The 144,179-nt window shown below is 39.5% G+C and overlaps 4 protein-coding genes across 11 annotated transcripts; 2 read left to right on the top strand and 2 right to left on the bottom strand.

The window, feature by feature from the left end:
* The first annotated feature begins 35,740 nt into the window (after positions 1 to 35,740).
* Positions 35,741 to 41,606, top strand: erlec1 (endoplasmic reticulum lectin 1). Of its 3 annotated transcripts, none has more exons than XM_030070099.1 (14): positions 35,741 to 36,058; positions 36,285 to 36,389; positions 36,793 to 36,873; positions 37,097 to 37,174; positions 37,281 to 37,344; positions 37,456 to 37,502; positions 37,608 to 37,831; positions 38,222 to 38,363; positions 38,909 to 39,070; positions 39,162 to 39,221; positions 39,591 to 39,709; positions 39,802 to 39,879; positions 40,018 to 40,093; positions 40,754 to 41,606. In XM_030070099.1, the coding sequence occupies exons 1-14, from the start codon at positions 35,921 to 35,923 to the stop codon at positions 40,823 to 40,825; spliced, it is 1,446 nt and encodes a 481-aa protein (XP_029925959.1). In that variant the 5' UTR covers positions 35,741 to 35,920; the 3' UTR covers positions 40,826 to 41,606. The 3 variants fall into 3 exon arrangements, with proteins under 3 accessions (XP_029925959.1, XP_029925958.1, XP_029925957.1); XM_030070098.1 differs by having other exon boundaries at positions 39,585 to 39,709; XM_030070097.1 differs by having other exon boundaries at positions 39,162 to 39,251; positions 39,585 to 39,709.
* A 1,379-nt stretch (positions 41,607 to 42,985) lies between these two features.
* Positions 42,986 to 44,790, bottom strand: gpr75 (G protein-coupled receptor 75). The gene has a single exon (XM_030070096.1). The coding sequence runs from the start codon at positions 44,627 to 44,629 to the stop codon at positions 42,986 to 42,988; it is 1,644 nt and encodes a 547-aa protein (XP_029925956.1). The 5' UTR covers positions 44,630 to 44,790.
* A 2,115-nt stretch (positions 44,791 to 46,905) lies between these two features.
* On the bottom strand, positions 46,906 to 79,798 carry psme4a (proteasome activator subunit 4a). 6 transcript variants are annotated; one of them, XM_030070091.1, is made up of 47 exons: positions 79,129 to 79,325; positions 77,573 to 77,713; positions 77,208 to 77,324; positions 74,203 to 74,247; positions 70,361 to 70,510; positions 69,895 to 69,958; positions 69,729 to 69,803; positions 69,072 to 69,194; positions 68,886 to 68,978; positions 65,331 to 65,596; positions 65,016 to 65,202; positions 64,833 to 64,922; positions 64,658 to 64,722; positions 64,061 to 64,211; positions 63,859 to 63,957; positions 63,667 to 63,736; positions 63,497 to 63,564; positions 63,161 to 63,376; positions 62,190 to 62,347; positions 61,940 to 62,035; positions 60,277 to 60,332; positions 60,100 to 60,156; positions 59,880 to 59,935; positions 59,667 to 59,765; positions 59,415 to 59,477; positions 59,227 to 59,322; positions 58,849 to 58,980; positions 58,501 to 58,710; positions 55,801 to 55,937; positions 55,344 to 55,397; positions 55,122 to 55,251; positions 54,867 to 54,948; positions 54,597 to 54,780; positions 54,377 to 54,446; positions 54,125 to 54,250; positions 53,862 to 54,014; positions 53,367 to 53,471; positions 53,162 to 53,253; positions 52,948 to 53,079; positions 52,604 to 52,812; positions 52,226 to 52,311; positions 51,867 to 51,995; positions 50,919 to 51,074; positions 48,949 to 49,111; positions 48,723 to 48,856; positions 48,256 to 48,395; positions 46,906 to 48,137 (listed from the first exon to the last, which is right to left on the bottom strand). In XM_030070091.1, the coding sequence occupies exons 1-46, from the start codon at positions 79,323 to 79,325 to the stop codon at positions 48,261 to 48,263; spliced, it is 5,517 nt and encodes a 1,838-aa protein (XP_029925951.1). In that variant the 3' UTR covers positions 46,906 to 48,137; positions 48,256 to 48,260. The 6 variants fall into 6 exon arrangements, with proteins under 6 accessions (XP_029925951.1, XP_029925952.1, XP_029925950.1 ...); XM_030070092.1 differs by having other exon boundaries at positions 46,906 to 48,040; XM_030070090.1 differs by having other exon boundaries at positions 46,906 to 48,395; positions 79,129 to 79,798.
* Positions 79,799 to 81,675: 1,877 nt separating this feature from the next.
* wdr27 (WD repeat domain 27) lies at positions 81,676 to 140,903 on the top strand. Its single transcript, XM_030071117.1, has 24 exons — positions 81,676 to 81,810; positions 82,430 to 82,571; positions 83,531 to 83,655; positions 84,103 to 84,216; positions 84,415 to 84,466; positions 84,879 to 84,949; positions 85,045 to 85,171; positions 85,366 to 85,419; positions 86,585 to 86,701; positions 87,825 to 87,889; positions 88,532 to 88,647; positions 90,112 to 90,185; positions 93,069 to 93,150; positions 95,048 to 95,116; positions 95,228 to 95,331; positions 96,211 to 96,300; positions 99,421 to 99,542; positions 101,494 to 101,627; positions 103,385 to 103,482; positions 104,685 to 104,806; positions 107,893 to 107,990; positions 114,624 to 114,726; positions 121,179 to 121,277; positions 140,793 to 140,903. The coding sequence occupies exons 1-24, from the start codon at positions 81,676 to 81,678 to the stop codon at positions 140,901 to 140,903; spliced, it is 2,424 nt and encodes an 807-aa protein (XP_029926977.1).
* Positions 140,904 to 144,179: the final 3,276 nt, after the last annotated feature.

Here is a 144,179-nt window from a genome sequence, read left to right as displayed (position 1 = left end):
AATTACAGTTGCGCTCTTGGATTGTTAACTCCCTTCATTTAAAACTTTCTCATTTTAAAAGGAACCTATTTGGAACTTGGAAATGTGATTTGAAAACAGTCCAAGCATACGAGGAAAAATGCTGTCTATGAATGTGTGTGCGTGTGTGTGTCCATTCCTCTATTCACTTGCATCTCACACTACTGAGGATAAAAGACATCACAGAGTAACTAGTCATGATGTATGTGATGTTGCCACTAATACTTGCGCAAAATTTAAGGCGAATTGGATATTTGTGTTGCTAATGGATTGCAGTTTATCTTCCCACTTATCTGTTGTAAGTATTAGTAGCTGTAGATCTCCATCGCACTGTAAGCCTGAGTAGCGAAGGGTAAAAAAGACCTAATATATCCGGGTGTTGGATGTTGCATAAGGTGCGTGATGCAGAATTGTTTCTCATTAGGATCCAGAGTGTTAAGATGCCAACTGACAGCAGTCCTGGGGGATAGCTTTGTGCTGCTCCCTTATTTATGTGCCCAGTGCAGCTCAGGAACCTCTCATCCTACATGCTCTCCACATCCCCCATCTTTATACATTAAGCTCAACCTCAGGAGCACCTCTGGCAAACGCAGAGGTTGGGTATATTTGTCTACCCACTCACAGAGGGGATGGGGAGGTTGGAGAAGGTTTCAGACATTTCACTTTTATGCAAATGTAATTCATGACATGCAAAAACATTCATTTTAAGGTGTCTTAAAATAACAGCAGACACAATGTGAACAACAAGGAAATCGGCTTGTGTTGTGGTGAAGATATAAGAGAAGCTTGACATTTCTTTTAAGAGACATACAGTGTATCAGCTGAACTTCCCCACACAGTGAGGTGAATAGTCTTACTGATTCCTGCACCACTGGATACTGGATGTGACATTTGCTTTTGGAAATGCATCAGACCTGCTGATCAGATATTGGGGGTTGGTGGGGGCGTCAACGGATACTGTTGATTTATTCCTGATTGGCAATCAGAGTTTCAACTTTATATCCTCAATTATCTGTTTAAACTCAGTTTGCCTGGTAAGTGGGCCTTAGCAGCCATTGCTCCAATGATTTTACATTCAAGGATGCATTACTAACTTATGTAACACACTCCAATGTATCTCATGGCTGTAGCTAGACACTAGACAGCTGATCATACATTATACATATGTTAGTCTCTAGCCAACCACAGTAATGGTACATTAGTGTTGTAGATGTCCTTCATAGTTTAGTGGCACCCTCTCCTTCAGGTAATGGATGGTGCCAGACAGGGTGTACATTAAAAAGTATAAATAATATGGGAGCCAACAACCAGCTGAAGCCATTCAGGATTCAACTGGTTCTTGATTTCAGGATTCGGGATTGAACGTACACTGTTATTACCCTGCTTTAAAAAGGATTGTTGATATGTCATTTGCAGGGGCGCAAGGATTCATTCAGTGCATCAACACATCAATTATATGTTTTTTCAAATTCAAATGTGTCGATTTCCAAGCAGGAATAAATAGAATGCATTGCTCTGACTTCAGTCTGAATCAATAAGACATGCTCTGAATCAATTCACAATTCTTGGAAGCAAATATGTATAAATTGCACATATTTTGCAAGTTATTTTTGTAGAATAAATGTTAAAGCAAATCTTTTTTTTTCTGATTTGTTTTATTTCAGAAGATAAAAAGGATTGTCTTACACTACTGCACATTTTATTTATGAATATAAAATGTTGGCTACACATAGGCAAACTCAGTTGAATTATTGAGTTAAATCATGGTTTACAAGAGTCACACCCCTAATATTTTGTCTTCACTCACTGATGCTGGCAACTACAGCTTCCTCCTGGAGTTTTAGTCTCTTTCCAGACTTCAGCCTGTGAGCTGTGTGCCCATCTGAATTATAGACGGTCGAGCCAGTTTCACAGCACAGATTTTTTATAGTCTAGATGGCATTCCTACCAGAAAAGGGAAGAACAGAGTTTTTTTTTTTTTTTTTTTTTTTTTTAGCAATTTCAACTATTTTAAGCCACAGTTTTCAGACAGAGTGATAAATATTTAATTCTGTTCCTTGATTGATCATCTTCTGTGATACAGGTCAGTTTTCTGGTTCCTAGAGCCTGCTCATTGATCATCCTGATGTAGTGTGACTAGCTGTCCAGATGCTCCATGTTGGGACCGGGCACAGTCCATTGACTCTGCTGATGCTGCAGTGAGAAGCTCTGAGGACGCTGCCAGTCCTGCTTGTTGGCCCTCTAACCACAGCAGATGACTGTGCAATCCATTCTCACCGTTCTCTCTGTAATTCACTTAATTTAACGACTGTCAGAGAGCTACCTGTTCACCATTTGCTACTCTGTGGCTTTTGGGGCTCTCCTGTTGGGAAGAAAATATGACCAAACACAACAAACCTAGACTCACTCAACTTCACAGGAGACCCATTTTCTATCACAAAAGGCTGAAAATGTAGTTTTTGTGGTGATTCTGTTTCAGCAGCTAATAATGAAAACAAAATATCCTGCGGAAGCCAGTCTGTTTTAAAGCTGTGAAGGCACAGATCAATAATCAGTGAAAAACAAACCAAATCATTTTTCTGTGTTGTGACAAAATATAAAGAGTTAAGAAATGCAATGAGAGAAGTGGCACCCACCCAGACAAAATCCACAAAATAAAATAAAAAGTAAAAAAAAAAAAAAAAAAAAACATATATAAAAACAACTAATCACACTTAAAAGTACTTAAAGCAAATCATGAAGTCATTGTTTATAGTTATATAATATTTTAAAGAGTGTTAAAGAGCATTTGTTAACTGTTACACATAATAAGGTGGTGAGTGAGGTACAAGAAGAATATTTTCTTTTTTTTTTTTTTTTTTTTTTTTTTTCATCTTCATTTATCCTTTATGTAGTCTGGAAGGACCCATTTAGATACAAGATCTCTTCTTCCAGGGAGTCCTGGTCAAGACAGCAGTACAATTAGTTTCACAAAAAAAAAAAAAAAAAAAAACAATTTCACATGATTAAACATATACAAAACATAAAAGCAACACAAGGGAAGAGTGAAAGAAGGGAGGCATGCAGGCTATACCAACAATATCCAAATACAGTCTTCCCTCAAGTCAAGGAGTTATTATTGTTATCTCCCTCATGTGTGAAGAACACATGCACACCGCACCATGCATGAAACATTTATTGCTAAAACAAGTGATAGCAGCAATTAAAGTAATGATGGCAGTCGGTTTTACTGTTCGGAGAGTGTGAAGCTGTTGGAAAACTTTTCCCAATGTACCATGTGTTCCGTTCTACCAGCATCTCTCTCGTTGTGACATCCATGTGATAACAAATTACCATTTGAGATGTTCAGTTTATTCTGTACAGACTCCTCCTGTGCGTCGCCTCAGGCCCTGTGTCTGGATCCGACAGGGAGGTCCTAAGTTTATGTGGCGTGGCACTGGGGTAGACACACGCCATTACGCTGAAGCCCCAGGTTCACGCATGAACATCACACACAACCCTTGTCCTTTTCTCCCCCACTGATGGCCTCCTGGCTTGCCAAAGAGAGGGGCTGTCCTGCTTTCCTAGCCTCATTGATTCTGGAGGGTCTCCATCAATTAAATCTGATAGACTTTCAACCTCACTGAACCCCCACGCAGCATCAATTCAGGAAAGCAGGAACCTAGCAAAACCTAACCCACCTCAAGCAGCAGTCACTCACACACATGAAATGTACAAAGACACATCATCACCGTGGGCAGGCACGAGGTCCACAATCTCACGCAAATCACTATCTACAATTCAAAGGATCCATTTCCATATTTACTTGCACAGAAGATAACCCGTAATTTCAATCAGTGACAGCAACCTCCTCAGATGAGCTGCTCTCTGTCTGGAGGTAAAGACAAGTCAGTATTCAGTTCACAAACTCTACCTCGCTTATGATCAAAGGGAATGCACAGAATGTGCCTGCTGCTTTTTTATGTAGAGTTAGAGCAGTATGTTTCTCAGCTGAAATATGTTTGCAAGGATCAACACTTACGGATCTCACCAAATAAAATTGTCATGTTTAGTTTGTGGTGGTTTCTAGAGAAATTTGAGTGTGGACTGAAATAACCCATTATCTCATTATTAACATTTGTTATTATGCAATTATTAGTAGTTATGGATGTTATATAGATGTTGACAAATGGCAGTCATGTAATTCTCACTAATTAAATTCAATATCTTTGACAAATTAATGACATGCTAATATTAATGACATGCTAATAAACCAATCATGTTTATGTTGTATCATAAGTGTTCACAGATTTAATTACTGATTTGCTTGCCTAATTTAACAATTTGTTATTATATGGATATGCCGAATACTCAATTGTGATTGGTCACCTGAGGTATTCTGCAGTTTGTTGCTTCTTCATAGAAGAGTGTTGTCAAACTGGAGCCTCAGCACCAAACCTGATCCTTTCCCTAAATCCAGGAGATTTCCCACAAAATCTCACTCTGGATTTGATTCAATATAAACTGCAGTCTAGAGACTAGCAGAGGCTTATATGCAGAGGTCTCAAAATTGATGTTATATGTTACACAGAACACTTTTAATGAATGTAGTGCACATCAGTTTGCTTTTAATAAGTAAACAATGTAGGAACTTATACCAACCACAACTCGGTTCAGTTACCTAACTGTTCAATATTAAATGAATGCATAAACAATGACCAATCCTCAATTATTTGTTCTCATGATAAAATGTCACGGGCAGATCCATGACATATACGAATGAATGAATGAAACATCTGTGAGAAAGTATCAGAGGCTGTACAATTGTCTTGTCTCATTGGGTCTTAATATGATGATATTGTCATAACAACCATCCCTATTGGTCTGTATACAGTATAACCTGTACACAGTACAACAGCTGGAGCTGCCGTCACTGACATAGTGAACACAGACATGAGGAGTGATGGATTATTCATGTGTAAACAAATATGGCATGTTTGCTCGGGGGCAATCTTTTGAAAGAAATGTCATGCTGAATTGCAGCAAGTCTAGATGACACATGCATTCCCCTGGCACTTGCAGACCTAAACTCCATTCTGGTGTACATAAATTTAGAGGGGTCCCTGTCGTTCTGAGCTGCAAGTAGGAGAGTGTGGAAAGTGCCCAACAAGAGGAAGACAGGAGGCTAAACCAACAGATTACCAACACCCCGCCAACTTGTAAAGCCTTATATATACAGGCAAAGACTTTTAGCTGTGGGTGAGGATTCAGATGAACAAGCTCGTTTCCCCCTTGTGAGCTGAAGCAAGAGAAGAGAGTGCAGGCACAGATGATCAAGGAGGCATCGATCGGGACTGATGCTCTGGAGGCTCAGCGGACCAGAGCCTGTCAGCACAGTGAGCCTGTGGACCTACCATTGTCTGACACTGAATCAAGGTCGCAATTCTCATAAGTACAGTACAACACTCTGATGTCGATATTTCCAAATGTACAATAATGTCTTCTTCAAACGTCACAGTCTGACTCAGTCTCATAATGCTAAAATCTCAAGTTATGAAACCAAAGCCATGACCGCACGCTATATTCTGATGTGTGATTTGCTTGCCTGCCTCAAGAATTTTGGTTATGAATCATTTGACGGATATTTTTGAGACTACACCCAATGGTTATTGCTCAGCATCTTGGAGCTTTAGGTGACGTGTCATGATGCAAATGTGAAAATTAATCACCTAAATTACTCCACTGCCCACTGGCCTTAAACACTGACTTTGCACTCTGCTCAGTGTGTGTAGGTTTGGGAATGGGAATAGATCTTTGGAGCAGAGGATCCATGAACGCCATGTGGGAAGATGCTCATTAACATGGTGAAGCGAGACGGTGGTGATGGGTGCTGGTGCTTGGCTTTTTCATCCTGACAGCTGTACGGCATGACAACAGAATGTTCCTCTAAACAGCTACATCTCTGTGAGTCTCACACTCATAATTTATGGCGACGCAGACAGCTTCGGCTGTCATTAATACGGCTGAGTATGAAAATTGTAACAGTCTTTCCAATATCATTTGTCAGCCTGCCCAAGCAGACTGACTGATGAGGCCCTGTTTTGGGAAAGTTAAATCTTCATTGTATACCTTTTGTACATTCTACCCTTTGGCAACATCAGGCCTAAACATTTGCTGTCTTTTTTTCAATACCCTGAATTCCCTTTCTTGTTATCTCTTGCATGCTTACATACACATATTTCTTCCAGACCTGGGGCTATATGAGAATGTGGATTCAAATATCTGTCACTGAAATACTACATTATTTCATCAGTGCCAACAACAAAATCATCACTCTCACTCCAAATAATGTTGTTGAAATAATACATCATAGTAGCTTTAGATTTTTTAGTAAAGCAACTACAGTCTCTGCCTTCATAAGCAATAACAATGGCGCTCAGTTTGTCAGTTTGCAGATGCACTTTGAAGACGCAGGTTGGATGCACGCAGTTCAAATTGTACAAATCAATCAGCTGTTAGCCCTGAGCAGGAATAGCTAACCTTTCGAGGAATGTCTCACATGCATTCAATTCAATTCAAAACAAAGCTACAGTAACGATGCTGTCGCCTCGGGCAAATCACTGTGATTTGAATGCTGGAATGCTGGAATGCTGCATGCGGTAAGACGCATCCTCTCCCCGTGTTTTGTTAAAATCAGATCAGTCGCATCTGAGATACTGCATGTGACACATGGATGAGTGAACACATGATGTGGTGCAGCCTCCCACCCCCCAACCCCACCCCTCCCTTTTGACTACTCGTTCTAATTTTGAACATGTGAGAATCCAGCGGTGAGAAGCACCAGTCCCCAAAGTTATGTGGAAATCCTATCAGCAGTGTCTGAGATATTGTTAAGCAAACATCATGGTGCGTGCAATTAAATTTTAAAGATGCCAGAGTCAGAATAGTGGCATCCAAGATACTATGTGTGACGTACAAGATATTATGTATGATGTACAAATGTACACACTCATATCAAAAGTCTTCAAATAAAATGTTTTCAAATAAAGACATTTGATCACCAGAAAATGCAATATTTACATTTCTTGTTTCTGAATTAAATGGACAATGCTATCAAAATCAGCAATAGGAAAGCATCAGAATGATATAGGTCATATTTTAGGACTAATTTTTTAAAGATGAATTTGCTGAGTCACTGTTAACTTTTTAGTTGCAGTGGATGAATGGCTCATGCTTCACTCTGACTAGCTGCCAAACAGAATCAGAATCAGAATCAGAAATACTTTATTGATCCCCAAGGGGAAATTGGGTGCAGGTATTATCTCTTGGAAAGGGTTGTAATGTGCACACAAGGGCGTGACTCATGTAAATGCATCCAAAGAGGCAATGAATCCTCACACAGATACCTTATCAACTGTAAGAAGTTTGAAATGATGCTAATTTCATGGGTTCAGGAATTGTTTCCATTGCCTGCAACAGGGTTCCAGATGAAGGTCCTATAGCCTAATCTCAGCCCTGCTCAGAAATCCTAAGTACCAAAGCCTTTAGGAGGAGCTGGCAGTGCTATTTTGACTGGTCCAGCGCTGACTTGACAAAACCCTTTGTAAGTATAGTCAAGTCCACCTGTACAGTCTAATACAATCCAATCCAACTGTTCTGCCATAATGTTTATTTTTCTGCTGCCTATAATGCTCAGGTTTTCTTTTTGTCACAGTAATAGAGGTCTTCGTTCAATTCTATGCTTACAATTGAGCTCATAGTTAGTGCTGCTGTTGTACTGGTCTGCATTTTATTGAGAGGTGTTTCCACTATTCTGTCCACCCTCATGTGTATAAATAGTGAGGACAAAAAATTAGAAACACGTTGCTATATAATGAATCCAGTACAAGACCTCTGCAAACTACAACCTCAGTAATACATAGAATTAAATTTACACATTCACCACAATGTCTACAAAAACTGAACATTATAAACTTTCTTAAAAGGTAGAATTCATGGCAGAGCTGTAGCATTGAACTGCATTATACTGTACAGGTGGATGTGATAAAGTGGCCACTAAGTGTGTGTGCTATCATTAGGAGACTAAAACACAAAGCAGCAAGTGCCAAACAACAAGCTGTGAAAACAAAAAACTGAAGAGGTATATGCACTTACTAACACATGAGGAGAGGAAAGAACCTTGAATGCCTTGTGTGAGGTGTTTAACAAGCAAGACACTGCTACCTTAGCCAGAGAGCTGCTGCTGTCCCAGGGAAGTGAGCAGGATGCAAAAAGGGAAAAAAGGCTCCTGTTGGGGAAGCTAAATTTCACCAGCAGGCAGGAGGAAAAGTCACCCCCTGTTTACGGGGGAAAAAAAACATTCATGTGTAAAAAGCGTCAGAGGCTGATATATCCTGTCAAAAAGCAGAGGAGTTTGAATTGGTTAAATAGCCTGATGCATTACAACTGTTTTTATTTGACTATGACTATTTGACTTGGCTTTTAAATTGAAGTTTTCAAGTATTTGGCAGGAGCTCGACTCGGCTGTTAGAAATGAAAAGGTGTATTTGAAGATTTCACAGCATTTGGGAGTGCTGGGCATTGAGCCCAAACCAAACAGTGCCATGGAAAAGTAATTACAAAAAAGAAAAGAAAAAAAAAACTCACAAAAACATTGCCATTATGATTTTTCATGACGCACTTCAGACCTTTCATAGCTGGCAGTGGTAATATAGCCCCAGAACTTCACAAATCAAAAAAAGTCCCAGGTTCAAATAAATTCAATTAAAATAACTTAATATTTTTTCCGTTAGGAGAATAAGTGTCAGTGCATACACACGTAGCAACAGGACAGACATGAAACACAGCAAACAGACAGCTTAGTGCAGCTTAAGGACTTAATAAGTGTACAAAGGTATTAAAAGTTTACAGTTTAGATCTCATTAAAAGATCATGGGAAGAGAGCTAGTAGTGTTTGAGCCCTTGTCCTTTGTTGAATAGTTGCCTAAGCTGGTATTAACAGGGGAAGTTCACTCAATATCAGTGTACTCAAATTCTCCACTGAGAAAAATTGTTATCCCAGATGAGATGAAAGAGGGTGGACTAATGGAAACACTACAAACTTACTATGACTCATTTTACTTTTTCACTTTTAGTCCAACTGACTCAAAACTTGCTACACACATCCAACTATTAAATTAAACTTTTGGTGGTGTCACAATTAAAGGCTTAACTCAATAACGTTTTGAATTCCAATACTATATCACCAAAACCATTTGTGTAGCTCTAATAAAAAATTAACGTGAAGATGCAACTTGTTACTGACCTGCCCAAATGTCAGATTTCACTCATTTGTATTATTTTTATATTATTTGGGGATTTAGACTCAACAAAAGTATCACTCACATTTGCTCATTCATATTTTGCCTTACTTTGTCCATCATCAAGTTTATTCACAATGTTCCCTGTTGCCTTATTTCTTAATAATAAAAAAAATATCTATGTATATATATCTATATCTGTCTATCTATAGATAGATAGATAGATAGATATAGATATAGATATAGATATTATTTTTTGTTTTGTTTTGTTTTGTTGTGTTTTTTGTTTTGTTTTGTTTTTATCATGTTTTAATTTTTTTTAACACAATTTATATAGAGTTTTATTGGTGGTCATAGCGTTTTATTTGGATATATTTATTCCTCTCAGACATGTGTCTTCATGAACTGGCCACAAACAAGATCCTTTTTTTTTTTTTTTTTTTTTTTTTTTTTTTCATCTGATACTGTGTCTGCATTTGAATGAAATATTTAAAGCTCCCAATCCTTTAAACATCTTTCAAAGACAGGCGACCTCAAAGCCGTTCTCAGCCAGAAAATAATTCCATTAAAAGATAATTTTATGGGCAATACATCCTTTGTAGGTTTTTTTTTTTTTTTTTTTTTTTTTTTTTTTGGTTCATGATATTTTTCTATCCTAATTTTAATCATACAATCTGAATCTTCCAATCAATCAATCAATCAATCTTTATTTGTAGAGCACTTTTCATACATGACATGTAGCACAAAGTGCTTTACATGTTAAAAACACCCGCCGCCCCCCTCCCCACCTCAACCTCTAAACCCCCACCCCACGATTCTCTCTTACATACACACACAGATACACACACACACACACACACACACACACACACGCACACACACACTCGCACACACACAGACACACACACACACACACACACACACACACACACACACATAATGTTTGTTTGGCTGAGTACAGAGGAACCAGGTCAGGAAGCGCTGCCTAATTCAAGATGTCATCTGACCAGCCTTGAGACAAAGTCACAAGGTGATGGGACAGACAAATAAGAGAGATATCTATTTTTTATTCATTTATTTATTTATTTTTAATCACCTATCTTTCTTTGGTGTCTTTGGTGGGTGTAAGAACATACATTTAGATGACCTGCAGAGTTTATGGCTCCTAGTTTAAAATATTGGCACTAATGAGCAAATTTGGCCTCTTTTAGGATTGGTTTTAAAGTTCCTTTACTTGTTTATAAGGTTCTCAATGGCCTGTATTACTAATTCTTTGTCATTTTATAATCCTTCAGAGCCTCTGGTGCTGTTTTTTTTTTTTTTTAGATACAAACTGTCACATAAATGAGAAAATCGGCAGCTCAGCCTTTTTTAATTACGCACCAAAACTATGGAATTCCCTAACCATGGTTATAAGAGATGAAAAGGCTCTGTGGACATTTTTAAATGACAGTTGAAAAGTTATTTATTCAATATTGCTTTTAACTACCTGTCATGCTTCCTTTGTCTTATTTTAGATATTTTATTGTTTTTATGTCCTCCTTTGTTTTACATTTTCATGTCTTCCATTGTTTCTACATATCTGATTGTTTTTAAATCTTTATTTAGTTTACCTCCATCTTTCATATATCTTGCTGACATTTGTTTTACCGCCTCTACTGTTTGCTTTTCAATTGATTGCTTGGTTTTTATTGTGCATTATTTGTTTTTAATTGCCTGTTTTATACTTGTTTTTTCACGTTATTATAAACCACTTTGAGCAACATTCCCTGTATGGCAGGTGCTGTAAATGAAGCATTATTGTCATTATTACACAGTATTGTGCACAGAGGGAGGGTTTACGTCCTGTGCATCGTTCCAGGTTTTCCACACCAGATTGTTTTTCTTCTCCGCTCACTCGGTGCCCATGACAGCACATGAAAGACACGACTGAGTCTGGGAGAGCAGGAAATGAAAACCTGATTGTAGCCTAATGTTAGTGGAGAAAACTCGCAGATCAAAGGAGACACTGTATTAATAATGGAGAAGCTTTTGATTGGTGGAGAAAAGTGTTAGAGAAAAGTGGAGATGGCTTTTCTCCTACTTGACTGGTACGCTAGCTGGCATGTTAGTCTGGCTATGAGCCTCACGTTTGCTTTCTGTATTATGGTCACTGAAACGCCTGCAATTTGTATATGGTTGTATACGGTCTTAGATGGTGCATAACCATTACCTGACATTAATTCATAAATAAATCCATGCTGTTTGTATAGAACACACTGTTGGTCATCTTCAAAGTAAAAGGTCAAAACTCAAAGGTCAAGGATCTTAAAAGAGAGAAAGTCCCCTGGATAAATGGATCATTCCTCCATTGGCTCATCAAATGACACTGACAAAGGGATGATAATGGATCCACGGCATCCAGTTTATTACAGCTCTATATTTGGGATGTGTCATAACAGAGCATAAGCGAGGGAAAGGGAGAAGGGGGGGCAGTAAATAAAGAAATAAAGAAATAATGTCTGAGTTGAATGGAGCAGTCACAGTAGGAAGTTACATGTACCTTGTGGGGTTTTGCTGGATGCTTCATCCTTTTCCACACAGTTGTTCATTTTCCGTTCTCTCCCCAAATGTCTTCTGTTTTTCTAAAGGCAAGTCATACCTTGGAGGATATGAAAAGAAGCTATGTCTGAAAATAAGGATTTAGGTTCTATTTGAAAAAAAAAAGAGTACAACTTTTCAAAGTGGAATTTAGTCCTCGAATGAACTTGTTTAGAAAGTTGGCTTAATCATGTATTCTTTGTGTAAAGCAGGTACGCTGGCCAAACTATAGCACTCATTAAAAGGTAGTCAGCTCATCTTAAGGAAATTACTGTCTATTTGAAAAACAGAGTTGATCCCATGGGAAATAAAAAAGGAGTTTCTGTATGTTTTCCATTATTCTCATGTCTCTACCCATAACCTCTCTCCTTACATGAACGATCACAGATAGGCATAAAAACATTATTGTTACAGGAGCCTATGTCTTGTCAGCATGCTGTGGTTTTGGCCATTGTTGGCTTGTAGTAATAGTCTATTGATTTAAGGAATTGTCCTCATCTAATGATGCCACTGTGATTCTGAATGATTCTTTTCACTTGAAAAGTCTCCCTGACGGCTCAATGGACAAATCAATAGTAAATATGCACTTCGTGTCAGGGAGAAATTTAAGTATCACCAAAGTGAAAAAACAAAATGTTATAAAAATCCTGCAACAGATAAGTTGTAATTTCATCCAGTTTAATATTTGTTGTCTTTTTGCTTATATGTGCGGACACGTGATGCATTCAGGTGTCGCTGACAGAATGTATAGCTTTTTCATCTGAGCCAAGCTAAAAAAAAATAGATTAAAAAAAACACTTGTCAAATTGAAAAACTCCAACTGAAGTCAAGTCTTGTGAGCTAACCTAGAGACTTGCTTAGTGTTTTTGGTGGAAGGTAGGTGCACACTTCAATTTACTTTGGGGATACTTTGGTTAGAAAGAGTGTGTTTAATCGCGCCAGAGCATGAAATTTAAGAATGGTCGCTGCCTCTGAATTTTATATGGAAGAAGAAAACATGCATATTGTCAATACATATTTTAGAGACCCCAAAAATATTTCTGGTATCATGTTTTTTGGGGAGCTCATGTCTTATTAAGTGGCGCTGAGTTCCTCCTCCCTTCCATCCTGCAGGTAGACAGTTTGTGTTTTTATTCATCAACCAGCTGCTTTAAAGTCAACCTGCACTTCAGTTTGCATTTGGCCCATCAGCTGACAGTGCGGCTGCACTGGGATCAGTCAGGTGAGATATTTTCTCTCTTGGAAAAGTGACAGTCTGGCCGGCGTTGGGGGTTTTGGGCTGGACAAGACAGAGGACATCAGGTGAGTGGGCGGTCCTTCAGTCTGTCCTGGGACACACGTCTGTTTACACCTCTAATGTGATGAAGACACAAACGTCCCAGGCCACTACCAAATGCTGAGATTTGATCACTCAGGACACATTGCTGCTGTTTACACCTGAATTTAGAGGTGTCAGCTTGTGTTCAGATTTCTCAGGACGGATGTTAAAACCAGGTGGGGACAGGGTCTATGAGAATCTGAAGTCCTTAGAGAGAGGCTTATTGGATCATTTCTGATGGGTCAAACAATTAGTTTCACTGAGGTTTTAAAGTGATATGGAAGTTTGGTAAAACATTTGATTGTAAATGTTCTTGAACTCTACATAAGTCTACTGCCAGTCAGGTTCAGCGGTAGTTCAAACTAAAATAAGTTACAAACATGACTCAAACATCATCGTGTAAGGATAATGCTCACATATTGAGTTCAAGAACACATAGAGCCAAATGTTTTGCTCTACTTGCACTTAAAAGCTCCTTTCAGATGTGAGAGTGGAGGTGATTTATTCCTTCTGCCCCCATTTGACTCCTCAGCTGCACCTGTTATCCTCCACTGGGCTCAACAAACAGTACTAACAGGTACAGTTAGCTTGTTAGTGCGACAAGCTGATCCCGGATAGAAATGTTCAAACATTCAGTCTAATACGGAGCTTTAATCTCTCAGAATCCCCCAAAGATTATTTAAATCTATAAGTCAAAACTGAAAACTTAGGAGGTCAAATAAATTGTACATTGTGTTTTAGTGGTAGTGTTTTTAAGTTCCTTCTGGCTGATGAATTTCCCTTCTGTCAAATACTTCACACTTAACAAATTATAGGTTTTCCACTTGGCAGCTTTATTTGTTGAATTCCATCTTCCTTAGATTTAGATATCTAGAAATGTTACTTAAATTAGTATCTCGGCTCCACACTGATGTATTCATCAGAGAGAAATAGCTTTTGGGGATGTCCCAGTGAATCACTACTGAGTCTGATTACCTTATCTTCATTAGGAGGAAAAAGAACAAGTTCAACATTACTCCGATGGCCTGATTTAATGCAAAGGGGCACCACCCCTAAAGCATTAAGGGAGACACATTCCTGCATCCTGAATTTTGAACGGTATTAAAGTCTGCACTACAGATGGAGACATTTGTCAAAGTGATCACTCCGGTCCAAAGTTGGTGATACAGGTGTTGACTTTCTGGAGTGGCGAGACTGTCAGTAAGATCTTTGTCTCATTTTAGAGCTATATTGCTAAAACAGAAGTAAAGAAAATGATGATCATGATAACAACGATAACAAGAAGAAGATGAAGAGGAATATCAAGAGAATGACTGATGAAATGAAATGTTCATGGGGAAAAAAAGTGTGTGTTTTTGTTATTCCGTTCAAGAGTTCTGGTAGAAGAAAACTGTGCAGTAAACTAGTCCCTCTTTGTGGAAAGAAATTGTGATTTACTGCAAAATCCAACCCAGTGTCACACCTTTTCAGCAACAATCTAGTTTAGCTATTCATCTGGCAACGGTTTATTGAGGTTAAAATGTTTCATGCGGCACACTGAAGAGTTAAAATCTGAAATGGTGTTGAAAACTTGCCACAAAACATTTTTATTAATGACTGCACCCGACTCACATTTCGAGTTGACATTTATTTCAATACAATGAATCGACCAGTCGACTGCCAGGGTCTGTGTCTGATGATTCGATTCGTCAGCTGTAAGAGGCCAGCTCTAATATGATGTCGGCTTATGGAAGAGGAACATTTCTTAGAGCTCAGCGAGTAAGACCGAGAGATTTTCCAGTACTGGGGGACAAATAGTGCTATGCTGGTGAAATTTACACTACTGTTCAAATAGGATTTATTATTTATTCTTCTTTTAATGTCAGAGCCAAATTCAATATAAAGAAGGAGAGCATTTTTGAATGGAGTGACTGCACTGGCATACCTTTTTTTTAAGCCCCTCTCTATTGTGCTTAGCGCTCAGGAGCACCTCGACAAAAGCCGGGCTCTGTGTTCGTTGGTTCAGTCTTTTATTTGCGACTCGCTTTGCAATGCGCAGTGCTTTAGGGAATTACAGTCGGCAAATAAACCAAAGCAAGCATCCAAAGAAACCAGATTTTTTTTTTTTTTTTTTTTTTTTTTTTTTTTTTTTAAACGTTTAAATGTTCCATCCTGTAAAGTAAATTCTGAAATGGCTCCAGGTAAACCAAGAATTGACTGACCACATCTTTTTTTTTTTTTTTTTTTTTTTTTTTTTTTATGTCATTCCTATCCAGGCAGTGAGATTTAGACATAACCAATCTGAGTCAGATAGTTTCTCCCTGGGAATGCTTACATGTTGGTGCATCACGTGTGTTTACTGCAATTGGGGATTTTTTTTTTTGCTCTTTTTAAGTAGAGAGGATGAAGGATGGTTGCATTTTTTATTGTTATTTTTACATTCCATCAAAACTGTTGTAGTGTGTTAATGAAATGTTTCACTCACTGATTCTTGGTGCAACCTGGTGTGAACAGGTGGAGCTTTTAAAGTCGACATAATTTCCGCTCGCACCAGTCATGCACACCACCCACCCACTCCAGCCTTGCACCTGCAAGCACCGACCTGTATGTTGAGCCCAATGAGGAGAGGATGGTGACAGTGATGGCTTACAAATGTAGGCAACACTAAAGACACATGATCTTATCTCAATTCTGTGTAACAGGGAGTTTTAGTTTGCATAGATAATCAAAATTCTGTGAACAAACCTAAAATCTCATGTTCATGGTTTTCAACATCTCTTGGTCAGATGCACTTGAAGATAAGATATTTTTTTTCTCCACACTGTCACCGAAATATAGCTACAGCGATGATCACCACAAAAATCTTACCATTTAAATGTTCTGAGGTGCTATTATTATCTTGCACATGTCCATCAAGATAAGCACGGTGTCAGGTGTTAAGTAAAAACCTCAAAAAACAAATCACGCCGAGGTTAACAAATACTGAAATGCAATATTACAAGGCTCAAAATGTCATATTTTGATGACGGGCCGCATTTGGTCGCAAAAGTAATGGGGAGCAAAGAGGGGTCAGATGATAAAGTGTTTAAAAAATGAAGAGGGTGATGAAAATCCGAAATGGTGTGAAATGATTAATCTTCAGTGGTGACCAGAAGGAGGTGAATTATTCAGGTGAACAAGAAAATCAAGTTATTGCTGGAATTCTGGCAAACTCTCTGTGTGCATCCACTGAGTATGAAGTTGGATTTTCACAATTATACGACAATCAGCACGAGCAACACCTACCACTGTCTGTGTTTCACTCGACTGGCGTTCCTGCTTACTGTAATATTGTGATCAGAAACCTTCCTCGGGGTTTTGGACAGCTCACTGAAACATGAGTTCATCTGACGACTCAGTTATTAATTCTCAGATCGGGCTATGTTTCAAGGCAGGCAGGTGTATGTGCTTCTGAGCAAATAACCATCAAAATGTCAGTATCCTCTAATGTGTAAATGCATGAATGTGGATAAAAAAAAAGAGTGCTGTAGGTGCGGTGCAGCTATCATTTATGCTCAAAGCCACATCAATGTGAACGCTACCGGCTAACAAAATAAAAGAGCACCACACCAGCGGTAGAGCTCCATCCCATGTGTCGAACGCCTGTGTCTCCATGCTGTGAGAGCCATAGCCGCCACACCACCGGTTCGATTTTGATGGAACTTGAAGGGATGATACATCTTGTTACTGAGTAGCCCGAGGGGGCCTGCATTATTTGTAGGGGGAGACACGTTTGCTTGTTTATACATGCATATGTGTTTTTACGGGCAACAGCATAGTTACTGTTACCATGGGTATTCTCATTATGCTGACGGTACTCGGTAGCACCAGTTCAGCTGCACTTGGATCTGTCGTATTCCTGTCGTAAAGGAAATAAGGCAGCAATTGCGGGTTTCAAGGCCTTCTGACCATGTTGTGGTAATACAGTCATTTGTCTGATGACAAGCTGTATTAATCCTTTGAGCGATCATTACAGTATCCTGCAGGATCTTTTGCTAAAGGTTGTAGTGTTCTTTTTATTCAGTTATGGTCCAACTTTAATCTTGTCAGCTGATCATGACAGCCTCTTTTTTTCCTGTTGTTCAGGGACGAAGCAGACCCAGGGGAGGGGAACCTGTCCCTTCTCCCACCCCTCACACTTTATCCCACCTACAGATTGTTACAGTTAGTCCAGTCACTAAATAATTAACCGCCACCTCATCTCGACTGCATTTCTTTCTTCTTCTTTTTTTAAGGATGTGTGACGCCTTTCACTGAGCAAACTGAGCAAATTGACTTTATCTTTTATAAAAACATGGGGAAAAAGGTGACAAACAAATTAGCAAGAGACTCCACAGCAACTCCATTTATCCCCTTACCAAGAAAGAAAGAAAGAAAGAAAGAAAGAAAGAAGGAAAAGGATCCAAAAAAAACAAACAAAATAAAACATTTCACCCCACTCCTTGCTGTTATTATTTAAGCACAATGCTTTAGGTATTTTTGTATATGTCGCTCCTCATTTTAAACTTTCAGCTGGTGAGTTACTGTCGCTGTTTTGAACATGAAAAAAATCAACAAATGGCTATACTGTTTTTGTAATCTATTGAAAGTAAACATCAGAGGCATGCTTTGTGAAACACACAGCATTAACACGAATTAAAGACTGGAATCACAGGACTTTTATTTTCAGTATGTGCTGATCTGTTAAGACAGGCTGTTAAACCCTGAGCTGAGGTGTCATTATAAACCAGCCGTCACGGCGTTACGGCTCCACTTGTTCACCAAAGTCCTTCAAAATGTTATCTTCCTCTTTCTCTATTTCTATCACTGTTTGAATCACAACAGTGGGATTCAACTTTGCACCTCCTGTTTTACATTTGAGTTGCCCTCCCATACACACATTAATCACTGAACTCTCATGCTCTCACCGAGCTTGGAGAGAATCCTTTTGGTACTGTGAGATTCCTCATTTGCTCTCAAGTTAACCCGGTGCTTTACATTTAGCCGATTCCCTCTAATCTGCTGTGGCATTTGTCCCATTTTTACCTGCAGTGCTGATACTGGTGAGATTCTAAAAGCATCACTACATAATCTAAATGACTGCGCTTGGACTGTGTCCAGCTTCCCAAGAAAAAAATCTTATCTGCTAAGCTATATATAGTAGCCTCACAAAATCAAATATAGATCTTACCTGCAGTATGCTTGGTAAATATTTTTCACACAAACACCAAAAACGTCTCTTGGCCAAGCACATGAACTGCTTAACTCAGAATACAAGGCTTTGTGATTGATAATAATAAAAAGAAGCATTAAAAAAATTAAAATAATTGGACAATATGTTTTGTGATAGACCACTCCCTTTTTGAGATTAATTGGCCAGTGTCAGCCCTGTGATTTAATATGTGAGAGAAACATTTAAAAAACTATTAAGTTTAGAAGGAGAGGGTGTTAAATATGGGTTTTTAACATCGTCTGGTAAAAACTGGAGAGAAACCACACCTACATTTATCAGTTTCAACTCATCAAGAGGCTCACAACAGGGCCCAGAGGCTGCGTTTTAAGATTCACTAAGTGTGATGTGGCCTGTTTTGACATATTAATTATTTGCAATTGCATCACCCTGTGAAATCACAGTGGACAATCTGTATTCAAGCTGCTTGAGACACATCGAGCTGAAAATGGCTCTGAAGTGGGCAAATTATGTACAACAGGCCCAAAACCTTCCCCAAACATGAGCCTGTGCAAACCCACACCGAAATGTAACCGTCTCTAACCAGATTAACGAAACTGGTCTCTTTTCAGAACAAGTGCTTTATATAACAAAATAAAACAGTACATATAATCAGGATAAAACAAAATAATAAAAAAATAAAAGTATAACATTTAGATGATGTTGAACCACTTGTTGACAGGGCACACCAAGTTCATCAGCTAAGAACTGTGATAATTACTAAGATATCAGAAGCTTATTAAAGAGCTAATCCTGCCAAGTTTGGCAGCACTTAGATAAACACTGTTGGAAGAGGTATTTACAAAAGTGGACGGTCTTTTTGGCAAAATTGTTGGAAACTATTGACTCTAGTGGAAGTGAATAGCAGGTCAATTGGACACATGGCAGAATTATGGCTTATTTTGCAATATGTTTAATTATAGTGCCACCTCCTGACCTATTGCCAATTAAATCAATTATTGTGACAAATTTAATTTCTCTATGATATTTTAAATCACAGGAAATTGTGTAAATATGGGTGACAGAAAATAAAGCACCACGACCAAAACACTCTTAAGTTTATGTACAATATGAATTATTTTAACAATACAAACTGGTATTTTGAGTTACAGTGGTATTTAAGTCTTGTAAAATAAAGTCAAAAGGTCGTGTGGCTTTAAAAAGGAAAATTGTCAAATTTCAAATTCTAACAAGATTAGTGTTTTGTATCCTTTCACCAAGCTTGTATCAATATCACGACGACTGAACAGCGTGGCAAACTGTATTCCCTTTGTGAGTAAATTATAGATTAGAGGGAACATGCTCTGGAAACTTGTTTGGAGCTGTTACACTGCTGTGAAACTGAGTTTACACCAACACTCTGTGGAAGTCGGTCTCCCACTCCTTGTCAGTTGTACAGCGACATTCAGGAGCTGTGTTGAGGTGACATTACAGTCACACATCTGTTCCACCTTCAACAGAGCGTCTTATGTTAATAGACACTGATTTCCAAGTCCAAGATCATATGAATAACACATAACTATTTTAAGAATCTTTTTTTCCCCCTTTAAATATAAACATCAAACGAGACTTTACAGATTGCAGATATCTCTCTGTGGTTTGCTTCTTTGACAATACCGTAAAAATAGTGTAATGTAGCGAGGAGTCTATAGAATAATCTGAGCTTTATCAGCGCTTTCAAGAACAGGTGCAAGAACATTCACAATGTTCGATATGTAGTGATTCATCTCTGACAGCCTGCATCCATCAAAAGGTCACCTTTGCCAGGCTCTAATAAATTGCCTTGTCCTCATCGTTCTGTTGTGGTTGCATTTAGATGCATTTTCTTTCTTTGTTCATTTCTAAGTTAAGTAAAGTTGAGCATCTAGATAAAAATTCTGAAGGCGACTTAAAGTGTATTTTTTTTTTTCTGTCTTTGTCTTGCGTTACGTCCCCTCCTGGCAAGTGTTATAAATTTACTTTGCATTCCCCTGGTACCAGCAGGCTATTACAAAGAGATTAAAGTGCTGGGTCTCTGCAGCCCGCCTCTGGAGTGAGCAGCTCTCTTCATCGCCTTTTTGGCTTCACTTTAATCGAAGGCATTAAAGTGGACTGGACGGCAGCCTCTTCCTCCAAGGCTGCCAACAGTGGGCTAACTTCACTTAGCCAACCACAAGCCATGTGGCACGATGCCTTGCCCATCTCCTCAGCCAGTGATTGAGTCTTATTGTCCCCATTTAGTGGAAGTGTTACCAATCATGTCATTTGTTTTATGCTGGTGGAAATTGTATCATCTTGAACATTCAAGCTAAAATTGCCTGCATGGTGTCAATAATTATGCAAATATGTGGCTCAGTCAGCTGCTGTCTGTTGGATAGGTAGTGGATGAATAACTTGATAATTTACATGATTTAACCCCCACCCCCACCTTCACCTACACACACACATGCACGCTCAAACACACACTAGTGATTATGCATGCATGCACCATGCTTATAGTAGCCTAGCCTACTAGCAACTAGGACAGAATTTGCAAGTTTTTCCCAAAGTGCAGAGAATAAGGCCTGATCACTGGCTTAGAAGATAAGTGAGGCACAGTGCCACATGCCTTGTGGCTGCAAGTGTTGGGTCAGTGTTGGCAGCCTTGAAGGAGGCAGCTGCCTTCCAGTCAACACTCAGGGAACAAAAGTCCCTGGAGCCCAGATGCATGTCTCAGCCACCTCAATGCGAATTTTAAAAAAATGTAATCTGAATTGGGAAAACTGCATTTGACGATATCATAAAAAGCCACATTCTCTTACAAGCCATTAAATGCAATGGCAATTTGAGTAAATATAATTCAAATATATAGATTTTTTTTAAAAAAAATCATTAAGTAAAGATTTTTTCAATTCAGTGGGTCAGTATGAGCAATTACAAATTCATATCTATGCAATTCAAACACAGTCTCTTCTGGCAATTTAGCCAAAGCAGATAGCAGTATAAAATATGTTAAACAGACTAATTGCTCTGAGATACGGGAGGGAATTTAGCTCTGTGCACAGCCAATGGCCCGTCACTGGAGGGATTCACCGACATACTGTAAACTCAACTGTAGGAAACATAGAAGATAATTATAACACATATTTAACAGTGCAGGCTTAACACATAAGATTCTGGAAGTTTTTTTCAAGATCTGTGAGAATCTAATGAAATTCCATTATGCATGCATCTTTTCACACTTTCAGTATAAATCCGGGCATATGGATTGAATTCTTAATCAATGCATTCCGTCCTATAGTCGTCTTATGCATATCAGTGTTGGTATTTGTTATGCATCAGGCCAAAGGTTGTCTGCAGTACACATCGTGAATGATATTACACAGCTTGGAGTTCAGAAGTCTGAGATGAGAGAGTTGAAATGGTTCATCCGCTTAAAAATTAAATTAAACTCAAGCATTTGTTGAAATCAGTTCAACAGCTCCCTTGTGTAAACTTGTAAGCACATCTGTACATGCGTAGATAGCTAATGAATTGGGTAGAAAATTATTTGCGTAGTTTTGGCCAAAACGCATAACAGAAGCTGAAGTCATGAACCTATTAATATTAATAAATATTGAAACACTGCAACATTAATTCATCTCAACACAAGCTTCATTGGCACTGGATGAAAAACAGCATTGACAAAGCAAAATGTATTCATTCAAATGATAAAAAAGACAATTATTGTTCACAAAACAAATATTAATTATAATCAGGGATTTAAGAGATTGTAGAGGAGCATCTCAGACAGCATTCTGCCATCATAAACATGCAACGCCCACTTGGAAAGCCCACAGTGTCTGCAATTATAGTTTTGAAAACCTGCATCAAGCTTTCTGGGGGATAAATAGACCAAAACTGTAGAAAGCACTGCACAGGAATCTTCATGTTAGTGTTTCTATTATTGACGCTAAAACGAAATCTCTTTTGGTTTCTACAAAACAAATACAATGTCATTGGCTAGTAAAAATTGGCAGGCAGTACATGACATCGTGATACAGCATTAACCAAAGTTAATATGTTCTTTAAAAATGTAGGGAAGATGAATAGGACTCTATGGGCAAAGGCGAGAAAATATGGCCACAGTTATTCAAAGCAAATATAAAACATCAGCACGACATCACTGAAATATTCTCTATCCTGCGGGAGAGACTTTGCTTTTGGGTAAGAGAGGGATGGATTTGGAAACACACTGACATGAAACAAGAGGCACGCTTGCTCATGACATTATATTAAAAATCCACCATCTGACACTCTTCCACTGTTACATATCACCATGTTGTGATGTGCAATACAAGTTATCCTGTGATGAAGTGGTGTAATATAATTTTCACTCTCCCCTAACCTGCCCTGTGCATGTCTGCTTCAGTTATAGTAGTGATTTTCTATGTTTACCAGAATGCCTTGAACAAACTGCAGACAACAAGCGTGAACTTTCATTCAGATGGGTTGCATGTGTAGGTGGAGACAGCAATAGAGATGGTGATAACAAGAGCAGGAGCAAGAGCAAGAGAAAAGTGTTTATTTTTTTTCCAGTTGAAGAAAAGTCTCATTTCTCAGTCAAAAAACAAGATGTCTTGTGGCTGCACTGAATTGTGGTCTATTGTGGCTACTGTTTGGTGAGACATAACCTAATATTTATTGATATCCCATATCACAGTGGTGTTTATGTGTGTATCACATATACACACATAAACACCACTGTGGCTGGACTGGGGATATTTCATGTGCCATCTTCTAGATATGGCCAGTTATCTGCATAATAAACACACCACCCATCAAAATGGCCACAGAAGTGCAAAGTGCATTGCTAATAGCTGTTTTGGTGTGTATTTGCTTTGGGTTTGATTTTTTTGATTCAAAAGATTGGTAAACCCAGTGAGATGTTCTTATTTAGTATTATTCTTGAGTCCTATCTTCATCATTCACCAAGATATGAGAGTTCCTAAAAGTCAATAACTGTAATAACACTGCATTTTCTACAGTGATTCACTCCAACAGGGCTGGGAGGGCTTTAGATCCCCTGGGTAATGATATTGTCTCCACCCTGGCAAGACCAACCAACTGTCCACCAAACTGAAAATATCCCGCTTAGCCACAAGTCTGACTAGCACTGCAATAACAGTGCTGTAGGGCTCACTTGCTCAAAACTTTGGTGGCTTGCAAGAGCAGAGCTGGTGTAAAGTTCATCACTTGCTAAAGAGAGCAAAGTCTCTGACTGGAGCACTTTCCTTGATCTTTCCTCATATAATGTTTAACTGGTGAAATGATCCTTGGTAAATCTGTGGTGGACCAACACAAAATCGGCATGTTGTGCTAACAAACTTACAGCTACCCAGTACCAACGGGGGCGCTTAGAGCAAAATAGGCGCAGTTGAAGGCTGTCAATCCAGCGGGAATGGGACGAATAAAAACTGAGTTGGTGTTCTGATTGGATCGCTGCACTTTTACATGTGAAAATAGCCTTTAATCCCTGGCTGAATTACTCGTGTGACTCAGGAGAAACTGACAGATTGGCCTTTCTCTTAATAGAAAGAACTTTAGATTCTTGCAGTTTCGTTTTCCAGTGATGATGACAATAAAAACCATTTAATGAGAAATTACATATTTTAGTTTCCTATCCCTTTAATATTTAATTTTTTTACAGACCCTTGGAGGGTGACCAACGAGTGAAATATCATTAATACACAATCGCAGTGGATATTTTTGTCACTGCCAACATTCCACGTGATGTTTTACACTAGGTCATACAAATATGCTGGTGATATGATGCTCTAGTAATGGGAGGCTTTCTTTCAACGTTGTGTCGTATTGCACTTATAGTACATGTTTGCATAATGATGGGTGAATCATGAGCTAAAAGTATCTACTCAGCAGGTCGTCTGTCAGGCTTGCTGACAGTACCAGCTGGCCTGTTCTAGCTGCCAGGGGTACAGGCAGGTTAGAGGGTGGCCCTCCCACAACCATAGTTCTCCTTTCTAAATCAGGGGCAGGAAATACTGCCAAGCCAATTCCAGGCCCAGCCTCAAGTTCTAGTAGACCATCCTCCAGAACAACAGTATAATTCATCCAAACCACAACAGAAGGTAAGGAGGAGCAGATTGCCCATGCCCGCATTCATGTCCAGCACATTACTTCAGGTCCTGGGTTCAAAGTGGGTCAAGGATGAAATATCAGGGGCAGCAAGATCAAAGGAGTGTGTGTGTGTGTGTGTGTGTGTGTGTGTGTGTGTGTGTGTGTGTTGGCTGCATCAGTTTGCATTAGCCAGTAATTGCTTTTTTTTGCCTGTAAAAAATGATGAATGTCTTGAAATGATGAACTGAAAGCCTCCTGGACATACTGGCAGGCAGAAAAAAAAGATGGTGTTTATAGTTTATACCTCACAGGCTATCTGTAAATGCATCCCAAAATAGTCTTTGCTATCAGTTTCTGTAGCACAACAGGCATGAAAAAGAAGTGCATGACATTCTGTGTCCTACTTGGGGTTTACTCTTGTTCTCTCTGTTGTGCTTGCTCGCCGTTTGGAGAGAGAAACAAAGTTTTCTAAGATCAAAATTTTAAATCTCATTTGATAAGCAAAAGACATTTTTTATCCTAACATTAAACTAGACACTGCAAAGTCTTCGCTGTTGTAGCCTGTAGCAAGAATTTGAGAATTAAGATGTTTAAGGTGTTTCTCTACCCATAAGGGACTTCCTAAAAGTTGCATTAGGCAAGATTTTATGTTAAAAAATAAACTGCCTTTTCACCTAAATCACAAGGCTGCACATCCTATTTGTCTTAATGAAATTCTGGTGTTAAGTATGGACATTTGTTCACTAAGAGGAGGTGACAAATTGAAACTTAAAGAGTCTGCAAAGCTAAACAGTAGCAAGCCAGTACTCTATCCAAAGAATCCTGTGCCTCCCCCCTGTCCCGTTACGATAAATCACCACAAACTATCTGAGTTTAATGACAGCACATTAAAATAAGTTCAAAATTTAGTCTGTCGTACAGGGTATATTTCTTTCAGGCTACGACACCTATTTCGTCAAATAGTGCAAAGGATATAAAATGACATTAACTAAACACTGTCATCATCATCACAACCCTGTAATATTTTACAAAGCACACTTGCACTGGCAGGCTTAACTAAAATGAATTTTATTAATCGCTCTTTGTCAAACTGATATCCAGTCAGTCACAAAAAAACTTAGCTTATGTGTGCTCATATTGCATGCATGCCTGTGTGTGTCTATGAGCAAATGTTCTTTATGTTTATTTGAGCACACATATCTAACTGTGTGCTCATACTGCAGGGCAACAAACAGAGAAAATATGTCATGAATATACTGTACATGCGGGAGAATCTAATTTACTTCTCAATGATAGCAGAAAAAGATTGCTTTTCTCCCTTGAAGAAATTTAATCTCATTCTAATGAGCCAGAGAGATTAACCGAAAATCCCATCAAGTCAAAATTACAACTTGAAATCAGAAGTCATGACAAAATCCAACACCTTGAAGGAAAAATGATTAAGTCTGTCCGAAAGTAAGACTCTAATTTTCAAAGCTAATTACCCGCCCAGAGACACTTCCTGAAAGATTTAGGGGCTGACAATTATTAAAATTTCTGATGTTACGATCCCCTTCATTAGCTTACTGTCTAAGTTTTCCCTCAAAAGATAATTTTATGAAAAAGAATAATCAGGTAGAGCACTTTCTAGGTAAAACCACTGGAAGCTGAATTCAAAAAGTCGATCGGGGAGGTTGGAGTTTATTTTGGCAGCATACCTCTACATCCCGACAGCACTGAGGGTAAGAAGCCAAGCAGTCAGCTGTGAGGGGAGCCCAGGTAAAAACTGCAGATGCATCATTAATTTATCCCAGTTTAGGCTGTGGCAGAGACTTCAAAGCTTCCTTTTTTTGGATCTCTGTGTGCGTCCTCTGTCTTTCCCCACCGGCCCTGACCATCCTGCCCTTTTGGACAGTGAAGCCAGGTGGAGGAGCGGGTCAGGATAGAAGAGAACGCAGCATGGATCCTGTCAGTCACACAAGGCCCAGAAGACTGAGTGGCCAAGCCCTGTAGGACCAACTGGCAGATGGCTGCCTCGGGATAATGACCAGGTGACATCTGCAGAGTGAACAAGCCATCAGGCTAGCAGACTCACCTTGACCCACCAGGGATGCCAACCTGCCCACTCTCAACCTACTCCTCCTCCAATTCCCTCAGGTTGCACCCAGAGACCTAAAAGTAAAAGAAAAGTTTATTGATTTACTAAGTTTCTTGACTCCCAGAAAAAGAGGTGTGAAAATGTCTTGAAAAAACATTAACAGATTTTATGTGGGTGTTTGAATTGAATTGAATTGAATTATTCTCTAGAGATCCAGTCACAGCCTTCATCAAAGCCAATGGAGTAAATGTGTCTGAACTTTTTTTTGTGATTTTTTTTTTTTTTTTTTTTTTTTTTTTTTTTTTGGTGAATTATCGAACTGAAACTTTTAAGCACTACACCAAATTATTATCTGACGAGCTACAACCCAAGAAGGGGGCTACATCTTGCACTAGTATGGCCAAGTGTTAAAGTGATGCCAAATCACAGATTTTTTTTTTTTTTTTTTTTTTTTTTTAATTTTGTTCACACTGTGGTTATCGACAAGTAATTTTGAGGAAGCTTGTGCCTTGTCTAAAGGATCTAACACATACACATTGTCTCTGTGATGCTTTGCAGAAAGGTCATCCTTTGACAGCACCAAGATCATGAAAAGGTCAAATTCCTTGTGCCATTTGGAAAAGAGGCAGTGTGATACCAACCTGCCGATATGAGATCGGCGTGTCTTTTTCATTTGAGTATAAACGCCATACATTGTTTACCGAATGACCTAATCTACACCATTGCCATACAGCTGCTGATAATTTGATGTTGGAGATAGAGGTTGGGGGAAAAAATGCATAATGAAAATAGAAAGTTGCAGCATTGTATTTTCAATGAGGACTGGTTATGCAGGTTTTTGGCATTAAAAATACCAAATATGTTGTAACAATTGAACAAACCCAGGGTAAATGAGATATATGGATACTATGTGCCATGTTTTAGAGTACAACAAACAAAAAAAAGTAAGTAAACTTTGCATATGTCTAGAGCAGCAAATTAACTGAGGAACAGCCACAGGGATGGAGGCTGAAAAGGGATACATCAGTGTGTGCTGAGTCCCCTGGAGGGAGACCTTGAAATTTAATAGGCTGCATACTGCTGTGGGTACAGTGCAAGGGCACAGCCAGCACAAAGTGCATAATATTGGCCTTTTACGGAGCCAAATACACCTGGATAAATTAGATGACATATGGGGAGATGTGCAAAATGGAGCCTTGTGAAATGTGGTTTTGATGACTACCTCTTATTATTGGAATGAATATTAACCTCATGCTTAGTCTCTAAATTAGAATCAATTAGAATCCCTCCTTTAACTTGCAGAGGCAGTGGATATAAAGAACATTAGAATTTGTCTAAGGCATAATAGGGAAGAATGTTATGCATACTAATTACACTAATCTCTTATTGCTTATATTCCTCCATGACATGCACACGAGTACACGTGATTCATTTATTCTGAAGCTTTCAAAAATAGCAAACAGAGAACAATGTATACAATATCTATTCAGATAATGAAATTACATTTAACTTGACTGAGCTTAATTAAGAGTTGACATGGCCATGGACATTAAAGCCTCATGTGGTCAGTATCTGATATGCATTATATAAGGCTGGAGTCCTGATTCCAGTTTTATTTCTTTTTTCCTCCCATCTATGAGGTGTCAATCATGTGCAGTCAGAGTATGCTGTTTCACTAATATGCTGTAGTTTTGTTATTTGCCATATTTGAATACCTGGCTCAGAGACTAAAATATCTCTTAAAGAGTAAAAAAAAAAAAAAAACACATTTAAAAGCTATGCTACATGTAATAAGTGAAGCTCTTGCCCTCACAGTTTGTTTTCCCTCAGTTGTCATTTATTTCTTTGACACAGAGAATGGTTTACTCTTCAAGTGGATAAGTGGCAGGCAGTTTAGTACACATAAAATAGCTGAAGAAGCCATCATCTCTCACATATTTCATCCAATTACACCCATCTGCAGCCTAAATTGGCGCCAGTGAGACTCTTCTCTATACATTCAAAGGGTGACGGATTATGTGGGATTTCATTGCAGCAATAACACCAGAACTGGCAGTTGAATGTAAATCTGACTCAGCATATCCAATACATACTCAGAGGCAATATTTAGATGTAATGTCTCCCGTCCAAAGGTTTCACAGGCCTTGTTTGTTTGGAGTCGAGATCTTTCTTTACACTCTCCACCTGCTGAAATGTTTGCATTGATAAAATGCCCAAGGTGTCCGTTCTCTGCCAATTCAGTCTGAGTCAAGACTTCTGCTCTCCTATAATACCTGCTACAACATCACCTTGCAGTATTTGCGCAATTCACTCTCCAACTGTGAAGAAACACTAAATGACTTTGAGTCTCAAAGTCTCTCCAGCTTCCCTAAGCTCTTCGAGCTTATGCACTCTGCTTAGGGTGCATTTTGAAGCAGTTAACCCACTTTCTATTCTTGTTTATAGACAAAATGTACTTCTGGGGTTTCAGTGTTTTTTTTTTTTTTTTTTTTTTTTTTTTTTTTTTTTCAGGCATAGCTTCTCAAGACTCCTAAACAGTTTATAGTCTCTGTGGAATGCACACAACATTAACTTAAACATCCATGGTCACATTGGGGAACGGTCCGAATGGGTTGGGGTGCGTTAGCTGGAATAACCAAAGGCTTCCCCATGCAGGGAGCTTACTAAAGAGGCCAGCCTTCACACACAACATATCAGATTTCACAAGGACATTGACACCCAAAGTACAGAAATGTGTTTCATTCTTATCAGATGAAACAGTTTGTTATGGATTAGGGATGCACAGCATAACTGTGGCTGATATATTATCCTCTAATAAATGAGAAAATTTAGTTATTGTTTTTGTTCCGATAATGTTAATTACAGGCAATAATTATGTCCAGTAATGTGGAGCTTTTCCTTACAAAAGTTGCAGTTCTTCTGTGGCTCTCTGCTATTATATTTTACTTATTTGAAGACAGTCAGATCGATTTTTTTTGATGTCATTATTCATTAAATGCTGATGTGTTTTGACTGCCTGTCATCAGAGAATGTTATTTTAAACAAGCACAACATGTTGGGTGTTTTATAGCACATCATTTTCAATGTGACAAGGTTTTCTCTGGGCCCACTGTCTCTCTGTTAGCACTTTTAGTGAAGAAACAGATAAATATTTGATGAAGAATGTCAGTAAAAATGACCTCCCTTGTGTTAACTACAGTTTGTTTACAGCGAGTGTATTGACAGCGGGAAAATGAACGGGTCAGTCTAAGAGGTTACTCTTCATCGTTCAAATTGTGCAAAAGTAATGTTATTGGTTATTGTATCAGTATCAGCCACAATAATCAATGCATCTCTAGTTGGTGCATCTCTATTAGGGATGGGATAAACTCATGCAAACCAAAGAAATTACCCACCATGGTGAAATATATTTTCAGTTGTTGAATGATATCATATTTGGTTTCAGGGTTTCTCATATACTTTTACTGTTTCTACTGTAGGGCATGAACTTAATGATGAGTTCAGTGCCATCTCTTTGTATCCAGAGTCTCAGGGATGTTCTGTCTCTTCTGCCCCCTCTCTGATGTTCCTGCATCAGAGGCCCATCCAGGCTCAGCCACAGATAAATTTAGCAAGGATCAGCTCGGTGAATATCTGGAGCCCATCCAGATCCATCTAAACAAAAGTGCTCTCTCATTACCTTCTCTGCGGGGATGTGGAAAGTTGCACTCTGATCGACTGGCACGGTTTAATCTAGTGCTTTCATGTTTCACTGCCTGGTTTGTTTTGTTTCTTTGGAGTATTTATCCAAGATATATGCTCCTATGCGGCTCATTTAGCCTGCAGTATAATGCTTTAGTTTGAAAATGCGGCAGATATGTTAAACAACAGGTGCTTAAGTGACAAGTTTGTAGCTGCATAGGGGACACAATTAGAACAGCCTGAGCACTTTAAAATGCATATCAGGTAGCACACTGCATGCTCTGCCATTTAAACACCTTATGCTGGTGAACATGCCCACCACTTTTCTCAAGATTATTCTAAATGGTAAAATCGGTTAGCCTAATCTGCCTGAGACTTGTTTATTTCTCGTCACACCAGTGATCTCACCATTTGTTTGGAGTGTGTGTGATTTTGACAGCAGGAAAAAGGTATGCCGCAACAGCAATCATTCTCCCAAGTGTGCAGACGGCAGCATTAAAATGAATGCTGAAATGAATCATAATTGATTTATCACACATATGTGCTTCTAGCCTGAGGGGAAAGTTAAGGGAAATCCTAGGAGGAAATAAGAACCCAAAATGTAAAAAAAAAAAAAAAAAAAAAAAAAAAAAAAGCCTTATATTTTCAATACTGAATGTCATGACCAAAGTCTAGCATAAGCGGCGATATTGATCTGAATTCCAACATATTCTATTACATGTGCATTTTGGGGTGACAGCTCAGGAGATACCGTACTCTCATTTGAGACCTTCAAATGCCAAGATTCATTTCTCTCTCCTCCCTTTGGAATGATGTTATTATGGTTTGGGAGATGACAGTTGTATCAATTATGCATAAGGTGAGTGTGTGTGGAAAGCATCTATGCAAATCAGATTCACCTCAAGGATGGCAGTAAAATAAATGAAAATGCTCATTCTGGAAGTGGTGAGTTCAGTTATTGACACAGGAGCACAAACTAAGCTAGTGAGGCTCCGGGAAGTCGGTGAACACGCAGCAAGGAAGGAACTAACAAGGGAGCTTTAAATACCAGCTCCATTAAGAGTTTTGGCTCCTTTGGTCGGTCACATCTAAGCTGTCACTACTTTTAAGGTTTCAGATCACTGTTTCAGTATAATTCCTGCTAAAATGAAGCATATATTTGCTGGGAAAAAAAAAAAAAAAAAAAAAAACACTTGCTTGAGTGTCTGTGATTTATCTACTTTGAAAATGTGGACTGGAAACTGAAATGGAAGACTCTTAATCTGTTGCCATGATTTGAATGTTATGCATTTGTATCAGATCTGGACATGATGGGTTAGGGTTTTTTTTTTTTATTTTTTTTTTTATTTAAATCATTATTTTTAGATGTATACATTCATCAGAGAAACAGAAAGAAATGTGAGTATTGCCTCATTCAGTGCAAAATAATAGTTACCATGGCACCATCATACAAGTTCAGTGTAATTACTATATATTAGAGCTGGACGATATAACAACATTATATCAATCTTGTGATATGAGAGCAGGTATCATCTGGGATATATACTCCTGGGTTTAAAGGCTGCATTACAGTAAAGGGATGCAACTGTCTGGAATTATTAGACTGTGGTGTGAGGGTGATGTGTGATGTGACTTGATGATTGTTTATCAAATGTGTCTTGTGTCATTACCTTATGAAATATCCATTACAATAGCCTATCATCACAATCTTGATACTGAGGGATTCACTGAAATATATCTTGACATTTGATTTGTTCATATCTATCTATCTATCTATTTATCTATCTATCTATCTATCTATCTATCTATCTATCTTAGACGGTGTGCGTGCCACAGCATATTGATGCGAGCAGAAGCTGGTATGTATGCAGAGCGGAGCTGTGGAAGAGGGTGGATGATCTAGTGGGATGTTCTCTTGCTTGTATCCTTCCCTGTTTCTCCATATCCCTTTCTCCACCTAATCCTCTCACTCTTTGTCTCAAAATCTCTGCTATAATCTCTCCTTCTCTCCTGTCTTGTGCTCTCCCCATATTCATATCAACAGCTCCACCAACAGGTGGGAAAATGCTCATCTCTGGCTTTGAGTCAGCTGAAGGAGAACGTTTCCATGAATTCAAGACCCTCTCCGGTTATGGCAAAATGCAACACATTATTGTCTTCAAGTCTAAAATGTAAGGTTGCATTTGTTTTTTTTGTTTTTTTTCTTCAACTGTGTGCACCACTTAAAAAACATTTATTGCCATACAGCTGTCTAGACTCTGAATCAACACATGCATGAGACAGTGACACAAAATTGCCTCAAAAAGTTGATCTTTTATCACTTGTATTGCTGGCGTGTATTATGTAGCCAACACATAAAATGTTAAATAATTAAGCTTACGTGTAGGTAGCAGGGTTTAAATAAATTTGTTAAATAAGTCCCGCATGAAGTCCTGAGCAGCACTAATGACTTTAAAAAAAGAAGAGGAAATGTAAGTAATTCCACAGCTTCTCTCTCTGCTTACACTTTGTTAAGGACTCTGAGGGCTGATAAACATCAAAGAATCCAATAAGCACAAACACATACTGTCATACTTCCAAATTCATCCATTGGGAGGCAGAGATGAGGCAATCTGCCTTTATTTTGTGCCTTCATGTCCTAGAAACCTCTCTCAGCCTAAACGAAAGAGGAGTCTTAATGCCTCAGGCAAGCTGTGGTCTGCATCCAACAACAGTTTTTCTTTTTTTTCTTCTTTTTTTTCATGTAGCTCATATCTCAGTAAATCAGGGTGTAGGTACGTTTAGTGAGGGCAGGGGAATTTATGTTTCACCAATTAAACCAACACATAGCAGAAGTGCATTTGCATCTCAAAAGATCTCAAATGCGATTTCACTGTGATCTTCTTCTTTTGGCCAAGTAGAGCAGCACAGAAATCAGGTAGCACAAAACAGCTTTTCATTTCCCCCCATTTAAGTCTCATGGCCTTGCGTATGGATGGATTAGTGTAGATCTGACATAAATAGGTCTGTCCACATCTGCCAGCAGCATGCAAGACCACAGTCTATAGCACCAGGAGAAAAAACAACAACAACACTCAGTTAAGATTTATCCAGTTCAACTTGAGAACACCATTTTAAATGAGTTTTCTCTTTCCCTTGCTTGCTTGGCGCTCGCTTTATGACACTTTCCAATTTACAGTAAAAACTGCAGCCGTCAAACTCCTGTGTGGAGAGGATACTGTTTATGTGGTGCTATCCCCACAGTGAGAGCAGACCATCAGAGCAGAGCCAGAGATACGTCTGGCTAGGGAACTTTACTGTGTGGGCTGCTGAATCTCAATGAGCACACCTCTCTCTTTCTCTCTCTCTCTCATACACACACACACACACACACACACACTCATAGATCACCTGTTCAGCTTCTACCTTAATACAGTTGTAATGAATGTATCAATAATGTTTAAATAATGTGGACTGCAATGATAACGCTGGATCTCATGGTTCATAGAGTCTGTGTTGAATTACAACTTTAGGCCTTTTATGTGAAGTCTCACTAATTCACATATTGAATACAGAGAATAAGTGTGTCACGTTTTGCCCCAGTGCTAGAAAATCTTGTTCAATGATGTATTTGAGGCTGCTTTGCTAAGTTTTAGACAGGAAGACTAAAGATTATCTCAGTAGCGAGGAAAGGGAAACCCATTTGCATTTGTTTTTCAGTTGGGAGATGGGAAAAATAATAATAATAATAAAAAAGCACTAATATAGGACTGTAAAAAAAAAAGAAGAAAAGAAAAGAAAAAGAAAATATGCTCTTCTTGTCATATGGATGTTCATCTATTAAAAATAGTATTTGGCACTCTCAGTTTAATTTTCTGCTGTAGTAGTACTATCCATTTAATTTCACTGAATGTTTTCTGTCTTTTCTGTTTTTTTTTCTATCTTCTTGTATGCCCATATTGTCGTATTGACATCATGTGTGTATTATTGTATGTATTTATGCCTATATTTATTTAAAAAAAAAAAAAAAAAAAAAAAGGTGTACTAGTAAAAATGGTGGCTTATAGATAGATTGTTCTGCTTTGGTAGGCCTACTGCTTCTGATTTTCCAGACTTAATAAATACTATAATCTTAATGGACAATGACCAAATGTTAGCACAGCGCCTGAGGTTGCTTATCAATAGGCTCATTAAGTAAAAAAAGATCCAACGGTATGCAGCAGAAGATCCACAGCCGATGCAGAGACGATAAGGATTAGGGACCTGGATTGTAACTGACACCGACGTCAGTACAGGCCCTATCCGTCTCCAAGGTTTGCTCAGCAGCTTAATAACTCAAGAACGAAAGGTGATGAAATAAAGCTGGGGGCAAGGTACTTCTATCTCCAGCTATGAATCAAAGAGGACCGACTCAAACTTACACCCAGTCTCAAATGCAATATCACGGCCCCATCATCCAATCACACAGCATACGGATGAAAGGTTGAATAAGAAGGAATAGGTAAGGTTTTGATTTTTCTGGATTTTATGAAGATCAGGAGGCCTTCAACCCATGTCTTTGAAGAAAGAACCAAACAAAACAAAACACTGTTATGTATTACGAAGCTGATTATAAACTAGGCAGGATTACTGACCGGGCACATGGGGCACAGGCCACCAGGGGCCCCCAATCACCAGAGGCTGCTCATTGTCTTGTTATTTTGTTGTAATGTGTAAATCTTCATTGCAGAATCGACTCATTGAACAATATAGAGGCCGAGACAAATCCCATTTGTCATGTTTCATAAAATCATAAAATCCAGGGCATTTTATCCGTATGTGAGGTATATCTAGATGCACTGTTACTATATAATAGATGCAAATTAGGAAAATAAAGGCAAATGTTAGCCTAAAGATCTGGCTTATCACAGACACATATCTAAAGTTGGGCTAACAACTGTCTTATAACTGTTCTAAGCCCTTTGTTGCTTATAATTCCTCCTTTATCAATACATTGTAGGAAGACAGAACAGAGAGAAAGTCTTGTCATTTTCATTTATGTTTAGGAGATGTTTTGTGTGTGTACATCATTTCATTCAGAGTGAGCATGGTAGAAGGGAGCCCATATGAAGTGTAGCTGTACCTCAGGTCACCATGGTCTTATTATACAGGCCAGCTCGGAAGGTGCTATAATAGCCTATGTGAGATTTGTCAGATATTATTTTTACCACATTGTCTGGCACATTGTTACCAGTTTATGCTGCCATAGTTTTCAAACCCATGTAATTTAATGTAATACCCTAGTGAGGTGAAGTCTTTAGCAGTTAAGGCTCTTGTTGACTACTTCAGACTTCCACATTGTTGTTTTTTATCCATAAATATCGAAGTGTAAGAGACTATTTCTGATTTTCCAAACTTACCCTACCTGTCGTTTCTCCTGCAGTCTCACATGTGGCCGCCAGTGGTCGCTGCTGTCACCACAACCGCATGTACACGGAAAACGACGTGGCACGCAAATAATTCACTTCCGGTATTGTGTGGTGTGTTGACATCCGCTTCACTCTTAGGCACTCCTTTACATCTGTCAACCGGACTTGGGATAACCCTCAGGAGACTAAATTTGCTCGGGTACCTCGGTGTCGAGCGGTTACATGAGGAGAGTCACGGTAACTTGAGCGGGTTGGTGCTCGGCGGCCGGACGGGCGACGATGGCCGGGCTGTTGTTGCTGTTTCTCGGTGGTCTGCTGGAGGTTTGCAGCGGCGTCTCGGCAAACAGAGGGGGGTATCCAACCTTCACAGATGAAATCCCTTTCAAAATCACCTGGCCGGGGGCTGAGTTCACGCTGGTATGTCCTGAGCCTCAGTGAAATTATTTCACAAGTTACATATTTACACTTGAGCCGAGGTAAACTGTGGCTGGTTGCCTGTGCGGCTGTGTTTCAGCTGTTCTCCTGGCATCCTGCTCGGTTGGTCAGTATTTCTCTTTTTTTTTTTTTTTTTTTTTTTTTTTTTTTTTTTTTTTTTTTTGTCTTAGCCTTACAGCTGACTTTAGGTTTGTTTTGTGCATTTCAGCCAGCATCCGGTGCACTTTACAGCGAGGATGACTTTGTCATCATGACAACAACAGAGAAGGAGAAATACAAATGCCTCCTGCCTTCCTTGTCAGCTGGAGATGAGGTGAGATGAATGGTGGGAGCTTTAAGCAGCTTTCCAGAGATCCCCCCCAGTTGTATGTATGATGTTACTATAAAATAAAATCCAATCTAATTAAGATTAATAGCCACTTGTTAGTAGCTGAAACAGGGATAGGTGTGGCTTTCTTTCTCAATACACCTGTTTCATGTCTGCACATCATTTCATTTTGGGATTATGACTGGTGGAGGTAACAGTCCTCCACAGAGGGAATCATGTTACTATCTGAGATGTTTTAAGCAAGAATATAGAAATATAAATGGGGAGATAATGGCCATAATGTGGGCTTTAGTTAATAGTGGATCACTCATATTTTTTCTTGCTGTGTTTAAATGTCTGACTTTGTCATCCTCACCTCTCTTGCACTGTCATTGTGTCTTTGTCTCAGGATGAGGATAAAGATTACAGCGGGCCAAGTCCGCGTGCCTTGCTGGAGCCTCTCTTCAAGCAGAGCAGCTGTTCCTACAGGGTGAGAACCCTCAGGTTTCACTACTATTTCTGTCTAATTTCACTACTGCTTTCAGGTTAGACTGGGCATATATTCAAATCTAAGTTAGAAGAGTATGTCTCGGAACTTGTCTGTGTTATTTTTCCTCCATAGTGCAGATGGTTACTGGTACACTGGGGAAAATAAATAAATAAATAAACCCCTTGTCCCCTTGAAACCTAATTCTCTTCGTGAAACATTGCAGATTGAGTCATACTGGACATATGAAGTGTGCCATGGGAAGCATATAAGACAGTATCATGAAGAGAAAGAGACTGGGCAGGTCAGTGTGCACACCAGATCAAGTTATTTTCATGTGTTAATGTGAAGTTTCTTCCCACCATTCAGAACACAATATACACTGAGAGCAATGATTTATATTTCCACAGAAAATCAGCGTTCAGGAATACTTCCTTGGAAACATGGCGCAGGGGAGCCCCTCTGCCACAACAGGTGAGTTTGATTGTGAACTTGATTTATAGTTGTATGCATGATTATCAGTCCATCCATATTTACTGAATTGTTTCCCCTGCTGTGCTAAAGCTATGAATTCTGTCTTTGCAGAAAAAGTGGAAGAGGCAGACAGTGCAAAATCTGAAACAGAGAAAGAGGTAGGTCTAACAACGAGGCACCTTCAGCCGTCCATAGTGTCAGTTTGACCTGTTGACTCATTTGCATATCTATTTTTGTTTCCGTCTCTCTGTGTCGGTGCCTAGGTGCCTACTAAGAATATAGAAGGTCAGCTGACTCCCTACTACCCTTTGGAGATGGGGAATGGGACTCCCTGTGTGCTGAAACAGAACCAGCCTCGCTCCACGTCTGTGCTGTATGTCTGCCATCCAGAGGCCAAGCATGAGATCCTGTCCATCGCTGAAGTCACCACCTGTGAATATGAGGTGGTGGTGCTGACTCCACTGCTCTGTGCACACCCAAAATACAGGTATATTAGGAAAAAAAAATAGGTACTAAAGTGGCATTTACTAACTTCCTTTTGCAGCATTAGTTGACTATTGTATTTCCATTCAGTCAAGCAAGTACAACATATAGGCTTTGTCTCTATTTTCAGTTTGTGTTGGCACATACAATCAGGCACTGTGTCAGAGATACTATGAATTATGGTCATTGTAGTCCAGTAACACCAGGTTTGAATGCTAGCTTTGCCCATCTCAGTTACACAGGAGGAATCTGTCTAACACTAAAATTTACTTGGACACCAGATTTGATGCGGGAAATACTAAGAATTATTCATGTAATTTCTTTTGTGAATATTTCTGTTTTAAAATCCTAATATGTTCAGACTTTGCTAAAGTGGCAGTGACTGTCCCTCCAGGTTCAAGTCGTCCCCGGTGAACAACATATTCTGCCAGGCTCTGTCGGGCTCCCCTCTGCGGCCTCAGCGTCTCACCCAGCTGGACAGGGAGCAAGAGGAACAGCTCAAACCTCCTTTCAGTGCCGCCTCTGACGCCAGGGAGGTGAGAACGCCTGATGGGCAGAAAAAGCAGAAAGGGAAAAAGTGGGTGGCACATGTAAAGATGATGCCCAGCCTCATTTATAAAGATTTTACACGGGTCGTGGAAAGTCAAGAAATTTCATAAGTTTTTGGGGCAAGAAATGGAAAATCATGGAATTTTATCAGCCTAAAGGTAAAAAAAAATAATTAGTTACTCATTACTCAATAATATAATATTTACTCTCTATTGCATTCACTTTGTGTTCTCTTCCCCTGCAGAATAAAACACAACTGCATTTATTTGGGGAGTTTGTTTTTTTTTCTTGCCCACTATAAGAATTAAGTCTTTAAATAAATTTGAGGCTTTAAATAATTTGAACTTGAACAAACAAGACATCTGACTCTGACGTGTGTTTAAAATTTTGGTCAAGGAAGGAATCTCATGTTACTTTTACAGTGTATATTTCATGGAAATTCAACATTCAGTGTATGGAAAGTTGTGGAAAAGTCAGGGATTTATACATTTGACACAGTGGGACGCCTGTTTCTGCCTTTGACATGTGACAGGAGGAGGTGTCACCAGTGAGAGAGGAGGCGTTCACCTCCACTCACAAGCCCATGACCGTTGGTGGGCAGTCTCAGGTCACCGTCGGCACCACACACATCTCCCGTCTGACGGATGACCAGCTGATCAAGGAGTTCCTCAGCGGCTCATACTGTCTGCACGGGGTGAGGCCTGCTCACTCGCAGCACCTTAACGAAAATGTTTCATGAAAAATACTATGGCATTTTTATAATGACCTCAATCTCTGTTTTTCAGGGTGTAGGTTGGTGGAAATATGAGTTCTGTTACGGAAAACATGTACATCAGTATCATGAGGTGAGGGTCCCTTTTGGGTCCCTTTTGGATGTGAGTGTGTGTTGATTGAAGCTTTGGAATTGCAGAATAAATGCATTTATTTAGTATGCCTATGGATATATAGGTAGATAAACTATCTGGACTGATAAATTGCACCTTTTTTTGTTAAAATGAAGAATAAAAAAGAAATCCAAGGCACTTGAGCAATGTATTAAGTCTTTATTAAAATAGTATTATTATGACAACCATATATATAAAATATGTACTTCATAGCCTTTTGAGTGTGGCTTCTAGCCATTATTTGCTATTGGTAGTAATTTTGTATTATTTTTGCACTTTAGGTAAACTGTTCCTATAACACTTGTGAAATTTTTTTCCCTTCAGGATAAGGAGCAAGGGAAGAACATTGTGGTGGTGGGGAGCTGGAACATCGAGGAGCATCTTGAATGGGCCAAGAAGAACGTGGCCCGCTCCTACCAGCTCAAGGACGACGGAGTGCAGAAAGTCAAGTATGATGTCCATCTCCTGCTAACATAACTACAGATAAAACCAGTATTGTTGTTGTTGCTGTTGTTATTTTTTTCTCTGTTGCCCACTGTAGGTTGGTCTCCCACTTTTACGGCCACGGGGACATGTGTGATTTGACAGGGAAGCCCAGACAGGTCATCGTCAAACTCAAGTGAGTCTCTGCCATGAATGCTCCCGGGGAGGAGGGACAGCGTCGGTCCAGTGACACATCCCCGGGCTGACACGAATAAGAAAATAGCCTCGAGTTTCCCAATTTAGTCACTAATCTCATTCCTCTTCTCTCTGTCAGATGCAAGGAGTCTGACTCTCCTCATGCCGTCACTGTCTACATGCTGGAGCCTCAGACCTGTCAGTACATCCTTGGGGTAAGTTGACTAGTGACCTCTGACGAATGAGTCACACAAACTGACCCACACTTCGTGGTAATGTAGGAGGTGTCACACTGAACTGCACACACACACACACACACACACACACACACAAAGCTCAGTGATGACAATACTGCTGTCACTTTGAACCAAAAGGCCATTTACCTTGTATTTCCCCAATCACTGTACGATATGTTGTGTTAGAATACTTAACGTGCTCATTTGAGTCCAGGAGGTGCAATGAGGACAAAACCATAGAAAACACTCAACTCATCTACAGTGAAACAATGACGAACAGAAAAACACTGATGAAACCAAATTAAGGTTTTTTGTTTACAGTGATGTAAAAAAAAAAAAAAAATCCTTTTGAAAGGATTTTTGAAAAGTCTGGGGACACGTCATGGAATATGTTGGTGCAGTTAAAAAAAAAAAAAAAATCGCTAACCAGTTATTAACCAAATGTAGTATTTGTTTCCACTGTGTTCATTTCCCTTGCAAAATAAAACAATAATAAACTTTTATTCAATCTCTGAATCATAAGTGTGTTTAAAAATTTAGGGAAAGAGGTTGTTAGGTTGTTATGTGTCATGGAAATTCAACATTTTAGTCATGAAAAGTCAGGGAATTTTACATTTCATTTACTTTTCTGTTGATCAGGTTGAGTCTCCAGTCATATGCAGGATTCTCGACACCGCTGATGAGCACGGACTTCTGTCAGTCTCCAACTAAACGGACAAAAATCAGCAAGTGGGCATGAAGGAATCGGACAGGCGTGCGCTTGAGGAGAGAGGACGTTGAAATAGAAATAGAAGATTGTGTGGAGGAAGAAAGACGCCCATGATACTGCAGTAAAGCCAGAATAAAGGTTGAGGTAGTCACAGGCTGATCCTAAGGCTGCATTAATGTAACCCAGGAGCAAAACTCCAGCCCATGACCTGATCAGTGTGTGATGGGTCATGCTGCACTCCTGCAGACGGATAAATTCAGACTTTCAGAAAACAAAGCGACATTGGGCAGACTCCTCACTCCATAAGGCAGCGGACCTGTTGCCTGTACTTGGTATCTGTGCTTCTCTTTGTGTTAATTAACGGCAAAGCAAAGGAACGATGAATCAGGGGGATTCATTATCATCAGGGGAATCAATGTTCTTGGTGATTTTTATTGTCATTTTAAGTCTGTTTCATGTGTGTGGGTAATTTGAAATGATTAGCTGCTTGACCGTGGCACTTTGCACTTGTAGGTTTGAAACAAAGTGAGTTTGAAAGCGTGTTCTGCAGTAGTGAGAATGTGTACTTGGTTTTGTTATTTTACAGGATGAGTGAGTGTAACTTATGAACTAGCTTGTGCTGTGAAATAGCAACGGGTGAGTGTTCCTGTATGGACATATGTCAGTCTGTGGGTCCTTATAAGAGGTGATATGGTTTTATAAGGACACACACTGGGGTTCTGATCACTGCTGTACTGTGGAAAATTAATTGGCTGCAAAGAATAAAACTAAGATGAAACACAATTCATTGTTCAATTACATTTCCATATAGGCAAAAATATTATCTTCAAATGAACATTTAGCCCATACATTACATTTTTATAGAGGCTTTGTGGCATGTCCACCACTAGGATATGAACAGAGGCAGCATGATCAGTTGATGGCCACTAGAGGGTGCTGATGATTGGTGTGAGACAATCTTAAATACTTGTCATAATGTTAAACGGCAAATTTCCAGTACATTGGAGTGTAGAACAGCAGCAACAAACTATTTCTATTAACTGCAATCATTTTTAATAACAAAAAATAGCAAACTCACTCTTAACCCAAGATACAGTGCCAACTCTGCTGTAACCTCTGTTCTAACTTCAGTATACATGATAAGAAAAAAAAAAAATAATAATGATGTATTTTTCCCAAAAAGAGGCCTTCACTAACAGAGATTGATTAGAAGACTAAAATGTTATGAAATATAAAGTCGGCATTTATTTACAAATAAGCACATTCCCAAGACAGATTTGCACTTTAATGGTTTTTCACTGAATATTCCAACAAAATTTTGAGAGGAAACAAAAAATCCTACACAGGCAGAATATTTTACCATCTCCTTGACTCTTTTTATAAGAGGGGTCAACTGATGGGTCTGGTCTCAGGATTTTAGTATTCTCCTGAGTAAATGTATTTCTGACATCATAGTTATACAAACCCCAGTGGACCCGAGGCCTAGAATATTATCCACTGCACAACATGTCTGTCATATGTTTGGCCCCTCCTGCTGCCAGAGACGCCATCAAAGCAGGTAAGGCTCAGATCCACTGCACTTGTCAAACATTTATTGAGTTAGAAAATGTATGAGGTTCACGAATACAGTTTTCTTGTGAAGAGAAAGACCGAGTAAAGTGCAACCATGTGCCATCGAGGGAAGCCATGTGTAGGCTTGCACAGGTTTTCACTCCATCTCCAGCAGCAGCTGATATCACTAATCAGAGAGGAGCGATCAGTGAAATCAGCTGGTGTAATATTTGGTTAGAATGAAAACCTACAGGGTCATGATGGCACATAGTTGTGTACTTCTGGTTTAGAGTATGAAAATGCCATGTCTGTAAAAACAGTTCAGTAACACTACATAACACTTTGGGACAGATATTCCCATTACAAATCTGCTTCTGAACAAAACTGTCCTTTAAGTAGTTTTCACGGAGAAGCCTAGAGTAGATATTATTCATGTAATTTTTTCCACTCAAGTGCACTGTACATGTATTACCACGGCAGAAAAGAACAAAAGGTTAATACTAATTCCAAATACAGAAAATGGGCTATTATTGTGTTGCTCTCGTGAATTACATGAGATTTAAAGCCATGACAAGGGTTGTGCAAACCTCTTCTGCTTTGCAGCTCATTAATTAGACTGAAGGTATGGGAATCTGATGCACTGAGGTGCTTTCAAAGTCTTGTAGTGCTTCTTGGTGGGTGTGGTAGTGCATGGCTACATAGGACTTAGCAAAGCCAAATGTCTGAGAGCTGACAGGCTGCAGGCTGTTTGGGGAGCTGGGCCCTGCAGAGGGACTGCTGTTATATATACTGTAGTACGGCTCAATTCGGGTGTTGATGGGTGTAGAAGTACTCGGGGGGCGAGGTTTGCGTCCACCTGTGGCCCTTGGGCTGCCAGCACAATCCCTGGAGTGACTGGGCCCACAGGCCTGGTCCACCAGCCTCCTTTGTGGCTTGGGTGACAGTACATAGGCTGAGTTGGTCTCATGATGGGAGGATTTATTGCGATTGACTTCCAAACTGCCCTTCCCCATAGCATGCAGGCGAGTCTTTTGCTTACAACAGAGAAAGCCCAACGCCACCCACTGAAGGCAGCACAGCACACGGCGGCGGAGACCTGCGCTGTTGCGCGAGTACACAAACGGGTTGATGCCTGACTTGAGAAAAATGAGCACAAAACCACACAGTTCAAACTGGTAATGTGCAAAGCTGCTCTCTGGTGATAAGACATCCTGTGCCAGTGAAACTCCCATGGGCAAGCAGCAAAGCAGCACAGAGAACACTATCACTACACAGGTGACCACTGCCTTGGAGTCCTTAGCTGTGGCCAAATTGACTGAGGACACCAGCTGACAGCATGTGGCTCCTTGAGCAGCCCCCGGCACCAGAGGCTGGCTGGTCCTGTTGGCGTAGGTGTGTGTCTGAACATGCTGCAGTTTGTTGTAAGTCTGGTTTCGGTAGAGAGAGGGGGCCTGAACTGCACACTGTATGCCCTCAAAGCCTGCTGCAATGAGAGGGGGTGGCGGTGGGGGGCGTGTGGCATCTACAGTTATGATGGGACATTTCCTCACTTGTGCATTCTTCCTCAGGGTCTGAGCAATCATCAGATAGGACACCGACACCACAGCCACACAAAAGGCAAAGTCTGCCAGATAGACATAAAGGACAACCCTGGCCTGCCCGCTTGCCAGGCCAAAGTGGGGCAAGCAGGGTCCATCTTTACGTGGAAAAGCGCGCATGGTGAGAAGGGCAGCCATGGTGAAGCTGGATGTCCACAGCAGGGCCGTGAGGGCCAGTGTGCAGGAGAAGGAGGCAGTACGGTTGGGCTGCTGACCCAGGACCATGCGCAGTCTGTGCAAGGCGATGACGGCCACCGTCTCCAGGGACATGATGATGAAGCCTGAGCTGGTGAGGTGGAAGGCAAAGCAGAAACTCTTAGACACACCATCTCCTCCTCCCGCGTCTAAGAAGAGCACCAGAGCAAACATGGGGGCAGTCACGCAGCAGATGAACAAATCACAGAACGACAGGTTGAGGATCATGAAGTCAAAGTTGGTGCGGAACTTGCGAAACGCCGGGTCAAAAAAGGACAGGAACACAACCAGGTTGCCGTAAGAGCCCAGACAGAAGATGAAGATGAGGAGGAGCGAGCAGGAGGTTAGGGTAGCAGTGTGGATGACAGCCCATCCTGAGGGGGGCTGTGCACTCAGGGTGCCATTGAAGTTCTGCTGTCTTGGCACATCCACCAGGTCCAATGGTGCACCAGTGGTGTTCATTGTATCAACAACAGTTTGTGATGATCAAAAGCTCACTGGTTTGAATATCATTCCTTTGTTGGAAGAGTTGCAGGATGACAATATCTGCTGCCTCCTTGGTAGAGTCCTAGGAAGGATAAAAAAAAAAAAAAGTCACATATTAGCTATTCTATCGTGCAGAGGAGGGGCTCTACAGTGTTCATCCAGTGTAAATAGTGAAAGCAAGTAGCCAACATACTGGTAGGCCTACACAAATATATGCCCTGCTACACTTGGTCAGTTATAGCCATTATAATTCCTCATCGACCAAAGACAGACACAAGAAAATCAAGAGGACACACATAGCCCATGTATGTGTGAAAATCAGTGATTGCATTTTCTAATGTGCGTTTCAGCCCATATGCATCACCACATCCACAATCCATATGATGCTGTGCACCACGCACACGCACGCACGCACACACACACACACACACACACACACACACACACACACACACACACACACACACACACACACACTGAAAAAAAAATTACGTACCGTCTGTAATAGATCTTGTGTCCATCATCATTCGATATATCCCATCTTCATTTTCAAGATATATGACAGCAACTGAGCGCACCGCGGCTTGAGAGAAAAAAAAAACACCAACGTTTAAAAAAAAAAAAAAAAATAGCAGTAGGACTAACCAAAAATAATTAGCGGTCTGATGGAAAATATTTCAATGGACGATATGTCCTTTCACGTCCACATTGTCTTGACTGCGTTTACGGCGCCGGCGGTTCCAAGATCTTCGTTTTCTTTACGATGGATCCATTCTTTACAGGAGCAATGGCCACTGGACGTGCGCTGAAAAATGAGTATGAAGTCACTGCCTACGTATACGGGCATGGGCATAACTACTGCATTCAAGTATCTCCAAAGCTCACCTTAGTTCAGCCGGCCTTACTTGTAGGTTTGCCACAAAGACGCGCAATTAGGACCCGGGCCAAAGTCTTTTTCCTCTGTAGTCTCACTAGATAAGTCACATCATGTGAATAGTGACCGGAGCGGACTGAGAAAAAGGTTAGGACACACGCCTTCCCAGCGATGAAAAAGCGCTATTATTTGAAAACGGCACACCTCCTGCTACAAAATTACGCAATTTAATTATCAAATAAATAAATAAATAAATAAATAAATCTGAAAGAGAGGGAGACAGAGAGAGAGGTTAGGCCGGATTTGCAAATGTTAAAGAAATTATTAATATTTACATGTCTATTATTTTGATACATTACGTTGTCACAAATTACAGTTTTGCGCCTCGCTGAGTCGTCCTTGAGCAGCAGCTCGGCAACACGGTTGCCATAGGAGACACAAATATGAGTATGAGAGGTGATTTTCTGCGAGCGTATTAATATTTAAAGCAGGGCCGGGCAGTCATGTGGCACGGAGGGGCTCCAGCCGAGGACTGCAGCAGACTGGCTTTAGGCTGCTGTCAGCCCTGTTTGAGGAAGAAGTTGTCTTTGCATGGGATTACACCTAAAGATTTTACCAAATTACTGTGATGTTGTGACGTTTTTTTTTTGGTAAACAGTCATTGTATCACGTGTGCATTTATTGGGTATTTTCCAGCGGAACACAGCCAATCCAAACTGAAAACCCTAGCCTTCCTTTTTAAAGAGACAATGGTTTCCACTGTGGAATTACATAATCTTACTTGAAACATTGTGCTAACTGCGTAAAAACATTTGCACTCCAAGTACTGGAAAATATCCATTTCTCTGTCTTTTAAGTTCATGCATCTTTATCTGACTCTCCTAAACCAGTGTTTTCAATTTGGGGGTCAGGAGATCATTTTGAGGGGGTTTCAAGATGAGTAAGACAAGAGGGAGAGAACAAAACATTTTTAACATGGAAAATCATCCTGATTGTCTTTTCCCCCCATAATTTACTTACTCTGTCTTCTTGTTATAGCTGTAGTTTTAAAATGCAAGGCATCCCCTGACAGGAAAATGAAATGACCTGAAAAGGTCACGTTTTAAGTGGATTGCAGCTACACTCAGGTCTTCAGCCTTTACTGAACTTGACTTTATATCTGAAGTCTGAAAGTAATCTTCAGTACATTTAAGGTATTGTTGTAGACGTGGAAGCTTTCCCAGGAAAAAGATTTTTTTTTTTAGTAATTTTTCAAGTTATCCAAAAGGGCTCATTTCATAATTTGCCAAGACCTTTTTCAAGTTGAATCCCTAACTCAGTATGTATATTTCAATATTGTGAGACCGTTCTTCAATCAAATGTTAAAGATCAAATGCAATTTTGTTACAAACAAAGTTTATTATTTTACTTCATTCAATAAGCAAACATTACATCTAAAAAAGAAAAAGAAAAAAAAATCACTGCAGTTTTGGCACTACACTATATGTAAGTGAGGTACTAAATGCTTCAATTGGACTGGTTTCAAGTCTTCAGGGATTAAAAAAAAAAAAAAATCAAACTGAAATAATATCTCACTGGATTTTAGAAAAAAAAAAAAAAAAAAAAAAAAAAAAAAGGTAACTGATACCAAGGACCAAAGGGAACAGATCACAATTCTCGATCACAATTCTGGACAGGCAGTTCAGTTGTTTCCTTGCATTGAGACACATGCCATGATAATTGAACTGTGCTAAGATTCACACAGCAAAAATTTCACAGCACAGCATCGGGGAGCTTTCTCTCTCCCTTTCTATGCAAGAGAAGATTAAAGCAAATTCCACTGCTAAAAGCTCAGCAATCTACTCAGAATCTCTGCAACACTTTCTATGAAAATTAAAACATTAGCACTTCAAAAGAGAAAAAAAATTAAATAAATAAATAAATATGTTTGTGAATGTTTGCTATACCATGTTATATACACATACATGATGCATATAATCATATATAGATCAAACTGCCACACAAACATTGTGTGTGTTCCAGGTTAGAGTCTAACCTAAAGAAGACTATTGTGCAATAGTCCTACTCTCTGGCTAATAACAAACACTTCACTATTGGAAGATAGCAAAGAGTATGTCCTCTGCTGGACAATGTGTTGGCTCAGAGTTGATACTCGGGATATAATCCTGAGACCTGTGGGACACCCGCAGATGTCTTCAAGCACCCCACAAACGCATACGTGCGCGCACACACACACCCATGCACTTTACCACACTAAGCAAACAAACTAAAAAAAAAACAAAAAAAAAAACTGTACAGAAATGTTACAAACTGCAGGCCAGTCATCCCTGCTATGATTGAACCTTAAATATTAAGTATAGTAGAAATGTAAATGAGACCTAAATACATAAATCTTCAGTCCTTATGCATGCCACTCTGTCTCCAGGGTGCAGCACTCTGCCAATCTTCTGTCAGGACCTGGGGCCTCTTCCTTCATGCAGGCTGGTGTGGGTGCAGTCTGAGGATAACCCAAACTGATGTAAAAGGGGAAAAATGTATAAAAAAGGCGGCTCAAGGAGATGTCTCTTTTACAAGGGAAAAAAATATCCCTCCCTCCAGTTATATCTTGCCCTAAAGACAAACACTGATCATCATCAGTAAAGTTTAAGTTGAATGTTTGTGCGACCTCACTTTTCTAGAATAGTGTGTTCATGCTGTGGATGAAAAGTCAAAGGTGAAAATGATGTACCAGGTCTAGGCATAATAACAGGGTGAGACGAGCAGGTCAGTCAAAACCAACAGCTGGTCATCTGTGAACTGCTGCTTGTGTTCTTGCCAGTTGTCATGGTGAGTCCGCCGGAAGTTAGACAGAGTTTTCTTCACAGTCATCTGGAAGACCCCAAACACAAGGGCAAGTGTCATACATAAATTACAGCTAATGAAGCCCATTAAAAGACAAACCTCACTGGATGCCTAGGTTTTCTTTGTGTTGCCTTTATATTCACTGAATTATTATCATTGTTTGGATTTACCCAAAAATGTCACTTGAGAATATATCTAATGACACACCAAGTTTTATGCAAATCCCTTCATAATTTTTGAGATTTCCTGCTAACAAACAATCAAGCAGACAAAATCAGACAAAAACATAACCCCTGTCCAACACTATTGGTGAGAATAAAAATAACTGAGGATACAGTAGGTGATACAACATACTTCAATGGGTTGGGTGTCGTTGAGGTGGGCACTCAGGTCCATCAATAACTGAGGCATCCAGGTGGGTACATCATACGGGCTGGAGAGAATACATGCACTCAACCCAAGCACACCTGCATGGCGCCGTACCAGGTCTATACAAACACAACGGGTGGGGAGACCATGAAGAAATAGAGCATAAGGACAATGTGTTAGGTATTGGTTCTTATGATGGTCATGAACTTACCGGCAGAGGGTATGGTGTCTACTACAGATCCCAGCTCCCTCTTCCTCTTCTTAGGCAAGCAAGTCTTGCAGAGAGCCTCAAAGTGTGCCTGCATGGGGGCGTCCATGGACAGAAAATTGCACTGAAGGAAGCCACTGAGAGTGGTAGCAGCCATTTCTCTGACCTACCACACAGATACAGAAAGAGGAAGAGGGGGAATACAGTTTAAAAGTTCACAGTATCACTTTGCAACAATACACACTGTAATGCTCCTACTTGATTCGAAAGCTACTATTTACTACCTGGTTGCCAGTTGTTAAAGTGATTTCCCACTATAAACAGTAACGTTAATATGACACACTGCTCAGATCAATTTTTAAATTTGTTATGGCTTACATCTTATGCCTGTTAACTGGATATTTGAATGATATTTAAATTAAAACTGAAACATCAAACAAATGTGTCAGTTGTTCAATTCCTGTGACCCACAAAATTTGAAGTTATGAATAGCTGATAGGTTACAAAATGTAGATAAATTAATTAATTCAATGTCTTTTTATTAATCAATCTTGCATTAATGCAAGATTGATAAATGCATTTATGCAAGATTGCATTTATGCAAGATTGATAAATAAATAAATAAATAAATAAATAAATGAATAAAAAACGCACTTGAAGCATAAATAAACCCTACAGCACTATCAATAGGTGTTTTAGTTTCTGTAATGTTTGCTTTTATAATACACAGTTCAGCTATTGAGTATCCATCTAGTTTTGCAGATGAGTAATGACTTGTCCATGCAGCAGCACTGATGCAACATCTTGTTGGGCTGGCAAAACTGAATTCAATAGCTAAAGAAGGCAGAGAATGGGAGCTCCTTTAGTGATTCAGATGCATCCTTGAGTACACAAAGGCTGTGGACTACTCTGAAGCGATCTGCGAGCAGAGAGGACCAGCTTCAACTATGAATTCTGTGTTGGACTACCCTTCACGCGAGAATAATAAAGTACCCACGTGACAAGGCAGCTCATCACCAAGAATACGATTTCTTAGGCTCCATACATGGTTAGAAATTATTCTGCAAGGCTTGTTTTTACTATCAGGTTTGGAGAATATTACCAGCACACATCCATACTAATAGACAAAGGCCTATTCAGCTTCTTTGCTGGTAGCAATAGGGAGTCAGTTAAAGAGGAAAGGCAGGGAAATTTTGATCCCAGATCCAGTATCAGGACCTGAGCTCAACTGGCCATACATTTACATGGAAGGATTATTGTGAATAATATTTGCTCAGATGAAATTCTTTCAGCAATGTTCAGCAAAAGACCTATTTTGACGCTGATACAAACATACATACAAACAAATGATATGTGAATGTAAATGATAGGCACAACAGTAAGAGTAAGGAGGGTGTCATACAGTTACGGCCTGTAATGGACCATATGATAGGTAAATCATCTTCACTTTGGTAGGAGAGGCAAGACAAAAAAGGCTACTTGCATCCATCCCCCACTTCTCCTTTCTCCCTACTCCATCTCTCGCCCTCTCATCCTCCTTCAATCTGAACGTTATCTCCATAGCAACAGATTACTGCATGTGGTTTCCATGGCGATTGCGAGAGGACTGGAGGGGGAAGAGAGTGGAGAGCTAGAAGGAGGAGAGTGCTGAATCATTACAGTGAAGCTGAAAGACAGTGAGAGCGCCTGCTAGCATAAATAAGCATGCACTGGCCAATCGCGATCATTATATAATCAGCCTGCCATACCGCCTGTTCATATCTGAGTCGTCTTCCATTATCATCCACATGCATGTTCAACTTAAGGCAGCTGTGCCAGACTGACGGTATGCTTTAGCTTTCTGTTTAACATTATGAGCAAATGTAATGCCCCAATACAACCATCTACTTCAAGATCCAAAATAAAAAAGGTTCACTGTGTTTGTTTGTGGTAAGAGTAGTGAATGTGTTTTTTTTTTTTTTTTTTTTTGTTACCTCCAGCTGCTCATCCTCAAGCAGGCGTATTACCAGAGCTCGGACATCATTGACTGCTTTTTGGTCACTCATGAAGGTGAACAGGTTGTAAAAGACCATAATCTGGAGGTATGTCAGCACCGTGTAGCGAGCATGCCAGGAGCTACTGCCAGCAATCTGCAACACAAAGACAAATCTAGCACTGACAACTGATTCTAAGTAATTGAAATTTTGTTAAAACAACAACAACAACAACAACAATGGACCAAACTAAGTTAACAAACATCAAAGTAGTATCTTGAAATTGATAACTTAGTCTTCACAGCACCCCCAAAAAATGAAATGTGGAAAATTAAATACTGAGGTATTAGTTTTGTGATTCTATTAAATGTAGAAAAGCAAACAATCCTTGCCATTTATGAAGCTGTAAGCAACAAAAGATTATTTGTACTTGATAAATGATCAAAAGGATTTATCTATCAAAACAATAACAACTGATTAATGAACTATTCGTTTCAGCACAAATTTGATCTGATGCAATCATTCCAATCTACAGCCTGGAGCTATTCCATTTGGAATGAATGTAAGACTGACTTTGAAGGTTCTTGGTATGTTTCTCTTTAATTTCACAAATGATGAGCTTTGGTATAATAGAGCTATCAAGTAAGCATCAAAAATGCACCCTTATCAACACTAAACCGTCCTCAGCACTGTACTACTCCCATTTCCTAGCTTTTCCTTTTATTTTCCATGGAGCTGCACAATGGCATGATGCCGATACAGATTATGGAGTAGAGCAATCAGTCTTGGGTTATAGGCAAAACAGCTGGGGAATGCTGAAACTGAGTGTCTAACCTCTTTAAACGTTGTTTTAACTTACATGTTAACACATAAGTTATAAAATGTTAGGGCCTGTAAGAAGCCAACTTACACAGATGAAAACCACACAGTCACAGCCAGATGACTCACCTCCTGCAGGGCACTGAGGACCATGGGGATCTGTTCTGTGTAGAGGAGCCCCTGGGACATCAGAGACAGGCAGGTTTTGGCGTCTCTCTTCAGCTCATCATAACTGTCATCATTTTCAACTGGAGCAATCTGAAGTACAGTACAGAGACAGGTAGATGGACAGAAAGAGGCATAAGAGTAAGATAGAAAGAAAGCCAGACATGTGCAAAAGAGAAAGGGTACAACAGGGAATGAAAGGTTTAACAATTATTAAATCACCCTAATCTGGATTTGTGGAAAAAAATCTAAAGTTTGGACTGCTAGTGAAAGAACTAGACAGGCAGGGCTATGAACAGATCTATCATGATAGACTGTTTCACCTTGAAGAGCAGGGGAAGCAACTGCAGCTGTTCTGGGACAGCAGTAGAGAAGGAGCGCCCAGCACTGGCTATGAGCCACTTCAACACTAGAGAGAGTTGGAGAAAGGGATTTACATGTCAATGAGCCATTGTAGAGATAATTTTCTACTTTTATTGCCTAGATCATAGTACAGAGAAACAGGTAGGCTAGTGGTAATGAGGGAGGGCATGTGGCAATGGTCCAAGATTGGATTCACAGTTGCAAGGTATGCACCTTCGCCAACTGAGTCACCAAGATGCCCTTTCATAAGCCATTTGAATGGGCTCAGACTTTACTCCCCCTCAGGTTATTTGACAAATTTGTCTCAAGTGTTGAATTGAACTGTACTGCTGTCGCACCTGTTTTGAGCAGTTTGATTGCCTGGGTCCTCTCATCCTGCTCCCCCACCTCATTCTCCTCAACAACATGGTTCTGGATCTCCTCATCACCTTCAGTCAGAGGCTTCAGCTGCAACAGAATGCGCTCTGTGAAGTCCGAGATGCGTGGGGAGGTGGTTGGCTGAGTGTATGGCAAGTTGACATCAATCATGAAGATGTATGTGAGCACGCTGGTGGGATGCCACATAAGAAGGCACCAGAGAAGAAAGTGCAGAAAAGATAAGGAAAGGGTAGTGATTAAAAAGGTGTAATCATGTAGTGAAAAAAATACATCCATGGGCATTACAGGTGTAGAGAAGTCTCACCTGCCAATACGTTCTCGTACATTCTTGTAGACCTGTGTGAGTTTGGGCTCTAGGTATTGCAGTAGCCGGTGTAGCAGCTCTGGAACGCGCCACTCTTGCTGAGCAAGGCCTCCCTGTAGCACATAGAGACGACTGGAGGAGAAAGAGGGAAAAAGCAATCAACACAACTTGCTGGTAATATCAACATGTTTCCAGCTGCAACTGTTGTACTCACCAGGCATCGACGAAAGAGCCCCCCTCCCCGTTGACTGGCGATTCCATTAGCATTTCAAACAGCCAGTGCAGCTTGCGTGGGTCTCTACTCTCCTGCAGAAACAGATTTATTTGGAAGGGACAATGAGCGACACAAGCTTACCAGATGGACAGATAAGAGAAATGGTAATGGTGAAACAATGGATGGTAAACAGATCAAAACATACACATGCTGTGGCGATGCAGGTGCCCCAATCTGCATAGGTTTCTATTGTGATGTTGGACAGGGCAGTACGCAGCAATGGACACAGCAGCTTCCAAAGATTCTCAACCTGTGAAGAAAGCATCAAGTAGCTATTATCAATTATTATTATTATTTAAAGTGTATGCACATTTGTTATAAGATTATCACTGGTCCACCACATAAGAGCAAATGCAATAATCAGAATCAAAACTCAGAAATACTTTATTGATCACTGAGGGGGGATCAATAAAGTATTAGGGTAGTAGACACCTGAGAGGCTAGAAAAAGCAGAGAGCTATTTGTCATAAAGCAGTTCTTAAAACTTGCAAATTAACAAAATTCAAATACTTATTTTTAGCACATTTTTCACACTGAGGAAAATTCAGGTTACTTTTCTTGGGACAATGCTGTCTGGGGACTGAGCAAAGAAAAGAGGGACATTTGGTCTTTTTACTGTCCAAGGGTATCAAGACTGTACCTTGGTGTAGCTCCAATGTTTGCAGCCTCTAATGAGGCCAGAGATTATTTCAGCCACGCAACGCTGCTTGCTTTCATGGGAGTCGGCCACTAGACGCTCCATATGTGGCTGGAGCAGAGGCAGAAAGGCATCATTGAAGTTGCGGAACAATCCCTGGAGGGGGGAGGGAATGGAATAGAAGAGGTAAATGATGTTTAGTCAGTATTTTTTCAGTGTGCTGAATTTAGTTCAGTTTACTCCATTTCATAACTAGCCAATCTCACCTTGAAAAGACAGAATCGTCGAGGGCTGAACTTGTCCTTCCCTTTACGATCCTCAAGAGAGAGAAACTCAATGAGCTGGTTGATGAATACTGGGTCTGAGAAATGGTCATAGATGATCTGCTCCCGCTGTTAGGGTGGACATAAAAATATATTTCACTGGAGGCTGTAAATAAATCAGTATTATTTCATAGAATCAACTGTGTTACTTTCTCTTAGGATAGAGCTCATCAGATTGTGCACATATTGACAAACCTCTGTCATTTCCTCTCTGGTCAGGTTCTGTTTGGGCTGCTCCTCAGGTGGTGCATACATCATCAACTTTCTAGAGAACAACAGATTTGTAAAAATTAGGCTGAAGCTGCTAACCAATAGATGCTTACAGAAACAATTACATGTATTAAAAGTGAGAAAAAAGTGAACAAAACAGGATAGCATTAAACAGGTATGACGACAAATTATATAATGCTCGAACCTTGGCCAACTGCAATATCCCCAGTGGGTCTTTTCCACAAACACACAGTTATCCCATTCCTGCTGTGAACGCGGCAAGCTGCTACTGTGATACTGGAGCCACTGGTTGTCTGGCCGGTCCCCAGCTATCATCATCAAGGAGCCACCTGGCTCCTTCTCACCACCTTTCAGAGGGACGTGAACAGCTGTGAGATCATAAAATCAATTATCAAAAAACATCACTTTAACTCACATGTGAATGCAACCCCAACAACAACCATATGATGCTTACAGAGCTCAGAGGGGCTGACTGGCACTTTTTTATGTGGTCGCTTCAGTTGCTTCATGATCCCTGCCACGGCTGATATTGCCACCTAATGGAGAAAGAAGGGCATTTCAAACAAACTGTCAACAGGAAAGCTTGGGGTGTAGATATGTGCTGTTTGAGGATTACAGTACTTGTTGTCACCACACTTTTTTTATTTACTTTGTGGCCTATAGCAACAAAATAGACGGCTTAAAGGGGGACAAAGTATGAGTAGCACACCTTGCGGACCAAGAGGGAGTCATGGTTGAGGCTTTTCACAAAGAACAGAACAGCTGGTGCTGGGAGCTGGTGGTCGTCTCTCAGTAGCAGTGACAGGAAGCCAATTGCAATGTGTTCAAACTTCCAAGGCCTAAAACATGAAGAACAGCAGGTGTTTACATGCAGGCAAGTGTAATTACACATACACAAGAAGATCGAAAAGTAGATACGAAATAAACCTACATGTTCCTGTTGCTGAGGCAGTCCAGGAGATCGCCAACCAGCTTTTGGTATTTCCTGTGAATTGCAAAGCAGTATTAGTTGTGTGCAGTGACCACCAATGGGCAACACTGACTAACAGAATCTGTCTAGGATAACACTGGCAGTTTTACAGATGCCTAAATTAAAGTTGTTTTAATTAAACCTTAATTAAACAAAGCAAGCTGACAAATAATACATCCTTACTACAGTAAAGGCTTGAGAGATATTGTAGGGAGTTGAAAGTTACACAGATATTAACATGCATGTGAGAGGTGCTCACTGCTGTCTTGGTCACTGAACATACTAAGATACATTAAGCAATGGTATGTTAAGGAGATTTTAACAGTCATCATTGAGATGGGGAGCACTACTCAAGCCACAATAAAAATGGTCTTTGCTGTGATGATAAATCTTGTTCATGATGTTGGTGTGAACTTACTCTACAGACTCAGAGTTTTTAAGCTCCTGCCTCCTTATACCCTCTGCTATGTCTTCCTCTGTGGGAACAGACTCTTCAGACAAAGGATTTCCAGTGATCATAAGTTTCTGAGCCACAGTGCAGCACTCTTCAGGGATCTAATACGAGGAAAAGCCATGTCACAGGAGACATTCATTTATTCAGACATGAAAATCTGTAGTGACCAGTTATCTAAATGAACATAATGCACAGCAGTGTAAAGTATTTTGTACTGTGTACCATAATTATCTGCCAGGTAACTGTCTGCAGCCTAGTTTCATGCAATCAACAGTACGTACAGAGATGACTGGCATCCTTCACAACAGTCTAAGTGATAAATATAGTATTTTCTCGTTATCCCAGTTATTTGACAATGACATTTTTCTGTCATTTGTTTAGTTTGTTTATCATGACCTTGTTGAATAAGTCAGAATGGCTGGTTAGTTTGATATGACCGGATATCTAAAACAAAGACTGATCACCACTGTAAATTAGCACACCAATGAGGACCAGGTACCATTTCAGCCTTTTTGGCAAAAAAATGACTTAAATAATAGATTTTTTAAGTTGCCTTTAAAATTCCTGAATTAAAATTCATAGGTCACAAAGAATACTGACAATATAATAAAAACATTCAGCAGTAATGTGTTTTTTTTCTCATATTTCTCCCATCTAACACAGCTGAAAAATATTGGACTTGACTAGATTAGATTTAAATTGAGCATACCAAGTGTTTCAAAAGTAGGAAAATTTCACTAGGCTTGGGTGATATCCAAAACGTGTACATTAATAAACATTTATTAATATTGTGATACTGTCCTGTCCTATTCTAAAATCTCTGAAATATTTTATGTACATGAATAAACCACATTAATTATGTCATGTGTGTAATCAAAGTTCAGACTGTGACAAGCTGGCTACCCCTCATCCACCCCTGCACTTAGTAGGACGTACTTTGAAGCTACAAATAGGAGAAATAGAATCAAATCTCCCCAAATCTCTCCAAATTGAAAACAGATGTGCACCACTGTTGCAGAAGCCTGCATCTCTGTAGGATAACCTGGGGTGATGTTGCTATCAAAGATGTTAAAGGCACATGCATTATGAACACAGAAAAATACCACTTTCTGAGGCAAACAGCCTGTGGCATAACTGGAAAAAAAAATCCCCCAGATTCTGGCTACTGGGTTTTACCTAGCCAAAAAATGTAATGGAAAAAAATGAATACACACCCTAATGTGAAAAATGTAATGACACTGCCAAACAAAAACCACAGGCAGTGAAACAAGACTATCTTCTGAATATAGTCAGCTCCTTGAAAACTGAGGTGTGTATCGGTGGCCCCCAACGGTCAGTTCAAAAAGAAGTTCAAGTCATCAGACTGCTGACATGGACCATGTGGCATCTAACTCCTTATCTGTAGCCTCCATAAAGTTCAGTGCAGTGACAATTTCAAGTCCTTGGGACCACATTTATATAAAGTGGATAAACAGACTTTGACTTAAAAAATAAGGAGTCCAAGTGTTCATCTATAATCTTTTCTACTACCCGCAGCACCCTTCTGCTCCCTCTGTCAAGGATGAGACAAGAGTAGGCAAAACAAAGACGGGATGAGACACAACAGGTTAGGGCCCTTGAAGGAGAGCCACTCAGCCTGACCGCAGTCTGCTAAGAGGACAATGGACATTCGGGGCTCACCGCCCCTATACCATCATCGAAGATTCACCTTCTTCACACCCCCAAAATCAGCAAATATTTCTGGAAACAATTTGTGTTTTATGTTTCTGGTCAAAAACCAAGCAAGGTTCTTATGCACACCTGAAATTTGCAAATAAAGGTTACACTCAGGCACACCATCTGCACTATAACATTGTATTTATGCAATGTTTCGGTGCATTTCCCTCCTTCCTGACTGCCTTTCATCTCTGATGCCTAAAGAAGGTCACTGCATAATGCTAAGACAGTTGACTGTCATGATTTTATTTCAAGTAGACTAGACTAGACTACTACGACAGGCTTTTCACTGGACTCCCTACAAAGTCTATTAAGAGGTTACAGCTAATCTAGAACTCTGCTACTAGTCAGTTAAATAAAACAAAGAAGAAGGATTTTTTTTTACCTTTCCCCTATAGACTACCAGTCTATAAGGACTTAAAAGTACTCTTGCTTGTTTACAAAACCTTAATGGCTAGGCCCCAGCCTATATCTCAGATTCCTTAATAGTTTCTGCTCCCACACAAGCCCTCAGGTCCTAGAATGCTGGGTTATTATTAGTCCCTCAGCAGCACAGCCTTCACTGGGGAAGCAGCATGCTGCATCTATGTCCCTCAGCTGTGGCACACCCTAGCAAATGATATTGTAAAGGAGAGCTTGATAATCATCTTTGACCTCTGGTTATGCCTAAATTTACACTTAAGCTGCTTGAAAGTTTTTTTTTTTGTTTTTTTTTTTTTAAACCATCCTGTACAACAATGGCACATATATATTGTTTATCTGCTGGTAGACCACTTCAGCAAGCTAGATCACACTTACACTGTCTAAAATATTCAATCCCACCCATGCAATACATCAGTAATTGTTGATTGATGGGCTGATGGTGACTGATTAGAAAATTTTGACACATCACCCAAACCATACCTTCTACTTCTACTGTGAAGATGTTCTGTGTGTGTTCATTCTTACGGAAAAGTCGATGCCAATTGTTTCATATTGCCGGTGGATTTTGTCTGCAAGGTCGTCAAAGAGACGTACGATGGACGGTTTTTCCAAGGACATGGCCGAGCTGAGACCAGAGCGTACAATGGCAGGCCATGTCAGAGAAATACACTCCCAGTCGTGCAAGTTGGCCAGGCACACTCCACTGTGATTTCCCAGAAGACAGTACAAGGCACCCTGCAGAAGTATAGACAGCATATGGGAAAATCATGGGGGTAAATATAGTCTCAAGTCTTCAAAATAGAAATAAGCATATTTTCTTGATTTCTGGGTGAGATCAACAAGACGTAGGGATGCAAGAGAGAACTGTCATACTTTGAACTGCTGCTGTGTGATGTTACTGTGGTCCGGATTGAGAAACTCCAGGACATGGGGGATCAGGTCTCTGCAGCAGAAGTTGTAGGTTCCCAGGGCAGTGAACAACACATTTTGAGCTCTGCTGCGTACCTGAGAGATAATTTGAGTCTAAATTAATTGATTGACTGATTTTGGACAGTTTTCCAAAATCAGGTGTACCGACAACAACTGTTAAATGCCAGTCATTTTGATTTGTGATGTGTTACAGCTTAACAAATTCTGATTGTATGCAAAAAAACAAACAAAAAAAAAAAAAAAAACACAACAACAACAACAACAAAAAACATGTACAGTAGTTTTGTTAATAATTAATGTGGAGTTTAATACCAAACTCACTTGACTGTATGTGCTTGTGGAAAGCCTTAACAGGTCTCTCATAAGCTCCTGGTGAATGCTCCTGTATTGACATCCTTCCACTGTCAGTTTACGCAGCTGATAAACCACAAAGAAATCCAAAGTTACAAGTGTCAAAAGAACACACTTTAGGCCCCAGAAAATGTCTTCATGAAGAGAAAATTATTAACCTCATGTTGGAGCATGACTCTGTCTATAAGCAGGGCTCTGATGTGCTGCTTTCTGCCATGAAGCTGCAAATGAAATAGGAAAGAATTATGCAACATTCAAATCCCTGTCAGAATAAATCAGTAGTTGTGGTGTCAGTATATTCTGTATGTTCAGTAGGCATATGATTTATGCTTTTGAAGATGTGTGTATGTTAGCTCATTAGAAACTTTCTCTGTATAAATATAGCTTCAATGAAATGTCAGTTTTCCTACTCTGTTCTCCATAGATTTCTTCACAAGGTTGAAGCTCTTCCAGCGGGAGTCAAACTCGTGCTTGTGAGAACCTTTGAAGTGCAACAGGTCACTGATAATCTGTGAGAGATACATAATGTCACTGACATGTAACACTGACATTGTTTATTGCCATTAAAGCGATGTCAGAAATTAGAAAAAAACATATCTGGGATGTCATTACTTCCTGCCTACCTTAATAATGGAGAAGAGAGACTTGGTGTCATCTTCAGAATGCTCCAGAATGTAATCTGAAAAATGAGGGAACATAACACAGATATCATCAGCCAGGCCAGAGACCTGTATCTTGTGGTGGCTGTTAACTTGTCTGTTAAGATAAATGTGAAACTGGCTGCTTGGAATGGGTTGGGAATGTGGCTGTAGCAAAATCATGTGTAATTAGGGGAATACTCACGCAGCAGCTGTCTCATCACACTACAGATAGCGTCTCTGTAATTCTCTCTGGACTGATCTGCAGGCAGGGGTAGAATTACAGTGTAAGACTGCAGTTCATGATACCCTACAGCTGCTTACATCAATATTGATCAAAACATTTACTACCCTGCAGCAGTTCTTTAAGTAAACGACTTACCATACTCCATTCCTGTATAGAGGTTGGTCTCATCTAGATTCACCATTGTATGAACCCTGAAGAAAAGGCAGGTTCAAATCCAATTTAATTATTTAACTATCAAAACAAATCAACAAAAATAATAAATGGGCATCATTTTCATACCAAGCACCCTCAAATACAGAGACCTTTGGCCAGGGAACATCACACTGTATTGACTGGCAAGTGAAATAATGACAAAATTAAACTACTTTCTTATTTTCATAACTCTGAACAGCATCTTGGAAGCTCCCAGACCACATTCTGAGAACCTCTGCTATACAGTACGTGAGAAAATGTCCCTGAAATCTAATTTACATGTTATCGATGGTCAGTTCAATCTGCAATCGTAAGCATGGATATTGATCTCCAGAAGATAAAAATCAGATTAATTATGGAATCCAGCAATCCATCACGAGTCAAAACCTGGAACCTGACAATGACAAGGAGACATTTTTTTTTTTTTTTTTATTGGTGGAATATTTGTCAAATAATGCCCCAAAAAATGTTTTGTTTGGTAATCTAAGGACTATTTTGAATTTGTATGCTGTGCTAGTATGTGAGAATACAGGGTGGTTTTCAGCCATTCATCCCATAAAATACACTACTCACAAAAAGTTAGGGATATTCCGCTTTCGGGTGAAATTTCAGGATGAACCTAAAATGCATTATAACCTTTACAGGTGAACTTAATGTGACCTTCTGTAAACTTTTGAATGCACATGTCCAACTGTTCAATGTTTCAGTACTTTTTGCACAAGTTGCTGTTCTCTAACAAGGAGTTTAACGGCAAAATTCACATCAGGTGTTTGATGCTCCAGCTCATCGAGGTCGTATCATTAGGGAATGGCTGCTGGAGACTGGGGTACCTCAAATGGAGTGGCCTGCACTTTCTAAGACCTGAATCCCATAGAAAACCTATGGGATCAGCTGAGTCGCCGTGTAGAGGCTCGGAGCTCTGTACCCCAGAACCTCAATGTCCTGAGGGCCGCCCTTCAAGAAGAGTGGGATGCCATGCCTCAGCAGACAATAAGTCGACTTGTGAACAGCATGAGACGTCGTTGTCAAGCTGTAATTGATGCTCAAGGGCACATGACAAGTTATTGACACTGACATTTTTTATTGTGGTATATCCACCACTGTTGTTGGCTTTTGTTTCAAGAAATTGTTTGAGATGAGGAAATCACCAGTGTATGCTTCTACTTAAATGCCCTACTTTCATGATATAATATCACTGTAGCGTGAACATTTTACATTTTCCATAAATTTCACCCAAAAGCCAAATATCCCTAACTTTTTGTGAGTAGTGTATATCACTGGTGGCTTTAGGTGCATCGACTGGCCTTCCAATATTAAATCGAGAACTCCTTAGATGTGACTATTTAAGTCAAGCTGCTGCTCAGCTCCTGCTGCTCAGCTCCTGCCTGCAAGTTACCTGGTACCTCCACTATGCATTTTCTTGAAAGAACCTCAGACAACTATTTGTCTAATATTCATAACCTTGATCTAATGACACACATCAGATCAGATCACAAATACTTTATCAATCCTGAGGGGAAAATTTGGGTAAATTCTATCTATAGTAGCTTTTTCTTGCAACTATTAACTGGGAACCAAAAATGTGCAAGTGAATACATGTGCTCACAGTTCAGGGATGGGCTCTCCTTTCAGGGGAGGCATCAGACTCCCAGCACCTAGGAGGCAGTGCTGAACAATGGCCAGGCTCTGTAGGACATCATCTCTGAAAAACAGAGAAACAGCATTAACTCTATAGATGTACTACACATGCACACACAGTAGCTTGGCTAGATGCAGCTTACAGATAGTAATTTCGAAGGAGATCACATTCTTGTTTCTGCGAGGTTAGGTAAGCACTCAGTTTTGTTCTTCCTCACCTGCTCATGTCCTGTTCCCCTTGTGCATATCTCTGAAGGCGCTGGAGTTCTGGCTGGAGGATCAGGTCCAACACATAGAAAGCAAATGAGATCTCTTCCACACAGGGCACATGCCACTGTATATCCAGGTTCCACAGGTCCCCAGGTCGGCCCCAGTCCTACACAGGAAAATATCAGTGTTGATTATTTGTGTAAGCCAACCAAGTTTACATTGCTTACTTCACCAGGACAATGAATGAATGACTACAGGGAGTACAGATGCAAAATAGCCTGATGGCTAAATCTGGTACATTTTATGCAATGCATGTGATCAATGTACATTGTCCCTTCTAAATAAACAAATACAAATGTTTACTGGGTACCAATAATTACGTCTGCTGAATGTAGAGGTGTGAAATAAGTCAAAGTTATATTTTAATATAAGGCTACTTTGCTGGCAGCTTGGTTAAACATGTAACTGTATCCAGAGGAAGTAAACATATATGATGCAAATTAAAGGTTGACTTGATATATGACACAGTCCTCCAGGTCTGTGCTACAGTTGGCTGCTCTGGGAACAGTAAGCGAGAAACCCTATCTGCCATGCAGTACAGGACAGACACTAATCCAGCCAAGTGAGCTGCTATCTATGCCTTTAGCAGGGAGGAAACTTAATGATATCAGAGTAAAAGGCCCTATTCACCAACTAACTGTCACAAGAGAGGAGGAGACAATGTATCAAAGCAGGTCTGGGTAAGCACAAAAGGGAGCTGTGTAACTTGTCTGGTTTAAGGACAAATGCACATTTATTCCCAAGAGCCTACGGCTTCTAACATTGAGAGACATTCCACCAATGGATTAGGAAGCTGATAAGACTACACAACAACACGACAACTGTAGTAGACAGTTGTATCATGAGTTTGAGAAATGTGACTTGGGATGCCTTTGAAATGCAAAATCATAATCTGGTTTTCTACTACGTCTGCTGGTACCTTGATGGGTAGGTAGTCACCGTTGGGCTGCTGGAAGCCTCCTGGTACACTGCAGTACTCTGTGGGGTAGATGAGGGTGGAGGAACGAAGGATATGATGCAGCAAGTTGCAAGCAAGAGTGTATCCCTGCTTACACTTTAGGTGGAGGGTAAGCTGCAAGATCTGGACAAGCTGAGAGCGATAGGGCAGGATCTTGTCACCATCCACCCGAGTAACCTGAGGTGTATATGGCAAGGAGGCAGAAAAAAAATGTTTGGCTTAAGAAAAAAGATGAGGAGGTGTTAGTAAACATAGGACCCTGAGGCAATCCATGGTTATTTTTGAGTGTTAAGTCACCTCTGACAGTAGTTGGAGATTCCATAACAACTCCTTGTCAAGCTCCTCCTCATTCAACACTTCCTCATCTGGAAAAAAAAAAATGTATATCAGTGAGTAACACAAAGATTTGATTCACCGATTCATGCATTCCTTAAACTCTCTTGTATTGCCTGTTGCTGAGCACTTACTGACAGCAATTTGGTTTATGGCATTACAGCAGTGTGGCACGAACAACTTGAGTGACTCTGCAGGGTGACACTGAAAACAGAAACAGAAACAGAAACACAGTGAGAATGAGGACCACAGTAAACTAAGGAGTTTCAAGAGGCTGGTGCTTAAGGGGCTTATATGCAGGGTTTATTAGAGTGCATATGACTCACCTTTGCAGCAGCTCTGCACATGTCCGCTACCATTCTGCCAGCTACACGGGTCTCAAAGATGTTGGTAGTGGCAAAGTTGAAAACCTTGTCCAGAGCCACCTGTACAATTATGTAACAGGATGGTATTAATGCCTCCATGAATGTGTGTGAGCGAGAGAAACAAAGGGTGAATGATGTAGGTGTGATGATAATTAGTCTTCACCTTGAAGATGTCCAAGGAGCACTGTGTGAGGATGGTGCTAAAGGTGGAAGACAGGCCTAGTTCCACCAGACTCTCCAAATGTGTCATTTTCTCTGTCTCTGTCTCCTCTCGAGTCTGCTCCAGGGTACTGCTGTCTATCAGGGCAAAACACCTGTACAGTCAGAAAAAAAACATTAGTTTTAACTTTAAAATGCTTCTTTGTCCAGCCACTGAAAAGGACATAATATTTGAAGCAAACAAGAAAATAAATAATTGAAAGGTTTTCTAATGCTACCTTAATTGCACATACTTCACAAATTGCTCTTTTTGAAAGTATGACAAATACAGAGGACTGTACAGTTAAACAGTATTTGCATAAAAACAATGTGACTTGAACCTTGTTTAAGCTAGTTAATTACTGATTAATACTTTATGTAGACAGGTAGTCACCAGTATAACTGAAATAAGCAGAGTGGTGTCATCAAGTCAAAGTACCACCAAGGACCTCCAATGACCACCTGCTGGCATCAGTTATATTACTCAAACGCAAAGCTAATTCCGACCTTGCTTCTGAATGGAGAACATGTTTATTCTTTTTATCACAAGTCTTCTATGTACCTGTCCATGAACTGAAGGACAAAGTCTTCAAACTCTGCTGAAGCTGAGCACATCTCTCTCTCCACCTGGAAGCCAGAGACAAAAAAACAAACAAACATATGGCTACAAAGAAGCATCACTGTGCAATCTGCTTTTGAATGGTAAGAAAAGGGGTAGGGGGAAAGCGGTTCTTCACCTCTGTCAAGTCAATTTTTTCATGTAGGGCAGATGAACAGTCCACCAAAGGCACAAGAGTCACAAATGTTGCAATAAACTGGAATGTAATCTGCAAGTACAGGGATGACAATTAGAACAGAATCAAAAGGAAAAAAAAGATGAATGCCCAAACTAGTTAGACATGAACAGCACTGGGGCCCACCATGCACTTGCTGAAGTCATTGGGGTCGACGCCTGGCAATGCCCTCATGAGCAAGGGCAGCATGTGAGTGGGGCCCTCAGGGAAGTGTGGTCCTCCTGACACCAGGCTTCGTGCCACACCAATCATGCAGCTGAGAGTGGCTGTCAGCTGATGGGGCTCTGTTAGAGTCTCCATAGCAGGGTATGTCCTATGGATGAAATCAAGCACAATATGTCCTTTATCTGACTGCTTTTTAAAATGTGGTCTGGTCTACAGTAAAAAGATTTATTAACAGTGTTTGAGCAGAACTACCCTTGCACACAACCACACACTTACTTCTCAAGCACAGGGGGAATGACTAGCTCAGGCCTCATTAGTGCTAAATTTTGTAGGGCCTGGGCTGCATCCAGACTCCCGGTCTTGCTGAACATGGCTAACAGAACCGGCTGCATCATACTCTGCACAAAGTCTGTGACATCTTGCTCTGTGAGCTTGTGGCTGTCAGGTATCGGTGTTAGCCATGTGGGCTTCCTGTAGCGCTCTCGATGTAGTCGTCGTACCACACTGGCTGGGAGACGCTGCACCAGCTTCATCAGCTTCATCTGGACATGAGAACAGAAGGACAGAAAGACAGATACATGACAAAGGGGTGACACGTAGGTGGACAGTGTGCCTCCATGTAGTCTTGACAAATGGAGGTAGAGGGTGTTGTATGGCGCATCTGGAGACATCACAAACATAAAACAGACAAACACAAACCAATACAATGTGAACATAACTTTTTCCTAATCATCTTGACACCACATGCATATGAAGGTAGTATTTCACTACTTAAGCATCAAATCAGTCGAAGTTTAATAAATGGACTAAATGAAATAGACACACTAAATGAAACCACACCCTGACTTGAAGAAAATATAGTATCTACTTCCCATCAATGATTGTAATTACCCTTAATGATATTGTGATCTGACTTTGGCTAAGGCTAAAGAGGTACATTTCCCATAGAGCTGATTGCAAAACACTGTTTACTTGTAATGAAGCTACTGGTAAAAGGAAGAACATCTCACGTGTTTCCAAGCAACAGCCTAGCGTCAACACAAAACTCAAACCCCTGCCAAAAATAAAGGTTTGTGTATGAACACACAGCCTACTGCTTTTGGCACTGCAGGTCTGGCGGTGGGGGTTTCCTGAAATAAGAAAGGTATGTGGCCCTGATCCCAGTGACCTTTTATAGCACCGCTGCTGTCTCACTCACATGTCCTCTTGTTATTTCTGAACCAGATACCTACGTAAACCCAAACTGCCAACTGGATTCAGGATGCTTCCTAGAAAAACGATGACAATAATACAAGGGTGCACAGTCAAGAGAACAATCTTAGGCCAACCTTGACCTTTATCAAATGTTTCATTTCACTGGGACAGAATGGAAGACTTTTACATTTGTAGCACAAGGTAAAAATTCCAATTTGCAGAATGAATTTTCAGTACAAAGGGCATTGAGGGGCTACGTTAGATTATCAAGGTCCAGAGAAATCTCAAGAGATACATTATGTGTCACATTGTAACTGGTCACTTAATAGATGAACTAAAAGTAAAAGACTAACATTGAACTTTCCGTTTGATCATGTAGATTACCACATAATTTTCTTTGTGGATAACCACAAGTCCCAAACAATCAATTATGCAACTTCGTTTGCTCCCTCCCTCTGCCAAACTCAAACCAAAAATTCTTAAAGCTGGCTAAGCTAATTCTGACCACTAGAGGATGTTGAGAGCTCAAACTCCTGTTTGTAAACAAATACAGTCAGTCCTGCTTCCAGGTTCACGGTAGATCGCTTGTACAAAAGCAAAGGTTAAGGTAAAAAAAACTTTTTTTTGGGATGGAAATTATAAATGCATTTCACTCTCAACCGGCTCTTATAGTATTAATTGGATTATTTTGTTTCTGACCTCCAATTCAAAAATGTAGGGAAGGTGCAATCTTTTGTTACGTTTTTCTGCAGAATGTGTGGTTTCAGAGATGCTTCGAATGAAGTTGAAGCAGCGAGGGGTGGAAGTGGAGGGCAGAGGGGGAGCTTATTCTCATGCTGCTACAGAAATTCAGAAAGCTCAAATCACGCATTAACAGCAAGCAGACTGTATATTGCATGGTGGAAAGACCTATAGTGATGACTGTCACATTGAAAATAATCATTTTAGTGCAAGAAAATGCATGTAAAATTGCTTAATGTGGCTTCAATGTCAAACTCTCAACTGTATCAAAACTATGACTCCTGCAATTAATTAGAGATGGGACCGATCCGATCCAGTATTGGTATCGGATGCCGATATTGACGTAATTCAGGTATCGGATATCGGCCCGACGTCACCAATCCTCTTCCCGATCCACAATCATCACAATCTGCTGTTAGCCTATATGAATAATGCAAATTCAAGCCCATAGCCAACACGGTTATGCATTCAAATACACTTCTACAAAGTTACTCAGCTTCCCCTTCCCTCCCCCCCAGAATTCTACCAGTTACGCAAGTGACGCTAATCACGTGACATGACGCTATCTGAAGCTCATCACGACACGTTCGCCGCCAAACAAATATGTCGCTAGTCTGGAGATATTTCAGTCTCGAGGACCCGAAAAGTGACACAGCAACGTGCAAAATATGTACAGCCAAAGTTTCGAGGGGTGGAAGTTGTGTTGCCGCCTACAATACTACAGAAACATCTACAGAAGCACCATGTGAAAGAGCACGAGGACAGGGCTCTCAAGTGTCACGCATTGAGCGTGACAGTCACTCTTTTGGGTCTTTTGTCTCGCACTCCCGCCACACATTGTATTTCTCATGCTGAACAATCACAGACGGAATCGTGGAATTAGCCAAATAAAACGGACACCGAGTCCAAAAGGCAAAGAAACTTTCCAGGCTACAGCAGCGCACTGACATAGATTGTGTAACAAAGCGAAGAGCTGCCACTCCGCTCTATTTTCACTGACTAACCGCAGCACACTGGCTTAGCTTGTCTATTCAGAGAAGAGGTATCACTTTGGCTTATTTTTCAGTCTATGTTGTCACATGCATACTACTGCTCATTCATTGGTAGCTGAATTGTTAGGTCTGTTTGATAAGTAATTTACATTGTTAAAACAAATAATAATTTAACATATTGTTACTGTAAAAAGTACTCTGTCAACCCTCATGTGAAATAATTACTGATGCATCCTCTTGTCATTTTTGTTCAATCATTAATAACATATCATTTTCACCTTTTATTGCTATAACAACGTAATCATTAAATAAACAAATAAATAAAGTGTTGTTTATTTGTTACCTCAATTAATTTAAGGTAATTTCTATTTCATTTGTGTGCATTCTAGTCATTAAAATTTTAGTCATTAACATTAAAAACACCACTCTGTGGTGGAAAATGTTGGATTTAGTGGCCTCATCGAGCACCTTTTGTGGCAGGACAGCCGAGGTATGTCCTGCCACAAAAAACAAACGGAGGTATCGGTATCGGTATCGGCCAATATTCACATTCTCGTATCGGTATCGGTATCGGACCTGAAAAAAGTGGATCGGTGCATCTCTACAATTAATCAAAAAATATACTTTGAAATTCATATTGTACCCGATTGTACTCTATCATCTGCACAGTATCTGCACTTCTGTGAAACCATAAACCCTAAATCTGCTATTCAACTGTGATAGCACTGTACAATTAGGACGTTTCTATGACGTCCACCCACAAGTTAAGTTCCCCCTTACAAGAGAGGAAACGTGTATCATTCAAGCAACATAACATTGCAGTCTTATCAGTCAAATATAGCTGCTTTGTCAAGGTTTTGTGGTTTCCCTTCAACTAATCCACAAGAAGCAAGAAATGACTCACCAACCAGCGGCCATGGTTGGATGGGTGGAAGAAGGATGTAATACTGTTGAAAAGGCCACTGAGCTGTGCTTGAGCTTGTTTGCTGGGTCCTCCCTAAAATTGACACAGCACGGGTCACTCAGACGACCTGTTTTAACACCAACTAAAAGTAGCAATAGTTAATAGCAAAAAGAGCTGTCTACTGACCAACAAGGATGAGACCCAGAGGACCACATGGCTGATGTCATAGGCATTGGTGACATATCGTGGGACAAACATCTGACTAGTTCCCACTGGTAGATTCAAACTCCTCAAGATTCTGGTGAAAATCTGAAATGAAAAAACAAGAACAAAACAAAATAAACAGTATACCAAAAATAACTGCCTCAAATCAATATCCAATTTATGCATCAATCTTTTTGCAGTGTGGAAAGAGTGGACATATGGACGGAATGTCCCACTTAAGATGATCTTGATAGCTTTGGTTATGTGTTGTAAGAACAAATCACAACCACACTAGGCTACTAGGCAAGGTTACTAGGCTGAACAGGTCAGGGGGATGTTTATGACTGATAGGTAATAGATATTGGTGTTGTCACAAGTAGGGATCAAAATAGTTGCTTAGTGTGAACCTCAGACATGATGCAAGTCACTTGCCATTTGTGACCAAGAGGAAGGTCAACAAGGAAACTTGATAGTTTGTTTCTGACAAGCAGCAATGGTCATGAAATGCACACCATTAGCCAAGATCACAAAGATCAGGGCACAGATGAGAGCATGTGCGATAAACACCAAAACAAACACGGGTGCAAGATTGTGTACAGGGTGATGAAAGGGGGTTACTAGATTAAGAGGGCAACCAACCTTGGGAATATATGGGTCCCAGTCAACGTAGCCAATGTTGTCATTGGCCAAGCGAGCAAAGAGGTTGACCAGATGCTGTCAAAATACAGAACAAAATATTATAGTGGGAAGGAATAAATACTGATTATTTTGCATTCAGTATTTTTCAGAAAATTAATCTGCTTACCACTTCCCAGCTTGGGAGGTTCTGTACAGATACCCACAGGCTGATTAACTCATCAAACCACAACCTGTCAGACAAAGAGTCTTTTACAAGAGTAGAAAACATACCAAACTAATGCATGTATACCTCAACTAATCATGTATGTTAATCCCAAATTAGAATGAATAAAAAAAGAATTGCTCATATAGTTATACTTTTGTGCTAGTCACACTACGTACACTTGACACATATGTACTAAGTGCATGAGTGACTGGGGTCACTCATTAACCCAGCATGACATGCAGCAAGACATGCAGGAGCCACAGATGTGTTGTCTATGACGATATTTAGCCATGCACGCAACTCCAGTGTGCGTTTTTTTTTTTTGGCCGTTATTAAGTCATTTTGACTGCACACACTTGTCACATTTGGTACTACATATATAAAGCGTAAATCAGCCTTAAGTAGGAATAGGTGAGGGATTTCTTACTTGAACCCTTTGTGGTGCAGCTCAGGGGGCAAGGTAGTGGGGAGAAACAGCTCAAAGTAGCTGATTGCTCTTTGCATGGTGACATCAAATGGGCAGAGTAGTGGTCGCCACTCCTCCAGCATCTCCTGAGTAGCAGACTCCGGAAAATACCTATATGAACAGAAACAAAATCATAATAGGCTTTGTGTGTGTGTGTGTGTGTGTGTGTGTTTTGTTTTTTTAAAATTGAGCCTATGATAGGTGATAGCATTAAGTAGGGATTAGTGAACATAGCATATGTTATATGATGAAACAACGAAGGCCTAAAGCCAGTAGAGCCACCTCAAACTCACTAATATGATCAGCTTATGAACAGGTATGTAAGGACACTTGAAGCATCTGAACCTGCAGAGCAGCTTAGAGAGTGCTATAAAGGAGGCTCAAGCCTCTTAGGCTTTCCAAATCTTCACACACCACAACACAATCAGGCATTTGACCAATGCAGGATGCATGGAAGCAAAATTAGCTTTTCTATTACACTGGCATTACCTGACGGTGATAAATAATAACAACAGTGTTAATAATAATAATAATAATAATAATAATAATAATGATGATTTTACATAGTACTTATTAAAACCGCTAAAGTACTTCAAGTAATACTAAGACAGGGAAAAACAGAGGATAAAATACAAAACAAATACGCACAAAATTAAGGCAGAGGCATGAAATGACTAAGATGTATATTAAAATAAATGATAAAGCTAGACCAGGGTACACAAAGCTTGCTACCCTGAGGACTTTTCCACAAAACTGGATTAGCAAGTTAGCCACACAACTTTAAAAAGGTGTTAAAAAAAAAAATCTGAAAATTTTATTTATAATTAGCAGTCACCAACATGCATGACTGAATCATATTCCTAAACTTAATATTAATGATTTGTTTTACAGATCCAAATCACTCTCACCAGGTTTTGGCATACTGCACATATTTTCCACATATAGCATATATTTTCCACAGTTATCTAGGCTTCCTCAGATGTCCTAAGGCACATTATTCCACAGTTTAGTGGCTCTAATGGTGAAGCCCTTAGTCCCTCTCAGTCTAGAGTGAGGAACAGCGAAGAGTGGCCTGCCTGAGGATCTCATATGGCTTGGTTCATGGGGGTTTACAAGTTCTGTCATACAGTTGGCCAGCACATGCCTTAAAAGTGATGTGTCAAATTTTAGTCAATCCTGAAATGGAATTAACTGGAACCAAGGAATGGCAGTTAAACAGATGTAATATCTTTTCTTGGATCTAGTGAGCACTCTAGAAGCAGCACTGTGAAGTAGCTGCAATCTGGACAACTAAAAGCTAGAATTGTCAAGGCAAGATGTGATAAATGTGTGAGCAATTTTCACAAACAAACTGATCTTGGAGAATTTCTGGAACCTGAAAGAAACATGATTGCACAAGTGTTTAAATATGGTTGTCAAAGTTAAAGCGATAGTTCAGATTTTTACCCATATAGTGGTATTTGTTGGACTAAGAGAGTGTCATATGGCAATTAACTCCTTCCCTGTTGCGAGATCAAGACCTTCACCGAAAGTGTACTGCTATACATGCATATACAGACTGGAATAGCAACACAATTTTGAATACACCAAGCTGAAAAATTGATTTGATGGATGTTTTGGTTTCACTTTCAGCGCTCTTTTCAACCTCCTGATTTCAAAAATGGCAGAACTACATTACAGCACAGAATAGGTGTGAAATGCAGAGCTTAGGAAATCTGTCTGTCCATGGGGTATTTACTTCTTTTCATTCATAAAAGCAATTAATTTGCAGTAACTACTTTTTCTAGGACTGTAACCACAAAGGGATGTTTAGAAATTTTTCTGTAACTTTTTAAGACATTGGGGTTTAGAGAGGCCTTCCTGGCTGGAAATGTGAGATATTTTATGAAGCCCTAGCCACATACTATAATAAAAACATGGTGTGAGTGTTTCTTACAGCCTGACAGTTTAGTGTCTTTATCTTACTGTCATCAGTTATGGGTTAATTGTCCTCACCTACAGTGACAGCGGTGTAACCAGTGGAAATTAACTTTCTATCTCTGTGTTGGGCAGTCCAACACATATGAAACTTGGAAATGTCCAGCTACAAACACTTTTTCTAACATGCAGGTTTTGAATGAACTGGAGGAAATTTAAATTTCACTTTTGCTTTCATAGCTGAGAGTGCATTGGTCTCTACAGGTGTAGCTACAGTTATTATTGAAGATCAATACTACACATCTTTACACTGAGCAATGTCTTTTGATTTTGTGTGTGTGTGTGTGAGAGAGAGAGAGAGAGAGAGAGAGAGAGAGAGAGAGAGAGAGAGGACTGGATGACCTACGGATTAGCAGCTGCTGTAATTTTCAGATTGTGGGAGTTCAATGTTTAAAAAAGGGAGATTACAAATTATAAACCTGGCACATTTGAGCAGTTTTAGGGTAAATCCTGTGGTGCCACCAGGCTCAGTCTCACTGAGGGATTTTCATCATTTATCATGTGCTTGAGTAAACCCATGGTGTCATTTCAGTTCACTTCCTCAATGACCACACCTACACTCAACACCTGTCCCACATGCCTGCAGACTGCAGAGAAGACAAATATGAATGACATATACATGCATCCGTATCTGTATATGTGTCTGTATGTATGTATTTATGTAAGTATGTTTTTTGTGAATATTTTAGTAAAAACTACTCTGAGCTCACAAATAAAGTTATTACATTTCAAATCCTGAAGAAAGAGCAATGTCTCATGCTTAATGATGAATCACAATACAGTTCTGGACAACATATGCCCACAAGGATAAGGGTAAGGCTTCGGGGCTGTCATAAAGACTGTTTCAGCAAATGGGCAATAGGTACAATGAATTTTCTGACCAATCACAGTTCTTGTGGTGGCATCTTGCCCCCCTGGACTGTACTGGGATTCATATTATATTCAGTGATATTTGCTTGCTGTTGCAGTTTATCAATGTATGTGTTTGCAAATATAGTGGTTAATCAGTGCATGACAAGAAAATATTTTTGCTGGCCAATATTTTAGTAACAACTGACCTAACATTCACTGCTGTGTGACAGGTATGGAATTTAACGTTTAAGCAATGCTAACAAAACACTTTGGCTTTGTTAGCATTTTGCTGACAGGGAGGAATGACACAAATGGAAAATGCAATAGTTGTGTACCAAGGTAAATAAAATTTAATGAAATAAAAATTACTGTTTCATTAATTTTTGAATCAATCACTTTATCTGGATTTCAGGTCATGGAGCCCAGCCAAGTCGGGCTGCTTTCCTCTGGCTCACTACTGATCCATAGTGGCACTAGAGCTGGTCACAAATCACTCTCTTCTCACAGTAACAGGAAACTCTCACACAAGACAGAATTAGATGAGATAATAGGATTATCAGCCTATATACAATGGGACTGAGCCCTGGTGCTTGTCTCAGATATGGGCACACGCACAACTTGGTTGTCACAAACAAGAACCTGGTTTTGAGGATAAAGCTATGTTTGCTTTGGCATGACAAGGTTTCGAGTGATACCTAATAAGGGAAAATGGACTGCTTCATCTACTATGTTATTCACAATAAGCCCAACATTCAGCAGGAGGACAGATTTTGTTTCCCTAATTAGTCAAGCTTTACATTTTCTTAGGGCCATTATATCTTTTGTCTAAAAGGAATGCTGAGACAAACAATAAATGCCCAAAGAATTGTTTAACTCTTGTGTTGACTTAACAGTTTTTTAGTTCAGTTCTCAGTTTCTATATATAAAAAAAATAGTAGCCAGACAAACAGATCAATAATATTACATGTACTCACGGTCTGCAGCTCTTCACAAGTGTTTTCAACACACTTTCTACTGAGCTGCAATAAAGGAAATGAAAAAGAGATGTAGTGCCATGTCAACACAAATATCAAAACATTAGTGTTAGAGTGACAGTTCAACAATATCACACAAATGCAATTAGACTTAGTCTGGCTGCATGCACACAGCAAAGTCTTTACACATCTGATTGGTGTACAGTGAAACAGTCATCAAGAGAAAATCAAAGGGGGCTGGTGTACAGAGGGAACTGTGATACAATGGTATGAACAGACCACATTCACTTCACCGTCACAACCATAACTGTTGCCAACAGTGTTTAACCTTCCTGGAATTTCAATGTTAATACATCTTTATATTTTCATTCATAATATCTAAATCCCCTTTAATTCACTCACTGCTGTAACAATCTGTTTTAAATGGTTTTGAACTTGCTACTATTAATAAACTTTCACTGCTTAAGCAACTCCTGACATATTTATCTTCACCAATGGACTGTGAAGGTAAGGCCTCTGGTCACATAACAGTTTCAAAAGCTCTGGACCAATATAACCCCAGCCTTTGAGCTGCCCTCTCACAATCCCACCTATCTGCTCGCATGCAAGTTCAAGCCATGCCTTGTTTGAACTGCACTACCAATCCCATTCAACATCTAGATACTTATTTCTAGATTTCTTTTTAATTCTGCCTGCTGCAGAGGTAATTCAAAAACACTAACAAGAGGTAGATCAAGGGTGACCTGTTGCCAGCCTATTTCTCATTATCTGAGTACACGTGTATTGCTCAATGTTTAACTGTAACATTAAGCCCACAACACACAGGCCACAGACCAGCATCAAACTCATGCACTGCAAACTCAACAGCAATAACATCATGGCCTGAACAAGTCTCCTGTTACAAAGTGCACTGACACTCAAAACCCCAGGGAGAGGGAACCCCAAAGTCTATAGCCTTAGGGCTTGAGCTGGAGTGAAACATCACGTTCACACCACTACATTCCAGAAGGGGAGGAAACGTGACAAGAGTTTGTGCTCCTGACGCTTGAAAATATGGTAGTGCAATGTTTGCTAACTTCAAAGTAAGCTTATAAGAAGAGCCGTGTCTACAGCACCAACATCCCTAAAAGTAGGAAGATTATAAAGAGATTATGGATGAAATCACTGAATGAATGTAAATAATAAGACTGCTAAGCTTAAGTAGAAATATCCTGTACTGCATCTTAATAGAGTCATTGTCATGTTGTTAATATACTGCTGCCCTGTAATTCACTACAGCCAAAATACTTCAAAAAATAACTTGATAATAGATAAGAAATCCAAGAAATCAAACAGAAAAACACTGTATAAACTATAACTTTGACATATCTGAGATGGGGGATAGGAGGGGGATATAAAAATCTGTTAGCTGCAGTGCGACAGTCTCCAATATGAGTGGAATGTTAACATTGATATTTTAATTGTTTTTTTTTTTTCTTCTGTAACATCAAACAAGTTGCGTGGGGGTGTCCAGTGTATTTGTTGTTGTTTTCACATGCAACTCATTAAAAAAGAACAGAAAAGTAACAAGTGCCTCAAAAGATGAATTCAAAGTAAAACACAAAGAGAAGTATTGTCCTTACCACCTCTGAACCAATTTTATCATTATGAGTTTAGAGGATGAACGAGGCCGTGGAGAACTGAATGTGAAAGGAGACAAAGGCATAAAGAACTCATTCAGCACATGACAAAGTGCCAATCACTACAAATATTAAGATCCTATACATTTGTTTATACAATTTGTTATCACCAAGTTCAGCTTATATAGTAAGACTACTACGTATGATGTTCATAAGTATAGTTTAAAAATAAGCTGGCAATCAGCTGAGGCAGCTTGCTTTTCTTAGTTGCAGCTCAATGGTGATGCACTAGCAAGGCATTTTTTTTTTTTTTTGTTAGAAACATACAATGTTCCCATAGCACCATAAAAGAGCACCTCGCACTGCTTGCTGTAAGTATGGCATAGGGATTGTCCAAGAGTATTATCCAGGATAGGTGGTCATGCATTTAAACTGCATTAAAGCGCACAGGTCCCAATGAGCACTGTTCCTTAGAGGAAATACAGCTAGAACAGCAACTTATCTTGCTATACACAAAACAATTAAAAATTTACAATATCTTGTTTACATTTCACTATAACCTTGTTAACTGGGAGATTGAGGCCCAATAATCTGTTGCCATTTTTTGTATTAGTGTTTGCGCTAAATTAATACAGAGAAGTGAAAAAAAAAAAAAAAAAAAAAAACACTTCTTGTTCTGTACCATTCACAAAGCTCTGATGACCATTAGCTATGGATTTAACCACAGATCTTGGTCTATAATTATTGGTAGTGGATCAACAGTCTGAAAACATTTGGGAAACTTAAAAAGAGGGGTTAACAATAATTTCAAAGAAGAAAGCAAAGGCTTTTTTCCCCTAATGTGAAAGCAATTTCAAAAAGAGGGAATGGTCAGCCATAATCTGGAGAGTAATGTAAGCTTAATAAGGTTATAATCCTCCCCTATCCCCTATATTTAACTGGTATGTTTATAGTTTTAAACTTTTCATCTCATCCAAGTTCATGAGCAGTCAACTATAAACATTTGCTGTTCCTGTAAAAGGAGAGTTGTCACACTTAACTTTTTCTTTCCTTACAGTACAGAACAGATTGAACAAATTTTATTCTATTCTAGTCAAGTAATGTTGAAGATTGACTGATCCTACTTAAAAAAATACTATCTTATTTAAATTTGAATGAACTATCCCACCAGAACTTTGTTTACCAACACTTTGCTTAAATAGAAATGTCATTTAATACCTAATCAGACCACCAAATAAACAGACATTTACCGTGAAATTCAAATCTTCAATTATTCAATGGAACATGACTTCCACGATGGATATACTCAATAAAATCTACTAAAATCAAAAGATAAGCAATGTTACACAAAACAATAAGAAAAGAAAAAAATAAAAAGGAACATACTTGGGGAACCAGTTGAGACCCAGATGCTCCGTCTTTGAGTAAAGAATCCTGTCCTGCAGCTCGTACAGGGGTCTCCAAGGCAGCTCCAGGTCCTCTCTTGAGAGCAGTTCTCTTTTCCTATTAAACAAATCAGGTTGATCAGGGGTGATGATAAAATTTAACATTCTGACTCCTCATATTGACTCAAACCGTGTTTTCATGTAAATAACAGGACACCACAGTATGTTAGCAACTGTCAATGGCTAATATAAAGCATCATTCAAACTTTTCCATTTAATTTGCAAGTTTAAATGGAGAGGATCATTTGTGCTAGACTTGGTATGTGCACACGTTTGCTGAGAGGCACTGATGGGGCCCATTCTTACTTGAGGAGGTTGATAAGGAGGCGAGCAAGCCCCTGCATCATGCTGATCTCCAGTTTGGGGATTGTCACTAGCTCATAGAGCAACTTGATGAACAGCACATGGTCCTCTTTGCTGAATTTCCGACCGTACAGGCGCATGTACCTAAATAATAATAATAGTTAAAAAAAACAAACAAAAAAAAAACACATTTTGGAATCACTTCACACATTTCACCATGGATGATATACAAATGTCCCAAAACACTTGTCAAGAGCACACACAATGTTAGCTTAACAGGGTCTGTGTGTTCACTCTACTACAACGTAAACAGAGTGGACTATTACAACTGTGCCAGAATTCAAATTACTCAATGTCGCAATATTACATTAAACAAAAGACGTGTAACATTTTTAAAATAACTCTAGTTAAGCTTTGGTGCAACCTTGAAAATGAACTCTTAGACAATGTTTGCATCTGTGCTGAAGTGCCAAAATACCGACAAATAGAATCTGGGTCATCCCCAGCGCAAACTTTCCATCTCTCTGAGCCGGCAGTGACTCACTATTGGACAGAGCAATTTGCCAGCATGAGGACTGAAACGGATTAAAAACAGCCCAGCAACCGAATAAAACAAAATGAAACAGAACTCTGGGTAATCCATTGTAACACTGACAATATGTCAGTGTGATTCTACTAAAACTTAATCAAATAGTGAAAGACAAAGAAAAAAAAACGGAGGGGCAAAAGTATACAAGTGTGAGCTGCAATCTTTAAAAGTTTTAATATAATGCTGTCACTATACATACATTTTTTTTTTTTTTTTCCAGCTGAGGGACCAAACATATCACCCACTATGACCAGTTGCAACAAATTTGAGCCTGTCAAGAAAATATGTTGTTAACACATCAAAAGCAGCTGGTTTAAAATGAGCAATTTGGGGAAAGTAGATAGGATACTCTTCTAACCAACATTTTTTTTTTTTTTTTTTTTTTTAACAATAACATGATGTTTCTTGTTTTTGTCATAACATATCTTGACAGCTGTGACTTAACTCAGTGCAACAAAAACAAATACCAACACTAAGCACAGGCATCATCAGGAATGACCATAACATGACACGGTGCTACAGAGCCTGAGTCATTGTGTTTTTTTACACTGTATACAAATAATGGCTTCCTGAATAGGCAATCTGGATTGTCATTATTTTGGCGTTATGCCCTCGGAAATTTAGCTCCTAGCACTAACAGCCAAGATTTAAGCATTAGAAGTGCCGGGTTATGAAAGTTGCTTTACCAGGCAAACTTGCGCTACAGCTTTAAAACACCCAATTAACCGCTAAGAACTAATACAAGTCCAACAAGTAACCGTTAGCTATTAGCTTAAGTTGAAGTGTTGGACCCTTCATATTGAAAATGAAACGCTGGCAACGGACCGTGAAAGCAGAAAGAGATATGAGGACGTCAATTTAACTATCAAGACATGTTACTGTTAAACAACTGTTAACGTTACTATTCCAAAATTAAAAAGACAGCAACCGACAGATTAACTAACAGTTGCCATTAGGGTTAGCTACTTACGTGGAAAGTTTCCTGGTCCAAAACAGCACACCGGGCCATATCTCTTTGAGCTGGACTGCTCGGCCTAAGTTCCCCTTTATTTTGCACAAAATATCATTGGATTCCTCGTCTAGTCTATCTGCGTACGGCAGAAGTTTGTTGTAAACGATGTCTTTTTGCGGGACAAATCCTAATGTGTCAGAAACGGTTTTCTTCATATTACAGATTTCAAAACGTAGCTAGGGTCACTAGCTAGCGTTAGTTTTACTCTGTTCTACTCCCGGCACACGTTGTTGTGCTATGTAAAAGCTAACTAACGTTATAATAACAGCTCACCTAGCCGTTTCCCCAGCTAGCAAGTGTTATCCTCAATCACAAGCTTTGTAAAAAATGGCCCACACAGTGGCTAAGTTATGCTGTGGACAAGTTATGTCACGCTAGCTTGCTCGCTAAAGTTAAGTTAGCTGTTAGGGGCTAATATCCTCAAAGTCATCGCACAGAAATGTTAAGGCTAACACAAAGTACGTCCACGGAACCCGTTGGCACTCAGACTCTTCCCCTGCCGCTACCTAAATCTAAAAAACAAGGTAAGATTAACTGCCTAGCTAAAGTTAGCTGGCTAACAAGAAAATACAGTCATGCGAATCCCCGGGTCTGTTAACGTCGAATAATTCTCCCAACTACCTAATAGCACAGTGCCGACACCCAGCTATACACCGAGACCGTCACATCCGCCAGTAACGTGACAACTACAATTCCCAGAATTCATCTCGCCATTCATGCTTTTTATAAACGCTGATCCCGTGCCCTGTCAAAGAGGATGACTTGAATCCACTTAGTGCTGTGTCGTCGGAGGTAGCCTATTTCCACCGCGGTGATTTGCTGCTCGCACTATATTGAGCGGCATGACCTCGAGTTGGTGTGGACAGGACAAGGACGACTAAATATTCTAAAGGATGTCTTAAAAAAAACTTTGATGTAGTCTATGAAAGTACCCAAATCCACTCATACACGCACATGTTTACAGGTCAGTGTGAGGGGATTTTCAGGATATGCTGCAGTTCACCTTGACTTTGCTCTTTAGCTGGCTCATGCTTTTGCCATTGTAAGACTTGCAGCCAGTGCAGCCGCAGACAACATCTTACAATTTGGCTGCATAGTGACTGGTCGATGCTACTTTTTTTTTTTTTTATCCTGTTCAACATCCTGCTTCTTTCATCCATCAATGTAAACGTAATCTCAAATTATTCTTAAATTGTGTTGGTTATATTTGTGTGCACTTATTATTGTTGCCGTTGTTATGGCTGATGTTGGTATCACGTGGAACAGTACCACTTTGTTTACTGGATGTATGGATGCACTGACTTATATATTATGATATCAAATTTAATAAAGTATTTTTTTCTAGTTCGTGCAGGTTATTATCCATGACAGTCTGCTCTGCATTTGTAAATGAGGAAGGAAAAAAGTTCCGTCAATAAACCCAAACTGTATATGAGCTAATTAAAAGCCTATTTCATAAGTTTATCAGCCATTTTTGATTAGTTAGATAGTGTCATCTGGTGGCTAAACACGGAGGTACACCAAGCATATAACACTTGGGTGGGCTGTGCACCAGCATGCAAAAGAAAACGATCATGAATGAGTGAAGCAATGAAAACAGTAAAACATGTAATATCGGTGTATGTTAAGACTGAACGAGAGAGTTATTTGAGACTGTTGAGACTCTTATACCAATATAGTAACCGAGGAAATTAAAATTACCTAACTTTATCATTGTATGGGGAAATTACGAATTTCTTCTAAATACGGGAAAACGGGAAAGTAATATAATTTTTACTATAATAATATTGTTACGCTTCACACTCCTTAGGCGGCGGTAAAGCGCATTTTTATTGGTTAGGACTCGCCAGTATGCCTCAAACGAAAAGTGATGATGATGATTATGATGATGATGATGAGCTCCTGAAGTAGAGACAGATAAGCAGAAATCCACAAGTCTGCGCAAAAACATTTAAAGTCTAACACATACGATGTTACGCTAAAATCCAGAGACAGGTTTAAGGCTTTATGATGAGTGACGAAAGTAATTTTATGCCAATAATTCATGACTTTGTGAAACTTCCAGTGTGACTGTCACATAGAAATTGAATGGGGAAATGAACTGAAACTCAATTTCTATGGTCGCTCATCTTTGCATGGAGTAAATAATAATAAAATTGGGAGCGCATGCGCGCGTCTCCCAGGCATGACGAAATTGGAGCCGTTAACCCTGTAACCTAGCAACCAGTTCACTGTTTGTAGCTAGGAAATTAGCCTCGAAGCGCTCCTTATCCCACACCAAAATACTTTATCTCTAATATTTTTCTACCGATAATACCTGCCACATAGTTGATGAGTACATGACGGCAAATGTGTTTTTTCTCTTTTTTTCCACAGCTTCTTAGAGAGCTACTTTTAGGCTTAATTTGGGCATTGTTTGACTGTAATTAATTAGCGCCACCTCTGCTAGCACAACAAGGAGCTCATCACGGTGGTGAAGTTTGCCTAGACCCAAGAGGAACTGAAATGATAACAGAAAAGCTCAGTTTGACCTCTGATGGACTCATACCACACCAGCAGCTCGCATGCTGCCATTCATACTGTGGCATACCATTACGAGGCAAGGAACTGCTGGTTTACAGTCACATGGACACAGAGCAGGTTTGTCAACCCTAAGACGGCAATATTGTGAAGAAAAGATGTAGGATAAGCCATTCTCCCTGTTATTTGTAGGAGTTAGTAATTTTCATAGTGTAAATCTAAGGTGTCTGCAACTTTAGCTATGAAACTGAAAACGTGTATATGAAAATTTTAATGCCAATGGCAGTTACAATGAAATACATCAAATCCATTAGCTGACATGAAAACAGCACACTTAAACTCAGCTCAGAATATTGACCTAATTGATTTCTCATGATCAAAAACCAGACCCATTCACAAAGTGATTCATCTGCCTCAGTTTCTGTTAAATGGTTATCCACAGCGTATGAGGACACTCTATGTTTAAAAATGTTAAATGTACAGTCTGTGCCTCAGATGTGTCTATGTTATGTTTTGGAGCTGTGATGTCTGAGGAGCAGGCTTGTATTCATTTCTGGTTTGGACATTGTTTAGCATGAATGAACTTGTACTATACTTGTCCTTTTGTTTTGTAGTGTCTTGTCTTCCAGAGACAGGAGGTTAAGTCTATGTGGGCTGGGAATCTTGTGGTGCATAACACTTGGAGAAATAAATCACTACCACCATATATTTACACCTTCATTAAATTCTTTGTCCGCAGCCCTTGCACCTAACTGGCCACCATGGTGACATCAGTGCCATGGCTTTTGGAACAGGCAGCAAGCCAATCCTCCTCTGCTCTGCCTCTGCTGATTATGTCATTGTCTGGGATATTGAACTCTGCCAGAAAAGAACAAAGGAGGGTAAGTAAAGAGGTCTGACAGCAGTGTGGCTTCCCTATTAAAGATTGTCATCCCTGGAGCACAGTCAAAATGGTGGTCAGAGTTTGGACCTTTTATTTTGCTTAGTGTTGATTATTTCACTCACATTCAAAAACTGAAGACACTATGCTGCCATAGTGCTAAAACTGCAAAACTACACATTGCTGGAGAATTACCTGAAGATGTTCATATCAGGAAAATAAGTGTCATGGATATCTTATAACTTTAAAAACAAGTTGTCTCGCAGCCACATGAGATTTTGCATGGTCCTGGAAATTTAGAAGCTAACAAACTTTGCTCTGAAATCTCAGAAAAAATATGAGAAGATGTGTATGAAATAAAAAATACCATGCCCACATTGGAGCAGCTTTCCATTGACTGTCAAAGAGCTAACAGCTTTGATGTGGTTATGATTATGCTTATTTGAAATGGTGTCATAGCATAAGAGTGACTAACTTACAATAAACCGTAGTTGTTTGCTTGGGAATGCAACAGAAAATGACTTAATCTGAAGAGCAGATGCCTTAATAGCCTCATATCAGTGGATATGGTGCTCTCTGGTGTCCCATGCTCTCCTGTACTTTGACCAAAAGCCTAAAACAGAAATTTATTCTCAAAGATTGCAGGATATGATTGCACTCTGTTTTGTAGGCAGATGGGAGTTTGTTTGTATTTTTCGACATAATCAGTTTTTGCTTTTATCTCTGTTCACAATATAGAATTTAATGACATGTTGGTAGTTAATTGTAGTTTCAGTGAATTATAACAGCCTTGTTGTATATTATTCATCTGAAAACACTACTACACTGCCATCTAGTGAAATGTCAGTGTCAGTTCTGTGCTCAGAAAGTCCACCTGGTTGAAACATTAGGAAAAATACACAGCTTGTTAAGTTGTTGGCTTTGTTGTTAACTTTATAACAAACGCAAACTTGATTTCAGGCCTAGTTGCAGCTGGAACAGTTATTGGGACTTTACTGGGTGAAGTGATCCATCTTTCATTCTGTTTCTCTGATGAGCGAGTGGCTGCATGCTCTGGAGCTACAGTACATATTCTCAGCTCAAAGGTACTGTACAAGATGCAGTGTGTTTTCACTGATTAATGCAGAATTTAAATTATATATTTTGTTGTGCCTTACGAGAAATACATTTGTATTATTAAACATCCATTACAAAGGTACACAGTGGACTTTTTTGACACAGTTTTTTACAGTTATCAAATGAACTTAATTTGGGTGTAAATGGTCAAAAAAGCATTCTATGCTTGCTTGGATTTCTGTTTAGCAAGGGAAATAATGACAAATGCTGATCGTTATTATAATTATTATTATTACTACTGCACCTTATATTGCCTGTATGAATTACAAATACTATCCTCCTGTGCTATGTTCTGTGATTCACTAGTTTTTTGCTTCAAAATCTTCAGCTATCTATTATTGTGATTTTATATGTTATTTATTCTTAATGGTTGAATAGCCATCAAAGGCCAAGTATAATCATTTCATCTGCACCAGAGACAGGAGGTGAAGTCCATGTTGACAGGTCACCTGGGACCATTGACAGCAGCAGAATTTTGTCCCTGGAATAAGGAAGTTCTTGTCACCATATCAGAAGATCGAACTTTTAAGGTATTTTGATTTATGATGCACAGTCTGTACATGTAGAATTACCACATCTGATTCAGTAATGATGACGCATGATTGATAATGGTTGATGATTCATATCACTCAGATAAGACATATACAACATACTTCATTATGATGTATATTAGGTACATAACCAGGTTTGAATAACTTCAAACTACTGGCCTTTTTTTCTGTTCACAGGTGTGGGATTTGAAAACAGAATCAGTTTACTACCAGTCATTTGTGCTGTCAGGTATGATATAATGTAAAAGCCAAAAGGCCAGTTAGATAATTAGTTATATGAAGAAAATTTGTGGGGGGATTCAGTGACAATTGAGCTTAAGCTTCTGCAAAAACAATAGCAAAGGTTTATTTATCAGACTTTTACTTTGTTTTCACTGATTGTGTGCAAGTAAAGTATCAGCTTAATGCAAAAACTATGTAAAAGTACTGTACACCTTGACACAGGCCCCTTGCCGAGTGAATTATCAGATGACTGACTTGACTTTTATGGTTAGACTTATTGCATTCTTAGTCAGCCTACCTAGGGCAAATACTGTAAAGGGTCTTTAATGTTATATTGTGTGCTGTTTATGTTTGTTTGGTGCTTGTTTTGCTTTGCTTTTTTCATAGAATATTTACTGTTGTGTCTTTGTTTTGTTCAGCATTTCCCTTGCTCAGTGTGTTGTTCGTGGAGGAGAGCAGGCAGCTCATTACTGGCTCAGCTAATGGAGAGGTTAGTGACTGCAACCTAAGTTATATAGCTCAAAATCACAATCAGAGCCTTAAAACACACAATTTATATAACTAACCTCAATGTGCTGGCATTAGGTGTGGTGCTTTTCTCTTCCTGATGACTACAAGTGTAATTTGGTGACCAAAATGGACATTCAGAAGTTGCAGAAAAGACACCAAAGGCACCTACAAAATGTGGCCCAGCAAGCAGGTGGTATTTCAGATCAATCAAAATAACAGCAATGCAAAGGAATTATTACCGATTATGTGTATTTTTCCCCCAAACACTATCTTTTTAGTCTTTTTAGTCTACACTTGTTTTCAGCCCACTTAATAGTCTTATTTAAAGTAAAAATTGATTAAATGAACTAACGTTACTTTATGGATGTTTCCTTCCTGAAGTCATGAATGAAGAACCATCAAATACAGATAAAGTGGAGACCTCAACACCTGTCCTCAGAATGGCTTTATGTAGCTCACTTACTGACATTGATGATGAGCAAAACAAGTAAGACAATAATATATGTATATCTTTACAAAGCTAATGATAAAATAATGAACTTATTTAACACTGAAGTACTACCATTAATTAGTTTGTCATTCATCTGAAGCTACAAAACATGTTTGATATCCCAAGATGTGTAGTGAGGGTTTGCTAGGAAATATTAGTGGAGGACTGTGTCCAAACTATTTAAACTTCCAGCTGTGAGTGAACTTCTCCGTAAGCATAGCACAGACCGGGAACAGGGAGTCAGAATGGACCATGTTCAAAAGCAAGAGCTAAAGAGGCTGGCTGATCCTCCTCATGGTCAGCTGTCCTGGGAGCAGATCTTCTAGGAGGAGCTTTGGCTAGAGCTTATTATGTGATTTTAACATGAGGAATATCAACTGTTTTACTTCATCATTACTTAATCAATTGCTCAATTTGCTCTTGTTTCCACAAACTAAAAGTTGCAAAGTATACTGGAAAGTATGATGTAAGCAATTCAAATATACAATTGCCATGAAAAATGTAAATATTACACATTTGTGCCATTAACACTATGTCATACTGTCACAGAGGTCTGAAAACATTTTAAAACTCACAAGTCATATTCTCATTTGTACTAGACAAATTTGTATTTATGTTTCTGCAGCAGTAACAGGAAACTTCATTAAATGCTAGCAGCATTAACAGTTTCGGGCTGTTAAAACATTTTATGTTGTCATTGTGAGCAAGCACTAATAAAGCACAGACACAGTCTCTCTATTTGTTGTTGAACATTCAAATGAAACGGAGGAAATGGCCAGGGTGCCAAGTTCTGACATAGTATTAGATGCTTTTCATTCATGTGCCAAACACAATCTTAAATCTACACTTCACTTCAGCAACAAATCCATCTGAGCATCAGTCAGACTCCTTTCTCCCCACCCCCTGTTTTTTGTATATGAAAATGTCGGGTGTCAGTAGTTTCCATCTTCCTGTGTGTATGTGATTTAGACAACATTAAAATGAAAGGAAAATTGAGATTTAGATCTAATCCTGTGTTTTGCATGCCTTGTTAATCCATCACATCACTCTGATTTTCCTTAGAATGTTGTAACATTTGTTTTCTCATATTTTTAGAAGCAAAGTTCCTGCATCACTGTTTCTCAGTTTGTTTCTTTGTGGGCCCCTGCAGGGACAACAGTTGGTTATGCATTGGCAGCTCTGATGGCCTGTACCTGGTTGACCTGGCTTCCTCAGAACTCTTGACTGTGCTATATTTTAAAGGTACGCTGCGGACGGCGCTGCTGCTCCCATTGCTGCTGTTTTGATAGATTTGCACATACAGTATTTGCACAACCAACAACCCATTTTTCATCCATCAGCAGAAGCACTAAGATTGCTCTGTGTGTAATTTATTGCTCCATTGTTTTCTCCCATTCATTTTTACATTCAAGTAAACAACAAGTTTACACAAGTTGTAGTAAAGTATTGTAAGCATAGTAGCATGGAATTTATTTTGTCTGAGAAAGGTGACTTGACCTCCTGCAGGTAACTAAGGCACCTATAAAAGAAGGAAAGGACATTGTGTCATTGAACCAGTATTCCAAATTTGCATTGGTACCAAACACTGGTACCACTGATATATAAGTAATCCATCACTGTTAATGAAAGGCAGCCGATCACACTTTGCAAAGTAGCATGTCAAGCTATAAACTTATATATTTTGAAAGAAATCTTTGTCACTTTTTATCCTTTACTGAGAGTACCATGGAATAGCTAATATGACATGATTAGAGCACCAGAAAAATGTACAGTGATGTAAAATATAAAGGGAATGTGGGCAATAAGTGAAAACCCTAATTACTCTTAAATTGTCCTTTAATATTAGGCCTGTGTAATGACATTTGCATGTCATCTATATCATGCCACAAAAGCCCATCTGATACTTAATTTTCTAAAAAGAAAAGTATAAATACTGTTCAGTTTCATAAAGGACAATTTATCACAATGTTAATACTGTATGAATAAAGATGCATCCTGTTGTCAGCGTTTTAGAATGTAATTACAAGAAGACAAACTTGTAAAAGGTGTGGTTATGTTTCCATTTTGCATTCTTGGGATCTGGGGCCCAAGTGATTTGATCTGATTTAGTAAGGTGAAAACCTTTAATTTAATTCTACAGGCAAAGATAGTAGAAGTTAAGCACTCAGATTCTGATTCAGATCAGAATTCTCTTATATTCAAAATCTATAGAATTCAAGATCACATTATGAAAAAAATCCTTAAGAGGAAATATTTCTTTCAAGCACAAAAGTGTGAATGCGTTGGTTTTCATTGGTCTGTGATACATTGCTATGAACAGGAAATAGAATGTAGCCTAATGCATGGCTGATGTTCATTCCTTTAGATTATCCCAACTTGAGCATCACAATGGCTGGATCATGGTCCATATCTCTAGGAAGTGATGCCAGTGTGAGTAACTCTGTAGTATCTTGACATTTACCACCCAGTCATGCCAGGATGCATTAAGTCGGCAGGTCTGAAATGTATCCCTTATTAAATAATAAAATATATGTGGATTTTTGCCTTTGTTTCCTATACCAATTTTAAATGTCTTAAAGTACACATGTACTGAAACTTTGGTATTTTTATAAGGCTGCAATTAGCAGTTTATGGTTTCACAAGGCTACGATTATGTGAAATATAAAGTTTTTACAAGATTTGACTGCGGTTTGCATCTAGAAGGAAAGTGATTTTTTTTCTGTTCCTACAGAGAACCAATTTTATGTTACAGTGCAAAGTAAACGCATCACCCCACGAGGTGCCCTTGCTCTGTTTGGCAGCTGTGTATACAGCTGTGTGTGTGTGTATATATATATATATATATATATATATATGTGTGTGTGTGTGTGTGTGTGTGTGTGTGTACACACACATACACACGCACATACATATATATACATACATATACATATACATATAGATTTACAAATAGATTTTTTTCAACTCCCCCTTTTTTTATTACCCTTATACACTAATACCATTATTTTAGGCTGTATTTTTGATATTTGTTATGACTTGACTTGATTCGTTCTCATATTCCTTGTACCACAGATGGTGGTTTTAGTGAGTTCTCTGTTTACTCCATGTGTGGTCCTGTTGGAGATAAGCCTGTGTGAGCTGCTGGGCTGGACAAGGGCTGAAGGTGATGGCCTTTCAGTGATTCCAAGGTAACACTCAAGATAAGTTAAATATTACTTGAATCCTTAGAGGGGAAATTCATGTTCTTATTTGCCCCCATTCACAGGGAGGACTCAAAGGAATCAAAGCCCTAAAGATGTTTTGAGTTCAGTGCCGTGCTCAAGGGCTTGAACCCAGGTCTTCTGATTGCAGGACACTCTGCCCAAGCAACATACAACTCTGCATACATTACTTGATTTGGGAATTCACATATCATTGTTTTGGCCAAGAATAGTCCATTCACTATCATAAAATTTGAGTAGAGTAGAAAAAAAACAGCTTCCCTCCCACCCTATGATTTTTAAAAATCTATTTAGTGCCTGAAGCGGCTCTGTTTATGATAAATTATTTTTACTTGGATATTTATTACTCATAAAAGCTTTTTAATCCTAATGAATTTTTGCTCATCCCAGTGCAGTGTGCAGAGTATTGTGTGTATTGGTGGCCAAACTCATGATTCTGCTTTCTAGTGTTGAAATACAGCAGTGAACTGTCCTTTTGTGTAGGAATGATAGTCAAGATTCAAGATGAAATGCAGTGATATTTTTCTTCAGCTGTTTTACACATACCTGCGAAAACTCCCAAAAATCAAAAAACACCATTCAAATAACAAATAACAAATTAATCAATACATAACTTAGCCCTGGCGGCACGGTGGTGCAGTGGTTAGCACTGTCGCCTCACAATAAGAAGGTCCTGGGTTCGATTCCCACCCAAGGTCCTTTCTGTGTGGAGTTTGCATGTTCTCCCCGTGTCTGCGTGGGTTTCCTCCGGGCACTCCGGTTTCCTCCCACCGTCCAAAGACATGCAGGTTAGGTGAATTGGAGAAGCTAAATTGCCCCTAGGTGTGCGTGAATGTCGGTGTTTGTCTGTCTGCCTTGTGATGGACTGGCGACCTGTCCAGGGTGTTTCACTGCCTTCGCCCTATGTGCGCTGGGATTGGCTCCAGCACCCCCCCGCGACCCTAGTGAGGATAAGCGGTTAAGAAGATGAATGAATGAATGAATGAATGAATAACTTAGCCCCACTAATATTGAACATGAGCTGGGGTTAGACTGTCTTAAGACAGGTTACTTTTACCCTACTGATGATGATGATGTGTTGTTGCAATAGTAATCATGTCAACTGGTTAAAACTTGGGGGAAAAAAAAATAGCACAATTACGTTTTTTTGTCACTCTTACTCACACACTGGGCACCTGACTGGCATCCAGCATGAGGCCAGCATGGGTGTAGTCTACTTTACAGCTGGTCTCATGCCTGTAACGTCCTCCAACTCTGACGTTTCCATATTAACTTGGCTTATTATAAACATTCATGCCATCTGGTTTTTCATGAGTCAGCAATATCATAGTGCTGAGAATGAGAGGGACTAATAATCCAGAACTATGGAAAATGCTGTGCCCTTTCATTTCCAGTAACTCTTCCCCCTCTCCACCCCTCCCTTATTTTCAGTTCTCCTCCACTGTTGGAATCTCCTCTGAATGCGCAGTTAAAAAAGAAGGAACCTAACCATCCAAAAAAGAAAGGTCAGCATCCCTGTCATCATTTGAACACCCACTCACTTCTCACTTATGCTCATGCACATAAAATATACAGTGAACTACTGTTGTCTGTTGAGTTGGGGTTTTAAAGGTATGACCCATTTTATAGTTCACTTCATGAATGGCATGTTGTCTGTTTTGTTTGGCCACAAAGTTGATTCTCTTAAACTTTTATAGAGGGTTTACAGAAGGTCTATTTGGCTATCACGAGAACTACTGAGAACCTCCTGGAAAAGATTCTTTCCTTTGCATTGCAGGGGATGCTGATGTGGCACTCATAATTAGACTCCTGTCCCTGAATTCCCATTAATTTCCATTTGCTGCGTGGGCAGGTATTTTAAATTAAGCTACAAAACAGTAAACCAAATATAGACTGATACTTTCTCACTAATTACCTCAGTTAGTTGCACAACTGCTTTTTGCACCAGTGAATCCTTAGGTAAAGTCAGGACACATGTGGTTTTTTGGTGTATCATTAGTTTCTGGCAGCTTGAAACTATTCTGCTGGAGACAGTAGCTATACTGTGGTTTACATGTTGCTCTTACAGAGAGTTAGTGCTGAGAAAGCCAGCATTAAAGAGCAGGACTCCCCACAGCTGGAGTGAAGGGAGTTACCGGTGCCAGACTATGTAGGAGATCTTGAGGGGAGTCTAGAGCTGCTGCATGACTGCAGTGTCAGACTAAAAACCAACAAACATTCATTGAAACTTTCAGCTCACCCACAATCCCATCCATTTTTGTATTTCTTCATTCTCAAGCAAAAGTATTTCTTTTCATAGTCAAAAGTTGTTACACCGTAAAATAATGAGATCCCAGAAAAGGAAAATTCTCCCCCACTGTTAGCTCAGCAGAGGCCTGAAGCACCCTTTTTGGCACTTCAATCCAAGACCAGCACTGATTAATGGCTGTTATTTGATGTAACTATTTTAAATTAAGTGAGCTGTAAGTTGGATATCAGTTGCTATGGCATGTCCCTATGAAATATAATCATGAAATAAATCAGGATTACTGGCTTTTTGAAAGGGTGATGATCAATTCCTACCATCTTGAGCCAGATGTTATTATCGAAGTGTCCAAATGAGGGGATATGAAGGATTGCCATATAATGTCTTGGTGTAAAATCTTCACCTTACCAGCCCAACTAAAAATAGAAGCCTCAAAACATTAAAACATTTTAAACTCAGTCCACACCCATAAATAGTAATGCTAATCTATAAAGATATACACATACAGCATGTTGTGAACATGTAGAGTCAAAGATTCCTAATGATCACTATAAAATTGCTAATTCCAGAAAACAGGAATATGATAATAAAGGAGATCTTACATGAATACTTATCTTACATGTTGAATTAGTGCCTTGTTGGTTATTTTTCTTTATCAGAAACAAGTAAGAAAAATTTTCTTGACTTATTCTTCAGTTTTCCTGATTTGTCTTGTTATCAGTGTTAACATTTTTCAGCTACAGCAGTTATACGCCCACACTAAGAAGTCATTTACTCTGTTACTATTGGCCCTCTCCCTATTTTTGATAAGGAAGATGGATGCTTTATTTCATGTTATCAGTAGTTGGTGCCCATCCAGAACATGAACCGAGTGACCGCTGCATGACACTAACTTACTTTCATGACAAACATCGAGCATCTGTCAGATTATATTTCAGAGTTTCCATGTCAGTTTTGGGATCAGGGAGATAAGTATAAGAAAAAAAAACATTCAAACTTTCCACTGTGAGAGACACAGAATTGTGACGCCTCAAGTGCACCAATTTGAAAGAAAGGAGAAAGGTTTCCACTTCCACTTAAATACACATTGTGCCATGAATCATTGGCAGTCAGAAACTACAGAACAGAGCTCATAGTGTGTTAAGGTCTGAAGTTCACATCTCATTGTCCATTGCAATTTGCAGCATTTTATTCTCATACTTACGCTGTAACATCTCGGCAAATAGTTCCTTGATATGCTACACACAGCCATCATATTATTCAGCTGGAGCATGATTCTAATGCTGTCAGACAGTCAGTTTGGCTCAGTCATATTAATTCCCACAAGATACCTAGGATCTTTCACTCCCTTTCTCCTACTGCGCACCCCACTTTTCACACGTCAGTAATTCAACATTATCTTGAATTAATGCAAGATATTTTCTTAATTTTACAACAGTCATTTCTAAATCATGATGGGTTGAGGAACTCGGAAAAAAATGAAATTGAAGAGGCTAGATGCTAGTTTTTAAATAAACAATACATCTTATAATTCAGCTGCAATCATCTAAAGTCATGTCAGCTTGATTTTGATTTAACTTAGATATGTTCTTGTGGTATTTTGTACAGTGTCATCTGTTTTTTTCCAGCGTAGTTTCTGCTTCAGTTGAAAATAAATCCTGGGTTGGACTTAAAGCAGTGAAACTAATCAGTTCCTTTTCTAATGCAACCTGACTGCTGAGTTACTGCTCAGAGATATTGTGACTTTTTCTTGCATTGCCTACATTCAACAGGAGAAGTGTTTTTTTTTTTAAAAAAAAACCACACAAATTTTAATTGCTCTGGAAATGGTGATCTCAGTGTAGTATGGTTAAGGCACTGACAGCGAACAGGGAGCGCTCCATCAAACAGAGCACTTAAGTTGTCTCCTGAGAGTATGGACTGGTTGCACATTAATGCTGTGCACTCTGTCTGTCTTCAAACCCTTCAAAATCCCATGGCAATAATATCACTTTTTTGGTAAGAATATTGTATGCACACTGTAATCTGTGAGTTTGATAATAGACCTGTTTCTTTTATTTTTGGTTTGGACATATATGACTCATGCATGCTCTAATTATTTGTGGTTGTCAGGCTTTGTCTTATTGACTGTGTTTTGTTGAAGGAGGTGTTAAAGACGGTGTGAAGGATCAGCCATTGGTCTTTCACTCAAAAGTGAAGTCATCAGGATACACCAGTTCCCCACGGTAGGTTGGTGGACAGTGCTCATTTTTTGCTTAACAAAACAATGAAATTATAGCATGCTGTACATTCAAAGAGGAAGTCACATTGAAAAGGGTAAACTCAAAATATCTACATTTTCTCTAGCAACCTCTCTCTTTTTGGGGCATCCCAAGGAGCTCCAAGGCCACCTGGGAAATGTAGTCACTCTAGCATGTCCTGGCTGCGTCTCTTCCCCACCGGTTGTGTCAAATACACTTCCAAACGGAGACACCTAGCAGCATTGCTACCAACTAGGTGCTTTGGCACTATGTACACTATATTGCCAAAAGTATTCGCTCATCTATCCAAATCATTGAATTCAGGTGTTCCAATCACTTCCATGACTACAGGTGTATAAAATCAAGCACCTAGGCATGCAGACTACTTCTACAAACATTTGTGAAAGAATGGGTCGCTCTCAGGAGCTCAGTGAATTCCAGCATGGTGCTGTAATAGTAATGTAATAGGATGCCACCTGTGCAGTAAGTCCAGTTGTGAAACTTCCTCGCTACTAAATATTCCACAATCAACTGTTAGTGGTACTATAACAAAGTAGAAGCGATTGGGAACGACAGCAACTCAGCCACGGAGTGGTAGGCCACATAAAATCACAGAGCGGGGTCAGCGGATGCTGAGACGCATAGTGCGCAGAGGACGCCAACTTTCTGCAGAGTCAATAGCTTGAGACCTTTAAACTTCATGTGATCTTCAGATTAGCTCAAGAGCAGTGCGTAGAGAGCTTCATGGAATGGGTTTCCATGGCCGAGCAGCTGCATCCAAGCCTTACATCACCAAGTGCAATGCAAAGCGTCGGATGCAGCAGTGTAAAGCACACCGCCACTGGACTCTAGAGCAGTGGACACGTGTTCTCTGCAGTGACGAGTCACGCTTCTCCGTCTGGCAATCTGATGGACAAGTCTGGGTTTGGTAGTTGCCAAGAGAACGGTACTTGTCTGACTGCATTGTGCCAAGTGTAAAGTTTGGTGGAGGGGGGATTATGGTGTGGGGTTGTTTTTCGGACGTTGGGCTCGGCCCCTTAGTTCCAGTGAAAGGAACTCTTAATGCTTCAGCATACAAAGACATTTTGGACAATTTCATGCTCCCAACTTTGTGGGAACAGTTTGGAGATGGCCCTTCCTGTTCCAACACGACTGCGCACCAGTGCACAAAGCAAGGTCCATAAAGACATGGATAAGCGAGTTTGGTGTGGAAGAACTTGACTGGCCTGCACAGAGTCCTGACCTCAACCCGATAGAACACCTTTGGGATGAATTAGAGCGGAGACTGCGAGCCAGGCCTTCTTGTCCAACATCAGTGTTTGACCTCACAAATGCACTTCTGGAAGAATGGTCAAAAATTCCCATAAACACACTCCTAAACCTTGTGGAAAGCCTTCCTAGAAGAGTTGAAGCTGTTATAGCTGCAAAGGATGGGCCCACATCATATTAAATCCTATGGTTTAAGAATGGGATGTCACTCATGTTCATATGTGTGTGAAGGCAGCCGAGCGAATACTTTTGGCAATATAGTGTATATACACCCCCCAATACTCTAACATGGTGTAACTACCACAGAGGTCCAAAAACAATTCACCGCTTGGTTTTAAATCAGGAAGGACACTCCTCACAATAATGTCCCTCTGGGTATCCGAGTTATTTCCAACATGAGCTTTGATGTCTAGCAGAAGGGCTATGGAGTCAGTAGGTAGAAGCTTCACAAGGCCAAGTGCGAGCACAGTCAAAGCACACGCACAAACAGCTTGTAGAGTTCTGATGCTAAATGCACACTAAATGCATTATATTGGTTTATTTCTCCACAATTAACAGACATTTGAAATTGATGCATAGATCTCAGCTGCAGTGCTTGTTTTTTGCTTTTCAGAAGGACCATGTTTTCACCTAAAACAAATGTTAAGAAGACTTCATGCTGTACAAAGGCTAACAAAAATACGTGAGCAATCCATCTCTTTAAATATATAGTGTTGAGCAAACCCTTTCATATATTTTTTGATATACATACTAATGTTTTTTTGTTTGTTTGTTTGTTTGTTTTTTAATTCAGAAGTCACCTCCTCAGAAATTATCCAGCAGATAGTGCAGCACCGAGTATTCCACATACTCACCTAAAGATAACTAACAAACCAGTTCACTGCATTCAGTACTCAGGTGAGACAATTTTTGCAGCCTGTTATGTAATAGTTATCCATTATATCATAGAAGTTACTTTAATAACACAGATGAACGAAACAGCAGCTAATGATATAATAAAATACTGAAACTAAAGTCTTTTTGCACATGGTGTACTAACTTATTATGAAGAGGCTGCAACTGCAGTGAAATAAGAGGATGCCAGTGCATACTCAGGTCTTATTTGCTCTTTGCCAAGCGATAGTACAAACTTAACATTTATCTAGTATCACCAGTATAAGGGAAGGGACATCAAAAACTCAAGGCCAATTTGTAATGAGGAAGAAGTGTGAGGAGAAAGGGATAGGAAATTGGACATCTGAGGTTTGACAGTGAGAAACGAATATGCTGGAGTCTTTGTAGATTGGAAGCTCATGGGTAAAAGAGCTATGATGAACTCTCACCTCTATTTTAATTTAATTGTAACGGGACTGTCACCAATAGTGTCCCATGCTCTGGTCAATATTTGTATGAAACCATATTAAAACTGAATACTTACTGTAAGTATTGCAATTTATGTGAAGTAAATTGTCAACTTAACCGAATTACTTAATTTTGACATATTATTGAGTGAACAAAGCTTAATAATAAAACATCAGTAATAAAATAGCCCAGGCACAATAGGACAGCAATTACATCATTGTTTTGGAATGTTATTACAGTTTATGTAGATATTATTGTTATGAGAAATTATTATTGTATTGCTTGCTAGAAATATTCCAAAAGGTTTATATAATAGAACCTTAACCTTCATGCTCTACAAAGGCTGATTTTAACAACAATGACTCAGACAGTGAAGCAGCCTAAAACATCAATTCCTAATGAGAGGATGTTTCTGTCTTTCCTTGTCTCTCCCAGGCGATGGAAAGCAAATCCTGTGTGGTCTTGGAGACAATTCAGTGCTATTATACAAGTCCTCCCTTACTGGCAATCCAGCTGTCTACACAGGTGCATGAAGTGGACATGAGTATTCTTACCGAAAAACTTACTGAAAAACTGTGGGCTCTATTTGGTTTCATTCAACTCGGTGTTTTATCAGCAGTGCCTTTGATTGTTATTCTTTCTTCCACACAAGTCTCCACAGAAATACTGATTCAAGGATAATTCTTATTTTATATTATTTTTCAAGTTCTTATTTGGCCTGGGAGTACTCAAAGGCCCAGGGTAATGCGTGGTTTGGCTCTCAAATAATGGATATCACTGATTCTTGGGAATTTGGATAAAACAGGTTTTAATTTTGGAAAAAAAAGTGTGTTAAATTACAAAATCTGAAGGTATATCATTATAGGCCAAGGTCTTGGCTGTTCAGCAATGTACCGGTGCAACCTCCTCATTTTGCATTTTTTTCATAAAATAGGTTTTTCCAGTTATTAGGCTACTTTGTTTTTGTCAACACCGTCACCGTAATGTTTTTTTTTTAATTTGAAAAACATATTTTTGTATTAAAGAGACTATTACTTTAATAACTCAACAGCACCAAAGAAACATATTGTAAGCATATTCATTTAAAACCAATATAACTGCCTCTGACGGTGGTGACACTAATCTGACGGTGGTGACAGTGGCCTCATTACAATATACATTTCCAAAATTTATACCACTCAAGTCAATGGCTTCTTGCTTAACAACTTTATTTAACTATTTGGTACAAAAAATAAGAATCCTGAGCACTGTTATAAGCATTTTTCAGACTTCAGTCATCACCGTCAGACAGAAAACCTGACGGTGGTGACATCTGACGGTGGTGACAAAAACCTACTCTTTCACATGATAAGCATGAGTTGTTCACATTAGCCAGCTTGTTTTCGCCCTGTTGCTACCTGCATCAGACCTCTTCTTAAAAAGTATACATTTATTCCATAATCTAATTTAATATTTTTTTTACAGAAGTGACGGTGTTGACAATTTATGGTTGTGACAGTAGCAGTGTCCAAAAATATGAAGAGATTTAAGAGAAAATAGAAAACTTCCAGGAGCCTGAGTGGTCTTGAAGCATGCAGTAGAGCTGAAGGTTTGAAAAGGGCTCCTCAGGAATGTAATTGACCTTGTAGTTTTTTTATTATTATTTTTTAAATAAATATCTGACGGTGGTGACGAATATCTGGGACACATTTTGAGCAACCACAAAATAATAGTAAATATTGTTCAAAACCCATCGTTTGTAGTTTTTAATACATATTATGATGTACTCTTTCATGTAGTAAAGATATTCAATGAAATTATTACTTTTTGTTGTTTTAATCAAGTTGAAATGATTATCTCCTATCCGAGGACAACTGGTTTTGTAGGGCATGGGCCAACATATAATCATTAAATTAATACAAATTAAAAATAAACCTATAAAAGAACCTTACAAATGTGCAAAGGACCCCCTGATTATGCCCTTGATTCTTTTTATTCATTAAAATGTTGTAAATTTCCAGCAGAAATAGCATTTTTCTTAGTGGGACATGATTTATCCAAATTCTCAAGAATCAGTGATATACAAAACCTCACTAAATGAATGGGAGTGTGGAGAAACAGATATTCCTAATTTTGAGACATTTGCTTAATTTGTGATTTAAAATAACAACACTTTGCCTCATGAATAATTATGGTAATTATTTTAGCAGTGTTATATTAATCAATATATTGTCTAGTGAACAAGAGCAGCTATAAGCAACCTTAAGTCCAGAAGAAAAGTGCCAAATATCCATCATATATTAATTATTTTAGGGTGTAATAAGGGGTATGCAATTTAGGACCAATTTATAGATTTCTAAATGTAAACGTTTCACAGCATTTGTATCACAGTGCCAAATTTTTAAATGTATTTATTTTACTAATTAAATAAAGGGAAATTTGCTTAGAGCATTAAACAACAGCCCACCCCTTGGCTCATGGGTTTTCAGAGGGTTGAAGTAGTATTCACCAACTGCCCCAACCTGATGTTTTTGGAGGGGGTTTAAAATACTCTTTGGGAGGTCAAATTATGCCTGATAATTAAAATCTGTATGTCATACTGTAGCCCAGAGAAACATGAGTTCTTAACAGTCAAGCAACAGATAATTCTACATCTCTGCCCTGCTGATTTACGAGCTTCAAGTTACTGTTTTGGCTTGTGACCTAGACACCATCTTTTGAAAGCTACGTAATGGAGAAAAACAGTTTCCTACAGTGACTTGCTTTTAACAGCAGAGCTTCAATTACTGATCTCTCTAAATCTATGTTAACATTTACAGGTGTTTCAATGTTAAAATCTTAGTCTTGTAACTTCAAGAGACAAGGATTGATTAAGAGAACATTAAGAAATTCATTTTCAGCTTGAAGTAGGCCTACCGTATTTGAGTTGGGCTGTGTAATGTGGTTTGAAATGGATCCATGGCTTAAGATGAAAGACTCAAGGAAAATCCAAATATTCACTTACTTAGCTATCACTGTCAAAATTGTAGATAAAGAGGTTTCTGTTACCAAAAAAGCATTCTTTGGTTATATTCCAAAGCATGAATTTGAAGAGGTGCTTGGTACACGCTGTCTTTGTTTTTGTCAGAAAGTGAGAGACTGGGTAATGGGAAAAAAGAAAGATAAAAAGGGCACTGTCTCTTAAGATTAGCAAGGTTTAACTGATGTGTCTTCTTCAGTCTTTTCATCTAATTCCCACATTCTACACACCATTGATGTTCCAGCTTGCTATAAATGAGAGCACTCTGTTGGAGATACATCATACTCATTCACAGCGTTTTCTCAAGTCCAGTCACAACATCTTAAATTATATATCTGCCACCCAGTAATCCCAGTCAGAATGATAAATACTGACAGGCCAAGAACGGATCTAATATGTCAATGCATATATAGGACTGCATGGATATTGTACTGTATGTCACAGACTTGTTGGGTTGAGTGTGGCTGCGACACAGTATCCACAAGAGGGCAGCAGACATAACAGGACTGGCGCTGAGGTGACCTGGAGGTCATCATGAGCCTCTGCTCTCCTCAGTCAGCCTGGCTGTCTGAACAATGCCATGATTAAATATTGCGGCAACACACTGTAGTTTCAGGGTAGTGCCAAACCTATTTGCATGTATGCAGGCCATGACAAGGCAGTGAGCAGTGTGGGCTGGAGCCACAACAGACAGTGGTGGTTGAGTGCATCAGAGGACCGAACCCTCCGAGTCTGGAAGCATGGAAGTCCAGAGCCTGCCATTACCATGGTAAATGTCATGCACTCAATCACACATGCATACTGTATCTCTCTCTCTCTCTCTCTCTCTCTCTCTCTCTCTCTCTCTCTTTCTCTCTGTGTCTCTCACGATTGCTCTTTCCACTATAATCATAGTCATCACTGAAGATGCAACACATAGGGTTTTTTCCTTAATGCATTGCTGTTAGTGAGCCAGTGGTGAAGTACTAATAATAGTAAAACAGTAGTTGATTCTGTTTCAAATAGTAGCACCACTGTTGTGCTTCATGCTCTCATTTAGGCTCAGTCTCTCACATTCCCTCGGGTCTTGCATTATGCATTAAAAGCAATAGGAAGACTGTATAATTAAATGGTCATTATGACCTTTTTTTTGTCTGTCATACATTACAAACTTTTACATGACCTACCGTAACATGTTCCTTATAAAGGGATAATTTTGTGCAGTGTCCAAATATGCGTCCTTGATGCATGACACAAAACTCTCCTAATTCACTTATCCTTTTCAAACAACCTCATGAAATGACATATAAGCAACATAGCATGGTGCTTCTTGGCCCTGGGATTGTGGCTATGCCATTTAGACCACCTACAGAATTTTCAGCATGTGCAGATCCCCCCAGCTTCCTCGTCATACATTCCGCTCAGTGGGACAGTTAGACGTATGCCTGCTTTCTCATGCCATGTGAAAAGCAGAGGTCTGTCATCAAACCTGGCATCTCTCCACCGCTGATGCTGACCATTCCTGCTTTGCTCTGCTCAGTGAGATTGTTTTAAGCTTGGCTGGAGCTGCAGCCTTTGACTACTTGGTGTTCTTGTGAAACATCTTGGCAACAAACACAAGTCTTTTCAGGGAGGAGAGCTCTGTAGGGTTGAGCCAGAATTGCACATAGCTTTACGCAATTATACTTGAGGATTGTCTAGAAATTGCTTTAATGACACACAAATGGATACTACGCTGTAAGACTTTTCATCTTTTCTTGTCTTAAAATGTAAGATTAGATGGTTGTGTTGTGCATCCCTCAGCCTAGATTAAGTATCCAATGAGGTTTAGTAGCCCATCTATTTGTTTGTTTTTAGACCTTAGAGACCCATGGTCTATATGGTTTAAACAGCAGCACATTACTGCCCCACACGGGATGATTCTCATGAGGATACTCTTCCCTCCCTCTTTTCACTGCAGTGGATTTTCTTTTGAGTCTGTTTTTCCACATGGAAAGAAGAAAAAATGGTGTCTTTCAACACAGCGTTTAAGCTTTTCAAAGCTGCAGAGCCAAAGAAGATGAGTGGAAGAATTTGAGAGTGTGGATAAGGAATATCTGAACTCAGCTAACAGTCAGAACTTTAATGAAATATTAAATTCTCCACCATTAATTCCACAAGGCAATTTTATTGTTCTGAGTTCATACCCTTGTATTGGATGACACAAAATCTAGTCAGATTGTCATCTTCAGATGGACAGTTAAAGAACTAGACACTTTGTGGTCATTTTCCAGTGTTTCAGACTACCTGTATTTTTAGTATGAGTTCAAAAGCTCTATCTGGAAAAAAAAGTCAAAGTTTGGGAGCAAGTCGTACACATACATAAAATGTCTCTTTTTCACCTTCTTGCATTGCAGTGTATTGATTTGGGAATTCAGGTTGTACTTCACATGGCTTTAAATCACTTTACTGCACTATGGAGTACATGGTTACAAGACAAGGGCCTTCATCATCAGACCAGCCTTGAATCATGATTCCCTTGCAGCTGATGTTTAACATTCATATGAATAACTTTGATCATTGTTTGACCTTGTCAATTTCTGGTGGTTTTAAAGACAAAAAATAATAGACAGGAACTGTGATGGAAGTTATTCATACTAATTGTGTATTACATTATGTTTTGTATTTAAGTAATGTATTTATCTGGATCATGACCATCTGAGTGATATGAAGAAATTAACTTTTTTTCTGTGTTCTTTTAGAATGGTGATATGTTCTCCAAACCAATCAGAAGTGCTCAATTTTATTACTTGGACAAATTTTTGCTTCTGGCCTCTGGACGCTCGCTGTACCTGTACCTGTATAACCTGGACAGCACGCGTGATGACATCAAAAGGTATAAACACATACTGTGCAGTCGGTATCTCAGTGACCTCTCTTGGAAATTGCAAATGTTATTATGGACACCAGAAGTATGAAAAAGAAATATAAGGCAAGGAAAAGGGACCTTATATGTCACAGATGTTTGATGTTTGTCACCCAATAAACAGTTTCAGTTTCTGTGCTCAGGATACACTATTAACATTCTTGCCATTCTTCAAATATTATAAGTAATTTTATCATATTTTTACTCTCACAGTGGCATGCATTCACACCTTGCAGCTGTATCATATGAAATCAGTCTGGCTTTAAGCAGCTCTGTCTAATTGCCTTGCTCAAGGCAACATTGACAATACTTGCCAAGGGAGGTGAGGGCTATACTCATTCACTTTTCCTTCTCAAATTTTCCCAGACAATTTAGGGATTCAACTTTCTCCTCTTCTCAGGCCTGTTTCATCCAGCTATTGCTGTAGCTATCAGCAACACAAATGCATCGGTTGTGTTTACAGCTACGTAACCAGGGAAATATAGATCAAAGGACTAATCTGTTGTGAGACTTGTGTCATCCATGAAGCAGGCTTTGTTACTTAAGACTGATTTGATGGGGGCCTGGTTTTATTCAGCTCCTACCACAAGCACAGTGTTGACACTCAACACCACCCAAACTCCTTGACTGTGCACTGTAAAATGTCAGCGCTTCCTGTGGTGGCCAGGGATAGTAAAGGCCCTCCAGATCCTCTTTCTGCTAAGCATGTTTCCTCTTCCTCCTCTTTTAATCGGTCATTGCTAGTGTGCAACTTGTGAATTTTTTGTTACGGCCACAATAACAAACATTTGGGTCCATTTTGTGACCAACAACATATAACGAGAATGCCACTACCCAAGGTCTAGTTTCCACACAAAATCAATTTTATTTTACATAAATAAATTAACCAAACTATAAATTAACCAAAACTCTGAGAGTCTGGAGGCCTTGCCAAATAGAACAAAAGGATGGGGAAGTCTAGGCCAACCACACAATGGGCTGTCGGACCCGGAGTTTCCCCCCTAAACTACTAAAACGGTGCCTAAACTAAAGTCAGAAACAAAGCCGTAAAAAATAGACTGCCAGACCTCCATTTTCCAAACAACAAACATAAAAAATCATTAAGTAAGGAACAAAGAAGCAAAACACCCTGAGATGATCAGGAGGCTGCTTGTCTGGAAGGGAGAGCTCCTACTTCCCCAGCCTTCCTTTTTTGGGGCATGGCCAAAAACCTCCAATTAGCCGATTACGCTCACCTGAGAGAGAGAGAGAGAGAGAGAGAGAGAGAGAGAGAGAGAGACAGACAGACAGACAGAAAGAGAGAGAGTGAGAAAAAGAAAGAAAAACAAACAAGGAGGGGGAGCATGTAAAAAATGTCAGTTTATTGTGCTGTGTGGGAAAGTAAAGGCCCTCCAGATCCTCTTTGAGCAGAGCATGTTTCCCTTTTCTCTTTTTTCTCTTTTAACCAGTCATTGCTATTGTGCAGCTTGTGAATGGCAGACTCTTTCACAACTGTCATCAGTCAGTAGAACGGATCACAAGAAGATAATAATTCCTCTTCGACCGAGCTCATGGAGTTGAACGATCTTATCAGTCCACCACAGCTCTGTATAGCCAAGGGAGAGATGTGCTGTGATCAGACTCAGGTGATCAGGCTGTGAGGTTTAAATGGAAAAATCCTGTTGGGCTTATTGGTCCAGTTGTTTATTCCTGGAGAAAATGATGTAATGCTCTCTTTATAATTTCAGATATCAGCAAAGGAGTGTTGTGAAATTGGCAGGATGCTTTGAGACAAAATCAGGAGCAGACATTACCACCTTGTCTGCAATCAACGATTTTTTTTCTTGTATCCTTTTCTGGTTATCATGATAACTGTAATTTAAAAAAAATGTAGACAACACTAAACACAAGTATTTCTTAATGTTCACTACAGAAAAACTCACAGTAATTTATTTGGATTTATTCTATTTTTTTCCCTCATCCAAAGTAAGGGAAGTCAGCTGAGTCAAAGGAAAAGCACTTGGAAAAACAGTGTCTTTCAGTGATGGTTTTTGGAGGGCAAAGTGAACCTATTATTTCAGTAGTTTCACGTGGAGCATCTGGTTGGACAGCATTCATATTAGCCACAACAAACGGTCTCTCTGTCTAATAAGGCCCCCATGTGTTGCCTCAGGGCTCCCACAGCTGATTTTACCTGTAAATCATTGAGGTGTCTTTAATTTTTCAGGAATGTTTCCATTCCAAATACTTGTTAAAGGTTTACAATACATTTATTTTCTAATAAATCCACTGAAGTGAAATAAGTGCTGTGTTTGGTTGAGGGAGATCCCCCGATGAGATATTTTGAGCCTGTGTACATGGCAGGGGACTAAGTGAAAGATAGATATCAGATGATTGCATAAACATTTATGATCTTTGATTTTTCTGTCACCCATGGCTTTGCTTTTTTGGATTCTACAAATGACGGATAAATTTGCATATCCTTTATACAAATATATTTTATTTACATTGAGAAACTTCAGAGCAGAATGAAACAGTGATGTAAACGGAGAGATCCTGTCACTCACATGCACAGTTAGTCCACATGCATTGGCTGTTAGTTTCTTGTAGGTCGTTAGCATCAGTAGACGTTGTATTTGAATTGAAATTTGAATTTACAGATAACTGTTTGCAGCATTCTGTTATGCTGCAAACAACTATATACCTGCCAGCTTGCAATATACTGCTTTTAAACAGTAGCTGTATAAAAGGTTGTAAACTGATTTATTTCGCCTTTATACAGCCCAGTGTTAGTGGGCTAAGCTCATAAAAGGCTCATGGTGAATGAAAGATAGTTAATATTAATTCATTAGCATAAATTATAGATTGGATGTATGTAAATCTTCCTTGAAATGGAGACTGTGGGATAGAATAATATGTCTAACAAAGTTGCTTTTGGATGTTTACCAACTTAAACATTAAAATATCTCACACTGAACTACAATCAGCAGGCCTACAGTTTCAATGTAACAGATCGACTGCCCTATGTTTTCTCAGCAGCTGTCTCAGACATTCTTCTAGTGTGTGGCTCTGATCGGTCTATCCAGGTATTTGACATGAACAAGGGTACAGTTGCCTCAGAGCTGCCCGATGCCCACAGCAGAGCCATCCACTGCATTGCACAGAACAAGGTAAGACTTCACAGCCAACAATCTATTCCAAAATTCCAATTTGCTTAACGTCTGTGGAATTATGGTTTGTGTTCAACTGTTACCTTATTCTAAACCTAGACTGTTCACTCACAACACTGTAAAAAAAGAAATAATATTAGTTCCCCCAAATGTAGCATTTAATCTCTGTGAATCCTGAAAAACAGACATTTATTGGTGGCAACAGTTTGCTGCAAATGTGAGTTTGTCATAGCTTAAGGCACCTCCCAGGTGTTTTAACTATTTTGTCATCCAACTTACCATATTTGAAGCTTGTTTGAAATTTGGAGAATCTATAACCTAAGCAATCTTGTTTTCCTAATCTCTCTCTCTCTTCTCTCTCTCTCTCTCTCTCTCTCTCTCTCTCTCTCTCTCTCTCTCTCTCTCTATATATATATACATATATATATATACATATATATATATATATATATATATATATATATATATATATATATATATATATATATATATATATATATATATATATATGTATGTATGTATGTATGTATGTATATATATATATATATATATATATATATATATATATATATATCACTATTTTACATTCACAGTCCTTAGTTTGCAGTTTAAAATACAAAATGTTGAAGCCCATACAGCATGGGGCTATCGAAGATGTACATAAGCAGAGGTCCAAGTGAATGAATACATGCAATGTAAAGGCTTGACTTTGCTGGCATACTGAATTAAGACCAGCCTGTAGAGTATAGAGTGCAGTTGGTTTGGCATTAAATGGATGTGAAGATCATCTTCCATCTTATTCTTGAAGGGTCTACTCTTTGGCAGATTCCATTGTGTTACATAAGACATCTATGTGTGTTGCTTGCGAGAGTTACATAAGACAAAGATCTGCGTTGGTTTGTGGTGTAAACGAACAAGGTCATAGTGAAAAAAATATATATATCCAAGTGTTTCCATGACAGACAGACGGGGCAGGCCATCATCAGTATCATCTTGCTGAGTGTTTGAATGTAAATCCCTGGTGCTCAAGGATTAAGACTGACATGGGAGATGGCAGGAGGAGATTCCAGATTGGATGATGGCCTTTTAGTAATCCCATTCCATGATGCATTTTGGGTTTCTGTGGTTTTACTCCCATGGTACAGTGTTGGACCAATGTGGACCCAATTAGCTGGTGTCTAACACAGCTAGACAGCATCGACTTGAATTTACAGGCAACATAGCACTATGAAGGATGTAATACAGTGAGAATTGTTTCTGCGTCACTCCATATGGAAATGTAAATCCAGCAATAATTGTGCATGTGGCCTGCAAATTGCACAAGTCTAGGTTTATGCATACCGTATTTCACCAATTAATCGCCCGGGCGTTTAATATGCAAAATCGACTTGGACCCCGGGCGTTTAAAAGAACCAGGCGGCTATTCGCTGCAGGCCTTTATTTATTTTTGCACCAGGTCATTACTGTGATGACAGCTACTGTCCAACATATTTTCAGTCGGTCGATTTAATATTACGGTACACCCTTTTGTTCTAACGTTAGCTAGCGCTCTTATTTTGACAGAAAACAGAAGTGCCGCACTGTTATTGTGCGGCTAACTGTTTACTTCTGCAAAAATAAGGTGAGTAGCCTTATTTTAGGTTACCTCAATATAATGCAAATAATCGCCCCGGCGGTTATTCGGGTGGGCGTTTAATACGCAAAATGCGTGCAGACCCCAGGCGTTTATAAGAACCCGGCGGCTATTTGCGGCCGGGCGATTAATTGGTGAAATACGGTATTATTTCAGTTTCTGTATAGCTATCAAAAGAATTCATCATGCCACAGTTTACTCTGTGAAATGGAGGCTCTGACTTCTTCCCATGTCATATCAATCCTGGTTAGTTTTGTAAAACTTAGAGGATCAGTATTTTTCAACTCTCTGAGGAAATTTTCTGAGACGTTTTGTGCTGTCTTACAGATTCTTAAATGGCTCCTTTTGGGATATAGAAAGGTATATAGTCAGGTGAATCTGCACTGGAGGGAATTTTGTACCCGATGACCCTGTGGTACTGACTTCTGTTGACTTCTGTATGTTGACGTACTCTGTGCAGACTTTACACTCGGGCTGTCTGGATTAGCTGGATACACTGCACCTAGTGGTGTGTATTAAATATGTTAACCCGCTGATGCTCATTCAGCTGAGATACACTTTTCCACACAACCAACTATACGCCTTCAATGCCAAAGGCACCTGCTCCCTGTCACGCCAGCTATTGTGCACCATGTATTGTGGACTGGTCGTGGTGTGTTGACTCAGCTTGACTGTTGCGTCAATGTGAGGTCCTCCGCCTGCATGCCTCAGGGGCTTGGGTGCTGGAGGGTTAATGCCTGAGGATCATAGGGATTGCCCCTGACTGGGCACTGCACACATAACATCAGTCTTCCCTCCCCTTAGTTTTCCTCTCATCTTGTCCCGAGGCTGACCAAACATCGGGAGCTGCAATATGTGAAGCAGCTTTTCCCACTTCAACTTTCCATCATCTCCTCTACAAAGATCACCTGGAACTTGTCAGAGCGGAATACTTCTTGGAAAATGGAACTGGAAATGCCCTCTCAGACTCCCTTTCCCACACTCTTAATGGAAATCTAAACAAAAAAACCTTCCCACCCCTGCCCCCAGACATGCACACTCCAATGCATCATCTGATAATTTGGTGTGAAAGTTATGATGGAATCCATCCACGGTGTGAGCACATTCAACAATATATAATTTTATTGAACAAACTGAAAATGAGCTTGGTCTAGCTTTAGCCTATCTCAGTGTGGTAGATAGAATTTGGAAAAATGGCCAATTCAGTGACAGATTTGTTTTCCATTTCAGCAGTATAACACTGAAGGCTTTCTTTCCAGGCCCACTGTGCTTGTAGTCTCTCTGGTCCTCATCTCTCCTGTAATTATACTACCTGAAATAATTATATTTAAACTGTTTGCCAGCAAGGGATATGCAGTAGTAGAGTGTTCCTGTATTGTACAATTTGAGAAACTACAACAATTTCAGCCAAGCATGTACTGACTTAGCTTTTTGGTGTTTGTGTTTTCCACAGGGTTCCATGTTCAGCGGTCAAGCTCCAGAATCATACAACCTCTTCCTCACAAGTGCTGTCACGGATGGTGTAAAGGTCTGGGACCTTCGTACACTCAGGTTGGCTTTACTGTAGTTCAGTGTATTGTCTAAGAAACACAGTGAAATTAGGCAAGAAAATATACATTGAGATGTCTCTTTTGACATGGTGACACATATTTATATTTTCCTGAATCACCACAGACTACTCTAAAATTTTTTGGTTCAAAATCATTTAAAGCCAAATATAGTTAAAGCCACTCAATAGAATACAGTGGCTGAGTAGCAATACAGTGAACTGTTTTACTCAGCATGACAGTTTAGGAGAAAGAAGTAAATTTTATGCATATCCATTTTGCAATTAATAAATAAAATCCAAATTACTGCATTTTGAGCAACTATAATCTATTTATTACACCATATGAGATCACATTTGTGTGCCATCTCTACAAAAGAAATTGCTATTCTATCAAAAAATGAGCAAAACACCCCTCACCTCAACAAAACAAAAGTAGGTCACCAGAGGAATAAAAGGAGAGCTCTAAGATGTAGAGATTCCCATGTGTGGGGGAGGTATCATTGGCCTGAGAAACAGGCATCTGATGTTCATTATCACAATAAGTAACTCATGAAACTGTTTATCAGGCACAATACATTATATGTTATAGATGGTTGTGCACTCTTACAAGCCTCTTGTCCTCTGAACTCACATTAGTTGAAGGGTTTACTTCATTAAATCTTTCAAAATAAGGTTAGAGTCAAGCATATCAAGGAAATAAACCACTACTGTTCTTAGTTCTTATTTCCTATGCTTTAACTGGTGGTGTAGAAGTTGCTTCTGTCCAAGTTAAACACAAACATTCCTAACTTGGAGAGTGAAATGGCATTTGTTCAGTATTTCTCTTTGGCCCCTATTAGCAAATATCCATATACGGATGATAATTCACATAGGCTCTCATGGATTTCAAAATGTTCTTTTTGGCCCAGTAAAAGGCATTATTAAGTCTTTCATTCTTTCATGTCTGAGTTTCCTTCCATGTTCATCTCCTCATCCCAGAGTCTGTCAAAACCTTATTCCACTCTGATAAATATTTGTGCCTGGTTTCCAGGTCAACTTCTGATACTGAGCTTGTCATCGAGCCTCCCAGTCCAGACACAACTCATATGAAGTTAAACATATGGATGTATGGAAAAAATAGGAGCACTTTTTCATTTGGGACACTGAATGCGATTCTAGCTGTGCTAAGTGTATTTTTCTGTCTTTGACTTTCTTTTTATGTGAGTCTCTTTATCTAGCACTAACCATACTGACAGGTTGTGTCCCCCTAAATCCAAATTTCGGTTTGTTTCTATGAGTCTTGCGGGAGAACGTACGTCAACACAAGGTTTTATGTTTACCCTGTTATCTCTATAGTATCAAAGGTCAATAGTTAAAAAAAGAATAAACTCTCACAGTGAAATGCATTCAGGGTGCACAGGTGATCACGTGATGGCTGTTCATGATACTGACAATCCATCAGCCATAATGTAAATGTTAAATGTGAGTTGACTGACACCTTGCCTGACTTTTTTGTTTTTTTGTTCAAGGTCACAGCCATATCTCAGCCTCCCATATGTCACTTGACACCAAAGACCTTAGAATAAGTTTTATTCCTCCTTAAGCCTTCAGTTTTGAAATGCAAAACTGGGAAACGTGAGTGAAACTGAATGAAAAGCCTCATAGATTACAGAAACATTTTACTTTTATAAATCCAAGCAGCTGAACCAGTTAGTGTCTATATCAAATACATGGAACTTCATATAGCCTTAAATCCTTAGTAATGTTCTTACCCTCTATTTCTGATGTTTAAATAGTAAATGAGAATGCTTAAAGTGGGATAACTGTGCACTCACTTGGACAGAGTGAAACATCCCATTAAATAATTGTTTTTTCTCATCGTTTCTCTCTGTGGTGAACTTTGTGGAGTAACAACTTACACTTAACTGGTTCCTGGTAGGTCATAGCTCTTAAGATTATAGCCCTAAAGAGAGACATCACTCCATGTTCAGTCAAACATGGCTACTGGACACAATTAATCCAATTGCTTTCATAGACCCAAGTTAAGATGACAAGAAATCATTGGTGCTCCATTATATCGCTCTAACACCTCCTCTGTCTGATCCAACCAGCAGGCTAGACAGGAGTGCTAGGTTATGATGGTAATGAAGAAAGTTCATTCCTAACAGTGTCCTCACTCCCCCTCCGGCTCTAATTCAGTTTCTGTTGGATCCTTGCCATTGTAGGAAGAAAAATCAGTTATTGTTTTGCAATCCAGACAAAGTCATTAAAGAACTTAATTTGTTCGTGTCATTTATATTAAATCACTCATCAAAGCCAGTGAGAGATGTTCTCACTAGACTTATCTCCTGTTAACAGCGACCTTAAATTGTGTTAAACATTGGGATTAATATTCCTACCGTGTATTTTAAATTACCTTAATCAATGTACATTTGGCTCAGAGGAAATTCCTGAAACTCAATCTTCTTTTGCTCTTACTTGAGAACCTCCGGCACTCCTACCGCTCTCCTTTTCACAGAGGCACATACAACCATTATACACATGTGACATGTGTGACACACATCCAGAGGCATTTAACATATATTTTAAGTGCATATTTTACGCTTGATCTTTGTTGAGGTTTTTTTTTTTTTTTTTTCCACAGTTAAAGAGAGAGTTTCAAAAGCCTTGTAAACCACTGGATTACAGTTAATATTTCTCTGTAATATGGTGTGCTTACATGTGTCATTTAGAAGCCCCCCACACACCATTTCCAAATGATGTGGTAGACCCTCAAATAAGGTAATTGTCCATCAATTTGTGCAGGGTCCCACTGTGAGACTGTAAACCAGCATTCAGCTTAAATCTCCTCAGACATCAAATGACTGATTCTGGAGCTAGAGGACACATGGTGGTGTGTTTCTCCTTAGTTTAGTGATGTATTGCCTCTAATCTGGTGGAACCTCCATTGCCTGATAAATTCATACTCATTCATGAGCAATACATGATATGACTGAATACAAGAAACAAAAGGAATGTTTTAGCCACTGATGTCTTGTAAAAGACAATTCTAACTGCAAACAGTATTAGACATGCCAAGCTCATGACATATTAAACTTTCTTACCACAGCAGCAGTTTGTTAATGTGCATTGACATGATGAAACATATTGGTCATAAGGCCTGCAAATAACAAGCTATGATTAGGCTCCTGATTGTCTTCATGACTGACTCCGAATTCTTGGGTGAATTCAGTAACCTAGGCTTCCACCCAAGAGGACTGGATCCTCCCATGCAGTCTGTGTTATTCATCAGCCAAATGCCGGATAGTCATCACTCACAGAGCACTGGAAATGTGTGTGGGACTTAGCCCAGCATCTCTTTCAGTCAAAACATTAGATCTACTTTCTGACCTAGAAAATCAGTTGAGAGTTTACTTTGTTGCTTGTAAAACGTCCTATTATCAGTGTGAGGTTGTGTCAGCTTTGCTGCTAATATGAATGCCTAATATAATCAGGATTTGGAAACAACCAGCTTCTCATCTATTTTAGATTTTTAGATGTAGCTATACTTAAGATTATTGGAGGTCAGATTTTTGACTGTGTGGCCTCTCATTTTGTGACAGAGCTTTATACTGGTTAAATGCCATTTTGGTCGGGCACAGTTTTTTTTTTTTTTTTTTTTTTCTTTTTCTTTTTCACCCACATCTTTTGGTATTTTGGTGTCTTGTTGTGAACTTAACAGCACCAAAGTGGAGGGAGAGGCTTGTTAGGGGGTTTGTCTGTAGCAATCAATCAGCACAGTGTAATTTTGTCTATCAGAGTGTGTGCATAATGTGAACTGGCTGCTGTGTCTGTGGTTCACTGTCAGCTTCTGTTTGGTGCTTTGCCTAATTTCACCGAACCATTTCCTACATTGGGCAACAGTTTTCTTAGGACCAGACCAACACATTAACCAAAATGTGCTATTTCCTCCCAATCTAATTTAATATTCCTTACACAGCAACTGCACTACGACTGCAATGTGCTTGTTCCATCGCATTCAGTTCTTGGCAGCAAATTGCACTTTTCCCCAAGACAGATATATCTAACCCACCTCATCTCTCACAGTTCTGCACCAGGCTTTCTTTTGTCTGGCATTGTCCATATTAAAGCTAGGGTAGATAACTTTTAAGAGTAGGCAGACTTTTGTTGAAAATTTGAACTTTAACAGCACGCATCTGAGATTCAATACCTCCCCGAACTTGCTAGTTTTTTTAGGGGAGGAGAAGCAAGCATGCACAGCAGTAGTGCACATGATTGGTCCAGAACACCAGATTTTTTTAGTCCCATTTGAGTTGGCTCATACCCGTTTTATTTTATTATTTTTTTAAAAACTAATGGTAATTTGTCAAAATTACGAAGGAAAAAGGTTAGCTACACAAGCTTTATGGCAACACTAGGCTCCAGTTTCACAGACTGGGAGGTGCTGATCCTTTTCCTGACTGATTCACACTTGGCTACAAACTAGATCTCATTCGCACCCAGTGCTTTGCCACTGTGGAGCCTCCGAGCTCCTTTAGTGACTTTCACAAGGAAATGGGTGACCACCACCCCAAAACCAGCCCTGCCCTCTGGACTCCCTCTTCCACAGAGCACATGTCTGTCAGGTTTATGGTCTTGGTGATACTCAGGAACTGTTTATTATGTAAGAGGAAGATTTACAGGCAATGTCGAGGCCTTAATGAGGTAGAGCCCCAGTGAAGAAATCATGGCTCAAGGCCTGTCACCCAATCATGTTTCAAGGCCAAGCTGAACATTGGTTGGGTGAAGAGGGCTTTCAGCTTTATTAAGTGGTGCTGCCTGGAGACATCTTGTGGCAGAGTAAGAACTGATGTTCTTCTATTATAAACCATGTTTGTGTCATAATTCCAGCATACTAACTTATCTTCACATGCAAAGGATTAGTAGCATTCACAGATTTCTCTCTCCTTTTTTCTCACTCACCTGCAAACAAATATGCAGTCATGCTCGATGCAGCAGCAAGGCTAAGCTAGCTTGTGTAATGGTAGCTTGTATATGTCTGACTATAGCTTTTTATAGCTCAAAACCTTTAACAGAAATCTGTGTTTCAATTCACAAATGCTTCTCTTCACCTTTGCAATGATCACCAGTACTTTGCACATAATCGACATAATAATAGATAAGATAAGATATTCCTTTATTAGTCCCACGGTGGGGAAATTTCACGCATAACAGCAGCAAAGTGGATAGCAAAATATGAAACATAATTTACATTATAAACAGTATAAACAGATAATAAATAGCAAAAAGCAATATAAACATTATAAACAAGAAATATAGAAAAAAATAGAAATAGTCATCACTACGTAGTCAGTATGTACTCTTTTCTTCTTCAATGAGAAATAAAAGAGATAAAAGTTTTTTATTGCTCATGGGTAACTATACATCATCTGTCAGTGAATTCATTCTCTTAGATGCAGTCATAAAAATACATTTATGAATATGACTAACTATGTTATACCCCATACACATTTGCAATAATACATTGACACTATGTATATAAAATTTCTTTTATGGTCAACATTGAACATGACCTACTTTTAGTCTGACTTAACGAGATTAGCATGTGATTGTCAAAGGCATGCTCTCACCAGGGCCTGTCAAAGCCCTGCCACGCCAACATGCCAGTCCATTTAGAGACCCTGACTTGGCTGGTCCTCAGTGGCATGGAAAAGCCATTACATGCTCTTGCAACCAACTGCATGAACATAGCAGTTGCACTGAGGGGGCGCTCGTCATCTTCTCCACTCTCCTTGCTATGTTTTGAGTCATGGTCAGCCTCCTTTTCTCCACTTGTTGTTCAGATGTTCTTATGATGATGATGAAAACCCACTGAAAGGTGAAATCTGCAGAGTGGCCCCTATGCTCTTTGATTACTCCTGCCAGAATGCTATGCACTGATAGGTACTGCCTCATGACAATACCACCTTTAGTCTAGGCTAGTAGGACTGAACTGATACCCCCACCTTCCACACTTGATAAATATTTCATTCTCATATAATATTTTACACAAAAAACAGTGGCAAAAAATACAGCTCACAATTGGTGAAAATGTATGGAATGAAGAAGGTGGGAACCTTGTGATACTGATGAACAAAAAAAGTTATTTGCTAATTTTAGTGCTCAAAACTGAATATTACTTCAAAGCAAACATGAGATTATAAACTGATTCGGTGATGCAGCTCTTATTCTGATAAGTATGACGCTACCTTAGGACCGATGCCAAAATTTAAATACATAGCTTATAAATATGGTAGCTTTGAAGTGCTAAAATGAACACTAAAATTACCAAGTAAAGTAAGTTTTTATCCTTTTTTTCTTTTTTCCTCTCAATTTTAAATAATATATTTAAACTTATTTTCATTAAAGATGTCTCTCTTCTATCCTGTTTTCTCACTGTACACACAGAGCTCAAGGTGAGATATTTATTATGCATTAAATCAAATTATTTTGTGTAATGCATATACAATATTTACTGTTTATGCTTTGCCCACTGCAATGAAACAGAGGAAACCTATAAGGATGTGATATGATGTTACCAGTCAGTTATTATTCCTTGATATCAGGCCTGTTTTAATCTTTACATGTTAGTTTCTCATTGTGTGTGTTCGACTCAGGTGCATACGTCGTTATGAGAGCCATCTAAATCGATGTCATCCGTGTTCTTCAGCTATCTCACCATGTGGCCGGTTTATTGCCTCAGGCTCCGAAGATAACTGTGTAAGTTGTGATCCATCACACATACAGGACTCTGTCCTACATCTACACTGGAGTAAGATGTTTTGTTGACATCATTTGACAATATCATTTACAATATGAGGTCACAGAATTATACAGTAATGAAGGAGTCAAGAGTCAGACTGGAGACATGGGGCCCTATCTTGCGCCAGACTCCCTAAACCCGCTATTTGCGGATTTAGGATTTAGGAAGAGGCGTTCCCCCGTAAAAGTTGCTATCTTGTGCACCTCCCGCTATCCGCAAAACACTTGCGCTACCCGCTATATTATGCATAGGCGTGTTTTGGGCGTTACGCCAGTTAAACCAATCAGTGTGCCAGGTGCCATTGCCTTTAAGGGCAGGCTGCACTATCCTAAATCCTAAATCCTAAACCCGCGATGGAGAGAGGGAGGTAGATTTTCTCAGGGCTTCTACTGAGGCTAAAGCAAGTTGGCTTTATATACATATTATATATTATATTATAGGCGAGTTAATTCGGGAGGTGGAGCCACATGTGTCCAAGTGGACGTGTCACAAGGTTGTACTGATTGAGTAAAATCCCCGGGCCACACCACACACACACACACAAGAGGCAGAGGTGGAACTATGTGTAAACTAATTTATTGACAAGGTAGATTGGGCAAATAAAATATTAAAAATAAAAATATAGCACAGCTGCTGGCTTATGATAAAACAATAAAACGTGCTGGCGTAAGTGTCCAATTAAAACAGTCTTTCCTCTAAACAGGCTATATGAGTAATATACTCAGTCCATTCCGGCTGCGTCCCGGTATCAGTCCGACCGTGTGCGTGGCAAGGCTCCGTCGGGGCGCGCATTGAAGCCGCCTGGGCGCGCTCTCGTAACAGCCCAAACTTTAGGGATAGCGGATAGCAGGTGGTCAGGACCACCCGCTATCCGCTATCCCTAAAGTGTGTGTGCAAGATAGCAACTTTAGGGATAGCGCATGAAACACGCCCACGGACACACCTCCAGGCGCAAATGACGGAGTCGGCATAACGGATAGCGGGTAGCGGGTGGCTCAAGATAGCGTTTAGGGATAGCGGAAGTTCCTAAATCCGCAATTTGCGGGTAGCGGGTAGTGGCAGCGGATAGCGGGTGGCACAAGATAGGGCCCCTAGTGTCTGGAGACCCTGTTGAAGTAAAACTGAGTAAAACACTAAATCCCTTCTCATAGAGGATCTTTGAGAAATAGTCTTTATTTGATTATATGCAAATAAGTCGCTCACCCTCACCTTAACTGAGGCTGTTTAATGTTGAAGTGACATTTCCAGAGTGCACTGGAATGCCATGTCCAACGTTTCTCACTTTCACAGAGAATGTGATATAAATGGAAATGCGAGGTTGATATTGTGAAATGTACATTAGTAACATATTCTTTTACAGTGTAATTTGACACCTCTTCATGAGATATCCCAACGATGTCACAGACAGAACACTTACGGTTCTCTGCAGACAGTGTAATAGTATGTCAGAAAAAAAAAAAAAAATCAGAGTATATAATTTACGCACTGGCATGCTGGCATCAATCTCAACTTGTGGCTCAGCTGAGTTATGACATCTGTGTACTTGATCATTTCTGAGGGAAACCTTAGTTTTATAGCTTCGCTCACCCATTTCCAGTCACTGTAGTTTTGTAGGCTTTCAAAGTTGTGGTGAAAAGGTCAGTGTGGAGCCTGAGCTGGCCTGAGTTGCACCTCTACATAGTTGCACCTGCTATGCATGGACGCTGAATACAGTTGTGGTAATCCAATCCTAAACTAGATGAGCTGGGTATACTTTTACAGATTCTCTTAAAAATATGAATAAAAACCACAGGTTGGAGAGCAACGTCTTATTTTTTTATTACAACAGAGTCAAATCTTGAGCTTAAACCAGGTTGTCAGTTTGAAATACCACATAATCTTAAAAGCAAATAAAATCATCCATTCAAATAAAACAAATTGGATGACAACGTGTTAGTCACCCGGGAATGGGGTGTTCAATAAAAGCACACAAAATAGAGGCAGGTTACAATGTTTAAGCTTAAGATTCTAAATTCAGTGGGTTGAGCTAGGATTTTGCTGCATATATTTTTTTAAAATAAATAAATAAATGAAAATGTCATAGGACACGACAGTTGCTCTCCATCACCCAAGAGGTTAGTTACAACAAGATTTAAAAAAAAACAAAACAAAACAAACACACACACACACACACACACACACACACACACATTAGAAATACAATAAATAAAAAATAACCATACATTGCCAGAACTCAGTCTCTTAGCTTAGACTTTTCCACCTCAGTGCAGTGTGCAGCTGGCATAGTCTGAATCCATGAAGCTTCAACAAAACATAACTTCACTCAACAGTGACGAAAAAGCCAGCAAGAAATTCAGTCATCACTGGACAAGCAAGTACCTGCTATCTCAGATCAAAATGGTCGGCACAACAACCACAGCAAGCCCAGCTGTTCTCACCTATGCCCCAGCTCTAAATGGATGGGTCAGTTCACCATTGCATAATCATACTATTGTGACAACCACTCACCAATCTCTGGGGCTACATAGTATTATTTTGTTAGTTTAGTAACACTTTATTGCAGTGTATTTGTATTAACCTTTAAAAAGTGAGCACTGGAGCATTGTAGTCAAGCTGCTACTGATCTACATTTAAAGGTGCCAGGTGGCTTGGTTTGAGTACTTAAGACTGCTTCCAGGCTTTTGTAGGTATACCGGGCCTGGCCAACTAAGAGGTGACTCCAGGGCAAACCCAGGACACACTGATGAGGCTCCATGCTCCAACTGGCCTAGCATTTCTTTGGGATCCCCCAGGAGGAGCTTCAGGAAGTTGATGGAGAAAAGGACTCTTATGCTACTCTTCTTATGCTGTGGCCACTGTAACTCTGATGTGGATAAGCTGCAAGAAAATGGATCTAATACGTTTCATATTAACAGTTTAACTACTGCTATTAGCTCAACTCCCTAACAAGCTGGTCTCAAAATGCATTACTCATTGCATTAAAACTCACAAACACTTGTTAAAGCCACATCTGCCTCACATACCAATTGGATGTTTATGGAATGATGTCATGTCATGTCAGATCAGGTCGTCAGGTCATATGAGAAGTCACTGGCAGCTGTGTCAGTGACAGCTGTGAAAGGATGTAACGTAATAGAATTCCTCCTTGATCAAGCTTCCTTGTATGTTAGTGTATTTATGGTGTGTATTTCTTGGTGAGTCTCTTGATTGCTGTAAAAGCACTGCAGTGTATATTTTTAACCATCAGTCATAGATTTAACCCAAGATCCCCTTTTGCCTCTGATAAGTGCTCATGTAGAAAGACAAGGAGTGTGAAAAACAAAACAGTTGATGTAGAACCAGCCCAAAATTTGATAAATATATGATGAAAAACACATTCCACCAGCGAGCCACTGGTCGCACCCAACCAGGTCTATTTCTACACCTTATAAAATCGTAATCCCTGTATCCATTGTAACAGGCTACGACATGTTGTATTGCTTATACAACTGACATTTTTTTTCTTTTTTAACCAAAAAACAATTGTTATTTTGATAGACAATGTTGAACTGCTTCCTCTGTAGGCCATCACAGGGCCATAATACAAAGGAAACTAAGTGATCAAGCCTCTCAAATGAGCCACCTTGTGAGATTCCTTTTCTATTGTTTTACTGGGATGGTATATTGAGCAGTGTATGAGATAAACTACACATTGGAATAGCAGACATTTCATTGCACTCTTGTGTTGCTCCTGGTCAGAAGTAACAAAAAGGCCAAAGGCATGATTGTCTTTTCCTCAAGTGCTGCTTCCACCAAACACTAACCCTGTTGTACATATTAACCCAAGAGGCACACTATTAATTGAAGTTTTGAAAGTTGTTGAGCTGAGAAAGAATGTGACCTTAGGGGTTTGTGGCTTTGTGCTGTTATGTGAAACCCAGTATCAAAGTTTCAAACCACATTCTCTGATTGTAAATCTGATATCTGCAGTAATGCACAACATTTCTCTGCTCATTTTTTGATTTATGTATGTCTAACTTAACCATGCCTTTTTTGTCAAGCAAATCATAGCACCATATGAATCCTGGATGAAATGCTGCATCTTCCATTTAAGGGGAGGACAGCATTCGTGCTTGACTCAGATTTTTATTTGGATTCAAGCCTTTTTCCATAGAAGTTGAATTCAACATTCATGTTGAAGCAGAACTGTTTAATTGCTTTTCCAGACTGCCTAATACTTGCGTTCAAGAAGAAGTTTTCAGAAGACTGCCTCCCTTTTCCCTATCCATCTCTCTCCTCTTCTGGTATATGTGTTTGGTGAAAGCAATGGAATAATGTATGAATGCTGCTGGTTATTATTAATTGCGGGACTCTGCAAATACCGAGATTTGAGAGCATCACTGCCGAGATTGGACATTTCCAGCGTTTCTCGGAAGCCAACAGAATGTACGGTAGTGAACTACACCGTACTTATTTGTGGCTGCCCTGAGACTTCCATAAGCCAGAAACATTTGTTCTTGTCTCAATATTTTACAAAGCAATCACGGAAAAGAGAACATGCATATTCTTTAAAGACTCCCTAGATCATATTACACATTTTCCACCCAAAATAAGGCCAAAAACAATCTTAAATGCAATGTAATTGCGATGTGGTACATGCTTCAATATAAACCTATGGTATGTAATTTAACTGGAGTGGTCTTGCACTTGGTCTTTGTGTGTGTGTGGGTGTGTGTGTGTGTGTGCTATTGAACCTATACAGTTAAGTATGAAATTAACATATCGCATCAAATTACATCCCCTCATATCATGTAACATGAAGGTAATTGCTGAGAGGCCTGCTGTTTCTTGTAAAAACACTAATGCAAGATATATGCCTAAGGAATAGCGAGTTGTCACACTTCAGGGTCTGTTGCCCTTGTCCCCTGCTTCAGTTGATGTTGATACAAATTGGTGCCTCTGGAAATCCATGTGATATAACTTTTTCCCAACTATCTAATGCTCTGTTAGGCACCATACAATCAGATGCTTTAGACAGGAGACTCTTACCCAATGATCCTTCAAGGGAGCTCACTTGAAAGCTTTTTCAGGGAAGCATAATAAAAAACAGCTGCAGGAATCTGATGAGTTGCTGTCTGGTAACAAACATCCACACATCTGTTTTTATCTGAGCTTATGGTACTGCAGGAAGAGAATGGTTAGAAACATATTTATTGTGTTTAGAAAATCAAGAAAAGCAGTGTAACAAAGCTGACAACTGGTTGCATGGATTTACATATTTATTCTCCAATCTACCAATTTATTTATACATAAGCAAAGTATGATTTTATAATTTTATTGCATTTTTTAAGTGACAAAAATAGTGAAAATGTGTAGATAGATAGATAGATAGATAGATAGATAGATAGATAGATAGATAAAACAACAACAACAACATAGTGTGAAATGACCACAATCAATCTAAGTTTCAAAATGTTTGTTGGAATAGTTGTTGAGTCAATACTCAGTTCACTGATTGCACCAATGAATCAGGTGCCAAGATTTCAAGCTAGTCTGTACTCTGTTTTGAGATGAACTGTCCCTTCCCACTGAAATGTCAAGATGCCACAATCTGTGACATGAGTATTTGTGTCAGTTACATGCTGTTCTAAACAAGAGACTTGTTGATGCTGCAATTTCTTGGCCACCCCTTGAAGCTTCTTTAATCATAACTGAGACATTTTATTTCTTATTCTGCTCATTCATCCCTTTTGTAAGGAAAATAAAAAAAGCGTGCAGTTAACCTAAGCAAGTGCAGCTTTGCTGAATGTGAAGTTGATCATTAGGGAGGTTTTTGCTTATGGAGGATACATGTCAAATATGGTCTGCTTATCTTTTACTCATAGTCTAAGTGAATATCTACTGTTTGATAATCACCTGATTAGTTCACTGCATAACATGCTCTTGTCACTTAGTGTTTCGTGTTACTCAAAATCTGTGGTGGTTTCTTACATAATAGCTGCAGTATATTAGTGACAATAAATTATCAAGAACTTAGTAAAGGTCAAGTACTTGCTCATTGGCCTGGCCATGTGGTGGCTATAAACTCTGTGCCAGCAACACAGAAATTGAGCATTGGTTTTGGAGCCAAGAGAGCTAGAAGCCATCAGTCCAGAGTGAACTACTGGGGAGGAATAAGTGGGCCATGTGGTGGAAAACCTATTTATTTACATAGACCGTTGAACCCAAAGTTATTTGGAGATTAGTCCAACAATGCAGATAAGTTCTTCCAGCAGAGGCAATGTCAAATTTGTTGTTTTGATTAATTGTTCATGCTGAATTGAAATACCAATAAGAAGCAATTCTGAACAGCCACATATTGAGGGTGGTCACCATGAAGAACACTCACAACAGGATGCTAAGTTTTTTCATTCAATTTCATTCATTGCAGGCCTATGTGTATGACATCCGCAGCAGCAGCTACCTCCACAAGCTTCAGAAACACTCAGACACAGTGCTAAGTGTGACGTTCAACCCTGCCACACCGGAGGTGAGAAATACTCTTCTGCCTTTCTTCTTTGTCAGTCTTTTGTTTTGTGTTATATACATTTCTCATTTAAAGCACTCTCAGTGCTCCACCTCACCAAACAGGTAAAAGAAACATGTTTAAAAAAGTATCTATCTTTCTGCTCGTCCTCATAGTAAATGCATTGACCAGAGTAATTACAAAAGCTGAGTGCATATTTTACCTTCCATTGGGATATCCTCTGTGATCAGATATCAAAAGGCCTCTGAGTAAAAAAGCACACAATGCCACAATGATTTCTTGGAAAGCAGCCATGATTTGAAGTGAGATTATAGTTATTCTCGCAGCTGTAGGAATAACCTCTGTGGCAAAAGCTGGCTGGATGCAAGAGCCTGCCTTGGATTCTGTTGTTTGAGGGGATCTGATGATTTTCCACAAGCTCCAGGCCAAATTGCATGCTAAGCTTTTTTGTCTGTCACTCAGCAGCAGTCTACAGAAGCTTTGATCAGTGTGTTAAAGTTGAGTCATTAGACCTCGAGAACGAGTCGAGTCACGAGTGTTGGTGTTCAAGCCTTGTCTGAGTTACCGACTTGGGATCATGTCCAATCACCTCAGTGACCCTAAAGCCCTCCAGAAGCCTAGTTTGAGATCAGCAGCCCAAAGGGAAAGGGGCACACACAGATACACTGCTCTCCAATTAAATGAATTGGACTCTCCAGAGTCGAACCTTGTAGTGACTTTGAACCAAGGCCTGTCTGGGGGTCTTCGGGGACACTGAACAGGCCAGTCTTGGTACTGTGTCTCTATAATCTTCCATTCCCAAGATAAAGGTACCAGTTCCGTGATTCAGTTGACTTGCGACAGTGTCCAATCAACTAGGCGACCCCTAAAAACTCTAGCAACCAACTTTAGAATCATTTGCCCAAAGGGAAAGGGGTGGCACACACATTAAGCAATCACTGTAACTGAACCATAGCAACTGGGATGCTAAGCATGCCACTCTCTGTCCCATGTGTCTACGTTCATTTGTTCCCAAGATAGGGGTTCTACCTCCGGCCCATGGGCCAGTTCTGACTATTTTCCATGGCCCAACTGACTCGGGACCATGTCCAATCGACTCAGCGACCCCAAAAATCCCATGGAGACTAACTTTTGGATCAGTGACCCAAAAGGGAAAGAATTGGAATGGTGGGACACACAAACACACAAACCACTCTCCAATTATAATAGTACGATGTGTAATGCTCTTACATTGTATTTTATAACACAGCTGGTAAGCTTGGAGCACACAGGCTTTTCATCAGACTAAAAAACTTTGGCAGCATTACACAACGTGTAGACATTGTTTACTTTGATTTACTTCAGTTTTCTTTGTCCAGCACCTGTGACTAAGAGTCGTGATATGCATGTTTTCTGTGTTTTTCGCCACGTATAAAGGAAGTTTAAGAGCTGGTATAAAAACATGATTATGCTCCAAATCAGCAGCAGACAAAAACAACCAGACATTTGATATATTCCTCAACTGAAAGTTAGAGGAGTTGGTGACCCTGTTAACTTTCAAAAATCCAGTTGCTGTCAAAAACCCCTGCTGGATTTCTGGATACTGTTCAAGCAGATTTTGCACTTAGTTTTGAGGCCTACCTTAGGAGCTTGGAGGATGAAATAAAATTATTTTAGATTTGATGTCATTGAGTTATAAAAGGTTCACAGACAACTAGCACAAGATTTTGCTGGCAGTTTTACAGCGTGTCAAGACTGTTAGACAGTTATGCTTTATTGAGAGATATAGCTGAAAATCTTTGGTGTAGTGGTGAAATGAAACATTTTGCTGTCATTAGACTTTAGCTGTATAGACTAGTGGGATTAATAGTTTGTGGACTGTAATGGAAGTGTTGTTTTACATCTTGATAAAATCACAAACAGAGCATTCTCATATTATTCCTCATACTATTTTAAGTTGTTGTCAGACTCCTAGCTAATAAAAAATGGGTTTTGTTCCTATTCCAGGCATTGTTATGACTCAGAAGCATCCCAGAGGCATCCACACATGACTCAAGATTCAAGAGTTTTATTTGTCACGTGCATAGCCATACTCCTTGTACAACTTGTAGTGAAATGCTTTTTCTGGTTAATGTCCAGACTGTGAGCATTTTAAAATAAAGTATAAATGTACACGATAAAAATATATAAAAATATAAAATGGTAAGGTAAAAACTATGAAAGATGTAGAGCAATAGAAAGATATAGTGCAAACAGAAAGCTATATACAAACAATCTAAATGACAAATAAGATGCAGAGAAAAATATAACCCAAAAACAGAAGTGTGCAGTAGAATGTATAAGGTATCTGAGTGGAGAGAGAGACAGACAGAAAGAGAGATAGAGCAAGAGAGAGACAGAGAGAGAGAGAGAGAGAGAGCGACAGAGAGAGAGAGAGAGAGAGAGAGAGACAGAGGGAGAGAGAGAGATACAGAGAGAGAGACAGACAGAAAGGGAGAGAATGTGTGTGTGTTTGTGTGTGTGTCTGTGTCTCCATTGTATTGATTGTATTGATAGTTCTTATTGTGGCTCGTTGTTTAATAGCCTTATTGCCAGGGGGTAGAAACCCTTTCTGAATCTTTCTGTGCAAGCCCTGAGGCTACAGAGATGATTCTCAGTAGCCAAAATAACCTGCTGCAAGGGTGGCTGGAGTCTCTGGGCCTTCGTCTTACACTGCCTGGAGTGAAATCCTGTTGACATGCTCTGCTAGAAGCACCACATTCTTCCCAGGAACACAGATCCCTACATTTGTGGTCCTGGGCAGAGCAGCTCCCATTCCAGGCAGTGATGCTCCCAGTCAGGATACTCTCGATGGAGTAGAACGTCTTTTGGATGTGTTGGATGTGGGACCCTGGACTTCCTGAGCTGCCTGAGGTGGTAAAGGTTGCTGTCTGGTCTTGTTTATCAGGGAGGTGGTGTGTGCTGTCCACATGAGGTCTGCTTGTTCGTTTGTTTACTCACTTCACAGGGGTCCCACTGGTCATGAGTCCACAACCATCTCCTTAGTCTTGCTGCCAGGTAGTTGTCTTCATCAACGCTCATGATCAGACTCATCACGACTTTGTCATCAGTAAGCTTGGCCATATTAGTTCGGCTAGGAGTGGGATTTACCCATATGACTTGAATTGGAGTAGAACAGACTCTCCAAAGTTACTTTCTCAACTTCCTCATTCCAGTCAGTGGAAACTAACATTTATTCAATAATTTTACCAAGCAGACACAGTACAACATCTTCTCAGTTATCAAGAAAATGTGACACACTTCATATGTGTGCTGTCAGTGTAGCAATTAACCACAAACACCATTTTATTTTAAATTTGCCAAATGACAACAGCAAACAGTTCCATGAGTATTCTGCTCCATTCAAGTTCTGTGGATTTACCTCTGTAGTCCATTATGTTCCCTAGCCCTGGCCACAGGAGTCTGAAACCACCAAGCTGAAACTGTGATTCCACTCTCTCCCTGTAGTACCATTTAGCATCCTTTACTAACTCAGGTTGAGAACGCTGCCTCCATATCGCTCGACGTTGCTCCTGTGTTGTAAGCGATGGCCCATGCTTTTAGTGCTTCACGTACAGTCCTGTCTGTCCATGGCTTCTGTTTGGGAAAAGACCAGAATGCTGCAATGGGATTGATATAGTTTGTGATATAGTCATGAAAATGAATCTATAGATTTGTGTCCATGGATATGAACTGACCATTTTTTGTGACAGCAGAAATTTCAAAGTAATGTATTTTACGTGGAGGGTTTCGTGCCTGTACCAATAATCATGAGGTAGTATAAAGAGCCCACAAACTCCATGTAAGGAGGGATGTGTGGTGGCAGATGAGTCATTCAACATGACTGACTATGATTATGAGGGAAGACCACTGTTTTTACACCGTGACCATATCCAGTTTCCAGTTTTATTGCCTAAACCCAACCTGTCTCTACCTAAATCAAGTGTTTTGTTATGCCTAAATCTCACCTCTCCCCACCTGGATCTATGGTTTTGTAACCTTTTCCCATCTGGATCTACAGCTTTGTTAGCTAAAGATACCAGAATTTAGCCTTTTTCGGAAGTGGTTTCCACCACTGGCAAAGGAAAACTCGTGTTCATAGACACAAATTAAATCTGTGTCCATATGCACAGAAAAGTAAATTTGTGTTCGTATGCATGAAAAAAAATTGACAATTTGTGTCCATGGACACAAATCTGTGGGTTAAATTGTGTGACTAGTGCACAAACTTGCATGAGGCACGACAGGCATGACAGATGAAAGTTTAAAAGTAGAGATAAAAGGTCACACAGAAGAGCAATGTCCTTCAGAGATCATGCTGGGTCATGTCAGGTCAGAGGATTACTTCATCTCTGAGGCATATTTTAGAGGATTGTCTATTTTGCTTGATGGCCAGTTTGGGAATGTTCTACAACTGTTTTTATTCATTTGAATTTACAGCTATGTAGAGACACTACTGACTGTCAATCAACTGGTTACTCAGATGGTCTGCACAATCTGTGTTCATGAAACAGGAATGATATCCTCAGGCTGAGGTCACATAGCATGGCTAAGCGTATTCCACCTTAAGGGTAAGGTGGGTATTCGACTTTGGTTGCAAGGCCTTCACACTAGAAACCTGTGACATAACGTGTAAGGGAATTATAATGTATTCTTTAGGCCATTATAGATCTGTTTCATATTTTCTCAGCTACTAAAAAATATTTATTTCAGCATAAGGCTGATCCCCATATTTGTCATATTTTTGTGTCCAGGGGGGAAAGGAAAAGTGCTGCCTCTTAGTGTAATGTCTTTTTTTAATTTTCAAATATGCAAAGTCAGTACAACTTATGCCCACTAAAAACTCTAATAGGATACACAGGTAACAGAAAACAGTCGGTTGGAGTGAATACCAATAGGTAAAAATATAAAATAAAACGATTCTTGACTACAAAACAAACTTTGTTTTTTCATATATTATGCCTCTTTGGCCTACTGCTTGACTGCTTGAGTGTTTATTAGCCCCAGTGGCAAAGTTTGCAGCCTGGCTGAGAGAACTTAATTTTTCTTGTTTTTATAAAGAAGAGCTCTAAGGCTCTGTGATAGGACAGGGTGTCTGCAGGATCCACCAAGGTAAATTTAAGACTTTTTAAAGACCTTTTTAATACCACTTAGAGTGCAATTTAAGTCAACCATTTCACAAAAATATGGGCTGGTGCCAAGTGTGAAGGCACAATATTGAAAGATAGAAAGGAATAGATAGCTGAAGGCTTTTCTCAGCAGCTTTGTGTTATTCTGATTTCATATGTAACTGATCATTTTCTTACCGACACAGCAGCAGGCCTCATGCTCTCTTCCCAGAATTGGCAGAACCTTTGAGCTTCTGTTTGTACACCTACATGTGCCCTGGAATCACAAACCAAACATATCATTCAAAGATTCAGTCACTTAGCCTAGCATTCCATTATGTCAAAAAGCATGAATCCTGTATTAAATGCATGATTATGTTGTGTTTGATGAAATCATGTTCAATGCTGAACATTTGGATCTATCGTAAAGCTGATTCAAGTTGCTGCTCAGTTTTTTGTAGGCGTGAGCTGTACTTTAGTAGTTTAGTCAGTTAGTCTAATGGACCAATACAATTTTTCAAAAAAAAAAAAAAAAAAAAAAAAGCTCAAAAGTGTTAGCCTCCCTATAACCACAAAATAAATAGATTTCAGACCTAAGTGCACAGCCTCTTCCTTCCTGTCCTGAAGGGGTTTCATTCATCACAGCCAGGGAGAGGTTTTGGAAGTCTTTTGGAAAGGGATGCAATGCAGAGAAAATTACTGAATTGTGTCTGCGTGTCACGCTTCAAACATGCTTCAAAGGTTCAGTTTGTTAGGCTGGTAACAATATTTCCTCTGAGCCTTGCAGCTCCTTTCTGACTGACATCTCCATGACAAATTTAAAGCACAAAAACATGCCACTGTGGGGCAGCCCTACATAACCGCCTCCTTTCCCGGGGTTACTACCTTTCTCTTAAACTGAACGGATGTGGAAGTTTAGAAATCCAGGCACGCTCTAAGGTCTAGCCAAATAAAACCTGAAATAAAACTTAAACTGGACAAACACTTTTGTCTGTCTTGAACTGCCATTACAGGAAAGTGAAAGTTAAAATCTACAGTATTTTACCAGTATCCTTTCAATGTGTTATCCAACAAATACCTCAGCGGTCTTCTTACAGAGGAACAATTCCTCTGGGAATCATTTTATTGTCTCGTTAAAGATTCCCCTTGGAACTGATCAAAGCATTGTAGATCTGAAAATAATTCCTTTTAAGGAGTAATATCGCAGTCTCTGCTGGGTGTCTCGTAGGCCTTCCTGTCGATCACCTTTTTGGATTTCAGGCACATGTTTTGCATCTGCATGGCCAACTGCATTACTCCAGTCCATTAAACTTCCCATCACTCCACAATGATACATTCAAATTTCCAAGGTTGAAAGTGGAAATTTTGATCCATAACCATCAACTGGCAGTGATCTGCAGAGTTTGAAGACACACTTCATCAGTCAGAGTGCGCTTGCTCCGCATCAAAACCTCTGTATATACTGTGTTTTCATCAGGGCATGCAGTTAAAGCATGAGCGCTGAAAAGTCAAAGAAATTAGGCAATATAGGCCGTTGTATTTTCCAGTTTAAGTTTCTAAAACTCATCTGATGTGTCATGCAAGATTATTTTATTCTCCAACAGGAGAGAGATAGGCCGCAGCTAAACAAAATAGCACTTTTATTTCCATTGCTTTTATATAGGAGGGCCATGCTTTTAGTTTAGTTTTTTTTTTTTTTTTTCCATAAAGGATGGTAACTTGTCTGAAACATATGAACACATACTGCTACATGAAACAAGTTTTAGTAATGTCCTGAAACTAAATACAACGGTATTGAACTAACAGTTGTTGCTGTGTCTGTTGGCTGGCTCTCTCACTGAGTTGTTAACATAAGAAGCAAAATCAGTTATGATAGGGTGTTGAACTCTTCCTTTCTGCTCTAACATTTGATCAGGTTGTTAAACGTGATGACCCCTAATTACAGTATGGTACTGTTGAGTTGCTGTCACCCCATTGAATCAACTGAGCTCTTGATACAAGAACTGATGATGCTGAATGTGACAGCTAAGCATGAGCCTTACATTTGTTTTTAGGGGCCAAAAGTTTTTGTTTAAAATGTTGACAATGTTTGAACATTGGTGTAAAATGTCTGTTTTGACTTATGATACATTATTAAAGTATTGCATAAGCTGGATCATTTTTTTTCCATCATCAATAAAAAACAGATTGCATCTGTATCACTAGAGTTTATTTTCTAAACAGAAGAATTCTGGATTAGGGCAAAGTTATATGTCAAATAAAACCCTGGATTTTTTTTTTTATTTTTTTTATTTTTTTTTTTTGACATTTTGACATTTTGAAAGTTACTGTGTTGTTAACTAAGTCTTTGGTACAAAAAAAATCTGATGTTTGACTTTCAGCTACCTGGAAGCAATTAGCCATTATTATCCCTTATTAAAACCACTGCTAACCATAAGGTAGTTAGGTACACAATGATATAAAGAGTATGCATTTTGTGTCAACATTGAAGTTATGCATGTTTGGTGATGTTCTTGTTTAAGCTATTGTTTGCTGTGTTTTGAGGCCTGTTCAGAGTCTGGTCAGTGTGCATGGGAGGTGTCTGAGACTCCACCGAGCCCTCTGGAGGGTTGATATCCTATTTTTAATGAAACATCTGTGATCTGAAAAGTCCACTTTTTAATACCAATCACATGTCTGCCTCCATCTGAGTCCATCTCAGAAACATGCAGAGGTTTTATTTTTTATTTGCATAAACCTCAACATGTGACTTACTTCAATTCTCAGCTATGCAGAGTTCTTGACTAACTGTGGGAGAAAAGGAAAGACAAAGACAACAAAGTGGAGAGAGTTGGGAAATATAAACAGAAAAGCGCCAAAAGAGTGTAAGCAAAGTGGACAACAAAAGTAAAAGGAAGAAAACAATCAGCAGATTGTTGACAGAAATTTTATTGTCTTTCTGTGCACACACTAGCTAGATGGTCAACAGCTCAAATCTAAGGAGATCCCTTCATCATGTGCAAATTCATTATCATACTCTAATCAAAATCAATATATGTGCTGGACAGCCAATTAGCAATAGGCTAAATTAATTGCAATAACTAATGATCATAGAATTCTTAGTTTGTTTATAGAAATCGCCACCATTGTCAACTTGATTAGCATATATTTTCTTTATGTACACAGAAATGTAATGCTTGCATATCTTTCTCTGTGAATTCTGAGTACCAAACCAAACTGGGCTTGTTGAGATTAAATGAATGCCATAGTAGTCTGCGCACCAGTGCCAGTATCATTCATCAAGTGTCAGGCATTGTTTCTTCATGAGCTTGACTCTCATCGACTATTACTGGTCTTTTTTTCTCAGATTTGTGTCACTGGCCACCGCAGACTTCAGGAGACTGTTAAGATTTGTACAGATTGAAGTCATAAAATTCACAAATGTATGAAAGAATTGGAGGGCTCCATTGGGTCTGCCGCTAAATCAAGCGGCATGACAACTGGCGCTGACTCATTCCAACCTTGAGAATCAGTTAGGATGGCCAAATCATGATTCAAATCAGGCTAAAAGTTGCATAGTATATTCCCAGTACAAGTCTTCATTGTGTTAACATGCAATAACTGACACAAACTAACATCATACTATTTAATCACTAGAGTGTTTTTGGAGTTTGGAATGTACCGAGGGCATTTGTCTCCTTTTTTCTCTCTTTGGAAATATACCTACTTTCAGTATACTTTCTACTCTCATTTAAACAAGCATCATCCATATTAGCTATTTATATGACATGACATTGTCCCTAAATTGAATTGGTGTTCGCACTATACATAGAAATGACTATAATGATGTATATAAATGTATATAATTTCATCTTGAGAATAGAAAGGATTGCTGATGTATGAAAGTTGCCATACCAACCACTCACAGCTTGTCGGATTACAGCTACTTATTAGACAAGCAAGTCTGTAGTGGCAAACTGTCTGCTCCAGTGTTTGTCAAGCAATTTTCTGGATGCAATTAGCAGACAGCTGGGGCCTGTCATGTGCATTCCACTGTAGCACAACTACCTTTTTGTTAGAAATGCTGCCCACCCAGAGGGACAGACCTGTTCTTCATCAGTACTTCATCAGTCACTGTAGCCTATGTTTTTTCGTTCTCAGAACCTCTCAAAGGGAAGAAGATCTGTAACATCCTTATTAAAACAGGGGAACGCTCTATTAGATTTAAAGCTCCATTAACCATATTTTTAAGTAAAGATACACCCACCCCTCTTATCAGTCTAAATCTCAAATTCAGGCTGCAATAGACATAAGCATCCCATCCTCAATAACTGAAGTCCCGCAGACTCGCCTGATTTCCCCAAATTCGCTCCAGGTGTTAGGTATGGCCACTGGTGGGAAATCTTCATAGCCCACAGGAAGTGACACATTGAAACTTACGAGTGAAACACACATAAACCGCGAGTGAGCACTTCATCCTGAGAGGGCTGAACTCACCAATGATGGGCTGGCCCTGCTGCAAAAATTTCCACTCTTCCCTGTCCACTAAGAAATTTAGGTTTTAGGAGCGTGCAGTTTATTGACGTCACATTACATGATTGCAGGGTAATGAAACGCTCAAAAAATTCAAATGGTTAGTTCCTGCTGCCAATAGAGGCCACCGAAGTGCAACGTCGCCTGCAGCTTCTGGATCAAGTTTCTGCTTCTGACTCATAGTATACTATCTTAATGAGGTCATGCCAAAATTCACATCACATATTTCTGCTTGTTTGAATAGGTGCAAGAGAGTGGATAGTCTTGCATCTGTGAAATTGGGTCAAACTGCAAGATTTCTGACATGTTTAGTTGTTTAGAATCCAGGATCTTTATGCTTCAACTCTGGCATAGGCCTTATTATCATTCATATTGTCACCCTTCCAAATCTCACTGATGATGTAAAGGTGACTCCAGTCTTTCTGGTAAAGACACTTCCATGCAGTATTAATATATGCAGTGTATATATACTTGAGTCTACTGTGTCAAACATATAGCTCAAATTGTGCCTCTCCATTGGCTGAAAAGTGTTTTTCACTACTCTTCAAGCTGTTGATCTTGTGCTGATCTGCTGACTGTTTGGCTCAGCCTGAGCAGCCTGCTTCTGATTAACTTTGATGCTGTTGATCTAATGTCTGGCTGGAGTGGATACATATCCTTCTTCATTTCTCTCTTGTATGTGGCCAACAAACAAGACATGTAAATAAGAAAAAGATCAAGAAGCAGTCCTGGGAAGCAGTTGTCCAGTGTTACAGTGACCAGACCAAGGTCATGGAATCTCTTGGTTGTAATATTGCATGTAGTTTCTGAGTGCTTCCAGCTCTGTGCTCAACATACTTTATCAAGGCACATTTCTGAGACAGATGCTCTATATTTTCAGCTGTGAGAACTTTTAGATTCAAGACACAGACAGATAATGCAACACATATTTTCCACTCTAACACTTAAAAGACCATCAAGGCAGCCAGTCTACCTCCAAGGTTTATTCCGTCAGCCATCCTGTATTTTACTCGGTAATGAGAGATCCCAGGTTTTACTGTTACTTCACTTTGCCGTCTTGTAAAATCTTATGGAATTTTACATGGCATACCTCTGTAACCCTTTGCAAGCTCCCATCTGTTGGATCTAAACTTGCTACCGTATAGACCTAGATTTCCAAACTATTGTGAGTCCCGCATATAACTGGCGCAATGCCTTGCAAACATGTTTTGTCTAATTGTTTAACGTGTGAAGATATTCTGTTTTTCATATGTTTTTATATTTGACTTACAGAAAGCAATTTGGACTATGTCCAATTTGAGAGGTACCTGAAAATAAGGCACAGTGTTGATGATTTTGCTGTCATTGCCTCCCCCGTCATTGGTTCTTGGCCTCATAAGGCTGCTTAATCAAATTGTTACTCCTTTTTGCCCATATGTTAAGGAAAAAATTAAAAAAAAAAAAAAAAAAACATGCTGTAGCTGGAGGCAAGTAAACACTGAGTCCAGGAAAACAGGTTACTGGGTCGGGCTCGAGGAATAGACTGCAAGAGACTGTGCTCTGTTTGGGTTAGTCATATTACAGTTGTGTGTGATCCAAAGGAGTTGATTGCTCCCATTACATTGCTCCTCATCATAACAGCAAAAAGCTCTTAGTAGTGTTAGCCAGAGATGAGCTCATTAGCGATTCTCTGGAAGACACTGACAGAACTAATTTGTGGATTACTATTAAACCAATTTAAACAGTCTCCTGTCGTGCACAGGGAGAATTTTTTCCTTTCATTTCTTTGACAATCTGTTTCCAACAATGATAAACACTTGAGTGTTATCAAGTAATGAGTTAAAATGAGTATGCTTTGAAGCCCCAGTGTACTATATTGACAACAGATTATTGGCTGATGTGAATACATCCAATGAACAAGAGCACGCACTGCCATATGTGTTGGTGGTTCGTATTTGTTTCCACAGCACTTAGTTTCGCCACAGCGCAGTGCAGTGGTCATCAAGAGGAAATTTTTGTTCAGGCAGCAAGTGGTATGACACTACAAACGTACACCTGCACAATGTAATTTTTTCTGTTCTTTATTGAGCAGTGTCTAATGAAGAAAACAAGGTAAAATTGGTATTGTTGTGACAATTTAAGTCACAACAATAGTTAGCTATTATAACTGACACTTTTTCCACCTATTTTCCTCACCTAATCTTGCATTTAATTTTCACTGACTCTTTGCTCATTCAAAAGAACTATATTTCAGTACCATATTGTAACAGAATGGAAGCAAAGGGAAGATTAAGTAGCAATTTAGTATTTTAAGAGGAATTTTTTGGAAGGCCTCTATAGGCTGTCCAAGCATCATTAACATTTTAAAATTTATTCATACAGTGGAATGCAGAGCAGGAGAGAGTAAGAGAGACAAGAGAGAAAGTTGTGGGACAACAGGTGTAGCTCCTGTTGGGTGCTTTAACCACCCAACAGGAGCAATTTTTATGACAAATACAACATAAGTAACAGAGGACAAGATAGCAATCCATTTATTATGCAAGCAAAGTAAGGACAGCTTCAATAGGTAGAGACAGAAATGGTGATTTTTCTGATTGCCATGAATAGTCTCTGCTTTCCCTTTCTTTCCTGTCACATTCTTCCCCTCCATTTCTATCTGTGTGCCATGTGGCAACATAAAATCTGTATTTGTTTCTTTCAGTGCACTGAATCATACATGAATCATAGTCTGTGAGGTAGGAAGAAAAGTAACCTGAGAAGGATCCAGCAGATGTGAAAGGCTTATATATGATGGTACAGGGTCTATTTCTGTTCAAGGAGACTTTTACAAGCCTCAGCTACCAAATGAAACTTAGGATATTGCTTTGAATAATCCTAAACCAGGTGTGCTTGGTGTGAACTGTGTTTTGAACATAATGACATGAGATTTTACTGGTAGCTGAAGCAAATATAGCTCATGACCCCATTTGTCACATATCATCACCTCTCTCTATTCAGACTGTTCTGTCAGAAAATGTTGTATATGAATGATTCAGTTGAGCTTTATTGGTTCTTTGAACATGAAGTTACAACAAACAAAGAAATACTGAATCACGCACATCCCCCAAAAATCTAGTACCCATGTCACAGACTGAGCATGACCACAAGAAAAAGAAAAGTCTGAACACTTATTCATCCACACAGAGTTGAATCGAGGGCAGCTGGACTTGTTTGTAGATTCTCGAGATGTTTCACTTTTCATCCAAGAGGCTTGGATGTCCATGTCCAGCGTATCACATGAGATCTCCATGATGCTTGGATGAGAAGTGAAAAAAAAAAAAAAAAATTCTACATGCTATGAACAACCCAGACTGCAAAAGATGATCAGGCAAAATATCATCATAAACCTCATTTTAAAAACAGAAGGAAAAGGCAAAGATGAACAGGAGAGACCCCAGATCCTCAACTCAATTCTTCATTCGCACTATCTGGTAATAAGGTATTCAGAGTGTATTTCCAAAAACCAGCCCCCTCTATGTGGTAAATCTAACTTTTCTATCCCCCCAAATCTGAAACATGACAAGCCACATCCACCCTTTTAGAAATGAGCAGCCACTGCATTTCCATTCCTGATGGTGCATCTGTGCTCAGTAAATCATATCATAGATCTTAAGGTCATAGGATAACTGGACACTGGATAACATAAATCACATTTCAACTGGTTCAAGAGATAACTTCCTCTTACTCTACGCATCTTTTTAGTTTTTGGATCTTCAAAAGTTTTGCACTTTATGGAGAGGGAGCATTGAATGGAACTGCCACACGGACAGTAACCATAGGGAACGTTATTGCAGAACTGTGAGGGGGAAGACGGGTGCTTGTCTGCTTTACTAGGATGTTTTTGGGCCTTCTGTGTGCTATCTGGGGAGGCATGCTGAAGATTTCCATTAGAGAAGGCTCAGAACTCTAAACCCTTAGTGAGAGCTCCAAATACTTTTCCTCAAGTACATTTGTGATTGAAATGTTGAAGTTAGTGCAGGAGTGTGACCTCTTTCTGGCTCCAGCAGCTGTCTCTAGAAGTTAAAACACTCCGACTGTCATCCCAACCAGGGAGATGAACGATGAATGAATCATTCCAGTGCCTTTCAATCTACATGCTGCTCTACTCTCCATATGTCTGCATGTATCATCAAATCCAAGCTATTTGCAGGCAGGCGAAAAAATGCAGCTGGTGTCCCAACAGATCTATTTACTGCATCATTTCATTTGTGGCCAATTGGCATTTGACAAGCTATTCACACAGCTTAGTCCTTGTCATTTTTTTTTTTTTTAATCTCTTCTTTTTCCGCTTTGCCTTGCCGCAGAGAGCAAAAGGTTCTCTTTTTGGTGGCCAGACAGCAAATACAGAGGTGGACTCTACTCTCTGTTCCAGAATGTCTCATCAGAGTGAGACGCAGACTAAGCTGAGACAGCCTTTTTGAAATCAACTGGCATGTCTTCAACACAGCTGGACTGGCAGTGAACAGGAGGCTAGGGAATAAAGAGTTTGGGCCCAACTGCAAGCTCACCGGGGCCATTTTCAAGTACAGTATCAAGACCTTTTGCTTTGACTTAGATAGCATTACCTTAGTTGGCTTTGTGGTTAATTACAGTAGTTGTGGCAAGATGTTTTTGTTGTTGTTGTTGTTGTTGTCGTCATCGTTTTGTTTGTTTGTTTGTTTTTTCCTGAATACCCAGGATATTCCTACCAAGTGTAGTATTTTATTTGGTTGATTTGAAATTGGGCAAGAATTATGCAGCTGTGTCTGTGTGTGTATGCATGCACAGCTGTCATTTGATGCATTATACACATTTACACTATGCATGAACTCAGGACAAATGTCTAATAATAGTTGAAAATTGCATAATGCATCACTAAGGCTCTTTTTATTATTAAACACATACAATATCAGTATGAATAGCAAAGCACCCTGTGCACTTAGAAGGCAGTGGTAAGAGGTTTCCAAAAGGAATGCACTTGATCAGCACTATTTGAGCTGCTCCAGCACAATGCTTTAATAACTGTTCTTCCTGTATGTTTATGTGCGTTTTATTTCAAGTGTGTTCTCAACGCCATACAGTTTAAAACCTTTTTCTTAGACTTCTAGTTTAGGCGCCATTATTCACAGGGAATGGCATGTTTTTGTTACATTGTTTTCATTTTATTTTTTTGACAAAGAATGCAAATGCAGCATGAAAATATCTGAAACATTTGATGAAACAGGACCTCTGACACGATATAACTATCCTTAAAAGGCACAGATGACAGATTTTAAAGCAACGCCAAGGAGTTTTTCACTGGTTATGAAATAGTCCTAATTTAATACAGATGACTCTATATGACCTACATAAGCAAATGAGATCATCAGCAAGAAGATTGACTGTTTCTGTAGTTTGTCTGAATGCCTGGGTCGGTGTCCCCGTGGGATCAGACGAAGCAATTTACAGGACATAAAGTGGTGGCCCATATTAACTGTTAGATCCCGCTCCATAGTTAACCAGTCTTGTCCTCTGCGCCTTTGTTGTCTCTTACCTTGGCCATGTTTGGCTCCTCTGCCCTCCGTTCAGATCGAGCTGTCACCCCTCTAGCTGGCTAACGCTAACTAGCCTCCAACCCAAAAAGTTACTGGTTTTTTTTGTTTGTTTGTTTGTTTTCTGCACGAAATATCCGTACTTACTCACAGTTTTGGAGAAAATTGGAAATTTTTGGTAAAATACTAAAATTGCATTCAAGAACTATAAAAGCCAAGGAAAAATCAAAGCCTAGATAGTCAGCGTTTTGGTGAGCAAGTGTTCATGTAAATGGATTTTTACGTGGCTTGAGCTGAGATTGAAGTGAGATGAGAGATGCAGAGGTTTGAAACACCATTTTTCAGTGAAACAGCCAGTGGGAATATTCCAGTACTGTCATGCTGGAAGGCAGAGGTGTTGTCCACAATTCATTAAATCTATATAAGTATGCTATTAATCTGGGCAGTCATTGTGTCAACATTAATGATTATTCCCTATTCTTTCTATTTTGGGATATAGCCTGCATTTTGTGTTTTTTTTTCCCCAAGAAACATTCCAAGCTCAAGAGGTGGACTAAGCACATGGAATGCTGTGAGGCTGATCATATCTGTATTCCTGTCTTTTGTTCCATTCACCCAGATGGGCCTGTCCCGGGCCTTATAAATGGGATCTACCTACGCAGTCTGTCAAACAGACTGGCTAGAGGGAAAATGAATGAACAGACAAGGAGTCTGAGGGAGAAAGATATAAATAGAGTGTTACATTTTCTAATTTTTTATTGTTGATGGCAGTTTTAACAATTTAAAAGTGCAATAGGAGAACTGACTCAGCAGATAAAAAGCTAACTCAATACAAAGGAAAAAATCTGTCACTTTCAAATAAGTGCTGCACAGAGCACTGAACATTTTGTAGAAATCGAAGGCTACATCTAAATTAGATGACATGTTTAATTTACCTCAAGATCTTAGGCCAGTTGCACATTTCTTGATAGGAACTAACTTTTTTGTGTAGTATGACGCGCATACTCATCCATTTGGCACTTTAATATGAACTTTATAGCTGCTTCTTATGAAATCGTTTAATTTTCAAACAAATATTGGGTAACAACACTTCAAAAACAACAGGTTTTCTGTGAAATTAGGGTTAGAGCTTTACCTATAGCCCATTCACAGTATGAATGCATAAAGATAAGCAGAGGTTAGGCAGATCCTGTGGGGTCACGCATCAATCACCACTAGCAACAGACAACACATTTCTGTTTCACTGACCAGTGACTCACAACATAAATCCCTCTCACTGATGACCCAGGTGTCTCATTCAGGCAGACATTTGCCACAGAGTTGAGAGTTTAGCCTTGGAGACTTTCCCCTCTGCTCCCCTCCCCACCTCTCATGTGGATGTTCTCTTCCCTCTCAGCTTGTACGCTACAGTATGGAACATCCTGGTTTTTTAACGTCTGTGAATGCTCAGCTCTGTACAGCTTGAATGATGTCTAGTGGGAGGACAAGACTGTTGCCTCTCATATCTTCAAAAGCCTCAACATTTGTTCATACCACCCTTCACAGATGAACATTTTCTGTCATCCAGAATGCCAATATTTCACACAAATGTTCAGCCCTGAAAATCTAACCAGCTTTGAACTGTTGATTTGTGATCGTTTGTCCGTGGTATGGCAGCAAGCCTGACAATAACTTAGATTATGTAACATCCGTGACACACCAAGTAAATCATAATACAGCCGTACAATTCCGCAAATCCCTGAAGATTTTTGAATGAGACATTCGTTTACCAAAAAGAGCAAAACGGAAATGAAGATTCAGCCCACAATTTATACATGTGTATGTTTCTGTGTTCATAACTATGTCTTGGAGAAGGTTTAAAAAATTATGCCAAAAGTATATAACATTTCCGTGCGAATAATATAGTTTGGAAAACTATATATCAAATGTAAAATGGATGTCTGGCATTGCATATGAAATTCTCAAAGAGGAATCAAGCCTCAGAAGAGTGTGTTTCTCAGAAGCATGAAGTTGAGGAGAGACAGCGTGACACCATGCTGCAGGTATAGGTCCATCAGTGGACAACAAGCTTGGACTTCTAACCCTGAAGGCCTCCAAAACCTCCAGTCATCATCAGCTCAGATGTTGCTTTAGCTTCGGTGAACAAAGGTTGAAGGTTGAACAAATGGAATGTGAAGGATTAGAAATATGTTTGCTGCAAGTGCAGAACTTCACTGTTCTCCTAAATGAGGTTAGCGCCTATTGAAGAGGTCTGCGATTTTGCTCCAGCTCCCAATAGTGTGTTTACATGGAGGACAAACTGAGTATAAATGTCTCCAGGTGATTACAAGGTCTAATGGCTTTGGATGGCAGTTGATGAAGAGAGCCAAAGTTGCTAATGCAGCTGCTCTCTGACCCTCTTAAGTTTTAAGGAGCTATTTTAGCAGCCAAGGGGCAGGACCCAGACATCTTGGCTATAGTTGATTAAGTTCAGTGAGCAGGGGGTCAAAGTGAAAGAAGAGTCATGGAAGAAGATAGCAGACCTAGTAAAGTGAGCTGTCAAATAATGGGGTTCGTGGGAGATTTTAAAGCATTTTTATATGTAAAACAATCCCCCTCTACCTACATTTAAGTACCAAAGGGAAGGCAAACATGTGTTCACACATGCTTGTGTGGGTGTATGTTTGTGCCTTGCTGGCTGCATTTCTGGTTAACTCCTCTGTCCAAGCGTTCCACACACACATGGAAATCCTCTCTGTGGCTATAGGACAGGAGCTGCTACAAGGATCACCATCAAGGGGAGATTATATCCACCCCAGTTTAGTCAGTGTGTGTTTGAGTCATCCTCAGACCTCAGGAGTTGAGACTCCCTTTCCCAGCAGAGGTATTTGCTTGCTGATATGAGATGTATAAATATGTCCAAATAAGATAAGTACATGAACAAATAAAAAAAATAATAATCTGTTTATTTAAATATTCCTTTGTTTGTCTAAGGATGTGTCATTCATTGGCCAAGATGCCTGCTGTTCTATTCTAGGGTTAAGGGTGAGATTAGGGCCGTCTTTACAGGTTGTGCATTTTCATCTACCTAAAATTTATAGCAATCCCTTAAATGACCATTAATGGCAAGTTGGCATTTCTAAATCTCTACTTTTCCCACTCTTCCACTTATTGTTTTTATGCTAATGTTTGATTATATTTCATCATTGTTTGCCCGCTCTCAGCGCCCACCACATGCCTGACTGTCCTGGTAGGGCGTTCCCTCTTTGTGTAGGCCCTCCCTAAGATTAGTCTTTTTTTTTTCCCAGAGGGGTTTTAATGGGAGTTGGTCCTTGTTCTCACTGAGGATCTAAGGTTAGGGGGTGTTGTTTCATTTGTTGTTTTCATTTACTGTTTCATAATGTGGGCGTTGTGAGTCCCTTTGAGACTTTAATTCAGTGTGATTAAGGACTATGTAAACAATTTGGACTTTAAATAATTGGTGTTTTAGTGCCGTGGGGTGGTATGACATGCAAGCTTGAAAATAAAATAAAAACGCAACCATTTCTCTCACCTCTTTTAACCCTTTCTCTGGGTTAATCACATAGTCTTGAGTCAGGCCACAGCCATCCATTTCATATGCTTCAGTTGGAGTTATGAATGTGTATCACGAGCCTCACTCTGAACCTCAAATGGAAGGTTTCCCATCGCTATTGATGCTGATTGGCTGCCACAGCGTTGAGGTAATGCTCCCTCACCCCGCTCTGCTCAACTGGCTGATGGGAAGAGATGAGATAATGCTCCCTGCTCACTAAGAAATATAGAGAAGAGGTGATTGTGTGTATATGTGTGTGTGTGTGTGTGTGTGTGTGTGTGTGTGTGTGTGTGCGCAGCATCCACACACGTTAGGTAGCGTGTATGGTGTGTGTGGTATTACATGTGTGTATACAAATCTCCTCTAAGTGGGGGTGGGGTGTGTGTGCTGATCTTATTTTATTGTAGGGTGGTTGCCTTATTAATCTGTAAACAATTGACTCACCATGACTTTCGCTTGGGACACACAGTGCTGATTAAACAAAGTTATATAACAAAGTTCACATTAGGAATATTCAAGGTTTGTGATAAATGACAGGTATGGAAAATCAAGAATTTCTGCGGAAAGCACGTTATGGCTTTCAGCCATTGTGATGCTACTCATGTTGCTTCTTTAGGGAAGCAGGTGTGCTATTACACAACTGGGTCTTCAGAGCAGAATCAAGCCTTGCAGACATCCTGAAATGGAGAGCAATGGTTCATACAGTTCCTGGATCTTATTATCCGCATTCTGATTACCCAAAAACTTGACATGACACCATCTTTTTTTTTCTCTCTTTCTTCCTTTCTGTCTCTCCTAGCTGCTGACTGGGACCCTGGATGGGAAGCTGAGACTGTTTCAGCCCAGTGGTGGGGCCTGTCTGTCTCATGATAGTGCTGCTGTGCAAAGCATCCCCAGCGTGGCTTTGTAATTACAGCAGGCTACAGCGGAGCCCATGCAGGTTTCATTAAAACAGCTCCAACCCCTGGCTAAGATTTGCCTGTGAGTGGAGATTTTAAGAGTTTTTTTTTTGGTTTGGATTGTATTTTAGAAGCCAGATTGAGTCCCAGTTGTCAACATTAGCAGTAAAAACGAAATGCCTCCAATCTCACCCATTCTTTAGTCATCTTAAAGCATTTTGATATTTCAGGTCTTTTCAGTAAGTGTTTATAAGCATATAAGATTTAAAAATGTGATTTTTTTCACTATTTCAATGGATCGTCTAGTCTCAATATTGTATCATGCTGCATAGTATGTAGAACACATGTAATCTATGACTGTGACTGTGACCACTGTATGTGGGCTGTAACAGCATAACACACGGGGCTTATGACATCAACTGGGTGCAACCTCAATGGCTGCCAGAAACACAGATGCTACTACTGTTCATACTGACACACCCGTCCACATTTATTGAGCTTTACAATTGTTTTTCTCTCTCTTGGTCAAGTCAGTTAAATTGGTCAGATAAACTGTGCTTAAATAGAACAGTAAAATTAAAGTAGAACTCAAACTGACTGTAATTTAAAACCTTAGACTGAATATATCTGGTTGTACTGAAAACACTGAATACAATATGACAATTATTTAAGGTAAAAACGATGTAGCTAAGAGTTTTACCACCACATGTTATGCCAAGGAATCTGCTGGTAATTACAGGGAAAGCATGGAGTTGTAAAAAATCGAAATGGTTTCATTATGAAGCATTTTCTGTCACATCCAAAGTGTTTTTAAATTTTTGTCAGAAAATTTACAGACACTGTATTGAAGTTGATGGACCTGAAAACTACTTTATTCAATGGTATTGCTGTCATTATTTGGTATTTTTGATTTGTTTGTAAGTTGTCCAGTATGTTTTATAAAGTTTATACCTGTTTCTTAGCAGGCCGTTACCGGGTAAGAGCATCAACTCGTTTAGCTATCTGCTGTAATTGATGGCACCCAGTTGTTGCTATGATCAGTCCAGATAATTCACCAGATTCATTCAATTAAATTACCTCTTGGTGTATGTTCAACAGTGTACTATTAACCCTAGCTCCCTTTTAAACTGGAGCCAGTCCCATCCAGAATTATTTCCCCCCAGAATTTAATTGGCCTGGATTCAGTTCTTAATTCTCACCCACTTAAAGGTTTTCCTCTATAAAAATCTTAAACAGTGTTTAAAAAAAAAAAAATGCGATGCACCTGGAATTTATGGTCCCATTTTGTTGCTTGGTGGTGCACTTTTTCTTAGTCCTGTGAGTAGGTAAATAAATGTATCACATAACAATATTTCCAATGGGGTTTTGATAGGAGAAAATGCTCTCAAACATCAACAGTAATCAAGTTCCTGTCAGTCCCTCAGAATCAAACAGCAAGGGATTTATTTTGAGGCTCACCACTTTCCACCAATGTTTCAGCAATCATACAGGCAGAAATCCATCACAAAAGAGGCAGAGAAACCAGTTTCTCATGTGAATAGACCAACAGACTTCAACAGACCACAGGCTAGGCTTTCTTATCTTGTATGGATATACATTTTTTTTCCTCTGGGAAATAGAAATGGGAGATAGGAAGGTATCTTGCCCCTGCTCTTCCTATACTATCACTATAGTTGTTGCTGCCTACACATGTAACCCACAGATGGATATAGTAAGTTCATATTCTTATGGGGGCCGTCGAAAGCCTTTCTGGGAAATGTTGGAAACCTCTAACTAAAGCAGAAGCGGATGAAGCAGTGTGAGGGAATTTGGGGACGATAAAAACATCAGTCAGTGCACAAAGTAACTTTACACAATAACCCTTGGATGTACTGAACATCACAGACTGATTATATCTAACAGTCTAAGAGTATTTGTGGGTGGAAATTTCCATGAAGTACCAAGATATTTTGTGTGCCTACAGTCTGCCTGTCTGTCTGTGTATCTATATCTGTTTACTGCTACCCTATTTCAAAAGGATGTTGTGTTTGGATGCACTGTCAGACGCTGATACCAGAAAGATAAATCCACTGAGAGGGCGCCAGGTTTAAACTTGGTCGGAGGGAAGTGAATTTTCAGACGACTGCTCATCTTTCCTTTTCCCCCTGTCCAATATTCTGCATTTCATCTTTTCAATCTTTCTGGACTGTGTGGCTTAATTGATACCAAAGCAGATCATCTCTGTGTACCATCAAGCTTAGTTATACATAGTTGTATGTCAGATGAAATGCAGCTGTGAATTTGCATGATATACAGTATATTGCCAGACTGACTTTCCTTCCCAACTAACACTAATCTTGTACATTAAAGCGGAAAAATTATGGGGCAGTGCATATTTTATGTCATTTGCCACATTTCTGCACGCACGTGTGTGTTTGTTATGCCACAGTGATAGGTATGTGCTGGCAAGGTTGACTCCGCCTTGTCACGGCGAGCTTTAGTGTTCCTGTGAGCAAAGACTTCACTGGAACAAAACATAATAAATTGTCTTCAGAGTAAATTTATGAAGCCATGTTCTTCCTCTGTTTTCATGTGGTGGATTCCTTGATATAGCCCAAGTAACACAACTGGAGTGAGGACTTCAGTAGATTTCCTTTAATGAATTAATCCACCATGCTGGGGACAGCAGGCAGCGCTAAATGTGTTTTAAGGATTCGAAGACTCAACTTACTATGAGTGATATGTTGGTGCATAGCTGTTCCTTGTCTGTGTGAGGTCATTTGGCTGCTCGTTGATTTCACCAGAAAAGAATGATGTGTTTAGACTTGCAAATAAAACTATTTCAAGGACAACCACACCCAGACATCATAAGCAATCTGGTACAGAGGTTGGGCCTTTACAACACTTTGTCATACAGGATGACAGAGGGAAGAAGAGAGGAGAATTTAGTGTGCCTCCAAGTTCTTCTGGGTACTAGGACAAAGGATATGACAGGCATGAACAGAGCAGTGTGTCATGTCTGGAGAACATACAGTGCTGGACTATAATTTCGATGTTGGACTGTTGTTAGTGGTCTTCTGTGGATGGTTTTCTCTGACAATTTAGTTATTAATCTTGGGTCTGTGCTTACTTTTATTGTGAAGTTTTGAGTTGATGATACATGGGGAGATTTTGGGGGGCAATTTGGGGCAAAATTTGCTGGCAATGGGCAATGAGTATGAGCAACTAGGCAAAGAGGCCAACGGGCAAATTTAACTGACTATTGACAGCTGGAATGGATGAAATAACAGACACTGCTGTCATCACTG

This window comes from Myripristis murdjan, chromosome 15, assembly GCF_902150065.1.
Source record: "Myripristis murdjan chromosome 15, fMyrMur1.1, whole genome shotgun sequence".
NCBI lineage: Eukaryota > Metazoa > Chordata > Actinopteri > Holocentriformes > Holocentridae > Myripristis > Myripristis murdjan.
Note: the sequence above shows the minus strand (reverse complement) of the source record. Positions and strands in the feature narration are given on the sequence as shown.

Excerpts from the sequence above, each read along its gene's own strand:
- erlec1 (XM_030070097.1), top strand. The coding sequence starts at position 35,921 with ATGGCCGGGCTGTTGTTGCTGTTTCTCGGTGGTCTGCTGGAGGTTTGC. Across the intron at positions 37,832-38,221 it reads TGTGCACACCCAAAATACAG|GTTCAAGTCGTCCCCGGTGA; the intron begins GTATATTAGGAA and ends CTGTCCCTCCAG. Across the intron at positions 38,364-38,908 it reads CCGCCTCTGACGCCAGGGAG|GAGGAGGTGTCACCAGTGAG; the intron begins GTGAGAACGCCT and ends GACATGTGACAG.
- gpr75 (XM_030070096.1), bottom strand. The coding sequence starts at position 44,629 with ATGAACACCACTGGTGCACCATTGGACCTGGTGGATGTGCCAAGACAG.
- psme4a (XM_030070090.1), bottom strand. The coding sequence starts at position 79,325 with ATGAAGAAAACCGTTTCTGACACATTAGGATTTGTCCCGCAAAAAGAC. Across the intron at positions 58,711-58,848 it reads TCACACAGCAGCAGTTCAAA|GGTGCCTTGTACTGTCTTCT; the intron begins GTATGACAGTTC and ends ATACTTCTGCAG. Across the intron at positions 54,015-54,124 it reads GACGATTCTGTCTTTTCAAG|GGATTGTTCCGCAACTTCAA; the intron begins GTGAGATTGGCT and ends TCCCCCCTCCAG.
- wdr27 (XM_030071117.1), top strand. The coding sequence starts at position 81,676 with ATGATAACAGAAAAGCTCAGTTTGACCTCTGATGGACTCATACCACAC. Across the intron at positions 99,543-101,493 it reads CAGAGCCTGCCATTACCATG|AATGGTGATATGTTCTCCAA; the intron begins GTAAATGTCATG and ends GTGTTCTTTTAG. Across the intron at positions 101,628-103,384 it reads ACGCGTGATGACATCAAAAG|ATATCAGCAAAGGAGTGTTG; the intron begins GTATAAACACAT and ends TTATAATTTCAG.